The following is a 144,179-nucleotide window of genomic DNA, read 5'->3' as shown; positions in this document are numbered from 1 at the left end:
CTTTGTATCATTTCACACCTGAATTTAACACCTTGTTTAAAGGTTAGTTTCCTTTGGTTTGTCCACTTCTGGTCATCAGTCTTCCTGTTTTCCTCAATAAATTCAACTAACAAACTGATAATTTTGTATATCTCAGTATTTCTAATTATCTATTGTAATTTACAGGTTAAGTGACCACTAATATTCTCTTTATTCTATAAAATGTGTAAATCTTGCCTTCCTGCTTTCCCATATTCTTCCTCAGTTTTCTATTAGTGCTACTGAAAATCAACATAGCAACCCCAGATGTTTCCATGGTTTATTGGTTGTTGGAAGCAATGTTTCATTTATTCCCTGAAACTGTACTACTGTAGTTCTTGGTGAGTATGCATTATATCATTTACAAATAAACAAATGTCATTAATGTGAAAGATTTTGCACCCACCAAAAGATGGATGCTTTTCCACTCTAATTCAGCATTTCCACAACTTAAAGTCCAAATTCTGCACACTAAAGTCAACACAGGACGATTTTTAGATATTGACAACCAGGATTAAGGTAAATCTAATGCACATGGGTATAAAAATATGTGAATTCATATTACAACATTTACTGAAGTTTGAAAATATATGCCAATATGACATCAGTTTCAGAAACTGTAAAGAAGAAAAAGACACCCCGAACACAAATGGAAGACGTGAGCATTCTCAGCAGGACTAGAGCTGCATCAGTGAGAGAAGCTTCTCCCCTGCTGTTAAAGCTGGTATCTGTCATTATGAACTGCCACTCTAGGTTTTGACAGGGAGAGAATGCACCCGTGCCCTCAGTGTCAACCAATTTTTTTTATCAAAGATATTCTTCTGCAATCTCCCAAGCATCCATTTATTCCTTAAGTAGAATTCTTACAAATACTAACACCTCTAATTGCGGACAAAGCATATTCCATAGTGAGGCTCCAAAAGAATGGAAATTAAAAAAAAAAATCACACCTTTTAAGGCTCTTGGTTTTGCATTCAATATCAGGTCCAAAAAAGATGACATTTAACAATGACATGCAGACTATAGAAAGAGCAGGTTCGGTCTCTGTAAAATAATTGCCTTAGCAGAATATAGCATGGAATTTAGGCTTTATGTGGCAAAGTGAGTTGCAGTAACAGATACTCACAAAAGCACTTTGGTACAATCTAAAATTTTGCTCATGACATTGGTTTCACTGAGCTTTTACAAAGGTCATTGGACTCCATGTGTTGGAAACTTTCAAAAGCTAAGGATCTTGAAGAATCTGTGTAGAAGATAGTATGTATCTAAATTAGGAGAACTGTAAAAGGGAGTCTATGGGAAAGAGACATGTAGAGACAGGGCCATTAGAGCATGTAACAGTAGTCTCCAGCAAATACTCAAATACATTATGTCAACTTTCTATACCTCTGGTTTGGAAGAAGAGGAAAGGAGGTCACAGAATATTGGTTCAGCCATGTATAGAGCTCCTACAAAGTGTCCATTAGGATCATGAACTAGAAAATTAGGTATTGCAAGGGGAACTCACAGTACTTCAAGGAGATACTTGAAAAAGTCTTTTGGTGCAGGTTCCTCAGCTGTGTAAAGGAGAAAAGCACAGTCCTGTGGCAAGTCCCCATCAGTGTTTTCATTGAATTTTACTCTCCAAAAGCACATGCTTTCAGTTGAATTGCACAAAAGAAGAGGAAGCTTCAGGAGCAAGACTACAAAAATTGAGCTGAACATCTTTCCCATGTTAGCCATGGTGGAAACGACCTGTGTGAGAACCAGCAGTATCAGTCAGAAAAATGTCATATGTGCAAGGGTGCATATATGCCTGCTTCTATTTCTCTTGTGACTGAAAATACTACAAATAACCTCTTGATTTCTTTCTCTCCAGTATGTACCAAACTCTCAGGGGATATTGAAAATAGCCTGGCCTGGGGTTCTGCACCTGCTTTTGACAATCAGGTCACAACAAGTTTTCAAAACATGTTATGAGGATGATCTACTGCCTTGCATGCTATGATTTCATTTAAGCCCTGGCATGAGTTCCTCAGAGGAGGCTTCCTCTTGAGCAGAAATCTGTGTTAATGAGCTATTTGTGTGATCACAGTCAAACTTATCAAATTAATGTAGTTAACAAAAGCATCCAAACGTCTCCAGAGTTACAAGACCCAAAGCCATTCATGAAATGCTTCATTTTCTGAGTGAATTATGTATAATATTGCAAACCCACTGTCTAGGTTACCTCAGAGAACTTATTGTGTGGTGTTTGAACTACTCAAAACACCCATGTGCAGAATCATCAAATGTTCAATGTGCTTTCCATTATGTAGAGAATACATTTGCCAAGTCATGCTGAACAAATAATTCCTAGTCAGTCGCTCATCATCACTAGAGACACAGCTTCATGTGGGCTTCTAAAACATGGTTTCTCCTTCATTCCTCAATTCCTATGGATAAATATATTTTGTTGATCTATTTTTTTCATCCACAACGTTGATTTCCCCAATGGTTATATGTAAAAATTAATTTCTAGAAATCACCTCTATATGTTATCTCCTTTGGAGCATTTCTCAGGATGGTGGCCAGAAGCAGTATAGACACATTGATAGATGAAATCATCTTTGGAAGGAAAAGGAAATTTATCATCCAAGAGGAATTTGGATTTCTGCTTGCAGAATGTGTACTACAGTGCTGTGTCTTCAGAAACTGCCACTATTTTTCTTCAGAGAAAATGAGTATATACTCACAAGAAAGACAGTGATCAGGGAATCCCACAAAAGTGGAAGAGCAAAGACTGTAGGAGACAGAGGGTGTAGGGGACACCTGGAACACATAGACCCACTGAATTAACTAAGCAGGCTTAACATAGGCTCAAAGAGAAAAGAACTACAAGCACAGGGCATGCATGGGTCTGCATTAGATCCTCTGCCTATGTTATGGCTATTAGCTTGGTGTTTTAGTCAGACTCTCAAGAGTAGGAGGAGCTATGTCTCTGACTCTTTTGCCTGTTCTCGATTACTTTTCAAGAACTTGATACTGGGTTTCCTTGTCCAGCTTTGATATGAGGACTTTTGCCTTGTCTTGTTGTATTTTGTTTTGTCCTGCATGAATATTGTTTCTTGAGGGGATACTCTTTTCTGAAGAGAAAACAGAGGGTTATAGGTTGAGGGTGAAAGGAGGTGGGAGGGAGCTAGGAGGAGTGGAGGGAGTGGAAACTAAGGAATACATTTTCAGTAAAAAATGAGAAGCTTTATATTATCAGTTTTCATTATAGAAGTTTTGATTACTTTATATTTTACCTAATTCAAGCTGACATTATATACACTATTTATTTATTTACCTCACAAGATGTTCGCATCCCCCCTCTCAGAAAACAAAATGTGCTCCACCAAGCTGGAATTCTACTATATCAACCAGAACTAGCAACAGTACTACTAAAATTGTTTCATGCAAAAAGAACAGTTAAATGTTTTTTTAAATTCTTTTACATTTTGAGATGATAATATGATTACATTTCCCTTTCTGCCCTTCAAACCCTTTCATATACTCACCCCTGTCGTCTTTCAACTTCATAACATCTTTATTCATCAATCATTGCTAAACTAATATGTATTTCTATATTTACATACTTCAAATACATGAGTACAGCACACTTAGATATGTTAGTTGTATGTATATATACATTTAAAAAACATTTATCTGTAGATTATTTTATCTTAATTATTTCTTTTAATTATTTTTTACCTATGAGATAGCAATATAGTTACATGATTTCTCTCTTTCCTTATTTAACTATGAACATTACCTCACACCCCTCCTTGCTATCTTTTGAATTCATGAATTACTTGTTTAATAAATTGTTATTTTATACTTATATGCATTTATACATATCTATTCTTTAATATAATCTGTGAAATCTATGGAATGTTTCTCAAATGTATGTTTTTAGGGTGAACTATTTGGTGTTAGGTAGTCTTTGAAAGAAGAGAAGATTTATCATTCAAGGCAGAAAATTAAAATTCTAATGTGTAAATTGTGTTGTTCCGTGGTGTGTTTTTAGTGACTTTTTCATTTTAAAGAAAATATATCGTAAAATGGTTTTTATCATGCTTTTTTTGCACATTAACTTTTGTATACAAGTTTACATACCCCACATTATTTCACCTTTGTATTGATTTTACATCCTTATAATTACTGCTTTTCTAACTTTGATTTATATGTTGTAACACACACACACACACACACACACACACACACACACACAGAAAGACAGAGAGATAGGCAAGCCTACATGCACAGCCCATATATATTTAGCCTATATAAGAAAATTTGTTCTTTCACCTCCCATTTCTTTATATATTTTCATTCCCAAGTCTGTTTAGTATTATTGCTCTTTAAACACACCCTCTTTTTATCACTGACACAGGTATATATTGTAAAAGGTTACAAACTACACATTAGAGTCAATATTTTCCTGATGAGTCTTTCTTGTTTTTTTAATGGGCAACTGGTTTCATCAACATGCCTGAAAATGTCATATTTTAGTCTTCCTTATGGCTGAACAAAATATTCATGTGTATATATGTACAAATCCATTATGCATTTGTCTGATAATGGGCACTTAGGATGAGTATATGTCTTTTTTTCATTTATTTTTATTATTAGGTACATTTTATTAAGTCTGAATACAGCTGTATCCCACTCCCTCATTCTCTCCCAATCCCACCCTCCCTTCCTCATCTCCTCCCTGCCCCTTTCCAAGTCTACTGATAGGGGAGGACCTCCTCCCCTTTTATCTGACCCTGTTTTATCAGGTATCTTCAGGACTGGCTGCAAAGTCCTCCTCTGTGGCCTAGCAGGGCTGCTCCTCCCTTGGGGGGTGGGGTGGGGTGGTCATAGAGCCCACCATTGAGATTATGTCAGAAATAGTCCCTGTTCCCCTTACTAGGGTACAAACTTGGATAATGAATTACCATGGGCTACACCTGAGCAGAGGTTCTAGGTTATATGCATACATGGTCCTTGGTTGGAGAAACAGTCTCACATAAGACCCCTGTGCCCAGATATATTTGGTCCTTGTGGAGCTCCTATCCTCTCCAGGTCATATTAACTCTCCCTTCTTTCATATGATTCCGTGCACTCTCTCGAAGGATTGGTTATGAGTCTCATCAGCTTTGATACAGTGCTAGGTTGAGTCTTTCAGAGGCCCTCAGTGGTAGGCTTCTGTCCTGTTATTTGTTTTTTCCTACATCTAATGCCCATCCCATTTGTCTTTCTAAGTGAGGATTGATCATCTTACCCCAGGAACACTTTCTTGTTTAGCTTCTTTAGCTGTGTAGATTTCATTATGTTTATCATATCTTATAGGTCTAAATAAGTGAGTATATACCATGGGTGTCATTTTCCTTCTGGGATACCTCACTCAGAATGATCTTTTCTAGATCCCACCATTTGCCTGCTAATGTCATGATTTCCTAGTTTATAAATTGCTGAGTAGTATTCCATTGTGTAAAAATAGCACAATTTCTGTATCCATTCCTCCATTGATGGATATCTGGGTTGTTTCCAGGTTCTGGCTATAAGCTGTTACAAACATAGTTGAACAAATGCCCTTGTTGTATATTTGAGCCTCTTTTGGATATATGCCTAGGAGTGGTATAGCTGGGTCTTGAGGAAGCACTATTTTTAATTGTCTGAGAAAGTGCTAGATTGTTTTCCAAAGTGTACAAGTTTACATTCCCACCAGCAATGGAGGAGGGTTCACCTTTCTCCACAACCTCTCCAGCATTTGTTGTCATTTTAGTTTTTGATCTTAGCCATTCTGGTGGGTGTAAGGTGACATCTCAGGTTGTTTTGATTTGCATCTCCCTGATGGCTAAGGATGTTGAGCATTTCTTTAAGTGTTTCTCTGCCATTTTACATTCCTCTATGGACAATTCTCTGTTTAGCTCTGTACTCCAGTTTTTAATTGGATTGCTTGATTTATTGCTTTTTAACTTCTTTAGTTCTTTATATATTCTAGATATTAGCCCTCTGTCAGATATAGGGTTGGTGAAGATACTTTCCCAATCTGGAGGCTGTCATTTTGTTCTGAGAACAGTGTCTTTTGCTTTACAAAAGCTTTTCAGTTTCCTGAGGTCCCATTTACTGATTGTTGCTCTTAGAGCCTCTGCTGTTGGTGTTCTTTTCATAACGCTGTTTCCTGTGCCAATGAGTTTTAGGCCTTTCCCCACTTTTTCTACTAACGGATTTAGAGTATCTGGTTTTAGGTTGAGGTCTTTGATCCACTTGGACTTTAGTTTTGTGCAGGGTGATAAATATGGATCTATTTGCATTTTTCTGCATGTAGATATCCAGTTGGAGCAGCACCATCTGTTGAAGGTGCTGTCTTTTCCATTGTATGGTTTTGGCTTCTTTTTCAAAAATCAAGTATTCATTGGTGTGTGGATTTATTTCTGGGTCTTCTATTCAGTTTCATTGATCCTCCTTTCTGTTTTTATGCCAATACCATGTGGTTTTTATTACTGTTGTTCTTTAGTACAACTTGAGGTAAGGGATGGAGATACTTCCAGGTGATCTGTTGTTGTACAGATTCTTTTTGAGATTCTGTTTTTTTTTTTTTTTCTCCATATGAAGCAGAGAATCTTGCTGTCATGGTCTGTAAAGAACTGAGTTGGTATTTTGATAGGAATTGCGTTGAATCTGTAGCTTTTGGCAGGATGGCCATTTTCACTACGTTAATCCTAGCAATCCATGAGCACAGGAGATCTTTCCATCTACTGATATCTTCTTCAATTTCTTTCTTTAGAGAGTTGAAGTTTTTTTAAACAGGTCGTTCACTTGCTTGGTTAAAGTGGTTACCCACTTTACTTTATGTTATCATTGGCTGTTGTGAAGCGTGTTGTTTCCCTCATTTCCTTCTTGGCTGGGTGGAAGGAGGGAGGGATTGGGATGAGAGGAGGGAGGGAACAACAGGGCGGATACAAAGTGAATAAAATGTAATTAATAAAGAATTTAAAAAAACGTTTAAAAAAAGAAAATCGTCCATTTCTTTTAGATTTCAAATTTTGTTGCATACAGGCTTTTGTAGTATGACCTAATGATTGTTTGGATTCCTAGGTGTCTGTAGTTATGTCCCACTTTTCATTTCTGATTTTGCTGATTTGGATAGTTTCTCTCTGCCTTATTGTTAGTTAGTTTGGCTAAAATTTGTCTATCTTGTTGATTTTCTCAAAGAACCAGCTGTTGGTTTCATTGATTCTTTGAATAGTTTTATCTGTTTCTAACTGATTGATTTCAGCCCTGAGTTTGAGTATTTCCAGCTGTCTTCTCCTCTTGGATGTATTTGCTTCTTTTTTTTTCCCTAGGGATTTCATTTGGGCCTTTAAGTTGCTTGTAGGAGATGTCAGAAATTTCTTCTTGAAGGCATGTAGTGTTATGAATTTTCCTCTGAGCACTGCTTTCATTGTGTCCCATAAATTAGGGTATGTTGTACCTTCATTTTCATTAAATTCTAGGAAGTCTTTAATTTCTTTCTTTATTTCTTCCTTAACTCAGGTGTCATTGAGCAGCAAGTTGTTCAGTTTCCATGTGCTTGTAGGCTTTTTTTTTTTTTAAATTCCATTGTTGTTGAGGTCCAGCTTTAGTCCATGGAGTTCAGATAGAATATAGGGGATTATTTCAATCTTCTTTTATCTGTTGAGGCTTGCTTTGTGACCAACTATATGGTCTATTTTGGAGAGGGATCCATGAGGTGCTGGAAAGAAGGTATACTTTTTTTGAGTTTGGTTGGAAAGTTCTGTTGACATCTATTAGGTCCATTTGATATAGGACCTTTGTTTGTGCCTTTATTTCCCTATTAGCTGTCTGTCTAGATAATCTGTCCCCTGGTGAAAGTGGGGTGTTGAAGTCTCCCACTATTAAGGTGTTGGGATCAATGTCCGATTTAAGTTTTATTAATGTTCCATTCATGAATGTAGGTGCTCTTTAATTTGGGGCATAGTTGTTCAGAATTGTGATGTCCTCTTGGTGGATTTTTCCTTTCATGAGAATGTAGTGTCCTGGGTGACCCAAGTCATTGCTGTTTCCTTCCTTCCCTGTGGAGTTTTTTCCCGACATTAGACTTGGGTCACCCAGTCTTTCTGTGGTAATAGCCTCACAGACCGGTGGGTATAAGCCGCCATCACTGAACTGGGCTCCAACCCTGGGCACAGACAGTTGCTGTGCGCCCAGCTCTCCAGCACAGACAGAGCTGTGCACCCCAGGGCAACAGATGTCTCTCCCTTTTTGAGTCTCATCAAATATTACACCCATCTGCTCTAAGGAGCCTACCCTGTCACAGGCCTCCAGCTTGACAATGAGCTGTCACTTTCTACTTCCCTTCTTGTTCCTAGCCCTCTCACCTCCCCCCATTCTCCCTATATCTGATTCCCACTCTTGTTACCCTCCCCATTCCATCTCCTGCCCAGTTTCCCCTCTTCATCCACTTCTGTCTATTTTATTTCCCCTTTTTAGTGACATTCCAGCACCCTCCCTTCGGCCTTCCTTGTTACTTAGCTTCTTAGTGTCTGTGGATTGTAGTAAGGTTATCCTGTACTATTGGCCTAATACTTACTTATAAGTGAGTAAATTCCATGTGGGTCTTTCTGGGTCTGAGTTACCACACTTAATATTATCTTTTCCAGTTTCATCCATTTGCCTGGAAATCACAATTTTGTTTTGTTTTGATTTTAATAGCTGAGTAGTATTTCGTTTTGTAAATGTACCACAATTTCTGTATCTACTCTTTGGATAAGTGACATCTGGGTTGTTTTCTCTTCTATAATTTTTGTCGGAAATATTTTTGTCCCTGTGACCTGGATTGCATTCCTTCCTCTATTTCTATTATTCCTGGATGTGGTCTTTTCCTAGTGATCCTGATTTTCTGAATATTTTGTGAGAGAATTTTTTAAATTACCATTTTCTTTGACCAGTGCGTCCATTTCTTCTATTGGGTTTTTAGTGCCTAAGATTTTCTTTTTTGTCTCTGGTACTCTATTGGTGAGGCTAATCAATAAGGTTCCTTTTTGAGTTGTTAATTATTCATGTCCAGACATGCCTCAGCTTCAATTTTTTGATCCTATATCTACATTGTCTACATTGACCTGCTTAATTCATTTTTCTCACTCTTTGTTAATATTTTTATAGATTTCTTTAATGCATTTATTTATTACCTCCTTAAGGATCTCTCTCATATTCATAAATATTTCATGTTCTTTTTCTTGTGTTTAAGCTATGTTGGAATACTTAGGGCCTGCTGTCAGTGGGTGTTTTGTTCCTTGGTTTCTGGTACCCTCTTTGTTCCTTAGGAGAGTGTGGCAGCTATTTGTCGCTTTGTAGGAAATTATTCTGGGATACTATATATTTGGCAGCTGGGTGTTTGAAGGAAAATGTAGTACTGGACATGTGGAGCTTAGACTCATGAATGTTGTTGAGGTGATTCAGGGTTGAAGTGTTCCAAGAGTGAGGAAATAAAAAGAGTGTTATACTATAATCTTCTTATTATCCTTCTAATGGTGTGAGAGGATGAGAGAGAGACCACAGCAACATGTCTGCTATAGAGCTGGGAATGAGACTGGGGGATTGCATTTGGAGGAGCAGAGGGAGAAGCATATATGACATTACCTTATATGTTTTCTGGTCACAATAGCCTGTGGCTTCTACGAAAGTGCCTGATGGATTTAAGGGCAGAGGAAGAGCAGTGAGTGAAAAGGAAGGAGATTTGCAGTGAAAAAAAAAAAAGATGTGTGATCCACTGGATATTGAACAGGTGGAGCAGGAAAAGTGTAGTAGAAAAAAAATGCAAATATCACTACTCAACCAACCTGATTCCCTGGAAGATGTTTATTAATAGCTTTTGATAGTATACAAATCAGAACAGCTTTGCATTTTCAACTTACCCCAGTCTGAATGCAAAAGATCAATAAAAGAACCAACAGCACATTCTGGAGAGGATGTGGGATAAAAGGAATACTCATTTACTGCTTATAAAATTGCAAAGGGCTGTAGCTCTTTTGAAAATGAATGTGGATCATTCCCAAAAAGCTGAAATTAGATATATCACGTGACTCAGTTGTGCTACTTCCTGGTATATGTCCAAAGAGTCACCATTTTACTTCACAGACTTGCTCAGTTATGTTCACGAGTGCTGTGTTCAGAAGAGCTACGAAGTGAAAACAACATAAATGTCCATCAACTGATGAACTGATAAAGAACTTTCTGGCTTCTCTCCAACATCACAGGTGATGTCCTCTGGCTTTTTGACAATAGTGTACAAGACTGAAAAGTATTATTTTTCAGCATTAGTGTAACCAGGCAATAAACATTTCAGCACATTGGCCTTTAAGAGACACAAATTCAAAGCAGAATGATTGCTTAGCATATATTCTATGCATCAGCCATTATATAAGAAAACACAGAAAGGCTGGCGAGATTGCTCGAAGGTTAGGAACAGTTGGTTCTCTTCCAGAAACCTAACTTCTTAGGGCCCACATCAGGTGGCCTGCACCTGTATGTAACTCCAGATCCCTGGGAGCCCACTACCTCTGGACTCTGTGGTCACCTGGACTCACGGGCACATAACATCCACATCTACACATAATCAAAAATAGTGGAAATAAATCTTTAAAATAGAAAACAGAGAAGTAGACATATGTGATTTTTAATATAGATGCTTATAACAACTCATTATGAAAACAATCTAATTGTTGAGGCTTTTTATTTTATTTCTTTCCTTTATTAATTACACTTTACTTACTTTGTATACCCCCTGTGGTTCCCTCCCTCCTCCCATCCCAATCCCTCCCTTCCTCTACCCTCTGCATGCATGCCCCTCCCCAAGTCCACTGATAGGGGAGGACCCCTTTTCCTTCCTTCTGATCTTAGCCAATTAGGTCTCATCAGGAGTGGCTGCCTTGTCCTCTTCTGTGGCCTGGTAATGCTGCTTCCCCCTCAGGGGGAGGTAATTAAAGAGCAGACCTATCAGTTCATGTCAGAGACAGTCCTTGTTCCTATCACAATGGAACCCACTTGGATACTGAACTGCCATGGGCTACATCTGTGCAGGGGTCTTAGGTTATCTCCATCCATGCATAGTCCTTGATTGGAATAGCAGTCTTAGGAAAGACCCCTTTGTTCAGAATTTTTTGGTTCTGTTGCTTTCTGTATAGAGTTCCTGTCCTCTCTAGATCTTACTGTTTCCCACTTCTTTCATAAGATTCCCTGCACTCTGCCCAAAGGTTGCCCATAAGTCTCAGTATCTACATTGATAGTCTGCAGGGCAGAGCTTTTCAGAGGTCCTCTGTGTCAGGCTCCTGACTTGTTCCCTCTTTTCTCCTTCTTCTGATGTCCAGCCTGTTTGTTTCTTGCTAGGAATTGAGCAATTTAGCAAGAGTCCTTCCTCTTGATTAGTTTCTTTAGATGCACAGTTTTTTTTGTTTTAGTTTTTAATTTTTATATTTTATATTGATTACACTTTATTCACTTTGTATCCCAGCTGCAGCCCCCTCCCTCTTTCCCCCCAATCCCACCACTGCCTCCCTCACCTCCTCCCATGCAGATCTTTGCTTTTTTTCTTTTTTTTAACTTTTATTAATTACACTTTATTCATTTTGTATCCCCCCATAAGCCCCTCCCTCCTCCCCTCCCAGTCCCACCCTCCCCCCTTTCTGCATGCATGCCGCTCCCCAAGTCCACTGAGAGGGGAGGTCCTCCTCTCCTTTCTGATCTTAGTCTATCAGTTCTCATCAGAAGTGGCTGCATTGTCAGGGTTCTAGGTTATCTCCATGAATAGTCCTTGGTTGGAGTATGAGTCTCTGGGAAGTTCCCTGTGTTCAAATTTTCTTGTTCTGTTGCTCTCCTTGTGGAGTTCCTGTCCTCTCCAGCTCTTACTATTTCCCACTTATTACATAAAATTCCATTCACTCTCCTTGTCAGTTGGACATCAGGCTCAGTATCTGCTTTCACAGTCTGCATGGCAGAGGCTTTCAGAGGCCTTCTGTGGCAGGTTCCTAGGTTGTTTTCTGTTTTCTTCTTCTGGCTTTCAGAGGCCCTCTGTAGCAGGTTCCTATGTTGTTTCCTGTTTTCTTCTTGTTTGGATGTCCATCCTCTTTGCCTTTCAGGATGGGTATTGAACATTTTAGTTAGGGTCCTCTCTTTTGCTTAGTATGTTTAGATGTACAGATTTTAGTGGGTTTATTCTCAGTTGTATGTTTATATGAGTGAGTATATACCACGTGTGTCTTTTTGCTTCTGGGACAAATCACTCAGGATGATCCTTTCCAGGTCCCACTATTTACCTGCAAATTTCATGATTTCCTTATTTTTCATTGCTGAGTAATATTCCATTGTGTAGATGTACCACAATTTCTGCATCCATTCTTCAGTTGAGGGGCATCTGGGTTGTTTCCAGCTTCTGGCTATTACAAATAAAGCTGCTACAAACATGGTTGAGCAAATGTCCTTTTTGTGTACTTGAGCCTCTTTTGGATATATGCCCAGGAGTGGTATTTCTGAATCTTTGGGAAGCATTATTCCTAGTTGTCTGAGAAAACGCCAGATTTATTTCCAGAGTGGTTGTACAAGTTTACATTCCCACCAGCAGTGGAGAAGGGTTCCCCTTTCTCCACAACCTCTCCAGCATGTGTTGTCACTTGAGTTTTTGATCTTGATGGGTGTAAGGTGAAATCTCAGGGTTGTTTTGATTTGCATTTCCCTAATGGCTAGTGAGGTTGAGCATTTCTTTAAGTGCTTCTCTGCCATTCGGTATTCCTATACAGAGAATTCTCTGTTTAACTAATGTTCCCCATTTTTTAAGTGGATTACTTGGTTTGCTGCTTTTCAGCTGCTTTAGTTCTTTATATATACTGGATATGAGTCCTCAGTCAGATAAAGGGTTGGTGAAGAATCTTTCCCAATCTGTAGGTGGTTGCTTTGTTTTGATGACGGTGTCCTTTGCTTTGCAGAAGCTTTTCTATTTCATGAGGTCCCATTTATTGATTGTTCCTCTTAGAGCCTGTGCTGTTGGTGTTCTGTTCAGGAAGTTTTCTCCTGTACCAATGAGTTCTAGGGTATTTCCCACTTTTTTTTCAAGCTGATTTAATGTGTCTGGTTTTATGTTGAGGTCTTTGATCCACCTGGACTTCAGTTTTGTGCAGGGTGATAAGTATGGATCTATTTTTTTTCTACATGTAGACATCCAGTTGGACCAGCACCATTTGTTGAAGATGCTATCTTTTTTCCATTGTATGGTTTTGGCATCTTTGTCAAAGATCAGGTGTCCATAAGTGTGTGGGTTTATTTCTGGGTCCTCTGTTGGGTTCCATTGATCCACCATTCTGTTTCTATGCCAGTACCATGTAGTTTTTAAAACTGTTGCTCTATAGTACAACTTAAGATCAGGGATGGAGATCCCTCCAGATCTTTTATTGTAGAGGATTGTTTTAGCAATTCTGGGTTTCTTGTTATTCCATATGAAGTTGAGAATTTTTCTTTCCAGGTCTGTAAAGAATTGTGTTGGTAATTTGATGGGAATTGCATTGAATCTGTAGATTGCTTTTGGTAAGATGGCCATTTTTACTATGTTAATCTTGCCAAGCCATGAGCATGGGAGATCTTTCCATCTTCTCATATCTTCTTCTAATTCTTTCTTCAGAGATTTGAAATTTTTTTTATACAAGTCTTTGACTTCCTTGGTTAGGGTTACTCCGAGGTACCTTATGTCATTTGTGGCTATTGTGAAGGGTGTTGTTTCCCTAATTTCTTTCTCAGCCCTTTTGTCTTTTATATACAGGAGGGCTACTGATTTTTTTGAGTTAATTTTGTATCTGACCACTTTGCTGAAGGTGTTTATCAGCTGTAGGAGTTCCCTGGTAGAGTTTTTGGGGTCACTCACGTATACTATCATATCATCTGCAAATAGTGATAATTTGACTTCTTCCTTTCCAATTTGTATGCCCTTGATCTCCTTCAACTGTCTTATTGCTCTAGCAAAGACTTCAGCACTATGTTGAAGAGATATGGAGAGAGCGGGCAGCCTTGTCTTGTCCCTGATTTAGTGGGATTGCTTTAAGTTTCTCTCCATTCAGTTTGATGTTGGCTATAGGCTTGCTGTATATCGCCTTTACTATGTTTAGATATGTGCCTTGTATCCCTGTTCTCTCCAATATTTTAAACATGAATGGATGTTGGATATTGTCAAATGCTTTTTCAGCATCTAGGGAGATTATCATGTGGTTTTTTTTCTTTCAGTTTGTTAATATGGTGGATCACATTGATGGATTTCTGTATAGTGAACCACCCCTGTATACCTGGGATGAAGCCTACTTGGTCATAGTGGATAATATCTTTGATTTGTTCTTGGATTCGGTTTGCAAGTATTTTATTAAGTATTTTTGCATCAATGTTCATAAGGGAGATTGGCCTGAAATTCTCTTTCTTTGTTGAGTCTTTGTGAGGTTTAGGTACCAAGGTGACTGTGGCTTCATAGAATGAGTTTGGTAATGTTCCTTCTGTTTCTATTTTGTGGAATAGTTTGAAGAGAATTGGTGTTAGCTCTTCTTTGAAGGTCTGTCTGGTAGAATTCTGCTCTGAAGCCATCTGGTCCTGGGCTTTTTTTGGATGGGAGACTTTTGATGACCGCTTCTATTTCTTTGGAGAATATAGGACTATTTAGTTGATTTACCTGGTCCTGATTCAGCTTTGGTAAGTCAAATCGATAAAGAAAATTGTCCATTTCATTTATATTTTCAAATTTTGTGGCATATCGACCTTTGAAGTAAGTCCTAATGATTGTTTGGATTTCCTCAGTGTCTGTAGTTATATCCCCCTTTTCATTTCTGATTTTGTCGATTTGGGTGGTGTCTCTCTGCCTTTTAGTTAGTTTGGCTAAGGGTTTGTCGATCTTGTTGATTTTCTCAAAGAACCAGCTGTTGGTTTCATTGATTCTTTGAATTGTTTTATTTGTTTCCAATTGATTGATTTCAGCCCTGAGTTTGATTATTTCCAGCTGTCTACTCCTTCTTGGTGTGTCTGCTTCTTTTTTTTCTAGGGTTTTTAAGTGAGCCATTAAGGTGCTTGAATGAGTTGTCTCGAATTTCTTCTTGAAGGCACTTAGTGCTATGAACTTTCCTCTTAGCACTGCTTTCATTGTGTCCCACAAGTTTGGGTATGTTGTGTCTTCATTTTCATTGAGTTCTAGGAAGACTTTAATTTATTTCTTTATTTCTTCCCTGACCCAGCTGTCATTTGTAATAAGTTGTTCAGTTTCCATGTGTCTGTAGGCTTTTTGGTATTTCTGTTTTTGTTGAGGTCCAGCTTTATTCCATGGTGATCAGACAAGATACAAGGGATTATTTCAATCTTCTTGTATCTGTTGAGGCTTGCTTTGTGACCAACTACATGGTCTATTTTGGAGAAGGTTCCATGAGGTGCTGAGACGAAGGTAAATTCTTTTGTGTTTGGGTGTAAAGTTCTGTAAATGTCTGTTAGGTCCATTTGATTCATGACCTCTGTCAGAGACATTGTTTCTTTGTTTAATTTCTGTTTTGTTGACCTTTCCTTTGTTGAGAGTGGGGTGTTGAAGTCTCCCACTATTAATGTGTGGGGATCTATATGTGGTTTAAATTTTATCAATGTTTCTTTTACAAATGTGGGTGCCCTTGTATTTGGGGCATAGATGTTCAGGATTGTGATGTCTTCCTGGTGGAATTTTCCCTTGATGAGTATGAAGTGTCCTTCCCCATCTCTTTTGATTAATTTTGGTTGAAAGTCTATTTTATCAGATATTAGAATGGCTACCCCTGCTTGCTTCCTGGGTCCGTTTGCGTGGAAAGTCGTCTTCCAACCCTTTATCTTCAGGCAATGTCTATCTTTGTGTCTTAGGTGTGTTTCTTGTATGCAACAGATTGCTGGGTTTAGTTTACGTATCCAGTTTGTTAATCTGTGTCTTTTTACTGGAGAGTTGAGTCCATTGATGTTGAGAGATATTAATGACAGTGGCTGTTCGATCCTTTGATTTTGATGTTGGCTGTAGTCATAAGGTTGTGTGCTTGGTTGCTTTTTGTTTTACTGAAGTGAGGTTATTTATTTCCTGTGTTTTCTTCAATGTAGCTAGTTTTCCTGGGTTGTATTTTTCCTTCTAGTGTCTTTTGTAATGCTGGATTTGTTTGTAGGTATTGTTGAAATTTGTTTTTGTCATTGAATATCTTGTTTTCTCCATCTATGAGGACTGAGAGTTTTGCGGGGTATAGTAGCCTGGGCTGACATCTGTGTTCTCTTAGGGTCTGCATGATATTTGTCCAGGCCCTTCTGGCTTTCATAGTCTCTGTTGAAAAGTCAGGTGTGATTCTAATGGGTTTGCCATTATATGTTACTTGGCCTTTTTCCCTTGCAGCTTTTAGTATTTTTTCTTTGTTCTGTATACTTACTGTTTTGATTATTATGTGGCGGGAGGATTTTCTTTTCTAGTCAAATTTGTTGGATGTTCTGTAGGCCTCCTGTATTCTAATTGGCCTCTCTTTTAGCTTGGGGAAATTTTCTTCAATGATTTTGTTGAAAATATTTTCTGGGCCTTGGAGAAGGGAGTCTTCTTTTTCCTCTATACCTATTATTCTTAGGTTTTGTCTTTTCATACTGTCTTGGATTTCTTGGACGGTCTGTGTCAGGAATTTTTCAGATTTAACATTTTCTTTGAGATATACATCCATTTCTTCCGTTGTATCTTCTACACCTGAGATTCTTTCTTCCATCTCTTGTAGTCTGTTGGTTATGCTTACCTCTGTAGTTCCTGTTTTCTTCCCTAGATTCTTCCTTTCCATTATTTCTTCCATTTGTGTTTTCTTTAATTTTTCCAATTCTATCTTCATGTCTTGAGTTGTTTTGTTTACTTCCTTCACATGTTTGATTGTACTTTCCTGTTTTTCTTTTAGTTCCTTCAACTCTTTTTCTTTTATTTCATTCAGTGCTTTAAGTATTTCCTTTCTAAAGGCCATAAACTGTTTGGCTGCAGCTTCCTCTATTTCTTTATGGATGGCAATATTCTGTTTGAGTTTATCTTCTTCTATGTCTTTACGTATCTTATTTGTTTCCTCTGTTATCATCTTCATGAGCATAGTTGTTAGGTCATCTTCTTGGATTTCAGTTATGCTGGGGTGTCCAGGGCTACTTGCCCCTGGGTAACTGGGTTCTGTAGATGCCATATTGCTCTGTCTTTTGTTGCTTGAGCTTTTACGCTTGCCTCCACCCATTGTGCTATCTTAGGTGTTTGGGGTTATTTTCTGGTGGTTCCTGGGATCCCATGGTGGAGAGAATGCCCTTTGCAGAAATTTGGTTTTTCCTGAAGGATGTCTTCTCAGCTTTTTGGGTATAGTCCCTGGATGGCTGGTGTTTTTTCAGGAGTTGCTCACCTCAGGGATATAGACCTGAGTGGTTACTGTGGTCTTTGTTAGTCGAGAGGGTTCTCCTCTCACCCAGGGAAGTCCTGAGGTCAGCTGCCCTGTTTCTGGGTTTCTTGTTGTAAATTTAATGATCAGGTGCTGTGACCCAGTTGGACATCAGGCGCAGCAACTGTCTGTGCCTGTGTCTGGAGCACAGCTGCATGATGGTGCCTCGGCCCCACTGGTCTGCTAGACTTTTTCTAGGGAAGGATTGGGTGATTTAAGTCAGTACAGTTTCCTTCCTTCCCTGTGGATTCTCTGGAGACAGGGACTCCCAGTGTCTTTTTTGCCCAGGTGCACACTGCTCTTTTTCCGCGAGCTGGCTAGCCGCAGAAACTGCCTGTGCCTGGAGCACAGCTGAGTGATGGCGGCTCAGTTTCTGCTAGCTGTCTGGTGCGCAGAAACTGCCTGTGTCTGCCTTTGTGGCCTTTGGGAGCCTGGGTGCCTCCCTAAGCTGTGTAATTTTCTGGGGACCTATTCAGGCTGGGGGTGTCGGCTGAGTGCTCTGAGATCAGACCAGCCGTTTCCCTTCCTGTTTGTTTGCACCGGACAGGCAAACTCATTCGCTGGTGCCCTGGTGCCCACAGTTCTATCTCAGGCTTATCTCAGGCGGCAAATCAGGCGCGCAGGCAGGCAGGGCTCTGTGCAGGAGCCTGTGTCCCCGGCTCTGGCTCCGAGCTGGCTCCTGGGGTGCCCGTGGAACCCGGGTCTTTTCCAGGGGATGTCTAGGTGACCTAAGGCTGGTCCCAATCGTTTCCTCTACCCTGGGGTTATCTCTCGACTGAAAATTCCAGTCTCTGATAGTGTGGTGCACACGGTTCAGTCTGGGACTGTGACCAGAGACACTGGCTTGTGGCTCTGGGCTGGGGCTGGGGCTGGCAGCCGGCAGCCAAGCGTCTGGCAGAACTGGGATCTCTTCCATGCGGGTTAGCTGGGTGAGTTAAAAGCTGATTGAATCCCCCACCGTGGGGTATCCTCTCACCTGGGAAACACAATGACTGTGTTTTATGGCCGCGAGTTCTGATTACTGGTCACTGTGCTGATCCTGCTGCTGCTGCTCAGAATGAGAGTCCTCCCGGCACAACCATCTTGCCCCTCCCCCGATTTCCTTATTTTTTATTGCTGAGTAATACTCCATTGTATAGATGTACCACAGTTTCTGCATCCATTCTTTCTTTGAAGGGCATCTGGGCTGTTTCCAGCTTCTGGCTATTACAAATAAAGCTGCTACAAACATGATTGAGCAAATGTCCTTTTTGTGTACTTGATCCTCTTTTGGGTATATGCCCAGGAGTGGTATGGCTGGATCTTGAGGAAGCACTATTCCTAGTTGTCTGAGAAAGCGCCAGATTTATTTCCAGAGTGGTTGTACAAGTTTACATTCCCACCAGCAGTGGAGAAGTGTTCCCCTATCTCCACAACCTCTCCAGCATGTGTTTTTACTTGAGTTTATGATCTTGGCCATTCTCATGCGTGTAAGGTGAAATCTCAGGGTTGTTTTGATTTGTATTTCCCTAATGGCTAATGAGGTTGAGCATTTCTTTAAGTGCTTCTCTACCTTTCAATATTCCTCTCTAGAGAATTCTCTGTTTAGCTCTGTTCCCAATTTTTTAATTGGATTACTTGGTTTGCTGCTTTTCAGCTTCTTTAGTTCTTTATATATACAGGATATGAGTCCTCTGTCAGATAAAGGGTTGGTGAAGATTCTTTCCCAATCTGTAGGCTGTCGCTTTGTTTTGATGACTGTGTCCTTTTCTTTACAGAACCTTTTCAATTTCATGAGGTCCCATTTTTTGATTGTTGCTCTTAGAGCCTGTGCTGTTGGTGTTCTGTTCAGGAAGTTCTCTCCTGTACCAATGAGTTCTAGGGTATTCCCCAATTTTATTTCATGCCGATTTAATGTGTCTGGTTTTATGTTGATGTCTTTGATCCACTTGGACTTCAGTTTTGTGCAGGGTGATAAGTATGGATCTATTTTCATTTTTCTTCATGTAGACATCCAGTTGGACCAGCACCATCTGTTGAAGATGCTGTCTTTTCCATTGTATGGTTTTGGTTGCTTTGTCAAAAATCTGGGACAGCTCACTCAGGATAATCCTTTCTGGGTCCCACCATTTACCTGCAAATTTCATGATTTCTTAATTTTTCATTGCTGAGTAATAATCCATTGTGTAGATGTACCACAGTTTCTGCATCCATTCTTCAGTTGACGGACATCTGGGCTGTTTCCAGCTTCTGGATATTACAAATAAAGCTGCTACAAACATGGTTGTACAAATGTCCTTTTTGTGTACTTGAGCCTCTTTTGGTCTTTGATCCACTTGGGCTTTAGTTTTGTGCAGGGTGATAGATATAGATCTATTTTCATTTTTCTGCATGTGGACATCCAGTTGGACCAGCACCATTTGTTGAAGATGCTGTCTTTTTTCCATTGAATGGTTTTGGTTGCTTTGTCAAAAATCGAGTATTCATAGGTGTGTGGGTTTATTTCTGGGTCTTCTATGTGGTTTCATTGATCCTTCTTTTTGTTTTTATGCAAATACCATGCAGTTTGTATTACTATTGCTCTGTAGTACAACTTGAGATCGGGGATTGAGATACCTCCAAATGATCTATTGTTGTACAGGATTGTTTTGGAGATTCTGGGTTTTTTGTTTCCCCATATGAAGCTGAGAATCTTTTTTCAAGGTCTGTAAAGAATTGAGTTGGTATTTTGATGGGAATTGCATTGAATCTGTAGATTGCTTTTGGCAGGATGGCCATTTTCACAATGTTAATCCTGCCAATCCATGAGCAAGGGAGATCTTTCCATTTTCTGATATCTTCTTCAATTTCTTTCTTCAGAGGCTTGAAGTTTTTGTCAAATAGGTCTTTCACTTGCTTGGTTAGTGTCACCCCCAGGTACTGTATGTTATTATTGGCTATTGTGAAGGGTGTTTTTTCCCTAATTTCTTTCTCGGCCCTTTTGTCTTTGGTATACAGGAGGGCTTCTGATTTTTTTGAGTTGATTTTGTATCCTGCCACTTTGCTGCAGGTGTTTATCAGCTGGAGGAGTTCTCTGATTGAATTTTTGGTGTTGCTCATATATACTATCATATCATCTGTGAATAGTGACACTTTGACCTCTTCCTTTCCGATTTGTATCCCCTTCATCTCCTTTAGTCGTCTTAGTGCTCTGGCTAGGACTTCAAGTATTATGTTGAAGAGGTATAGAGAGAGTGGGCAGCCCTGTCTTGTCCCTGATTTCAGTGGGATTGATTTAAGTTTCTCTCCATTGAGTTTGATGTTGGCTATAGGCTTGCTGTATATTACCTTTACTATGTTTAGATATGTGCCTTGTGTCCCTGATCTCTCCAAGTCTTTAAACATGAATGGGTGGTGGACTTTGTCAAATGCTTTTTCAGCATCTACGGAGATGATCATGTGTTTTTTTCTCAATGTTCATAAGAGAGATAGGTCTTAAGTTCTCTTTTTTGGTTGGGTCTTTGTGTGGTTTAGGTATTAGAGTGACTGTCGCTTCATAGAATGAGTTTGGTAATGTACCTTCTGTTTCTATTTTGTGGAATAGTTTGAGGAGAATTGGTGTTAGCACTTCTTTGAAGGTCTGGTAGAATTCCGTGCTGAAACCATCTGGCCCTGTGCTTTTTTTGGAGGGGAGACTGTCAATGACTGCTTCAATTTCCTTAGGGGATATAGAGCTATTCAGTCTTTCTATCTGATCTTGACGTAATGTTGGAAGATGGAATCTCTCAAGAAAATTGTCCATTTCATTTAGGTTTTCAAATTTTGTGGCATATAGGCTTTTGTAGTATGACCTAGTGATTGTTTGAATTTATCAGTGTCTGTAGTTATGTCACCCTTTTCATCTCTGATTTTGTTGATTTGGATAGATTCTCTCTGCCTTTTAGTTAGTTTGGCTAAGGGTTTGTCTATCATGTTGATTTTCTCAAAGAACCAGGTTTTTGTTTCATTGATTCTTTGAATAGTTTTATTTGTTTCTAATTGATTGATTTCAGCCCTGAGTTTGATTATTTCCAGCTGTCTGCTCCTCTTGGGTGCATCTGATTCTTTTTTTTCTAGGGTTTTCAGTTGGGCCATTAAGTTGTTTGTATGTGATGTTACAAATTTCTTCTTGCAGCCACTTAGTGGTATAAATTTTTCCCTGAGCACTGCTTTCAATGTGTCCCATAAATTTGGGTATGTTGTGCCTTCATTTTCATTGAGTTCTAGGAAGTCTTTAATTTCTTTCTTTATTTCTTCCTTATCCCAGCTGTCATTGAGTAAAAAGTTGTTCAGTTTCAATGTGCGTGTCGGCTTTTTGTTATTTCCATTGTTGTTGAGGTTCAGCTTCAGTCCATGGTGGTCAGATAGAATACAAGGGATTATTTTAATCTTTTTGTATCTGTTGAGGCTTGCTTTATGACCAACTATATGGTCTATTTTGGAGAAGGTTCCATGTGGTGCTGAAAAGAAGGTATACTCTTTTGAGTTTGGATGAAAAGATCTGTAGACGTCTATTAGGTCCATTTGATTTAGGGTCTCTGTAAGTGTTTTTATTTCCCTATTTGTTTTCTGTCTAGTTGATCTGTCCTTTGGTGAGAGTCAAGTGTCGAATTCTCCCACTATTAAGGTATTAGGATCAATGTGTGGTTTAAGCTTTAATATTGTTTCCTTTACGAATGTAGGTCCTCTTGTATTTGGGGTATAGATATTAAAAATTGTGATGTCCTTTTGGTGGATTTTTCCTTTGAAGAGAATATAGTGGCCCTCCTTATCTTTTTTGATTAACTTTGGTTGAAAGTCTATTTTATCAGATATTAGGATGGCTACTCCAGCTTGTTTTCTGGAACCATTTGCTTGAAAAACATTTTTCCAGCCCTTTACTCTGAGGTAGTGTTTATCTTTGTTGCATAGGTGTGTTTCCTGGATGCAACAGAATGTTGGATCCTGTTTCCGCAACCATTCTGTTAGTCTGTGTCTTTTTATTGGGGAGTTGAGTCCACTGATGTTGATAGATACTAATGACCAACAATTGTTACTTACTTTAGATGTGGGGTTGGTGGTGTCACTGAGTTTCATTGCTTGTATTCTTTTGGTTTTTTTGTTGTGTAGTTATTTTATTTCCTCTGTTTCCTTAGATGTAGTTGTTTTCTTTGGTTTAGAGTTTCCCTTCTAATAACTTCTGTAGAGCTGGGTTACTAAGTAGATATTGTTTAAATTTGATTTTGTCATGGAATATTTTGAATTCTCCATCTATGTTAATTGAAAATTTCGCTGGGTATAGTAATCTGGGTTGGAATCTGTGGTGCCTTGAGGACTGTATGATTTCTGTGCAGGCCCTCTGGCTTTCATAGTTTCTGTTGAGAAATCTGGTGTGATTCTGATAGGTCTACTTTCATATGTTTCTTGGCCTTTTTCCCTTGCTGCTTTTAGAATTTTTTCTTTGTTCTGTAGGTTCAGTGTTTTGATCTTAGAGCCTGTGCTGTTGGTGTTCTGTTCAGCAAGTTGTATCCTGTGCCAATGAGTTCCAGGCTCTTCCCCACTTTTTCTTTTAACGAATTTAATGTGTCTGGTTTTATGTGGAGGTCTTTGATCCACTTGGACTTTAGTTTGTTCAGGGTGATAAATATGGATCTTTTTGCATTTTTCTGCATGTAGACATCCAGTTGGACCAGCACCATTTGTTGAAGATGCTGTCTAGTATACTTGGTGTTCTGTAGGCCTCTTGTATGTCTATGTCCATCTCCTTCTTTAAGTTGGGAAAGTTTTCTTCCATAATTTTCTTGAAAATATTTCCCAGACCCTTGAGCCTTATGTCTTCTTTTTCTCCTACTCCTATTATTCTTAGATTTTGTCTTTTTATGATGTCCTTGATTTCTTCGATGTTTTGTGTTTGAAACTTTTCTGATTTTATTTTTTTCTTTGAGAGACGTGTCAATTTCCACAAGTGTATATTCGGCTCCTGAGATTCTTTCTTCCATCTCTTGTATTCTGTTGGTGATGCTTACCTTTGTAGTACCCGATCTTTTCTCTATGTTCTCCAGCTCTTGGTTTTTCTCTATTTGTGTTTTCTTTATTGATTCTAATTCTGTTTTCATGTCTTGCACCGTTTACTTCATCTGTTTGAATGTGGAGTCCTGCTTTTCAATGACAGCTTCTATTTTTTTGTCCGTTTCCTCTCTATGTATCACTAATTGTGCCTCTACTTCTTTGGCTATAATTGCCTGTATTTCTATAAAAGCTTTGTTTGTTTCTTCTTTATTTGCCTTCATTTGTGTGGACATTTCTTTGAGAGCTTTGTGCATTTCTCCTTTGTTTGCCTCAATTTTCGTGGTCATTTCTCTGAGAGCTCTATTTGTTTCCTCTTGGTTTTTCTCGATTTCTTTGGCTATTTCTCTGAGGGCTTTGTTCATTTCATCTTATGGGCCTCTAATAGCTGGAGAAACATAGTTTTGAGGTCGTTTTCTTGTATATCTAGTGAATTGAAGTGTCCATTGGTTTGTGGGTTTGCTGGTGAGGTAAATATGTCCTGATTTTGTTGGGTGTGTTCTTACGTGTGCCTCTAGCCATCTGGTTATTTATAACCCTCACTGTTTGTTCCTTGATTTTGTAGTCCGGGCTATGATCATTTCTTTCTGCTTTCTGGACTGTTTTTTTTTTTTTTTTTTTTTTTCAGGAAGATGAGAGAGGTTCACTGGTTTGGGAGTGTGCGTTGTGGTTTCAGTTTTGCCAATGTAAGGAATGTGACGCTGGCGGTATTCGCATTCACTTTTAGCGAGTGCTGTGTGCATGTGTGGTTTCTCTGACTATTGCAGTGGCCTGCAGGACACTATCATGCAGTTCTGTCTGAGATCCAGGGATTGTTTGCCTGGATTACACTGCTGGACCCACAAGGCTGTCTTCAACGTTGGGTGTCGCTATCCCAAGAATCCCTATGATGCCCACACTAGGGGTGTGGGTGGCAGGGATCTCATCTGGTTGCCTCTGTGGAGAGGCCCTGGGTCTGGGGGAAACTCTCCCTAGAAGGCTCACTCACTCTATTGCAGGACCAGTTGGAATGCACAGGGGTTCCCCTTGCTCTCTACTCTCTGATTTGGTCCTGCTGCGTGGAAAATGCGCGGGTAGGCTAACAGTCAGTTCTGTGGCACTGTGACCGCAGGACTTGGTGTCTACTTTTCCTTTGTTCTGCCTCTCTGTCCCTTTCCCTCTTCCAGGAGGGGTTATTTTGACTGGTCCTGGGGTAGCATGGGAAAGAGTTAGATTGAGTGTTCTCAATCCCAGATCCCGGGCCCATATCTCTCTGCCAGAAGCAGCCTGGCGGTAGAACCTATGTTTGTTGATTCCGAGAGAGTACCACGTATGGTTGAGTGTCCTAAGATCCAGAGCTTGGGTTTCTCTGCCAGCGGCCACTGTGTAAGCTGGAGAGAGGGTGCTGTGTCCTGTGGCAGGCTGCCTCTCTGTCCTTTCCCTCTGACCTTCCACTTCGCTAGGGCAGGCTTATGGTGCTCTCAGGGGAGTGCCAGAAGGGGTTGGGACTTCTCAGTCCCAAACCTGAGCTGGGGTTTCTCTGCCAGGGGTCGGGGTGGGGGTGGCGCCAGTGTTAGGACTTGGTGCTAGACCTTCTTGTGCTGGGCCCGGGAGAGTCTCAGGACATGTTGAATGACCACAGTCCCAGATCCCGAGCTGAAGTTTGTTTGCCAGTAGCAGCTGGCAGCACTGGGGTCTGGGCGTTGTGAAGCCGCTGTGTGCCTCTCTATCCCTCCGCTCTGCTGCAACAGGATTATGGAGGCGTTTTGGTTCCCGGGGGAGTGCCCGAAAGGATTGGGTTTTCTCGGACTTTGTTTTGTTTTGTTTTTTGATGGGAGATGCAGCTCTCGCTGGGGCTGGGGTACAGATAGTATGGTCTGTGGCAGATTCTGCTGGAAGCCTCCTGCCTCCCCTAAAGAGGTAGTAGGGTTTTGGGTGCTGGGAAGTGCCTGGGGATCACCTCTCGGGGTGTCTACTCCCGGAGGAGTCTGCTGTGACCTGATTCTACATGGACTCAGATCATGGTTAGTCTCTTTCTTCTTGGAAGTCTAGATAACTCTGTTCAGGGTTGATCAGCCCCTTCACTCACCAATTTCCATGCTGCGGGTCCTCTCCCCTTCAGCTAAGCTGCACACTAGCCGCCGCCATCTTGGAAGACCTCTGAGGTTCCATGTATTGATTGTTGCTCTTAGAGCCTGAGCTGTTGGTGTTCTGTTCAGCAAGTTGTATCCTGTGCCAATGAGTTCCAGGCTCTTCCCCACTTTTTCTTTTAACGAATTTAATGTGTCTGGTTTTATGTGGAGGTCTTTGATCCACTTGGACTTTAGTTTGTTCAGGGTGATAAATATGGATCTATTTGCATTTTTCTGCATGTAGACATCCAGTTGGACCAGCACCATTTGTTGAAGATGCTGTCTTTTTTCTATTGTATGGTTTTGACTTCTTTGCGTAAATCAAGTATTCATAGGTGTGTACGTTCATTTCTGGGTCTTCTATTCCATTCCATTGATCCTCCTTTTTGTTTCTATGCCAATTCCATGCAGTTTTTATTACTGTTGTTCTGTAGTACAGCTTGAGATTGGGGACAGAGATACCTCCAGATGATCTGTTGTTGTACAGAACAGTTTTGGAGAATCTGGGTTTTTTTGTTTCTCCATATGAAGCTGAGAATCTTCTTTTCAAGGTCTGTAAAGAATTGAATTGGTATTTTGATGGGAATCCATTGAATCTGTAGATTGCTTTTGGCAGGATGGCCATTTTCACAATGTTAATCTTACCAATTCATGAGCATGGGAGATCTTTCCATCTTCTGATATCACCTTCATTTTTTTCTTCAGAGTCTTTCACATACTTGGTTAGTGTCACCCTAAGGTACTTTGTGTTATTAGTGGCTATTGTGAAGGGTGTTGTTTCACTGATTTCTTTTTCAGCTCTTTTGTCTTTACTATACAGGAGGGTTTCTGATTTATTTTGAGTTGATTTTGTATCCTGCCACTTTGCTGAAGGTGTTTATCAGCTGAAGGAGTTCTCTGGTTGAAATTTTGGTGCCGCTCATGTATACTATCATTTCATCTGCTAACAGTGACACTTTGATCTCTTCCTTTCTGATTTGTATCCCCTTGATCTCCTTTAGTTGACTTATTACTTCATCTAGGACTTCAAGTACTATGTTGAAGAGATATGGAGAGATTGGGCAACCTTGTCTTGTCCCTGATTTCAGTGGGATTGATTTAAGTTTCTCTCCATTGATTTTGATGTTGCCTATAGGCTTGCTGTAAATTGCCTTTTGGTATGTGCCTTTTGGTATGTGATCTCTCCAAGAGTTTAAATATAAATGCATATTGGATTTTGTCAAATGCTTTTTTGGCATGTAAGGAGATGATCATGTGGTTTTTGTCCTTCAGTTTGTTTATGTGGTGGATTATATTGATGGATTTCCGTATGTTGAACCACCCTTGCATGCCAGGGATGAAGCCTACTTGGTCATGGTGAATGATAACTTTGATGTGTTCTTGGATTTAGTTGGCAAGTATTTTATTTTTTAAATTTTTATTGATTACACTTTATTCCCTTTCTATCCCCCCATAAACCCCTCCCTCTTCCTTTCCCAAAAAGACTGGGTGACCTGTGATCAGTCTTACAATTTTCCTTCCTTGTGGGGTTTTTTTGTGACTGGGACTCCCAGTCTCAGGCACCCTTGTGCCCACCAATCAGCCTGGGAAAGTGATCGGGACAAACAGGCTTGCGGCACCAGCCTGGAGACCCAAAGCCCGCATTACCAGGGTTCTCTTCCGGGTTCTGGCTGTGTGGCCTGACAGTGAACCCCACCGATTCCCACACCGTGGGAGGCTCCCCTCACCTGGGATACACGATAGCTGTTGTTTTAGGGCCCAGAGTTCAGTCTCCTGGTCACTGCACGGAGTGTGTTGTCCCGCTTCTCACACACAGTGTTCTCCTGGCACCGCCATCTTGGCCCCTCCTAGATGTACAGTTTTTAGTAGGTTTATCCTACATTACATGTCTATATGAGTGAGTATATACCGTGTGCATCCCTCTGCTTCTGGGATAGCTCACTCAGGATGATCTTTTTCCAGATCCCACCATTTACCTGCAAATTTCATGATTTCCTTGTTTTTTATTGCTGAGTAATATTACATTGTGTAGATATACAACAATTTGTGCATCCATTCCTCCACTGAGGGGCATCTGGGCTGTTTCCAGCTTCTGGCTATTACAAATAAGGCTGCTACAAACATGGTTGAGAAAATGTCCTTATTGTGTACTTGAGAATCTTTTGGATATATGCCTAGGAGTGGTATAGCTGGATCTTGTGGAAGCGCTATTCCTAGTTGTCTGAGAAAGTACCAGATTGCTTTCCAGAGTGGTTGTACAAGTTTACATTCCCACCAGCAGTGGAGGAGGGTTCCCCTTTCTCCACAACCTCTCCAGCATGTGTTGTCTCTCAAGTTTTTGATCTTAGCCATGTGATGGGTGTAAGGTGAAATCTTAGGGTTGTTTTGATTTGCATTTCCCTGATGGCTAATGAGGTTGAGCATTTCTTTATGTGTTTCTCTGCCATTCGATATTCCTCTATTGAGAATTCTCTGTTTAGCTCTGTACCCCAATTTTTATTTGATTACTTGATTTTTTGCTGTTTAACTTCTTGATTTTTTTATATATACTGGATATTATCCCTCTGTCAGATATAGGGTTGTTGAAGATCTTTTCCCAAGTTGTAGACTGTTGTTTTGTTGAGGACAGTATCCTTTGCTTTACAGAAGCTTTTCCGTTTCATTAGGTCCCATTCATTGATTGTTGTTCTTAGAGCCTGTGCTGTTGGTGTTCTGTTCAGGAAGTTTTCTCCTATGCCAATGAGTTCAAGAAAAAGTTCCCCACTTTTTCTTGTAAGCGGTTTAGTGTGTCTAGTTTTATGTTGAGGTCTTTGATCCACTTGGACTTTAGTTTTGTACAGGGTGATAAGTATGGATCTATTTACATTTTTGTACATGTAGACTTCCAGTTAGACCAGCACCATTTGTTGAAGATGCTGTCTTTTTTTCCATTGAATAGATTTGGCATCTTTGTCAAAAATCAGGTGTCCATAAGTGTGTGGATTTCTGTCAGTGTCTTCTATTCGATTTCATTGATCCACCAGTCTGTTTCTATGCCAGTACCATGCAGTTTTTATCACTGTTGCTCTATAGTACAGCTTGTGATCAGGGATGGAGATACCTCCTGAAGATCTTTTACTGTAGAGAATTGTTTTAGCAATCCTGGGTTTCTTGTTGTTCCATATGAAGGTGAGAATTTTTCTTTCCAGGTCTGTAAAGAATTGTGTTGGCAATTTGATGGGAATTGCATTGAATTTGTAGATTGCTTTTGGTAAGATGGCCATTTTTACTATGTTAATCCTGCCAAGCCATGAGCATTGGAGATCTTTCCATCTTCTCATATCTTCTTCTAATTCTTTCTTCAGAGACTGGAAATTTTTTTCATACAATATTTGACTTGCTTCTTTAGGTTCGCACCAAGGTATTTTATGTCCTTTGTGGCTATTGTGAAGGGTGTTGTTCCCCTAATTTCTTTCTCCACCCTTTTTTCTTTTGTATACAGGACGGCTACTGATTTTTTGAGTTAATTTTGTATCCAGCCACTTTGCTGAATGTGCTAATCAGCTGTAGGAGTTCCCTGGTAGAGATTTTGGGGTCACTCAGGTCATATCATCTGCAAATAGTGATACTTTGAAAATATTTTCAACAAAATCATTGAAGAAAATTTCCCCAACTTAAAGGGGAAACCTATAAGAATACAAGAGGCCTACAGAACACCTAATAAATTAGACCAGAAAAGAAAATCCTCCCATAACATAATAATCAAAACAGTAAGTGTACAGAACAAAGAAAAGATACTAAAAGCTGTTACACCCATGCCAGTATCTCCATAGTAGCATATGCTACAGGGCGGGGGATATGATTTCCCCAGAAATAAGCCACCTGGAAGGTCCCTGGCAAACTCATCCCACTTGCATAAGAGACGTGTTCTGAGATTTCTATGCTTCTTCAGTTGTGGCTCTGGGGCTGGAATAATGAATTCTTTGATCTTTCTCTGTGACACCTGAAACAGCACAACTACCTTTATAAAGAAATTTATTATTAGTAGATTGTTAAAGGCTTTAATAAAAATAAGTTTAAAAAAGTAATGAATTAGATTTAGTATTAAAAGGCGTTAGGAATAGTGAAATAATAATAGGCTTCTTCTTAAGAAATAATAGCATGAGAGGTGCAGCTGGCAGGAGTTTCCCCCCCCCCTTCAGTGCCTTGTTCCTAAGGAAGATTATAAATCTTAAGCAGGACATATGGGAGGAGGGTTAACAAAGGTGTAGTTAGATTTTGATATAGAGAGGGACTTTGGCAGGCATCTGACTTAGCTCCTGACTTTCCTCTTCATTGGTTAGCAATAATGAAACTATATTTGAGGTTTCTTTTCCTTTGTTTGCTCTGATCAAAAAGATTTTAGGCCAAGATTACTTGTGCTTTATGTCTGACTACATTTTGAGTTAAAATGTAAACTTTGTATTCTTGGTAAAAAGTCTGAATGTTCTGGGAAGTATGCCAATTTTAAGGTGCCTTTTGTGAAATCATTATAAAAATACTAGCTTGAGTTCAGTAAAGTTGCAAGAGTCAAAACCATCAAGGTGTCTCTGTCTGTCAATTCTTCGCCAAAACCGTGTCTTCCTGTCTAAAGCCTTGTTCTCCCGTGGACGACGGGAGCCCGACTGGGCCGGTCCATGGCAAAAAGCTGCAAGGGAAAAAGGCCAAGTAACGTATAATGGCAACCCCATCAGAATCACACCTGACTTCTCAACAGAAACTATGAAAGCCAGAAGGGCCTGGACGGATATCATGTAGACTCTAAGAGAACAGATGTCAGACTAGGCTACTGTACCCAGAAAAACTCTCAGTTCTCATAGACGGAGAAAACAAGATATTCAATGACAAAATAAAATTTCAACAATACCTACACACAAATTCAGTGTTCCAGAAGATACTAGAAGGAAAAATACAACCCAAGAAAACTAACTACTTTCAAGAAATCATAGGAAATAAATAACCTCGCTACAGCAAAACAAAAGTAGCCAAACACACAAACACACTACCATGGCCAACATCAATATCAGATCTAACAGCCACTGGTTATTAATCTCCCTCAACATCAATGGACTCAATTCTCTAATAAAAAGACACAAACTAACAGAATGGATGTGTAAAGAAGATCCAACAATCTGGTGCATACAAGAAACACACTTAAATCACAAAGATAGACATTACCTGATAGTAAAGGGCTGGAAGACGGTTTTCCAAGCAAATGGACCCAAGAAGTAGCCATTCTAATATCTAATAAAGTAGATTTTCAACCAAAATCAATCAAAAGAGATAGAGAAGGACACTTCATACCCATCAAGGGGAAAATCCACCTGGGAGATATCAAAATCCTGAACATCTATGCCCCAAATGCAAGGGCACCCACATTTGTAAAAGAAACTTTAATAAAACTTAAACCACACATAGACCCCCACACATTAATAGTGGGAGACCTCAACACCCCACTCTCAACAAAGGATAGGTCAACAAAACAAATTAAACAAAGAAATAATAACTCTGACAGAGGTCATGAATAAAATAGACCTCACAGACACCTACAGAACCTTTCACCCAAACTCAAAAGAAGTTACCTTCTTCTCAGCACCTCATGGAACCTTCTCCAAAATAGACCACATAGTTGGTCACAAAGCAAGCCTAAACAGATACAAGAAGATTGAAATAATCCCTTGTATCCTAACTGATTACCATGGACTAAAACTGGACCTCAATGACAAAAATAGCAAAAGGCCTATACATACATGGAAACTGAACAACTTGCTTCTAAATGACAGCTGGGTCAGAGAAGAATAAAGAAAGAAATTAAAGACTTCCTAGAATTTAATGAAAATGAAGGCACAACATACCCAAACTTATGGGACACAATGAAAGCAGTCTTGGAGAGATCAGGGATACAAGGCACATAGCACCAAGTGCCTTCAAAAAGAAATTTGAAACATCTCATGTAAGCAACTTAATGGCTCACTTAAGAGCCCTAGGGAAAAAAAAAAGCAGACACACCAAAGAAGAATAGATGGCTGGAAATAATCAAACTCAAGGCTGAAATAAATAAATTAGAAACAAATAAAACGATTCAAAGAATCAATGAAACCAAGAGCTGGTTCTTTGAGAAAATCAACAAGATAGACAAACCCCTAGCCAAACAACCCAAAAGGCAGAGAGAAACTATCCAAATCAACAAAATCAGAAAAGAAAAGGTGGACATTACCACAGACACTGAAGAAATCCAAACAGTCATTAGGTCTTACTTCCAAAGCCTCTATGCCACAAAATTTGAAAATCTAAATGAAATGGACAATTTTCTTGACCAATTCTACATACCAAAGCCGAATCAAGACCAGGTAATCCAATTAAATAGTCCTATATCCCCTAAGGAAATAGAAGCTGTCATCAAAAGTCTACCATGCAAAAAAAGCCCAGAGCCAGATGGTTTCAGTGCCAAATTCTACCAGACCTTCAAAGAAGAGCTAACACCAATACTCTTCAAACTATTCCACAAGATAGAAACAGAAGGAACACTACCAAACTCATTGTATGAAGCCACAGTCACCTTGATACCTAAACCTCACAAAGACCCAACAAAGAAAGAGAATTTCAGGCCAATCTCCCTCATGAACATTGATGCAAAAATACTCAACAAAATACTTGCAAACAAATCCAAGATCATATCAAAGACATCATCCACTATGGCCAAGTAGGCTTCACCCCAGGCATGCAGGGGTGGTTCAATATACAGAAATCCATCAATGTGATCCACCACATAAACAAACTGAAGGAGAAAAACCACACAATCATCTCCTTAGATGCTGAAAAAGCATTTGACAAAATCCAACATCCATTCATGTTTAAAGTCTTGGAGAGATCAGGGATACAAGGCACATACCTGAACATAGTAAAGGCCATATACAGCAAGCCTATAGCCTACATCGAACTCAATGGAGAGAAACTTAAATCATTCCCACTGAAATCAGGGACAAGGCAAGGCTGTCCACTCTCTCCATATCTTTTCCACGTTGTTCTTGAAGTCCTAGGTAGAGCAATAAGACAATTGAAGGAGATCAAGGCGATACAAATTTGAAAGGAAGAAGTCAAAGTATCACTATTTGCGGATTTTTATTTTATAAAAGTACCTTTTTGTAATTATGTTAACATGGAATTCATAAAAAAAATATAGTTAACTGTTCATTTTTATTATGATTATAATATATAAACAGCTATGCTTTGTAAATTATTTTAATTTTGCATATTTAGCAAACACAATGTAGTGTCAATTCATATTTAATTACAATAATAAAAATCTGTGATGCCTCTGGCTTTCTAAACATTAAAATTTTGAATATAAATGAATAGTATATGTTTATGAAATGATATGTAGTTTTTCAAAGTTTGCACATATTATGCACTGGCTTAATTATAGTTAATTATAGTTAATTATAGAGTTATCATTTTATGAATCTTATATTAGTTTCAAAGCTTATCAATTGCCAGTCAACAGACACAAAATAGGTTATTATAAATGCTGGTTGCCAAACTTACTCAAGCTCTCTAAACCTTAGTACTTGATGAAAATACTACAGTGGTAAAATGTAAAACTTGGTAAAAAAATAAAACTGCTTAAATTTGGACAAATACATCTCTGTTCTCTGTCAGCTGTGGCTGCTTTTAGACTATGGTAGTGTTGTTAAATAGTGCCAGTAAGATGTGATTCACAAGGCTAAAAATATCAAGTCTCTGGCCTTTAAAAATAGTCAGATAATCTTCTATTAGAGTCTGAAGTATAATCATACTTCAAATTTGCTTAGAATAATGAAGGACAAGTTCACTTAGAACTAATAACTGTCATTTTGAGAGATGACTGAATAAGCACCAAAATAACATCCATTAGATGCACAGATGCTGCTGGACTGAAATTAAGATGAAGAATCATACATCAGTATCAACAATGGCCAGATGTTTGGATAAAGGATCAGGCAGTTTAGCTGCTTTTGGTGAGCTTGAGCTTCAATATCTGAGATAATGAAATGCCCTGTAAACTATGATTTAAGTAAATGTGCTCAGTGCCACACTGTAACAGGTAAGATGACCGAGTATTTTCTCACATATAATTTATCATTCTTTGACATACTAATGTTAAAATCCATGTTGATTGTAAATTTAAAAAATATTACATTTGTATTGACTTTTCCTTTTTCTTTTTAAACTTTTCTTATTTATTCACTTTACTTCCTGAATTGCAGCCCCTCTCCTCTCTTCCCAGTCCCCTCCTCTCTTCCAGGCCTCCCCCAATTCTCTCCTTTCCTTCTTCTCAGAGAAGAGACAGATCCCCCATGGGTACCAACCCACCCTGGCATATTAAGTCACTGCAGGACTAGGTTCATCCTCTCCCACTGAGACCAGACAAGGAAGCCCAGTTAGGGAGACTCTAAAAAAGGAGGCATTGGTTTCATAAAGGCTCCCCACTTCAGTTGTTGGGGACCCACATGAAGACCAAGCTGCACATCTGTTACTTGTGTCCAGGTGGCCTAGTACCTATACCAGCTTGTTTTTTCGTTGGTGGTTTAGTGTCTGTGAACCCCCATGGCCCCAGGTTAGTTGACGCTATATGTCTTCTTGTGGAGTTCTTGACCCCTCCAGCTCCATCAGTCATTCCCCAAAATCTTCCATAGGACTCCATGAACTCTGTGTACTATTTGGCTGTGGATCTCTGCATCTGTTTCCATCAGCTTCAGGGTGAAGATTCTCAGAGGAGTTATTAGCATAGCAGGGTAACGTTAATAGTGTCACAGATTGTTCTCTCATGTGATGGGGCTCAAGTAGGATCAACGTTCGGTTGGTCGTTCCCTCAAACCTTCCTCCATCTTTATCCCTCTTCATCTTGCAGGCAGGACAAATTTTTGGTCAAAGGTTTTGTGGATAGTTTTGTGTCCTTATCCCTCCACTGGACATCTTGCCTGGCTTCAGGAGGTGGCCACTTCAGGCTCCATATTTCACAATCTGAGTCTTGGGTAGGGTGACCTGCTTAGATTACCTGGGGCTTCCACCTCCATTGCCTCTTTTAGTTCCCCTCATATGTGAGATTCCTGTGTCCTTGCTGGGGCCCTCTTTGTAACTTATCTTCTTGAGGTCTGAGGATTGTAGCATAGTTATCGTGTACTTTATGGCTAATATCCACTTTAAGTTAGTACATAATATGCATGTCTTTTTAGCTTTGGGTTACCTCACTCAGGTAACTTTAGTTTACTTTCCTGATTATTTGACAGTGTCCTTGTTTTCTGTAGCTTAGTATTATTCCATTGTGTAATTACAATGTGTCTTTATATATTCTTTGGTTGAGAAACATCTGAGTAGTTTCCAGTTTCTGGTTATTACAAATAAGTCTGCTATGAAAGTAGTTGAGCAAGTCTCCCTGTTGCATGGTGGAACAGGTTTTGGATGGATACTCAGGAGTGGCATAGCTGGGTCCTGAGGTGGGAATATTCTCAATTTTCTGAGAAACTACCAGATTGATTTATTCTTCTTTATTTTTTGTGAGCCTTAGCTCATATTCTTGCTTGTATAAGTTAAGACTTCTGTAAACATTCACACTAAGAGACTTTTTTCTATAACCAGTTAGTGATCAATCACTGAAGTACCCTGTGGTCTTTGGGAGTGGACCCAGGGTCTCTGATGCAAGTCATGTTATCTAATGAGTTATATCCTTAGTAATGATGGCTGATTATTTTCCAAGATTCTATTTTTAATATGATTTCAAATGTTCATCTTGACTTGACAGTTTTCACATATCAAAGAAAAGGCAGACAATATTTACCAGAGGAACAAAGATGTCTGAATGAGAGTAATTTATAGAAGTAATTGTAGTTTTTGGCCTTATAGCATGGTTACTTTTAATGACCATATTTGTATTTTTCTCATCACCTGCTGTTGGTCTGTTCACTTTTATCATCACTAGAGTAAGGCAGAGACTGTGAATCTTTGCCGATTATCTTGTTGTGTGATAGGTGGTAAAAAGATAATTTGCCTCCTAAAGCAAGTTTTCTTGTACTAAACCCATTGCTTATTTCCATGTCTGACATCTCCACTTACATTTTAAAAGTTCATATTATATAGCCTACTTATTAACATGATATTTCAGAGTCCAAATATCACTAGCCAGACCTCATTCCTTGGGCATCTTGGTTTACCATAAGTGATGTGGAGGTAGACAGATAAATGGTGAAAATAAAGTCAGAGAGAAAGGAGAGGCAGACAATAGATACCCATTACGGAAGACTTCTCAATGACCACACCTTTTCAATCTTCTCACACTGAGAAGGAAAACTCTTCCACACAAATCTTTGAAGGCCAATGGCATCTAATTATAGAACTCTTGTTAACTGATAGAAAGACTATTATTTTGAGATTTATGTGTGTATATAAAAAATAACATATATCATAAATCACACATGTAGTACACTATACACACATCTTAAGTTATAATTAGCTATATTTAAACAATCAACTAAGATGTAATATATATCCACAAAATTGTAATCACCTATATTTCATGAAAATATGAATGAAGTAAATGAAATAAATTGTAACAACACATCTTTTTTCAATTTCTGTTGTGTAATCTCAGTGGTATATCTTTCATGTAATTTCAGAGCTTTCACAGTATACGTAGAACCTGAATCCTACTTACATATTCTGTGCTATTCTCAGTAGATTTCAGAAATTACAACAATGTCAGAATACGTTATTAAATAGCTGAATTTCTGGGTCTTTTCCAGGTCATCTTGCAATGTTCAGTATTCCCTCTTGTAACTTGGACATGGAATTTCTTTAACAAAATTTCTTAAATAAATCATGAGTTTACAATCATTCCTTTTCCACATGGAGGTTTCACCATTCCCCAGGAGCAAAACCTGCTTTGAACAATGTGATGTGGAATATTCCCCCTCCCATTATATATCTTTAATTTTTATTTAGCATTCAACAATAATCAATAATCATCTTTCCACCCTATGGTGGGTTGGCTAGGTTGGATCCTCATAGACTCATGTGTTTGAAAGCATGCCTCACGTGGAGTAGCACATTAGCAGTGGCACTCTTAGTGGCCTTTTACCTTTTACCTTTTACCTTTCTTAGTGGCACTCTTACCTTTTTGAAGTAAGTGTGGCCTATTTGGAAGAAGTGTGTCACTGTGGGGCCTGGCTTTAAGGTGTCCTCTGCCCAGTGTGGAAACAGTCTCTTCCTGGCTGCCTTCAGAAGACAGTCTTTTTCTGCTTGTTTTGAGATCAAGATGTAGAATTGTAGCACCAAGTCTGACTATATGCTTCCATGCTTCCAACCAAGATGATAACACACTAAAGGTCTGAAACTGTAAGCCATCCCAACCATGTTTTTCTTATAAAAGTTGCCATGGTCATGGTGTCTTTAGACATCAATGGAAACCTTACTAAAACACATCATTTCTTATATTTTTGGTTGTGCATTTAGGCTTTAATGCAAAACAGATGCTAAAACAGCCAAACATTGGGCAGAGCACAGGGAGCCTTGTAGAAGAATGGGGACAAGAATTAGACCCAGATGTGACAGGAGCTCCACATGAAGACCAAGAGAGCCAACTAACCGGGGTCCAGGGATCTTACAGAGACTGATGCACCAACAAATGACCATGCATGGACTTGACCTAGGCCTCCTATACATACGTAGCAGAAGGGTATCTTGGCATTCATGTAGGTGCCTCCTAGAAAATGGAGGGGGAGATGTTTCTAACATGGAATCTGTGACCTGCTTTTTGAACACTTCTCCCTGGCAGAACTGCCTTGCCAGGCCACAGAGGAAGAAGATGTGTTCAGTACTGACGTGACTGGACATGTGGGCTGGTGAGTAAGAGACTCTCCTTTTCAGAGTAGTAGTGGAGGAAGTATAGAGGAAATATGGAGAGAGGGTGAGACCAGGAGGAAAAGAGGGAGGGCCTGAAATCAGGATGTAAAATGAATATATGAAGAAATACATAGTAAAAGGCACGATATTTCCAGAAATACAGTCAGAATTACCTTTGATCAATTATTTATGTTGATTCAAAAAAACCTATGATCTCTTCCAGTAATTATTCACACAGATTCCTATAAATTAACTGACAAAATGTGAGTAAACAGAAAACATAAAACAAGAAGAGAATGTAATGTTCTTAAGATTACTACACAAACACAGCATTACAGCAAAAATGTTCTTTAATACTTTAATTGTGTTTGGAAACAGCATATTGAAATGTATTATTTATAGGTTAGAACAGTCAAGTGTTGTTATTGGGCTTTGTTGTAGTATTAATTGTATGATTTAAATTTTAAGGATGTGTCAGGGATGATTTGTACTCTTGAACTTTTGTAAAATGTTTCTATCTGGTCTTAACAAAATAATATAGCACTTGGGAAGAAAGATGCAGCCTAGAAGGCCTGCACTAGAGGCCAAGATGGAGAAGACCTCCACAGCCACCATGATTTTCCCCTTAGTGCTGTGGTAGACCGGAAGGAAGGTGAGCCAGACAGTGCAGAACATCAGCATGCTGAAGGTCAGGAACTTGGCTTCATTGAAGGTGTCAGGCAGATTCCTGCCCAGGAAAGCCACGATGAAGCTTGCTATGGCCAGACAGCCCAGGTACCCCAGCACACAGTAGAAGGCTGTGATTGAGCCCTTGTTGCATACAATGATGATGTGGCCATGTTCAGAGTGTGCATCTCTCTCCACAAAGGGCGGAGACATTCCCAGCCAGATTCCACAGAGAATAAGTTGAAAAATGGAACAGATAGGAATGATGACTTTGGGTGTCCCAGATAACAGCAGTCCTTTCACCCTTCTTCCTGGGGCAGTCAAGTGAAAAGCCAGAAGCACAGTAATCGTTTTGGCCAAAACACTGGAAACAGCCACAGTGAACAGAATCCCAAAGGTAATCTGCTGCAGGAGACATCTGGCTGTGCTTGGATGTCCAATAAAGAGCAGAGAGCAGAGAAAACAAAGGAAAAGAGAAACAAGCAGGATGTAGCTGAGAGTGCAGTTATTGGCCTTCACAATGGGAGTGTGTTGGTTTTTCAAAAAGATCCTGAGAAGAAGAGCTGTTAATGCAGATAAACACAGGGCCACGCAGGCCAGTGCCATCCCTAATGGGTCTGTATAAGCCAGAAATGTCACAGCTTTGGGGAAGCAGTGACTTCTCTCTATGTTGGCATATTGATCGTCTGGACACATCACACATTGATCTAGATCTGAGATGGAAAACAAAATGTTATCAGTGTAATTTTCCTTTTTTTCTGCTATTTATGGAAATCCTTAAACAAATGTTTTGAAGGTTCCTAAAACTTTCCTTTTTTGTGCGTCACAGCAAATCAATTGGGTCGATTGACAACATGTATTGAAATCATTTTCTATTAAATTTATGATGATGGCAGAACCATTAAATACTCATTATTTTTGTTTTTCACACATGTTTAAAAGAACTGTTTTGTTTTATCTTGAAAGAAAGCAAAAAAAAACCTTTCATAATTGTGTGCAAGAATGTAGAATTGGAGATTCATAAAAGCTTGAATTTAATGTACACAGAAAAACCTTGTATATTTCAAGGTCACAAATGAAGCTTGTTCCTTACTAGTGAAGTCTGTCCACCTCATTGATGATTCCCTGTGAATATTTATACACACAGCAACAGGGCAAAAGTATTATACATAAAATATATAGCTTGTTACAGTTAATAATTATACAAATGAAGGTATAAAACTCATGACAAAATAGCACCACAATGGTCAGTTTTAATACCATAATCATGAGGTGTATCTGTTCACATTTTGACTTATGGAGCACATACTTTTGCATATTCGAATTGGTTCAACCTTTACAAGCATCTGTCTATGTAAGTGCACAGAACAGTTATGAACTGAAAGAGAAAACTTCATGAAAGACAGCCTCTAACCTTCCCAAAGCGTAGATATGATACCTAAAGTGGTAAAAGAATATAATTTTATTGTATTTGTTTCATTCTACTGGGATACAGGTTTGTATTTTGGTTACATTTCAATAAATAAAATAAATTTTATTTATTAATAATAAAAATTTCTATCTCACAATACATTCCAATCACAGTTTCTCCTTACTCTACTATTCTTGGCTGTCCTGCTTTTCCTCTCCCACAGATTCACTTCCCTTCTATTTTATCTTCAGAAAAGAGCAGGCATCCAAGAGACAGCAGCCAAACAGGAAATACAATAAAACATGTCAAAGCCCTCACATAGTTTCTGGACAAGGTAACCCAATAAGAGAAAAAGAGTCTCAAGAGCAGAGAAGAGAGTCAGAGATACACCCTCCACCTACAAAATACCAAGCTAATAGCCATAAAATGTATACAAAGAACCTTGTATAGACCCATTCAGGCCAATTGCTTGAAATTTCAGTCTCTGTGAGCACATGTCCCTGCTGAGTTGATTCAGTGAGCTGTGTTCTACTGATGTCCTCCATCCCCTCTGACTCCTGCAGTCTTTCCTCTTCCATTTACACGGAGTTCCCAATCTCTGTGGGATGGGAATGGAGAACTCCAACTTAGGATCGTATTGCATAATATCTGTCTGTGGGCCTCTCTACCCACTTGTATCTGTTGCTGGAGAAAGACTCTGTGATGATGCTTGAAAAAGGCATTATCTGAATGTAGAGGAATATTATTAGGCATTTCTTTATTGACTGTGATAGAGGGCTGTGTGGGTGTGTGTGAGTATGTGTGCTAGTCATGTTTGGTTCCACCTTAGGTCTCTGGGTTATCCAGTCTTTTGCTCCTGGACATCCGACAGTGTAGCGCGTGGGCTCCCTCCTGTAGAATTGGCCTTAATTTAATCCAAACATTGGTTGGCCACTCCCAGAAGTTCTGCACCACCATCAAACTATCACGTCTTTCAGGCATGATTGTAGACAGGTTGTTGGTGAGGTTTTTGTTTCTGCTGGGTTAGTGTCAAGGTTGGCCTTCATTGCACCTTTATGCACCGAGAGACTAGAAGTGATATGTTCATGCCTGTACGTGTTTGACTTCTCTATGTGCAATGAGATGGGTAAATGTTGTCCTCTGCAACCTGGCCCCACTCTTGGTTTTCAGAGAGCAACCTCTATCCTAGTGTCAGCCTGGGTTTTTTAATGATCTGCATGAAATCTAAATCAAAACTCAATCAACTGTGAAGACGTTCCATCACTGGGAGACTTGCCTGGCTACAAATGTTGGCCAGTTCAGTCTCCACATTCTCCATTAATAGCAGTCCTTCTCTAAGTTCAGTCTCATAGATTCTAGGAAGATCATAATGTGCTAAGATTTCACACTAGCCCCAAATAGTCCCAACTCCATCTTTCTGTCCATAGACTCACTCTCTCCACACCACCTGATAACTCTTGCTCTACTCCCCACCTGCACACAGTCTTTGAACCTTTGAACCTATTATATTTTCTCATTTCAGAAAAATCCTCACTACTCCCCTTTGACCCTCCACTTTACCTAAGTGGATCTGTAGATTGTAACTTGATCATTTACTCAACAGCTAATTTACATATATAAGATAATCCATACTATATTTTTCTTTCCAAGTCTGGGTAAGCTCACGTGTATAAGATTGTCTAGTTGTATATATTTGCCTGTAATTTTATTTTAAATTTAATCTTATTTTTTATTATGAGTTACATTTTATTAACTCTGTATCTCAGCTGTATCCCACTGTATCCCTATCACTTATTCCCTCCAACTTAATGGCTCAACTGTTATTAACTCTGTATCTCAGCTGTATCCCACTGTATCCCTATCCCTTATTCCCTCCAACTTAATGGCTCAACTGAAAGCCCTAGAAAAAAAAAAGAAGCAAATACACAGGAGAGGAGCAGATGGCTGGAAATAATCAAACTCTGGGCTGAAATCAATCAATTGGAAACAAAACAATTCATAGAATCAATGAAACCAACAGCTGGTTCTTTGAGAAAATCAACAAGCTAGACAAATCTTTAGCCAAACTAACTAAAAGGCAGAGAGAAACTATTCAAATCAGTAAAATCAGAAATGAAAAGAGGGGCATAACTACAGACACTGAGGAAAGCCAAACAATCATTAGGTCCTACTACAAAATCCTATATGCCACGAAATTCGAAAATCTAAAAGAAATAGACAATTTTCTTGATAGGTTCCGTCTACTAAGATTAAGTCAAGTTCAGGTAGAAAGATTGAATAGTCCTATATCCCCCAAGGAAATAGAAGCTGTGATCAACAGTCTCCCTTCCAAAAAAATCCCTGAGCCCGATGGATTCAGTGCAGAATTCTACCAGACCTTCAAAGAAGTGCTAACTCCATTTCTCTCCAAACTATTCCACAAAATAGAAACAGAAGAAACATTATCAAACTCATTCTATGAAGCCACGGTCACCTTGATACTTAAACCACACAAAGACTTAACAAAAAAAGAGAACTTCAGATCTATCTCTCTTATGAACTTTGATGCAAAAATACTCAATAAAATACTTGCAAACCTAATCCAAGAACACATCAAAGATATCATCCACCATGACCAAGTAGGCTTCATCCCAGGCATGCAGGGCTGGATCAATATATGGATATCCATCGATGCAATCCTCCACATAAACAAACTGAAGGAGAAAAACCACATGATCAATTCCTTAGATGCCAAAAAAGCATTTGACAATGTCCAACACCCATTCATGTTTAATGTCTTGGAGAGATGAGAGATACAAGGCACATACCTAAACATTGTAAAGTCAATATACAGCAAGCCTATAGCCAACATCAAACTCAATGGAGAGAAACTTAAGTCAATCCCACTGAAATCAGGGACAAGACATGGCTGCCCACTCTCTCCATACCTCTTCAACATAGTACTTGAAGTCCTAGCCAGAGCAATAAGACAACTAAAGGAGATGAAGCGGAATACCAATTGGAAAGGAAGAGGCCAAAGTGTCACTATTTACCTGTAAATTTTATGATGTTCTTTTTAAAACTCTAATATTACATTTTGTAAATGTACTACATTTTCTTTATCTGTTTTTCAATTAAAAGCTATCTAGGACAACCTAAATGTTCAACTCCTTAGTCACCAAAGAATGTTAATCAAAATGATGCTGAGATTACATTTTCTAACCATCAGAATAGCCAAGACCAAAAACTCAGGTGCAAACACATGCTGGGTAGGATATGGAATAAGGGGAACACTCCTCCATTGCTGGTTGGAGTTAAAACTCATACAACCACTTTAGAAATCAATTTGCTAGTTACTAAGAAAATTAGGAATAGTTCTATTTCAAGGCAAAGTTATACCAACTCCTTGGCATATATCTAAAATATTCACTGACATACCACAGGATACTAGCTCAACTATGTTCATAGCAGATTTATTTGTAATAGCCAGAAACTGAATAAAAAACCTAGGTGTCTTTCAACTGAAGAATGGATAAAGAAGATATGGTGCATTTACACAATGTAATACTAATAAATTATTAAAAACAAGGACATCATGAAATTTGGAGGAAAATAAGTGAAACTAGAAAATATCATCCTGAGTAAGGTAACCAAACACCCCTCCCCCCCACAAAAAACATTCTCGGTATGTACTCATTTATAAGTGGATATTAGCCATAAGAAAAGATAATCATGCTACAATGCACAGACCCAAAGAAACCAAGTAACAAGGAGGGGTCAATGGATGATGCTTGAATCTACTCAGAATGGGGAAATAGAAGAGGCATTGGAGGTGGAGGAAGGGAGGAAACTGGGTAGGAAAGGGGATTGGGAGGGAATCAGAGATGGGGATTAGAAGTAGGAAGAAGTGGGGAGAAGGGACATGGTGAGAGAAAGGAAATAAGAGGTGGGGGGCCAACTCTGGGAACTTGCCAGAGACCTGGGATAAGTGAAGCCTCAGAAAGTCTAGGGGATCACTCTAAGCTGAAACTCCTCACAGCAGGCATGGCCACCTCCTATAGCTAGGAAGGGCTTCCAGTGGAGGGATAAGGACACCAATCCAGCCTCAAAACCTTTGCTCCCAGACCGGTGCAAAGTACAAGATGTGCAGGGACAAAGATGAACAAAGTTGGAGGAAATGACCAACCCAAACCCCTACTTGAAACCTATACCAGGGGAGAATCCTAATCCCTGACACAATCAATGTTACTCTGCTATGTTGGTAAACAGGAGCTTAGCATAACTTCTCTGAGAGGTTTCACCCAGCAATTGATAGAAACAGATGAAGAGACCCACAGCCAAACATTAGACAGATCTCAGGGAGTCCAATGAAAGTGTTGGTAGATTGATTGAGAGAACTGAAAGAGTCAAGAACCCCAGAAGTTCTAATCTGGGCCCATGTGGGCTCACAGAGACTGAAACACCAACCAAAGGACAAGCATGGACTGGTACTAGGCCTCCTAAACATATGTAGCAGATGTATAGTTTGGGCTTCATGTTTATCCCCCAACAAATGGAATGGCTGCCAGCTCTGACTCCTACTTTGGATGTCTTGTCTGTCCTCAGTGGGAGAGGACACACCTAGTTCTACAGCTACTTAATGTGCCAGGGTGGGTTAGTACCCATGGGATTCCTTCCCCTTCTCTGAAGAGAAGGAGAGGAGAGAATGAGTGGGAGGATTGAGAAGGTGGACTGGTAGTCGAGGAGGTAGAGCCTGCAATCAGGATTTAATTTAATTAATTAATTAATAGAGGAAAATCAGGTATAAATAAGTGTAAGGACTTCTGTCTGGGGTTTCTATTTGGCTTCATCTACCAGCGTATCTATTTTTATACCAACTCCATGTCGTTTTTGTTACTACCACTTTGTAGTACAGCTCGAAACGAGGAACGGTGATAACCTCTGAAATTTCATTTATTGTTCAGATATTTTTTTTTCATTTTAGCTATCTTGGATTTATTTGACTTTCCAAATAAAGCTGATAATTGTCCTTTGAATGTCTGTAAGTATTTGAGCTGAGATATTGATAAGGGATTGCACTGAATCTGTAGATTGCTTTCTGTAGTATGATCATGTTTATTATGTTAAGTCTACTGATCCAATCTCTGATATCTTTTTCAATTTCTTTCTCAAAAAATTTGAAATTTTTATCACAAAAATATTTCCCTTGCTGTGTTAGGATTACCTTAAGATAATTTATGTTGTTTTTGACTATTGTAAAGGATGTTTTCCAGATTTTTTTCTCAGTCTGTTTGTTACTTGTAATTATAAGGGCACTGATATGAGTTAACCTTTTTCCAGCCAGTTTGCTGAAAATATTTATCATATATATGATTTTTCTAGTGTAGTTTTTAGGGTCACTTATGAATGATATCATGTCATCTGCCAACAGCGATACTTTGACTTCTTCCTTTCCAATTTGTATCCCATTGATGGCTTTTAGTTTCTCATATCTCTAAACAAATCATCAGGTACTAGATTGAATAAATGTGGAAAGCATGGAGAGTCTTGTCTTGTCCATCATTTTAATGGAATTGCTTTGTGTTTCTCTCCATTTAAATTCATGTTGGGTGTAGGCTGTATTAAATTTCCTTTATTATGTTTAGGTATGTCCACTGTATCCCTAGTCTTTCCAGAACTTTTATCATGAAGGGGTATTGGATTTTGGTCAAGAGCTTTTTTTGGCATCTAATAAGATGACCATTTTCTTTTGTTTGTTTTATTTATGTGGCCAATTTCATTTCCTGATTTTTATATTGACCCACCTCTATATCTCTGAGTTAAAGCCCATTTGATCAGGGCGAAAGATCTTTTGGATGTGTTCTTGTATTCAGTTTGGGAGTATTTCATTGCATATATGTGTATCTATTTTCATAAACGAAATTGATCTGTATTCTCTTTCTTGAGTCTTCATGTTGTTTGCTTATCAGCACACCTTTGGCCACATAAAATCAATCACATAATGTTTATTTTGTTTCTACTTTGTGGAATAGCCCTATACCCATTAGTAAAATAGATGCTATCATTAAATTTTCTCAACCAAATACACAAGCCCTGCGACAGTTTATTTGATAGTAAAATTCTACCAACTTTTAAAGAAGAGTTTCAGTTGTTGTTAATATCTAGCTTTAAGCCATGGTGGTCTGACAACAAGCATGGGTTTGTTTATATTTTCTTGTATGCTTTGAGACTTTGCTTTGTATGTGGCAAATTTTGGAGAAAGGTCCATGAGGTGCCGAGAAGAAAGTATATTTTCTTATTCTTGGGTATAATGTTTTGTAAATATGTTAAGTTCACTGGGTTTATAATGTCAACTAACTCCAGTATTCCTCTGTTTTGCTTTTGTCTATACAGCTGTCCCTTGGGGAGATATTGACATCTTCCACCAGTGTGTAAGGATCCCTGTGTGATTTATGCTGTAGTAGTGTTTGTTGTACAATAGTAGATGGCCTTGTGTTTGATGCCTAGATGTATTGCAATGTCATCTTGATGGATATTTTCTTCAATGTACATATAGTGTTCTTCCCCATCTCCTTTGATTGGTTTTGGTTTGAAGTATTTTTTTTTATTAAATTTCTCCACACATTTGCTTTGTAGGTCCACCTGATTGGAATATCTTTTCTAACCCTTTAAACTGTAGTCATGTATAGCCTTGATTTTGATGTTTGTTTCTTATATACAGCAGAAAAATGGTTCCTATTTATGCATCCATTCTGTCAGTGTGTATCGTTTTAATGGAAAATTGAGACCATTTTCACTGAGCAATTTCCATGAACAATGACTGTTAAGTTTTTCTTGTTTTCGTTGTTTTGGTGGTCATGGTGTGTGTGAATAATTGAGTGTTTGTGAATAATGAGTTTATGTTTATTTCCTTTCTTTGTTGATGAAAGACTATGTATTTCTTTTGTTTTCATATGTGTAATTAACTTGTGTGGTTTGTGTTTTTCCTTCGAGAACCTTCTGTAGGGCTGTATTGTAGAAAAATAGTATTTAATTTCGATTTTCCCACAGAATATCTCATTTTCTCCACATATAGTTTTTAAAAATTTTCCTGGGAATAGTAATCTGGGATGGCATCTATAGTCTCTTAGAGTCTGTAGCACTTCTGTCCTTTTTGGCTTTTAAGAATTTACATTGGGAAATCAGGTATAATTATAATAGGTGACATTTTATATGGTACTTTCTTTTTACCTTTGCAGACTTTAATATTTTTGTTCTGTATTTTTAGTCTTTTGATTATTATGTGATGAGGTGACTTTCTTTTCTGATTCAATCTATTTGTTGTTTCATCTACCTTTATAGGCATTTTCATCTTCAAATCAGGAAATTTTTCTTCTATGATTTTGTTGTTATTTTCTGGGCCTTTGATCTGGGATACATTCTTTTCTTCTGTTCCTATTATTTTTAATATAAATATTATTATATTTTTTCTTCATAGTGTCTCATATTTCCTGGATGGTTTGTGTCAAAAATTTTGTAAATATAATATTTTCTTTGATTGTTGTATTCACTTATTTTATTGTTTCTTTTATGACTGAGGTTTTTCTCTTCCATGTCTTTAATTCTGTTGGTGAAGCTTGACTCTGTATTTCCTTCTGGAATTCATGTTTGTATGTCCAGGATTCCTTCAGTTTTTCTTGTCTTTATTGTTTCTATTTCCAATTTTAGGTCTTGAAAATTTTTGTTTCCTTTTATAATTTCTTCATTTCATTTATTTTTTTCCTTCAATTGGTTGTGTGTATTTTCCTGGCTTTCTATGAGGAATTGATTCATTTCCTTTTTAAGCACCTCTATCATCTTCATACAGTTGGTTTTAAGGTCTTTTTCTTGTTCTTCCACTGTGATGGAATGTTCACGACCCGGTGGAGTTATATAATTGGGCTCTGGTAGAGATGTATTGCCATTGCTATTGCTGTATTCTTACATTGGCATCTGGGTGTTTGGGCTTCATGTGATTATCCATCTAGGTACTGATTTCCAAGTTTGTCTTGTTTGGGTTGGTGTTTAATTTCCTAGTTTCTGTTTTGTCTATGGATTTTTAAGAATGTGTTCCCTTTTCCTAGCCTGCTTGACTGCTGTGTTCAAAAGTTGGTGGAGGCTGGGGGAAGGGGACACAAGGGAGAGATGGTGTAAGGGATCAAAAGGATGTTTGGACAGGAGGGAGGGGAAGTTGCAACTGGTGTTCTGTTGCACCACTAGGGAGACCATAAGGACGGGGTCTGAGATAACAGGAGCAGGAAAGTCTACGTGCAATCTATCTGTTCTTCTGCAGGCATTGAATGAGCTTGAGCAGAGAGGTCTAGATTGCATTTTTAGTTTTTCTTTAAGTAACTTCGAGCAATTTTAATAGTTTGCCTATTGAATTCTTCCGTTAGGCAAATCTCCTCTCCATTATTTATCTCTTCTTCATATTTATCTCTAAGTTGTGAGCATGTGTAACTAAACATTTAAAGTTTAATGTGTATTTTAATTGAGATCTTGTATATTCAGCATTTCATTGTATTCATCACATACAATATAAATAGCAAATAAAAGTGAATAGTATCCTCCAGGAAGATCCTCCACTAAATTTTGTAACTAGTTGCTTACTTCGGATTGTGGATTTATGTAATATTAAAATGTGAATAATTACAATTTTGTGGCATTGTTTCAGTATGTGACTATATCTAACTGTTTTGCTGGCAGTAACCACTGGGCTCAGACCCTTAAACCTTCAGAATTGATATTAGGCCTCTTTTCTATATCACATTTTTATCTACCCACCACTTTTTAAACTTCTTATTGAATAGGCTTGGGAAACAGAAGGATATATGAAGTACATATCTCATCATAAATATAAACTTATAATGTCAGCTTCAAAAGCCTCACACTTCAATGACCTTGAGTTTAAAAATACTGAATTTTCCAAGTATTCATTGCAGCTTCCTAAGACTGTACAATCTACAAATTCTTAACTCACCTTCCTAATTCACTTGTGAGCTAGAGATAAACAGAACATACAGCCTGTTCTCTGAAAGTGTGCTGTTCTGGAAAACATTTGGCAATGCAAATCACATGCCATTTAAGTTGACAGCAGCATCTTGAGAATGGGGTCTTCTTAAAGAATTTCATGAGGAACTAAGATAAAGGAGATTCAACCTTCAATCTCAACTGCTTGAGTCATGAAAAAGAATATTGAACATTTTATATCAAACATATAAATATGAGTAAAATGAACTAAGGCACATAATACATTAATGCTTACTTCTTTGTATGGTCTGTTTCAGAGAATATTATTACATGCAGTGCTTGTATAATGACTGAAAAAAATGTGGTTCAGAGAATAGGGAAAGGCTAGGGAGGCAGCTTAATTAAACTGCTTGTAGCAAAAACTTGAAGACCTTATTTCAAACTTTCAGCATTCAAGGAGGAATCAAGGAGTGGTGGCATTCATCCGTATTTCCAAAAAATGGTGTTACAGAGCTAGAGAGAGCTTTGGAGATGAAGATCCAGCTGACCCAGAAAAATCTGTGTGCTACATGTCCACGTAGAGTTAGTGAGTTGTAGTATTTGATCTTGATAAGAAAGCTGTCATTTTTCCTGTTGCTGCTAGGGAGGTTGATGTTGTTCTTAACATCAGACTCCATCCTCATGGCACTTCCACATGGATTGAAGGACACCATTTCTCTTAGGATACCCTTGACCTTCACAACTGATTGGAACCTCCAAAGTACCTAGGGTCGTGGACTGAGCATCCATACTTCCTCAGCCTCCTGAGTATGAGGACAACCATGGTTTTACTGCCCAAATTCTACCAGGAAATGAGTCTAAAATTCTCCTTCAATTTTACACTCATTCCAACAGTTCTGCTCTTTAGGCACTCTGAAAACACAAGAGTGGCTGAGAAAGAGAGACAGTGTCAAAGTGGCCCCTGAATACTAGTGAGCATACACACAGTTGTACATTAAAAAAAAATAACCCCTCACATTCATCCTAAACACATATGTATTTCACACTGAAAATGAATACTACACATGTATAATAGTACTAATTACATAAAATAATATATCATATTAAGCAACATAGTCATTTTATGTCTTCATTCACAACTGTCCCTTTCAGGTAAGAGAAGACAGTAAGTCTGTATAGACTTTTACTTCACAGCTTGAGGTTACCTGTAGCATTTGAAATCTCATTTTCAGGGCAGGGGGAACAGTCAAAACAGCAGGATGCTTTTTCTTCTGAGTGGGATTTCTTAAATCCAGGAGCACAGCTCACACTGCATACAGAAGGGGTGATCTGTATAGCAAAATATGTATTGTTAAAAGATAGAAGTTTACTTGCTACTTTTATAACCATACTATGTAGCATGTATTATGCCACTAGCTGAGTTTTATGAACCGATTTAATAGCCATAGTCAACTTAGTACAATAACAATACAAGTCTACAGAAACTAATCAGTGAAATTTGTCACTTAAAATATATATAAAAGTTCAGATGAAAATTATATAATCACCATGAGGATGGAACAGTGAACCACAGTATTTTGATAGTTGCCATCTACTTGTAAAAAGTTAAGTTTAGGTCAAACTCACCTGCCTACTCACTGTGGCCCATTGAATCATGTCCTCAGATAAATACAGTTTTTGACCTTGTGGAAAATATGGGGAAAAATGTCCTATTTTCACCTTCATTCCAAGACCTTGTGGAAAATTCCAAATTATGTGGATGTCATACTCTGCATCTGTTTTTGTTTTCTCATTAATGTTCACTTTGTCTCCAATAGGATTAGAAAAGTGCATGTTCTTAAGGAAAGCATGTATCTAAAGAGATGGAGCACTCTATTAATTATTAAAACACATATACATATACTAAATCAGGAAAGGCAGTGTGGGGAAAACTTACTAGTTTTTAAAATCTCTCAAAATCCAACTATATTGAAAGTATTTTATCAAGTAAATGAAATTACATAGATAATTTTTAAAATATCATGATCATGTTATGATTTCAGGCTTTCAATAAAAGGACAAGGACATGAACAACCCAATAGTCAGAAGATAAATGAGAACATAAATAGTGAGAAAACTGTGGGTGTTCACCTTGCATGATGGTATTTATCAGTTCCAAAACATTTTCAGAATAAGCTTTCACATCTATCACCACAAATTTGAGTACTTAGTGTCCAAGGTTTTTTCTTCCAGTTTTGATTTAATCACGCTGAGTGAGGAACCCAGACCCAAAGCAAGGATTGCATGTGTTCGCTTATATTTGTGTGTAGCTTTTACGCTTTAGGTATGCGTGTCTTTACCTTAGTAACTACGGAGTTTAAGAAGCTAGTAAGGGACTATGCATTTGTATTGCAATCTTCCAAGGCTTGCAACTAAACTATAGTATGACAAAGTGATGAAGTGGACCTAGTTTAAGTAGATTCAATAGGGAGGATGATGAAAAACTGGATAAAGAAGAAAATATGTGGAAGAATAACTAACATGGAGGTATCTCCATCCCTGATCTCAAGCTGTACTATAGAGCAACATTTATAAAAACTGCATGGTACTGGCATAGAAACAGAATGGTGGATCAATGGACCCGAACAGAAGACCCAGAAATAAACCCACACACTTATGGACACCTGATTTTTGACAAAGATGCCAAAACCATTCAATGGAAAAAAGATAGCATCTTCAACAAATGGTGCTGGTCCAACTGGATGTCTGCATGTAGAAAATAGATCCATACTACCCTGCACAAAACTGAAGTCCAAGTGGATCAAAGACCTCAACATAAAACAAGACACATTATGCTGGGTTGAAAACTTCCTGGCTCAGAGAGGTGCCGGAAGCACCCAGCTCATCTTTCTTCTCAGCTCACATCCCAGAGGAAAACACCCACTAGCCCACCTGGCAGCACAGGAGGAAAAAGCCAAAAGCCCAAAACAAAGAGCTAAAGAGCTCTTTCTTCTTTGCCACTGTCTTAAGTATACTACCACTCAATGCCCCTCCTTTCTACTTAATTTCTGTCAGCTAGGTTTTTGGTCTGCCTCTTGACCTTGGGTTAAAGGTTTGTTTTTTTGTTTTGTTTTTGTTTTTTGGGTATTTTGTTTCTTTGTTTGTTTTTTTAATACTATGCACAGAAAATTCTTGGATAAAAGGTGTGTGCTAGGGCTGAGCCACACTCTAATCACCTGTTTATAATAAACAGAAAGTTCTTGATTTAAAGGTATGTTTTAGGACTGAACCACACCAAACAAAAGAGGATTTTACAGTTCACAATGGAATAAAAAATCCTGCAACATTTATCAATAAAACCTAGGCCATTGCTATCTTTTTGCCTTATGTTCTCCAAAATTATTCCCCCTATTCACATTGTTAGATTTATTCTACTTTTCCACATCTGTAATCTCAAGTATCATTCCAGTTAAACTCTTGAATCAATAATTGTAATGAAGCCTAGATTATTCTCTTTGTTTTGGGTATCCACATATCTGTGAATTTATGGGCAGCACCGGTTAGACTTACTGGTTGGGAAAAAATGTTAAAGCTAACTTTAGGTGAATAGTGAAGATGAGAGCTTTTTCTTTGAGAAACAAGAGATATTCTTGTATTGTCTTTACCCATGTATATATACATCAGAAAGTTTCGATATTATAGCAGGACTTGGTTTTGTGTTCTTTAATGTTTGAATGAGATAAACAAGATCACCTATATTGTAATAAATTCTGAAAATACTGACAACAAATAAACAAAGAGCTAAATGTGATACTAACATTTTCTCCATGTGGAACTCTTAATAAATTAATATGAAATGAAAAAAAAAAAACAAGACACATTAAATTGGCTAGAAAAAAAAAGTGGAGAATACCCTAGAACTGATTGGTACAGGAGAAAACTGAACAGAACACCAATAGCACAGGTTCTAAGAGCAATAATCAATAAATGGGACCTCATGAAACTGAAAAGCTTCTGTAAAGCAAAGGACACCGTCATCAAAACAAAGCGACTGCCTACAGATTGGGAAAGAATCTTCACCAACCCGTTATCTGACAGAGGACTCATATCCAGTATATATAAAGAACTAAAGAAGCTGAAAAGCAGCAATCCAAGTAATCCACTTAAAAAGTGGAGAACAGAGTTAAACAGAGAACTCTCTGTAGAGGAATATCAAATGGCAGAGAAGCATTTAAAGAAATGCTCAACCTCATTAGCTACTTGGGAAATGCAAATCAAAACAACCGTGAGATTTCACCTTACACCCAACAGAATGGCCAAGATGAAAAACTCAAGTGAGAATACATGGGAGAGGTTGTGGAGAAAGGAAACACTCCACCACTGCTGGTGGGAATGTAAACTTGTACAACCACTCTGGAAATCAATCTGGCGCTTTCTCAGACAACTAGGTATAGCGCTTCCTCAAGAACCAGCCATACCACTCCTAGGCATATATCCAAAAGAGGCTGAAGTACACAAAAAGGACACTTGCTCAACCATGTTTGTAGCAGCTATATTTGTAATAGCCAGAAGCTGGAAACAGCCCAGATGCCCCTCAACTGAAGAATAGATGCAAAAATTGTGGTACATCTATACAATGGAGTATTACTCAGCAATGAAAAATAAGGAAATCATGAAATTTGCAGGTAAATGGTGGGATCTGGAAAGGATCATCCTGAGTGAGTTGTCCCAGAAGCAAAAAGACACACACGGTATATACTCACTTATATAAACATACAACATAGGATAAACCCACTAAAATCGGTACATCTAAACAAACTAAGCAAAAGACAGGACCCTAACTAAAACGCTCAATCCCCATCCTGAAAGGCAAAGAGGATGGACATCAGAAGAAGAAGAAAACAGGAAACAACCTAAGAACCTGCCACAGAGGGCCTCTGAAAGCCTCTGCCCTGCAGACTATCAAAGCAGATGCTGAGCCTGATGGCCAACTGTTGGGCAGAGTGAATGGAATTTTATGTAAGAAGTGGAATATAGCAAGAGCTGGAGAGGACAGGAGCTCCACAAGGAGAGAAACAGAACAAGAAAATTTGAACACAGGGAACTTCCCAGAGACTCATACTCCAACCAAGAACTATTCATGGAGATAACCTAGAACCCCTGCACAGATGTAGCCCCAAAAAATTCCTGACACAGACCGACCAAGAAATTCAAGACAACATAAAAAGATTAAACCTAAGAACAGCTTTCTCTTCCGGTCCTGGACGGTGCGGGAGCCGCGGGTTACTGTGCAAACATGGCCAAGTCCAAGAACCACACCACACAACCAGTCCCGCAAATGGCACAGAAATGGCATCAAGAAACCCCGGTCACAAAGATACGAATCTCTTAAGGGGGTGGACCCCAAATTCTTGAGGAACATGCGCTTTGCCAAGAAGCACAACAAGAAAGGCCTGAAGAAGATGCAAGCAAACAATGCAAAGGCAATGAGTGCGCGAGCAGAGGCCATCAAGGCCCTTGTGAAGCCTGCAGCTGTTAAACCCAAGATGCCAAAGGCCCCCAGCCACAAACTCAGCTGCCTGGCTTTCATCGCTCACCCCAAGCTTGGGAAGAAGATTCGAGGCTACATGGCTAAGGGTCGTAGGCTCTGCAAATGAAAGCCCAAGGTTCAAACCAAGGCAGAGGCCACAGCTCCAGCTAAGGGCAAGGCTCCAGCTCCCGCTCAGGCTCCCAAAGGTGCCCAGGCCCCTGTGAAGGCCCCATAGGAAATGGTTCTACTAATGTGAAGACAGACGGACTGGTGTGACACACCCACCTACACACTATTTACAGATGACCAGTGTCCTATGCTGTTTTTACAAATAAACCTGAGGCAAGATCTGTTAAAAAAAAAACAAAACTTAAGAATAATAGGACTAGAGGAAAAAGAAGACTCCCTGCTCCAAGGCCTAGAAAACATTTTCAACATAATCAATGAAGAAAATTTCCCCAATAAGAATACAAGTGGCCTATAGAACACCCAATAAATTAAACCAGAAAAGAAAATCCTCTTACCACATAATAATCAAAACAGTAAGTATACAGAACAAAGAAAAAATAGTAAAAGCTGCAAGGGAAAAAGGCCAAGTAACATATAATTGCAAACCCATCAGAATCATACCTGACTTTTCAACAGAGACTATGATAGCCAGAAGGGTATGGACGGATATGATGCAGACCCTAAGAGAACACAGATGTCAGCCCAGGCTACTATACCCAGAAAAAGTCTCAGTCCTCATAGATGGAGAAAACATGATATTCAATGACAAAAACAAATTTCAACAATACCTATACACAAATCCAGCGTTACAGAAGACACTAGAAGGGAAAATACAACCCAAGAAAACTAGCTACTTTCAAGAAAACACAGGAAATAAATAACCTCACTACAGTAAAACAAAAAGCAACCAAGCACACAACCTTATGACCACAGCCAACATCAAAATCAAAGGATTTAACTGCCACTGGTCATTAATCTCTCTCAATATCAATGGACTCAATTCTCCAATAAAAAGACACAGACTAACAGAATGGATGCATAAAGAAAACTCAGCAATCTGTTGCATACAAGAAACACACCTAAGGCACAAAGATAGACATTACCTGAAAGTAAAGGGTTGGAAGGTGGCTTTCCAAGTAAATGGACACAAGAAGCGAGCAGGAGTAGCCATTCTATAGCTAATAAAATAGACTTTCAACCAAAATTAATCAAAAGAGATGGGGAAGGACACTTCATACTCACCAAGGGAAAATTCCACCAAGAAGACATCACAATCCTGAACATCTATGCCCCAAATACAAGGGCACCCACATTTGTAAAAGAAACATTGATAAAACTTAAACCACACATAGATCCCCACACATTAAAGTGGGAGATTCAATACCACACTCTCAACAAAGGACAGGTCAACAAGATTGAAATTAAGCAAAGAAACAGTGTCTCTAACAGAGGTCATGAATCAAATGGACCTGACAGACATTTACAGAACCTTACACCCAAAAGAATTTACCTTCTTCTCAGCACCTCATGAAACCTTCTCCAAAATAGACTATATAGCTGGTCACAAAGAGAGCCTCAACAGATAAAAAAAGATTGAAGTAATCTCTTGTATCCTGTCTGATCACCATGGAATAAACCTGGACCTCAACAACAACGGAAATAGCAAAAAGCCTACACACACATGGAAACTGAACAACTTGCTATAAATGACAGCTGAGTCAGGGAAGAAATAAAAGAAAGAAAATAAAGTCTTCATAGAACTCAACGAAAATGAAGACACAACATACCCAAACCTGTGGGACACAGTGAGAGCAGTGCTAAGAGGAAAGTTCATAGCACTAAGTGCCTTCTAGGAGAAATTCGGGACAGCTCATTCAAGCAAATTAATGGCTCACTTAAAAACCCTAGAAAAAGAAGCAGACACACCAAAAAGAAGTAGGGAAATGCAAATCAAAACGACCCTGAGATTTCACCTTTTACCTATGAGAATGGCCAAGATGAAAAACTCAAGTGACAACACTTGCTGGAGAGGTTGTGGAGAAAGGGGAACCCTCCTCCACTGCTGGTGGGAATGTAAACTTGTACAACCACTCTGGAAATCAATCTGGTGCTTTTTCAGACAACTAGGAATAGTGCTTCCTCAAGACCCAGCCATACTACTCCTAGGCATATATCCAAAAGAGGCTCAAATACATAATAAGGACATTTGCTCAACCATGTTTGTAGCAGCTTTATTTGTAATAGCCAGAAGCTGGAAATAGCCCAGATGCCCCTCAACTGAAGAATGGATTCATAAGTTGTGGTACATCTACACAATGGAGTATTACTCAGCAATGAAAAATAAATCATGAAATTTGCAGGGAAATGGTGGGACCTAGAAAGGATCATCCTGAGTGAGCTTTCCCAGAAGTAGAAAGACACACACAGTATATACTCACTCATACGGGCATGTAACATAGGATAAACCTACTAGAAACTGTACATCTAAAGAAACTAATCAAGAGAGAGGACCCTGACTAAAACGCTCAATCCCCATCCTGAAAGGCAATGAGTTTGGGCACCAGAAGAAGAAGAAAACAGGAAACAACCTGCCACAGAGGGCCTCTGAAAGGCTCTGCCCTGCAGACTATCAAAGCAGACACTGAGACTATGGTCATCTGTTGGGCAGAGTGCATGGAATCTTATGTAAGAAGTCAGAAATAGTAAGAGCGGAGAGGACGGGAATCCCACAAGGAGAGCAACAGAACCAGAAAATTTGAACAGGGAACTTCCCAGAGACTCATACTCCAACCAAGGACTATTCATGCAGATAACCTAGAACCCCTGCACAGATGTAGCACATGACAATTCAGTGTCCAAGTGGGTTACATAGTAATGTGAAGAGGGACTGCCTCTGACATAATCTGATTGCCCTGCTCTTTGATCACCTCCCCCTGAGGTGGAAGCAGAGTTACCAAGCCACAGAAGCTGACAATGTAGCCAGTCCTTTTGTGATCTGATAGACTAAGATCAGAAGGAAGGAGAAGAGGACCTCCCCTATCAGTGGATTCGTGGAGGGGCATGCGTAAAGAAGGGGGAGGGAGTGTGGGATCAGGACTGGAGGAGAGATGGGCTTATGGGGGAAACAAAGTGAATAAAGTGTAATTAATAAAATAAGAAAAGAAAAAACTTAATACAAAAGAATTTGTGTAAAAATTACTGTTTTTAAACAATTTTTTTGACTCATTCACACCCTCCTTGAAAGAAATCATTGACTTTGTCAAAAGTGGTGTTCAATATTTCATGTAATTTTTTCATGATTTAATATTCTAATATTTTTAATTCTTGATACATGAAAAATGAAAGAAACCCTTATAAATCATGGAATAAATCTCAGACAACTAGGCTTTATGATACCTTTCTTCTCTAAGAATATTGTTTTTGCTGTTATATCATATACACACAAACAAGAAAAATGAATTCATCAGGTTGTATTTACATATTTGTGATTGCACACACATATAACAATAATAATCAAAGAGGCTGTCAACTTGAGAGAATATGAGGGGAACATGGGATTGTCTAGAGAGGAAGAAGGGGGAAGAGATGTATTTATTTCAATTAAAATATTTTTAAAATTTGGGGTATATTGAGAGTACAAAAGGTTGCTAATAGAAGACACTTTACCTGAATGCACTCATTTATTAGTGTGCTCACATTTTTCTGTTGCAGAAAATCTATTTCTTGAAGAAGCATTTCATGGAGGGCGTGGGCCACAGCATATACAGCATTATATATATTGTAACACTCATCATTTATGGCCATGTCAAATCTGCGCCCTGCTAACAATTCCCGTGTGTTATTGAATGTACAATGACTCTGTGTTTTACAGTTAGATTTTAATATTGAACAGTTGGTGTACATCCATCCCAGTCTTTCAGGAGAAAAATAATGTGTGTCCTTAGAGAACTTCATTCTGTCCAAGAAATTAGGAAGAGCAGAAATACCTCCATGATGCTGTGAAAAAGTGAAAGTCCTGTGGAATGCAGTAGGGCTGAAGTCACTCTCCCTTGTGATGTCATCCCATTGTGAGGTGCTGACCCAGGTTTTCTGTGTGCCTAAATATTCCCAATGTTTAAAACTCACTTCTAGAGTGGAGTTCACTTCCCCATAAATGATTACAACATTTGCTGATGATGCAATGATTTGGTGGTAATATTTCTCAACCCTTGTCATGAGTAAGTGCATGTCCTCTGGGATCATATTTACAAAGGCTACACAGACTCCATTTCTTTGCATTTCTTCTCCTATGTCTAAGAGAAATTGAATACCTTGGTCATCATCTTGGATGACCAGTCCCACCCACATCCAGCTGAAATGTATCAACAAGGATACCATGGCTTCAGACAGAAATCTGTCTTTGGAGGCAATTTGATGCAGATTAGGAAACTTGTCTTTGTCATTCAGGAGAGGGTGGAATGGTCCATAGGTAATCTATAGGAAGCAGAACAGAGGCAGTAACATGAGGTAGATGGTTGCTATTAAGGTCAGTCTAAGTTGAGAATTATACTAAGAACCAAGTGGCCGGAAGAACAATCTTTTCAGTTCATTTATGAAGTGTTACTTAAATGCCCCAAATCCTCTAGAAAAATATTGACTAATTTAACTCTTCTAGAAATTTCCATTTCTTGTGAAAGGAATAATATTTTATAAGCCAGAGACCACGACAGACTTTCACATTAGCTTTAGGCTGAACAGGCCTGTGTTTCTGTTTCTCAGAAAAAAAACTACAGCCTATGGAAACAAGATACATTAACTCAATAACCTCCCTGAAAATAAAAAAACAGTAATGTAGTAACTGCCTTGAAACGTCCCAAGCACTTGACCAATCAAATTAAAAATTAACCAGAAAGCTTTATTTAGTTACCTGTGCACTTTTTGTTAGCACTCTTTGTTACCTGGTTACACCTTGTTAACTGGACATTCCATGAAGTCCCCCCATCTTTTAGATCAGCACTAACCAAGCAATAAAAAGATTACCTAATCACACTAGGAAAATTTTTTTTGTCTTTAAATTGAGTCTGTTAGCTCACTTCCAGGTTGCCATTCTAAGGAGTGGTGGCCCCAGCATGCTTGAAAATTCTGCAGAATAAATGTTCCTTGCTTTTATAAATCACCCATGTCTGGGTTCTTTTTCAATGATTCCCAGACCTAATGCCTGAAACTCTGACCCCTTTTCAATGTTAAACAATTGTTGAAACTATAGTTTCAAGCTCTGATTATTAACCCTTTAACATATATATATATATATATATATATATATATATATATATCAATGAGTATACACTATTTTCCCGAATCACTTGGACAATGGCAGTTAAGGAGGCAGTATTGCAACACTTAAAACAAACACAAACCAAGAACCTACCTGTGGGATAAGGGTGATCTGAAGGTTTGCTGCCACTTGTGCAGATGTTCTCCACAGTGGGCCCGTAAGTGCCATCACACATTGACGCAGATAACAGATGTAATTAGGAATAGGGTAGAGATATTTTGTCATTATATTTAGATTCGTGATTAATGATAAATAACCCTTGCATTTACCTTCAAAATATGCAATACCCAGAGACACATTGGGTAAAAGGTAGGGGTTACTATTGATCTCCTCAATAGCAAAATACAATGATAGAACATACTGGTATATTTTGGAAGGCAAACTGAAAAGAGGAAATGATAATAATTATAAATGTATCACCAAACATGCATATCTTTCCATTAAATTCATTAAATATTATAAAATTAATTTTATATGCATTAGATTCTTATTTTGAAAGCTTTCTTTGTTTTCTGAGGCTGTGTCAAATTGAGATCATTAGAGACATGTGAGAGTCTCTCAAATTTATAAGGAGATGAAGGAGATATTATATCCACTTTATTACATTCAAGTTCTATAAGGAACAAGCACATGTCTAAGATATAATTTTGAGCCTGAAAATGACCTCTTATTCTGGACAGATGGTCCAGCAATTAACAGCACTGGCTGTTCTTCCAAAAGGTCCTGAGTTCAATTTTCAGCAACCACATCATGGCTCATAACTGTCTATAGTGAGATCTAGGACCTTCTTCTGTTGTGCAGGTACACATTCAGGCAGAACAATGAGTAAATAATACACACACACACACACACACACATATATATATATATATGAACAAATACGTATTTTTAAGAAAGAAAATGAGCTCATCTGACTTGATTCTAGAACTGCTATCATCAAGAATTAGGACAAGCATTGGTTGGACATTTCCTCAATCTCTGCTCTATTTTCATCCCTGCATATCTTGTAGGCAACGTAAATTTTGGGCCCATGGTTTTTGTGTGGGTCGGTGTTGCCTTCTCCCTGAGACCCACCCCAATTGAGAAAGCCAACCTCTGACACTATTAATGATAGTCTACATGCTTGAAGACAGGAGCCTATCATAGCTGTCCTCTGAGGGGCTCCGCCCAGCAGCAGATCAGAACAGATGCTGACACTTACAGCTAAACAATGGGTAGAGTATAGGAAGGCTTTTGCAAGAGTAGGGGGAATAACAGAAGGGAGGGGACAGAAGCTCCACAAGAAGACCAACAGAGCCAACTAGTCAGGCTGGGGAGGAGCCCTCTATGGAGACTAAAGTACCAAGGAAGGACCATGCATGGACTAGACCTAGGCTCCCTACACAGATGTAGCCAATGGGCAGCTCAGCATTCATGTGGGTACCCTAATAATGGGAGCTGTAGGATGTCTCTGACAGGGACTCTGCTGCCTGCTTTTTGATCACTTTCCACCTGTGAGGCTGCCTGTCTGGGCCAGAGCCGAAGAGGATGTGTTCCATCTTGATTCAACTTGATGTGCTTGGATGTGTTGGTGGAGGTGCTCCCATTTTCAAAGAATAGTGGAGGGGAAATAGGAGAAAGAGGGAGGTAGTATGGGAATGGGAGGAGAGGAGAGGTGGTGTAGTGGTTTTAATATTTGCTATTGATAAATCTTCTGGTAACACTTGTTGTTAATCCTAAAGTGCTGTATAACCAAATCATCACACAGAGACTGGGTTTATTTAGTCATCCTAGGACACAATGCTGGGCAATATTTACTCCATCCTAAACCTCCAAGCCCTCATAGTTTCCTAACATTTAGATTTCCCACATTATACTTGCTTTTTGTGAAATCATAGGTCCAGTCCATCTCTCCACTTTGTTCCCAGATGTCATTCCAGCTCTCTCTTCTAGCTCTCCTCCAAGCTCTCCTTGCCCTTTTCCTCCCAATCATTTCCTGCCCTCTCGCTCCTCCCCTCTTTCCTGGCCTCTGGCTCCTCTCAGCTCAACATTATGTCTAGTTGCTTTATTTTTGCCAGTTTAAACAAGAGTTGAGACAGGGTGCTTAGAATGAGCATCCCAATGCAATATCCAATTGAAACCAGAGGGCGGGGAGAAATCAGCATTTGAATGAACTAGGCTAAGGTGTATACATTTTAAAAGAACATTATAAGAATCTTCACTAACCCTTTATCTGACAGAGGACTAATATCCAGTATATACAAAGAACTAAAGAAGCTGAAAAGCAGCAAACCAAATAATCCAATTAAAAAATGGGGAACAGAGCTAAACAGAGAATTCTCGACAGAGGAATATCGAATGGCAGAAAAACACTTAAAGAAATGCTCATCCTCATTAGCCATCAGGGAAATGCAAATCAAAACGACCCTGAGATATCACCTTACACCCATCAGAATGGCCAAGATGAAAAACTCAAGCGACAACACATGCTGGAGAGGTTGTGGAGAAAGGGGAACCCTCTTCCACTGCTGGTGGGAATGTAAACTGGTACAACCACTCTGGAAAGCTATCTGGCGCTTTCTAAGACAATTAGGAATAGTGCTTCCTCAAGACCCAGCTATACCACTCCTAGGTATATACCCAAAGTTCGTTCAAGTACACAAAAGGGATACTTGCTCAACCATGTTTATAGCAGCTTTATTTGTAATAGCCAGAACCTGGAAACAACCCAGATATCCATCAATGGAGAAATGGGTACAGAAATTGTGGTATTTTTACACAATGGAATACTACTCAGCAATCAAAAAGGAGGAAATCATGAAATTTGCAGGCAAATGGTGGGATCTAGAAAAGATCATTCTGAGTGAAATATCCCAGAAGGAGAAAGACAAAAATGGGATATACTCACTTATATAGACCTATAAGATATGATAAACATAATGAAATCTATACACCTAAAAAAGATAATTAATTGAGCGGACATGGGGCAAGATGATCAATCCTCGTTTTGAAAGACAGATGGGATGTGCATTGAACGTATGACAGGAGTCTACTGAGCGCATCTGAAAGACTCTAACTAGCAGTGTTTTCAAAGCAAAGACTCATGACCAAACCTTTGGCAGAATACAGGGAATCATAAGAAAGAAGGGGAGTTAGTCTGATGGGGAAAGGATAGGAGCTCCACAAGGACCAAATATATCTGGGCACAGGGTCTTTTCTGAGACTGACATTCAACCAAGGACCATGTATGGATATAACCTAGAACCTCCACTCAGATGTAGCCTGTGGTAGCTCAGTAACCAATTGGTTTCCCAAAGTGAGGGGAACAAGGACTATTTCTAACAGGAACTCAATGACTGGCTCTTTGGTCTCCCCACCCCCGAAGGGAGGAGCAGTCCTGTTAGGCCACAGAGGAGGGCTTTGCAGCCAGTCCTGAAGATACCTGATAAAACAGGATCAGATGAATGGAGAGGAGGTCCCCCCTATCAGTGGACTTGGAAAGGGGCATGGTGGAGATGAGGGAGTGAGGAAGGGGTTGGGAGGGAATAAAGAAGGGGGATACAGCTGGGATACAAAGTGAATAAACTGTAATTAAGGTAAAAAGTTAAAGAAATGCTCAGAATCAACAATGAATAGTGGTTGATGCTTCTCAATGAGGATGGAAATAATAAAACAATGTATGTTCAAAGTTTCAAGAAAATCACTCATTAATTATACATTTTTATATAGATTATCATCATAAAAATATTAAACTGCCTTGAGAAACAATTCCAAATAAAGAATATATAATTACAGAATATATAATATCAACTTATTAATTGACTGTGATATATTTGACAGTTCTTATGTGAAACTAAGGTTTATGTAGAGGACATAATGGAAGATGAACCTTGTGTGTGTGTGTAAAGATATACAAATATGTACTTCTAAAGACAGACAAATTACCCATTAGATTATTCATAGGTTGAGTTTGTGGATAATCATATTTTAAAACTCAGTGAAACCCAAAACTGTAATTATTTCAATTAATGTGTTACCCAGTTTGATTTAACAATATGCATTCATATATGTGTGTGATGTTACTATATACACCTAATATATAAGATTATACTAAGTAAATAACAAATTAAGTCAATCAAAAATTAGAAATGTACAAAGGTATTTTATTAGTTCAAAGTTATATGTTATACTCAGAATACAAAACTATTTGTGTTATGTTCCTAATTCTGAAAAAAATATTTTTCTCTTTTGTCATGAACTATTTAAAAATAAATCATGCTGGCCATGTAGAGTAGCTGTGCAAAGTACAGGAAAATACTGATTTGTTGCTTGTGACAGATTGCCTTGTAACAGAACAGACAAGAGAAAGATTGTTAGAAGGATCCTGCTTTTGTTAGAGGTTTGTAGATGTTTTAAAACCTAAAGTACATCAGTGAGACTTCACAACTTTTGATGACTTGAGGCTTTTTTTTGTGTAGGTTGACATTTTCTATCTATATTTTGATTTTTCAAAAAATTCTTTACAGACCTTGAGAGAAAAATTCGCACCTTCATATGGAACAACAAGAAACCCAGAATTGCTAAAACAATTCTCTACAGTAAAAGATCTTCAGGAGGTATCTCCATCCCTGATCTCAAGCTGCACTATAGAGCAATAATTCTAAAAACTGCATGGTACTGGCATAGAAACAGACTGGTGGATCAGTGGAATCGAATAGAAGACCCTGACATAAATCCACACACTTATGGACATCTGATTTTTGACAAAGATGCCAAAACCATTCAATGCCCAACAGTTGGCCCTAAGTCTCAGCATCTGCTTTGATATTCTGCAGGGCAGAGCCTTTTAGAGGCCCTCCGTGGCAGGTTTCTAGCTTGTTTCCTGTTATCTTCTGATGTCCTTCCTCTTTGCGTGCGCCAACCTTAGGACTCTTAAAAACATTATGAAGTCTTTATATAAAGCTAGCACCCAGGAGATATGCCATCTTGGGTACAGAACACATGTATTCCATACATGCTTTTCTCAACCACAGAAAGCATTTTCAATGCACGGTTCTGAAGAGAACTGAATGCTGATGCATAGTGCAACCTGAGATCAGGAGAATGGACTAAAGAAAAGCAGAGGAGTCACTGGCAGCCTTATATCACCTGTGATGAGATCATAAAATATCTACATCAGTACTCAGAGTTCTGGAGGTTGATAAGGATTAAGACAAGCTACTTTGTATCATTTCACACCTGAGTTTACAACTTGCTTAAAGGTTAGTTTCCTTTGGTTTGTCCACTTCTGGTCATCAGTCTTCCTGTTTTCCTCAATAAATTCAACTAACAAACTGATAATTTTGTATATCTCAGTATTTCTAATTATCTATTGTAATTTACAGGTTAAGTGACCACTAATATTCTCTTTATCCTATAAAATGTGTAAATCTTGCCTTCCTGCTTTCCCATATTCTTCCTCAGTTTTCTATTAGTGATACTGAAAATCGACATAGCAACCCCAGATGTTTCCATGGTTTATTGGTTGTTGGAAGCAATGTTTCATTTATTCCCTGAAACTGTACTACTGTAGTTCTTGGTGAGTATGCAGTATATCATTACAAATAAACAAATGTCATTAATGTGAAAAATTTTGCACCCACAAAAAGATGGTTGCTTTTCCACTCTAATTCAGTATTTCCACAACTTAAAGTCCAAATTCTGCACACTAAAGTCAACATAGGACGATTTTTAGATATTGACAACCAGGATTAAGGTAAATCTAATGCACATGGGTATAAAAATATGTGAATTCATATTACAACATTTGAAAATATATGCCAATATGACATCAGTTTCAGAAACTGTAAAGAAGAAAAAGACACCCCGAACACAAATGCATTCTCAGCAGGCCTAGAGCTGCATCAGTGAGAGAAGCTTCTCCCCTGCTGTTAAAGCTGGTATCTGTCATTATGAACTGCCACTCTAGGTTTTGACAGGGAGAGAATGCACCCGTGCCCTCAGTGTCAACCAATTTTTTTTATCAAAGATATTCTTCTGCAATCCCCCAAGCATCCATTTATTCCTTAAGTAGAATTCTTACAAATACTAATACCTCTAATTGCAGACAAAGCATATTCCATAGTGAGGCTCCAAAAGAATGGAAATTTAAAAGAAATCACACTTTTTAAGGCTCTTGGTATTGTATTCAATATCAGGTCCAAAAAAGATGGCATTTAACAATGACATGCAGACTATAGAAAGAGCAGGTTCGGTCTTTGTAAAATATTTGCCTTAGCAGAATATAGCATGGAATTTGCATGGAATTTAGGCTTTATGTGGCAAAGTGAGTTGCAGTAACAGATACTCACAAAAGCACTTTGGTACAATCTAAAATTTTGCTCATGACATTGGTTTCACTGAGCTTTTACAAAGATCATTGGACTCCATGCATTGGAAACTTTCAAAAGCTAAGGATCTTGAAGAATCTGTGTAGAAGATAGTATGTATCTAAATTAGGAGAATTGTAAAAGGGAGTCTATGGGAAAGAGACATGTAGAGACAGGGCCATTAGAGCATGTAACAGTAGTCTCCAGCAAATACTCAAATACATTATGTCAACTTTCTATACCTCTGGTTTGGAAGAAGAGGAAAGGAGGTCACAGAATATTGGTTCAGCCATGTATAGAGCTCCTACAAAGTGTCCATTAGGATCATGAAATAGAAAATTAGGTATTGCAAGGGGAACTCACCGTACTTCAAGGAGATACTTGAAAAAGTCTTTGGGTACAGGTTCCTCAGCTGTGTAAAGGAGAAAAGCACAGTCCTGTGGCAAGTCCCCATCAGTGTTTTCATTGAATTTTACTCTCCAAAAGCACATGCTTTCAGTTGAATTGCACAAAAGAAGAGGAAGCTTCAGGAGCAAGACTACAAAAATTGATCTGGACATCTTTCCCATGTTAGCCACGCTGGAAACTTGACCTATGTGAGAACCAGCAGTATCAGTCAGAAAAACGTCATATGTGCAAGGGTGCATATATGCCTGCTTCTATTTCTCTTGTGATTGAAGATACTACAAATAACCTCTTGATTTCTTTCTCTCCAGTCTGTACCAAACTCTCACGAGAGACAGAAAATAGCCTGGCCTGGGGTTCTGCACCTGCTTTTAACATTCAAGTGACAGGCAATTTTCAAAACATGTCTTCTCCTGCCTTGCATGCTATGATTTCATTCAAGCCCCTGGCACGAGTTCCTCAGAGGAGGCTTCCTCTTTTGCAGAAATCTGTGTTAATGAGCTATTTGTATGATCACAGTCAATTCCATCAAATTAGTGTATTTAACAAAACATCCAAAATTCTCCAGAGTACAAGACCCAAAGTCATTCATGATATGCTTCATTCTCTGAGTGAAGTATGTGTAACATTGCAAACCCACTGTCTAGGCTACCTCAGAGAAGTTGCTGTGTGGTGTTTGAACTACTCAAAACACCCATGTGCAGAATCATTAAATGTTCAATGTGCTTTCCATTATGTAGAGAATACATTTGCCAAGTCATGCTGAACAAATAATTCCTAGTCAGTCGCTCATCATCACTAGAGACACAGCTTCATGTGGGCTTCTAAAACATGGTTTCTCCTTCATTCCTCAATTCCTATGGATAAATATATTTTGTTGATCTATTTTTTCACCCACAATGTTGATTTCCCCAATGGTTATATGTAAAAATTAATTTCAAGAAACCACCTCTATATGTTATCTTTTTTGGAGCATTTCTCAGGATGGTGGCCAGAAGCAGTATAGACACATTGATAGATGAAATCATCCTTGGAAGGAAAAGGAAATTTATCATTCAAGAAGAATTTGGATTTCTGCTTGCAGAATGTGTACTACAGTGCTGTGTCTTCGGAAACTGCCACTATTTTTCTTCAAAGAAAATGAGTATATACTCACAAGAAAGACAGTGATCAGGGAATCCCACAAAAGTGGAAGAGTAAAGACTGTAGGAGACAGAGGGGGAGGGTACACCAGGAACACATGAATTAACTAAGCAGGCTTAACATAGGCTCAAAGAGAAAAGAACTACAAGCACAGGGCATGCATGGGTCTGCATTAGATCCTCTGCCTATGTTATGGCTATTAGCTTGGTGTTTTAGTCAGACTCTCAAGAGTAGGAGGAGCTATGTCTCTGACTCTTTTGCCTGTTCTTGATTACTTTTCAAGAACTTGATACTGGGTTTCCTTGTCCAACTTTGATATGAGGACTTTTGCCTTGTCTTGTTGTATTTTGGTTTGTCCTGCATGAATATTGTTTCTTGAGGGGATACTCTTTCCTGAAGAGAAAACAGAGGGTTATAGGTTGAGGTTGAAAGGAGGTGGGAGGGAGCTAGGAGGAGTGGAGGGAGTGGAAACTAAGGAATACATTTTCAGTAAAAAATAAGCAGGTTTTTTACTATCAGTTTTTATTGTAGAGTTTTTGATTCCTCCATATTTTACCTAATTCAAGCTGACATGTTACACATTATTTATTTACCGCAGGAGATGTTCGCATCCCCACTCTCAGAAAACAAAATGTGCTCCACCAAACTGGAATTCTACTAGCTCAACCAGAACTAGCAACAGTACTACGAAGTTGTTTCATGCAAAAAAGAACAGTTAAACGTTTTTTAAATTCTTTTAATTGTTTGAGATTATGATTACATTTCCCCTTCTGCCCTTCAAGGCCTTTCATATACTCACTCCTTGTCCTCTTTCAACTTCATAACATCTTTTTTCATCAGTCATTGTTAAACTAATATGTATTTCTATATTTACATACTTCAAATACATGAGTGCAGCACACCTATATATGTTACTTGTATGTATATATACATTTAAAACATTTATCTGTAGATTATTTCATCTTGACCATTTCTTTTAATTATTTTTTTTACTTTTGAGATAGCAATATAGTTACATAATTTCTCTCTTTCCTTATTTAACCATGAACATTACCTCACCCTCTCCTTTTTATCTTTTTATTCATGAATTACTTGTTTATTAATTGTTATTTTATACATATATGTATTTATACATACCTATTCTTTAATATAACCTCTTAAATCTACGGAAAGTTTCTCGCATGTATGTATTTAGGGTGGACTATTAGGTGTTAGGTAGTCTTTGAAAGAAGAGAAAATTTATCATTCAAGGCAGAAAATTAAAATTCTAATGTGTAAATTGTGTTGTTCAGTGGTGTGTTTTTAGTGAATTTTTTCATTTTAAAGAATGTATATGCTGTAATGTTTTTTATCGTGCTTTTTTTTTTGCACATTTCCTTTTGTATACAAGTTTATTTTCCCCACATTATTTCACGTTTCTATTGATTTTACATCCTTACTAGAAATTGCTTTTTCTAACTTTGATTTCAATGTTGTAACAAACACACTAACACACACACAGAAAGACAGAGAGATAGGCAAGCATACATGCAGGGCCCACATATATTTAGCCTATAAGAGAAAATTTGTTCTTTTACCTCCCATTTCTTAATGTATTTTCATTCTCAAGTCTGTTTAGTATTAATGCTCTTTAAACACACCCTATTTTTATCACTGACACAGGTATATAATGTAAAAGGTTACAAACTGCACATTAGAGTCAATATTTTCCTCATGAGTCTTCCTTATTTTTTAATAGGCAACTGGTTTCATCAACATGTCTGAAAATGTCATATTTTAACCTTTTTTATGGCTGAACAAAATATCCATGTGCACATATGCTATAAATCCATTATGCATTTGTCTGATAATGGGCACTTAGGATGAGTATATGTCTCTTTTTTTCTTTTTTTTCATTTATTTTTATTATTAGTTACATTTTATTAAGTCTGAATTCCAGCTTATTCCCCTCCCTCATTATCTCCCAATCCCACCCTCCCTCCCTCATCTCCTCCCTGCCAATTTCCAAGTCCACTGATAGGGGAGGATCTTCTCCCCTTTCACCTGACCCTGTTTTATCAGGTATCTTCAGGACTGGCTGCAAAGTCGTCCTCTGTGGCCTAGCAAGGCTGCTTCTTCCTTAGCGGGAGGGTGGGGAGGTCAAAGAGCACGCCATTGAGCTCATGTCAAAAATAGTCCCCTTTTTCCTTTCTAGGGCATAAACTTGTATCCTGAACTATCATGGGCTACATCTGAGCAGAGGTTCTAGGTTATATGCATACATGATCCTTGGTTGGAGAAACAGTCTCATATAAGACCCCTGTGCCCAGATATATTTGGTCCTTGTGGAGCTCCTATCCTCTCCAGGTCATATTAAGTCTTCCTTCTTTCATATAATTCCCTGCACTCTGCCTAAGGATTGGTTATGAGTCTCAGTATCAGCTTTGATAAACTGAGAGGTAGAGTCTTTCAGAGGCCCTCTGTGGTAGACTCCTGACCTGTTATTTGTTTTCTCCTACATATAATGCCCATCCTGTTTGTCTTTCTAAGTGAGGATTAATCATCTTACCCTGTGACCTCTTCCTTGTGTAGCTTCTTTAGCTGTATAGATTTCATTATGTTTATCATATCTTATAGGTCTAAATAAGTAAGTATATACCATGTGTGTCTTTCTCCTTCTGGGATACCTCACTCAGAATGATCTTTTTCAGATCCCAACATTTGCCTGCAAATTTCATGATTTCCTCATTTGTAATTGAGTAGTATTCCATAGTTTAAAAATACCACAATTTCTGTATCCATTCCTGAAGGATTATGGGAGCCAAGATGGCGACTAGCACACACAGTTTCTGAGCGGTGGGATACCTGATCTTCTGAGTTGGAGAATGGAAGGACCCCCAACCCAGGAAAACCACAGCGAGGCTTTCTGAACACCAGAGAACATCGCAGGAGGTGAAAACTTTGGCCTCCGGTCACCCGGAGACTTGCTTGGGGAGGGAGAGAAAAGATCCTTTGTTCTTGCTGCACTCCCTTCCCCCAGACCTCCTTCCTCCTCGGCACAGCGGCACAGCGGACTCATCTTTCTCAGCGCAGACCTAACTGCCTGGGGTATACAACCGCTGAGACGGAGCCCCAACCACTTTAGCGGCAGACAAAAGCCAGCAGTACGTACCCCGGAGTCCCAGATTCGCGCAGCGGCTGCACCATCCTCCCAGGGCGCGAATCTGCTAGACACCATACTAGCTACGCAGGATCGCCATCACTGACGGTACGACCCGCCCAATCCCACAGTGACAGAGAGTACGCTATATACTCACCAAAACCAGGCAGAAACGTCATACAACCTGGACACACCAGGCACTGGGCCTCCCAAGCTTGGAGAGCACAACGAAGAGATCCAGGACTTCCCAGAAAGCATTGGGACTAGCAAGCCAGTCTCCAGTTACAGCAGGACGTGGCAGCGGAGCAGTACTGAACTGGCGGGGCACCACAGCCCTCCAGTTTAAGACTAACCAGGGCCAAACCAGAGAACAGAGAGCCTGATTACCCCATCCCTGCTGAAGTGACCACCCTGAAATCTCCAGCTGCAGCAAGACCTCAGAACCTGGCAGTGACAGCAGCACAGAACTGGCGGAACACATCAAAGAAGCAGGGCCAAACCAGAGAGCAGAGAGCCCCGGATACCACGATCTCGGCCAAGAGACCTGCCTGTAAGTGAGTGCACCCTTGAGAATCTGCAGTTCCCCAGATCCTGGGTCCTTCTAAACCAGAAGCCAGGCATCGAACCTCCCTCCCACCCACATACCCACTTTGGGAAACAGAGGGGCACTAGGGACATTGAAGTTCCTGCCCTGTGGGCCTGATTGAGGAGCTAAGACAGTTAATACCAGAAATTGCGCTGCGATCATCATTAGCGCCTGCGACATATACAGTACAGAGCCCCTCCCACACACTCAAGGGTTCAACATTAGCCATCACTCTGTCCCTAGAGAAACTCATCCACGCACACTTACACACACAGACACACGCGCGCGCGCACACACACACGCTTGCATTTGCCCCGTTTGCGCCTGCGTACTTTCCTCCCACAGGTACAGATAGTCCTCAGCACACGCTGAGAGTGCTCAGCTTCCTGAAGAACTCTCCAGACACCAGAGAGAGACAGCACCAGTCTGATCTGCAGAATCCAAAAACAAACAGGGAAGGTTTCAGATAAGCCAATGGCCAGAGGTAGGCGAAAGAACACTTCCAACATAAATCAGGACATCATGACTTCACCAGCAAACCCCAAAATCGATGGATACACCAATTCAGCAGAAGCACAGGAAAATGATTTTAAAGCCATGCTTGCCCAATTATTTGAGGCTCATAAGGAGGAAATGAACAAGTCTTTCAAAGAGATGGCCAGTCAATTGGAGGCAAAGAAAGAAGAAATAGACAATATCCTTAAAGAAACACAGGCAAACATAGCCAAACAAATAGATACACAAGTAGAGGAAAAATTAGTGGCATATAAGAAGGAAATGAAAAAAGAAATAGAGGCCATCGTTGAGAGACAGGAATCCAAATTCAAACACATGAAAGAAATGGTGCAAGGCATGAAAACAGAATTAGAATCAATAAAGAAAACACAAAATGAGAAAACCCTTGAGCTGGAGAACTTGGAGAAAAGATCAGGAACCACAAAAGTAAGCATCACCAACAGAATACAAGAGATGGAAGAGAGAATCTCTGGAGCTGAAGACACACTTGCAGAAATGGATACTTCTCTCAAAGAAAAAATGTATCCATTCCTCCATTGATGGACATCTGGGTTGTTTCCAGGTTCTGGCTATTACAAAAAAAGCTGCTACATACATGGTTGAGCAAATGTCCTTTTTGTGTACTTGAGCAGCTTTTGGATATATGGCTAGGAGTGGTATAGCTGGGTCTTGAGGATGCACTATTCCTAGTTGTCTGAGAAAGCGCCAGATTGATTTCCAGAGTGGTTGTACAAGTTTACATCCCCACCAGCAGTGGAGAAGGGTTCCCCTTTCTCCACAACCTCTCTAGCATGTGTTGTCACTTGAGTTTTCATTTTGCCCATTCTCATAGGTATAAGTTGAAATCTCAGGGTCGTTTTTATTTGCATTTCCCTAATGGCTAATGATGTTGAGCATTTCTTTAAGTATTTCTCTGCCATGTGCAAAGAAGAATGTATGCTCTTTTGTGTTTGAAGAAATGTTCAGCAAATATCTGTCAGTTTTGCCTATTTTATACATCTGTTAAATCTACATTTCTTTGTTTAGGTTTTGTCTGGATGACCTGTTCATTTGTGAGAGTAAAATTTTGAAATTCCTCGCTATGTGTGTGTGGTGATCAATATGTGATTTAAAAGGCTGTAGGGTATTATTTCCAAGTGAAACACCATCTTTGTGGAGGTCATAGTTAAGATTTTATGGCAGTGAAGGGACACCATGACCAAGACAACTCTTATAAAGAAAAGCACTTAACTGTGGATGGCTTACAGTGTCTGAAGTTGATTCATTATCATCACAGTAGGATGCATGGCAGTATGCAGGTAAACATGGGGCTGGAGGAGCCAAGAGTTCTACATCTTGGTCCTCTTTATCTGAAAGCAGCGGGGATGAGACTGTCTTTCTCAGCCAAGAGGAGGCTTTGACTACACATTTGTTGAAGCTTGAGCCTAGGAGACCACAAAGCCTACCCCCAAATGATGCACTTCCTCTAACTAGGCCAACCTTACTCCAACAAAGACACATCTCTTAGTAGTGGCACTTCCTGTGGGCCAAGCATTCAAACACAAGAATCTACGGGAACCAAACCTATTCAAATTACCAGAGTGGATTTTACATTGATGAGTGTATAGTGTCATTTCCTATCTCTTCTGGTTATTTTGGTTTAAAATATAGTTTGTCAGTTATTAAAACAGCTTTGCCACATTGCCTCGTAGGTCCATTCGCTTGAAATACCTTTCCCAAAACTTTGTCCTGAGTTAGTATCTAACCAAGGTAGATGTTTCTTGGTTGCAGAAGGATTGGTCTTGTTTACAACTCCCATTCTGTTAATCCTCACCTTTGTATTGAGGAAATGAAATCATTGATGTTGAGAGATATCAATGATCAGTAGCTTTTTATACTTATCATTTTGCTATTGCTCTTATTTTATTCAACTTCTTTGATTTTGTTGATCTGTGATTATGTCTTTTCTTTATTTTGCTGTGTTGCCTGGGTTTTCATCCGTGGTCTTGTAGTGTCTCCCATTCATCTGCCTGTCCATTCTGGATTTGAGAGTCTTCATTGAGAAGTCAGGTGGAACTTTAATAGGCCTACTTTTATATGTTAGTTGGTCTTTTTTCCTTGTAGCCTTTTATAAGTTTTCTGTGTTCCACATGTTTAGCATTTTGGTTAATTTGTGCAAAAGGGAGTTTCTTTCCTGAAACAATCTATTTGGATTTCTAAATGATTCTTGTATCATTTTAGGCATTTCTGTTTTTAGGTTGCAAAATTTTCTTTTATGATCTTGTTGATAATATATTGGGTTTTTTATTTTTCTTTTTATTAATTACACTTTATTCACTTTGTATCCCCCCATAATCCCCTCTCTCCTCCCCTCCCTATCCCACCCTCCCACCCCCTTCTATACACGTGCCCCTCCCAAAGTCCACTGATAGAGGAGGTCCTCCTCTCCTTCCTCCTGATCTTAGTCTATGAGTTCTCATCAAGGGTGGCTGCATTGTCATCTCCTGGGGCCTGGTAAGGCGGCTCCTCCCCTCACGGGAAGGTGATCAAGGAGCAGGCCAATCTGATTATGTCAGAGGCAGTCCCTCTTCCCATTACTATGTAACCCACTTGGACACTAGACTGCCATGGGCTACATCTGTGCAGGGCTTTAGGTGATCTCCATGCATGGTATTTGGTTGGAGTATGAGTCTCTGGGAAGACCCCTATGCTCAAATTTCTGGTTCTGTTGCTCTCCTTGTGGAGTTACTGTCCTCTCCAGATCTTACTATTTCTCACTTCTTTCATAAGATTCCGTGTACACTGCCCAACAGTTGGTCATAAGTCTCAGTATCTGCTTTGATAGTCTTCAGGGCAAAGCCTTTCAGAGGCCCTCCATGGTGGGTTTCTAGCTTGTTTCCTGCTTTCTTCTTCTTCTGATGTCCATCCTCTTTGCCTTTCGGTATGGGGATTGAGCATTTTAGTCAGGTTCCTCTTAGTTTCTTTAGATGTACAGATTTTAGTAGGTTTATCCTATGTTATATGTCTATATGAGTGAGTATAGACCATGTGTGTCTTTCTGCTTCTGGGACAGCTCACTCAGGATGCTCCTTTCCAGGTCCCACCATTTACCTGAAAATTTCATGATTTCCTTATTTTTCATTGCAGAGTAATACTCCAATGTGTAGATGTACCACAATTTCTGTATCCATTCTTCAGTTGAGGGGCATCTGGGCTGTTTCCAGCCTATGGCTATTACAAATAAAGCTGCTACAAACATGGGTGAGCAAATGTATTGTTGTGTACATGAGCCTCTTTTGGATATATGCCTAGGAGTGGTATGGCTGGATCTTGAGGAAGCGCTATTCCTAGTTGTCTGAGAAAGCGCCAGATTGATTTCCAGAGTGGTTGTACAAGTTTACATTCCCATCAGCAGTGGAGAAGGGTTCCCCTTCCTCCACAACCTCTCCAGCATGCATTGTCACTTGAATTTTTTGTCTTGGCCATTTTGATGGGTTTAAGGTGAAATGTGAAATCTCAGGTTCGTTTTGATTTACATTTTCCTAATGGCTAATGAAGTTGAGCATTTCTTTAAGTGTTTTTCTGCTATTTGATATTCCTCTACAGAGAGTTCTCTGTTTACCTCTTTTCCCCCTGTTTTAATTGGATTACTTGGTTTGCTGCTTTTCAGCTTTTTTAGTTCTTTATATATACTGGATATTAGCCCTCTGTCAGATAAAGGGTTGGTGAAGATTCTTTCCCAATCTGTAGGCAGTCGTTTTGTTTTGATGACGGTGTCCTTTGCTTTACGGAAGCTTTTCAGTTTCATGAGGTCCCATTTATTGTTTATTGCTCTTAGAGCTGGGCTGTTGGTGTTCTGTTCAGGAAGTTTTCTCCTGTACCAATGATTTCTAGGGTCTTCCCCACTTTTTCTCCTGACCAATTTAATGTGTCTGGTTTTATGTTGAAGTCTTTGATCCACTTGGACTTTAGTTTTGTGCAGGGTGATAAGTGTGGATGTGTTTGCATTTTTCTGCATGTAGACATCCAGTTAGTCCAGCACCATTTGTTGACGATGCTATCTTTTCTTTTTCCATTGGATGGTTTTGGCATCTTTGTCAAAGACCAGGTGTCCATAGTGTGTGTGTTTATTTCTGGGTCTTCTGTTCCGTTCCATTGATCCCCCATTCTGTTTCTATGTCAGTACCATGCAGTTTTTATAACTGTTGCTCTATAGTACAGCTTAAGATCAGGGATGGAGATACCTCCGGAAGATCTTTTATTGTAGAGGATTGTTTTAGCAATTCTGGGTTTCTTGTTATTCCATATGAAGTTGAGAATTTTTCTTTCCAGGTCTGTAAAGAATTGTTTTGGTAATCTGATGGGCATTGCATTGAATCTGTAGATTGCTTTTGGTAAGATGGCCATTTTTACTATGTTAATCCAGCCAAGCCATGAGCATGGGAGATCTTTCCACCTTCTGATATCTTCTTCTAATTCTTTCTTCAGAGACTGGAAATTTTTTTCATAAAAGTCTTTGACTTGCTTGGTTACTCCGAGGTACCTTATGTCATTTGTGGCTATTGTGAAGGGCGTTGTTTCCCTAATTTCTTTCTCAGCCCTTTTGTCTTTTGTATACAGGAAGGCTACTGAGTTTTTTGAGTTAATTTTGTATCTGGCCACTTTGCTGAAGTGTGTATCAGCTGTAGGATTTCCCTGGTTGAGTTTTTGGGGTCACTCACGTATACTATCATATCATCTGCAAAACCCTAGAAAAAGAAAAAGCAGACACACCAAAAAGAAATAGACTGCGGGAAATAATCAAACTCAGGGCTGAAATCAATCAATTAGAAACAAAATGATTCAAAAAAATCAATGAAACCAAGTGCTGGTTCTTTGAGAAAATCAACAAGATAGTCAAATCCTTAACCAAGCTAACTAAAAGGCAGAGAGACACCATCCAAATTAACAAAATCAGAAATGAAAAGGGGGACATAACAACAGACACTGAGGAAATCCAAACAATCATTAAGACTCATTTCAAAAGTCTATATGACACAAAATTTGAAAATCTAAATGAAATGGACAATTTTCTTGATCAATTTGACTTACCAAATCTGAATCAGGACCAGGTAAATCAATTAAATAGTTGTATATCTCCCAAGGAAATAGAAGCGATCATCAAAAATCTCCCATCCAAAAAAAAAAAAACGGTTTCTGTGCAGAATTCTATCAGACGTTCAAAGAAGAGCTAATTCCAGTTCTCTTCAAACTGTTCCACAAAATAGAAACAGAAGGAACATTACCAAACTCATTCTATGACTCCACAGTCACCTTGGTACCTAAACCTCACAAAGACCCAACAAATATAGAGAATTTCAGGCCAATCTCCCTTATGAGCATTGATGAAAAAATACTCAACAAAATACTTGCAAACCGAATACAAGAACACATAAAAGATATCATCCACTATGACCAAGTAGGCTTCACTCCAGGTATAAAGGGGTGGTTCAATATTTTTGGGTTTTACCTGAGTTTCTTCTTTATATATCTCTATTGTATTTTAATTTGCTCTTTTCATAGTTTCCCAGATTTTTTTAGATTTTTTTCATTTTTATTTTTTATTTTTTTGACCAGGAATTTTTAGGATAGCATTCTGTTTGACTGATGTATCTATTTCATTTATCAAATCTTCAGTGCCTGACATTCTCTCATCAATATCTTGCATTATGTTTATGAAGCTTTCCTCTGTGGTTCCTTTTTGAATATCTACAACATTTTAATTTCCAGAATTACCTCATTTTGTGTTTTCTTTTCTTGCTTTTATTTCCATTTTCAGGTTTTGAATGGCTTTATTAATTTCCTTGCACTGTTTGTATTTTCCTGAATTTCTTTAAAGGATTTATTAATTTACTCTTTAACAAGCTCTATCACTTTCATATAAGCTGTTTTATTGTCTTTTTTAGTGTTTTAGCTATGTATGAACAGTCTTGGGCCTTTTGTGGTTAGGTTACTGGGATCTAGTGGAGACATATTGTACTGTGTTGGGGCAGCTGTCATTAACAATGTGTGAAAGTATGTCTCTGTATTTTCAATTGCTGATGGCTGTACCAGCAAAGAGGTAAGTGCTAAGCATAAGCTGGGTGTTATAATTTCTATGGCCCATCACTGTCTTCTATTTGTAAATGCTCTTTCTTTCCTCACCTCAAACAGATGAAGGTGAGGTGTCTCTCTATGCATAAATGCAACAGATGAGTTGGTTGATGTTGTCTTAGTGCTGGTTGGTTTTAATAAAGATCTAATGACCAATATCTGAGGCAGGAAGCACCAAGGTGAAACTTCTAGTCAGAATGACATAGACAGAAATGTGGGAGAATTGAAAGAGACAAGGGGAAAGCAGACCAAAGCTGAGCCAGAATGTAAAGATCTAGCCATGTATCCAGCTATGCAGTACCAGGAAAAGTCAGGATACACTAGAGTTGCTGGGAGACTGCTCCAGCTAAAGGCCTAAGCTTTAAACTATATAACATATCTCTGTGCCTTTATTTAAACCAGTGGCAGGCTTCAAGAAAGCACAAATATAGTTCTGGCTGTTATTGCCCATGTTTTCCAGGCATACAATTAGAATGAGTATAGATCTAGTAGCTTGAATCTGGTTTTGTCTTTGCTGGTGGGTGCTTTGTTCTTTCGTTTCTGTTTCCTCTCCAAAATTTAGTAGAGTGCGATGGCTCAGTGCTACCTCCTATACATTTTTCTATGGACCTGTTTGATATGGATACATCACCTTTCATGTAAAATATGTTTCTGAATATTGAAAGCTGACATTTGACAATGGGAACAGGCTAGTGTTCTGACAGGGCTCACAGGAATGAGAAGAACAGAGTGTCCCGCCAGCATCTGCTTATTTTTATTCCTTGGAGTCAAGGTTTTCAGGGTGAACAGGTCATTTCCAAAGTTTTTCTGTAGTGCTAGTTTTGAGTGTGGGATATTGGGTCTGGAGGTACAGTGGAAAAGGAAAAACATCTACAACCAGACTAGCTTACCCTTTCAGAGAAATGTCCTGTAGGTTAGAAGGGGTTTCCCCCTCAATTGAAAGGGGTGGAATAAATAAAAAAGTGGGGATAATGAGTTTATTAGGGGTATTTCTGTGAATCCATAGAGATGTGTGCAATTGAGAAAGAGGGCTACAGGAAGTTTTTGTAATTGAATAAAACAGTTAAATATTGGGGCAAAAATCTAAACAGAGTCCTCAAAATATGCAATGCAAAATGATCAACATCCTTAACCACCAGGGAAAAGCAACTCACAAAGTCTCCTGTAAGGCTTCAATTTATCTTAATTAGAATGAGAAAGATAAAAGATGACAGTGGATTCTGAAAATGATGCTGTGTAAATGAACAATTATTAAATGCTGATGTGAATGGGAACTATTACAGGCACCATGGCAATCGGTGTTGTAGCTTTTCCTAAAACAAAACAAAACTAAACTAAACTAAACTAAAACCAAGATGCAACTTGACAGTGGGGGTGTGATAGATGGCTCAGTATATAAGAAAACTTGATGATCTCTTGTATAGTTAGGGTGGGTTTCCCAACATCACATGATGTGGGGACAAACTTGTCCAACAAACTCTAGTTCCATTTTCAGGCATTCTTATTTTCTTTTCTGATCTTCATGGGGAATAGTCACATATATAGTGCACATACCTACATATTTATTACATGCTTACAGGCAAACATTCATACACATAAAATAGAGTAAATATATCTAAAAATTTATTTAAAATGTGACACTAGATCTACCACAAGTTCCATTTACAGGAAGGACTTTGTACCTGAGTATACTTCTTTATCCATGTCCATTACTTTTCTGTTAATAGTCGGGAAATTAACCCAGACTACATGTCCATCTACTGATAGGTGTATAATGAAAATGTGGTACATTTACACCATGGATTGCTATTCAGCTGTTAAGAAAAATGAAATAATGAAATTTTCTTTTGGAAAGAGTGGCATGAAAATAGTCAACCAAAGTGAGGTAACCAAGAGCAAGACTGAGAAACATTCCATGTTTTCATTCAGATGTCCATATTGGCTTTTAAAGTTGAGACATATGTAATTAGATATGTATTTGATTGCAGTACCCATAAAGGTTAGGTAATCAGTAAGTGTTCACAAGGGAAATAGAACATAGTGTTAAAAGAGTGAAAGGAAAATGGGAGCAGGAAAGGTTAAATTAGAGGATGGGAGAATAGATTAGAGCAAATATGTGGACCAATAATTAATGTATAGGCTACTTGGAAAAGATATACAGAAACCTTCTTTTCTAAAAGCTTCTATATAGATTCATATAACTATTCATAAAATATTTAAATTGTATAAAGCAATAATGGGAGATAATAACCCAAATAGAAACCATACACCAGAAAAAGCGCTTATATTTTTACACATTAATTAACTTTTCTGAGTTGTTGGCCATTGTTTTTCCATTGTTAGCCCTCTAGACTGTGATAGTACAACCCCATGGCTTCAGAATTCTTATAACTGAATCATAGAACACAGATAAATAAAATTGATACTCGCGACCACACACAAGATAGCGGCGCCAGGAGAACACTGTATCTGAGGAACAGGACAACATTTTCCATACAGCGACCAAGAGACTGAACTCTGGGCTCTAAAACAACAGTGATCATGTTTCCCAGGTGAGAGGAAACTCCCATGGTTTGGGAACCAGTCGGGTCCACTCTCAGGTCACCCAGCCAGAACCCAGAAGAGATCCTGGGTTGTGCAGGCACTAGGTTGCCAGACCAGAGCCACACGCCTGCGTGTCCTGATCACCTTCCCAGGCTGAATGGTGGGCACAAAAACACCAGAGACTGGGAGTCCCAGTCATGATAAAAAAAAAAAACTCACAGGGAAGGAAGGAAACGGGACTGGCCATGGGTCACCCAGTCTTTCCCTGGAAAATGTTTCACAGAATAGTGGGTGTGCTCTTCCAGCACTGAACTGGGCTCCAGCAATGAGCACAGAGGCTTGCTGCATGCCCACCCAACTCTTCTCTGTGTCACAGGCAGAACTGTGTGTCCCAGGGCATCAGAGACTGGGAGTCCCTGTTGGGAGAAAACCCCACAGGGAAGGAAGTAAACAGGACTGACCTACGGTCACCCAGTCTTTCCCTGGAAAAGGTCTCACAGAATGGCAGGTGCACGCCATTGAAAGGGTTAGGCTAACTTTGTAACCTATATGTCCTCTAAAGCCTATAGTTTTGAGTTTTAGGTCCAGGTTAGTACCTTTCCAGAGAGTGAAGGAATGTGACCCTATCTGTGAGGACAGATATAAAAAAAGGGCAAGCAAGCAATGACCTTCACTCAGCAAAAGAATGACCAGACCCTTGTCCTTGAGATAGCATTTCTTAGCAACAAACCTAGACATCTTCTGAGTAGCTTTTGACCTCCAGCCAAGAGCCCGCAGCCCTAATCTTCAAGGATGAGCTAACCACCCCCACCTTAAATTGTAGCTGCATCCACACTTGGCAGGACTGGCCAAGCTTGAGCACCTAAGCCTAACCAATTATCTTACTTTATAGCTTCCTCATCCAATCCTAAATTGCCAAAACTAAAACTTCAAATCTCCCGCAATTTTTCTTTTAAAAACCTAAAGGCCTTTGTCTCCCGGTGCCACTCTTTGCTGACCAGCAAGGGTGACCCCGTTGTACAATGGTTAATAAACCTTTTGCTTTTGCAACGAGTCTTGGTCTGGGGGAGTTTCTGGGAAGGGCGCGATTGAACTGAGCTGTGAGACCCCAGGTCTTACACCATCACCTTGAACTGGACTCCAGCTGCTAGCACAGATACTTGCTGCATACCAAGCTCTTCAGCACAGACAGAGCTCTGTGCCTCACAGCAACAGGGACTGGGAATACCTGTGTGGAGTAAACCCCACATGGAAGGAAGGAAAGGGGGACAGACTTAGGTCTCCCAGTATATCCATGGAAAAGGTCCCACAGACCAGCCTAACCCAGGGACCTGCTGTGCACCAGCTAGCTTGCTGCTAGGAAAGCGGTACTCACCTGCAACAGATTACTGCTTGGGTACTGAGGCACAGAGCGCCAACCTCAGACCTACAAAAGCCTGGGATACCCAAGATCAACTCCCAGATACTGCTCCATGGGACAACCAGTTATCCCTAACAAAACTGACCAAACCACAGGACACCCAGGTTACAGCAGCAGCTCAATAATTTACAAGAAGAAACTCAGAAGCAGGGAAGCTGTCTCCAGGACTTCTCCGGGTGAGAAAACAGCACTCTTGATTAACAAGGACCACAGTTACTACTGAGGTCCTTGTTACACAGTTATGCCTAAGGTTAGCTGTGGCAACTCCTGAAAAACACTGGCCATACAGTGACCATACACAAAAAGCTGAGGAGGCTTCCTTCAGGAAAAGCCATCTTCCTACCAAGGGGATTCTCTCCACCACAAGATTCCAGGAACCACCAGAAACTAACACCCAACAAATAAGATAGCCCAATGGGTAGAGGCCAGCATAAAAGCTCAACCAACAAAACACAAAGCAATATGGCCTCTCAAGAACCCAGTTACCAGGGGCAAGTAGCCCATTACAACCTAGCATAATTGAAATTCAAGATGACCTAAAATCTATACTCATGAAGATAACAGAGGACACAAATAAAATGCATAAAGACCTAGAGGAAGATAAACTCAAACAGATTATGGCCATTCATAAAGAAATAGAAGAAGATTTAAAAAAAGAGATTATGGTCATCCGAAAAGAAATACAGGGGGGCAAGATGGCGGCGCCGGGAGGACTCTCATTCTGAGCAGCAGCACAGCAGGATCAGCACAGTGACCAGCAATCAGAACTCTCGGCCATAAAACACAGTCATTGTGTTTCCCAGGTGAGAGGATACCCCACGGTGGGGGATTCAATCAGCTTTTAACTCACCCGGCTAAACCGCGGAAGAGATCCCGGTTCCGCCAGACGCTTGGCTGCCGGCCGCCAGCCCCAGCCCCAGCCCAGAGTCACAAGCCAATGTCTCTGGTCACGGTCCCAGACTGAACCTTGGGCACCACACTATCAGAGACTGGAATTTTCAGTCGAGAGATAACCCCAGGGTACAGGAAACGATTGGGACCGGCCTTAGGTCACCCAGACATCCCCTGGAAAAGACTCGGGCGGGTTCCACGGGCACCCCAGGAGCCAGCCCGGAGCCAGAGCCGGGGACCCAGGTTCCGGCACAGAGCCCTGCCTGCCTGCGCGCCTGATTCGCCGCCGGAGATAGGAACGGCGGGTCTGATCTCAGAGCACTCAGCTCACCCCCAACCTGAAAAGGTCCCCGGAAAATTACCCATCTGAGGGAAGCACTCAGGCCCCCAAAAGCCGCAAAGGCAGACACAGGCAGTTTCTGCGCACCAGACAGCTGGCAGAGACTGAGCCGCCCTCACACAGCTGTGCTCCAGGCACAGGCAAATTTCTGTGGCCAGCCAGCTGGCGGACACTGAGCAGTGTGCACCAGGGCAAAAAAAGACACTAGGAGTCCGTGTCTCCAGAGAATCCACGGGGAAGGAAGGAAACTGTACTGATCTAAATCACCCAATCCTTCCCTAGAAAAAGTCTAGTAGTCTAGTGGGGCCGAGGCGCCAGCACTCAGCTGTGCTCCAGACACAAGCACAAACAGTTGAGGCTCGCCTGATGTCCAACTGGGTCACAGCAGCTGATCATTAAATTTGCAACAAGAAACCCAGAAACAGGGCAGCTGCCCTCAGGACTTCCCTGGGTGAGAGGAGAACCCTCTCGACTAACAAAGACCACAGTTACCACTCAGGTCTATATCCTTGAGGTGAGCAACTCCTGAAAAAACACCAGCCATCCAGGGACTATACCCAAAAAGCTGAGAAGACATCCTTCAGGAAAAACCAGATTTCTGCAAAGGGGATTCTCTCCACCACAGGATCCCCAGGAACCACCAGAAAATAACCCCAAACTCCTAAGATAACACAATGGGTAGAGGCCAGCGTAAAAGCTCAAGCAACAAAAGACAGAGCAATATGGCATCTCCAGAACCCAGTTACCCAGGTGCAAGTAGCCCTGGACACCCCACCATAACTGAAATCCAAGAAGATGACCTAACAAGTATGCTCATGAAGATGATAACAGAGGAAACAAATAAGATTCGTAAAGACATAGAGGAAGATAAACTCAAACAGAATATTGCCATCCGTAAAGAAATAGAGGAAGCTGCAGCCAAACAGTTTATGGCCTTTAGAAAGGAAATGCTTAAAACACTGAATGAAATGAAAGAAACAGAGTTGAAGGAACTAAAAGAAAAACAGGAAAGTACAATCAGACAGGTGAAGGAAGTAAACAAAACAACTCAAGACCTGAAGATAGAATTGGAAAAATTAAAGAAAACACAAATGGAAGAAATAATGGAAAGGAAGAATCTAGGGAAGAAAACAGGAACTACAGAGGTAAGCATAACCAACAGACTACAAGAGATGGAAGAAAGAATCTCAGGTGTAGAAGATACAATGGAAGAAATCGATGGATCTGTCAAAGAAAATGTTAAATCTGAAAAATTCCTGACACAGACCGTCCAAGAAATGCAAGACAATATGAAAAGACAAAACCTAAGAATAATAGGTATAGAGGAAAAAGAAGACTCCCTTCTCCAAGGCCCAGAAAATATTTTCAACAAAATCATTGAAGAAAATTTCCCTAAGCTAAAGGAGAGGCCAATTAGAATACATGAGGCCTACAGAACACCCAGCAAATTTGACCAGAAAAGAAAATCCTCCCGCCACATAATAATCAAAACAGTAAGTATACAGAACAAAGAAAAAATACTAAAAGCTGCAAGGGAAAAAGGCCAAGTAACATATAATGGCAAACCCATTAGAATCACACCTGACTTTTCAACAGAGACTATGAAAGCCAGAAGGGCCTGGACAGATATCATGCAGACCCTAAGAGAACACAGATGTCAGCCCAGGCTACTATACCCAGCAAAACTCTCAGTCCTCATAGATGGAGAAAACAAGATATTCAATGACAAAAACAAATTTCAACAATACCTACAAACAAATCCAGCATTACAGAAGACACTGGAAGGGAAAATACAACCCAAGAAAGCTAGCTACATTCAAGAAAACACAGGAAATAAATAACCTCACTTCAGTAAAACAAAAAGCAACCAAGCACACAACCTGATGACCACAGCCAACATCAAAATCAAGAGATCTAACAGCCACTGGTCATTAATCTGTCTCAACATCAATGGACTCAACTCTCTAATAAAAAGACACAGATTAACAGAATGGATACATAAACAAAACCCAGCAATCTGTTGCATACAAGAAACACACCTAAGACACAAAGATAGACATTACCTGAGGGTAAAGGGTTGGAAGAAGACTTTCCAAGCAAACGGACCCAAGAAGCAAGCAGGAGTAGCCATTCTAATATCTGAAAAAATAGACTTTCAACCAAAATTAATCAAAAGAGATGGGGAAGGACACTTCATACTCATCAAGGGAAAATTCCACCAGGAAGACATCACAATCCTGAACATATATGCCCCAAATACAAGGGCACCCACATTTGTGAAAGAAACATTGATAAAATTTAAAGCACATATAGATCCACACACATTAATAGTGGGAGACTTCAACACCCCACTCTCAACAAAGGACAGGTCAACAAAACAGAAATTAAACAAAGAAACAATATCTCTGACAGAGGTCATGAATCAGATGGACCTAACAGACATTTACAGAACTTTACACCCAAACACAAAAGAATTTACCTTCTTCTCAGCACCTCACGGAACCTTCTCCAAAATAGACCACCTAGTGGGTCACAAAGCGAGCCTCAACAAATACAAGAAGATTGAAATAATCCCATGTATCTTGTCTGATCACCATGGAATAAAGCTGGACCTCAACAATAACAGAAATAGCAAAAAGCCTACACACACATGGAAACTGAACAACTTGTTACTAAATGACAGCTGGGTCAGGGAAGAAATAAAGAAAGAAATTAAAGTCTTTCTAGAAATCAATGAAAATGAAGACACAACATACCCGAACTTGTGGGACACAATGAAAGCAGTACTAAGAGGAAAGTTCATAGCACTAAGTGCCTTCAAAAAGACATTCGAGACAGCTCATTCAAGCACCCTAATGGCTCACTTAAAAACCCTAGAAAAAGAAGAAGCAGACACACCAAGAAGGAGTAGATGGCTGGAAATAATCAAACTCAGGGCTGAAATCAATCAATTGGAAACAAATAAAACAATTCAAAGAATCAATGAAACCAAGAGCTGGTTCTTTGAGAAAATCAACAAGATCGACAAACCCTTAGCCAGGTTAACTAAAAGGCAGAGAGACACCACCCAAATCAACAAAATCAGAAATGAAAAGGGGGATATAACTACAGACACTGAGGAAATCCAAACAATCATTAGGACTTACTTCAAAAGTCTATATGCTACAAAATTTGAAAATCTAAATGAAATGGACAATTTTCTTGATCGATTTGACTTACCAAAGCTGAACCAGGACCAGGTAAATCAACTAAATAGACCTATATCCCCCAAAGAAATAGAAGCGGTCATCAAAAGTCTCCCATCCAAAAAAAGCCCAGGACCAGATGGCTTCAGCGCAGAATTCTACCAGACCTTCAAAGAAGAGCTAACACCAATTCTCTTCAAACTATTCCACAAAATAGAAACAGAAGGAATATTACCAAATTCATTCTATGAAGCCACAGTCACGTTGGTACCTAAACCTCACAAAGACTCAACAAAGAAAGAGAATTTCCGGCCAATCTCCCTTATGAACATTGATGCAAAAATACTTAATAAAATACTTGCAAACCGAATCCAAGAACACATCAAAGATATTATCCACTATGACCAAGTAGGCTTCATCCCAGGTATGCAGGGGTGGTTCAATATACGGAAATCCATCAATGTGATCCACCATATTAACAAACTGAAAGAAAAAAACCACATGATAATCTCCCTAGATGCTGAAAAAGCCTTTGACAAAATCCAACATCCATTCATGTTCAAAGTATTGGAGAGATCAGGGATACAAGGCACATATCTAAACATAGTAAAGGCGATATACAGCAAGCCTATAGCCAACATCAAACTGAATGGAGAGAAACTTAAAGCAATCCCACTGAAATCAGGGACAAGACAAGGCTGCCCACTCTCTCCATATCTCTTCAACATAGTGTTGGAAGTCCTTGCTAGAGCAATAAGACAGTTGAAGGAGATCAAGGGGATACAAATTGGAAAGGAAGAAGTCAAATTATCACTATTTGCAGATGATATGATAGTATACGTGAGTGACCCCAAAAACTCTACCAGGGAACTCCTACAGCTGATAAACACCTTCAGCAAAGTGGCAGGATACAAAATTAACTCAAAAAAATCAGTAGCCCTCCTGTATACAAAAGACAAAAGGGCTGAGAAAGAAATTAAGGAAACAACACCCTTCACAATAGCCACAAATGACATAAGGTACCTCGGAGTAACCCTAACCAAGGAAGTCAAAGACTTGTATGAAAAAAATTTCAAATCTCTGAAGAAAGAATTAGAAGAAGATATGAGAAGATGGAAAGATCTCCCATGCTCATGGCTTGGTAGGATTAACATAGTAAAAATGGCCATCTTACCAAAAGCAATCTACAGATTCAATGCAATGCCCATCAAATTACCAACACAATTCTTTACAGACCTGGAAAGGAAAATTCTCAACTTCATATGGAATAACAAGAAACCCAGAATTGCTAAAACAATCCTCTACAATAAAAGATCTTCTGGAGGTATCTCCATCCCTGATCTTAAGTTGTACTATAGAGCAACAGTTTTAAAAACTGCATGGTACTGGCATAGAAACAGAATGGTGGATCAATGGAACCGAACAGAGGACCCAGAAATAAATCCACACACTTATGGACACCTGATCTTTGACAAAGACGCCAAAACCATACAATGGAAAAAAGATAGCATCTTCAACAAATGGTGCTGGTCTAACTGGATGTCTACATGTAGAAAAATGAAAATAGATCCATACTTGTCACCCTGCACAAAACTGAAGTCCAAGTGGATCAAAGACCTCAACATAAAACCAGACACATTAAATCGGCTTGAAAAAAAAGTGGGAAATACCCTAGAACTCATTGGTACAGGGGGAAACTTTCTGAACAGAACACCAACAGCACAGGCTCTAAGAGCAACAGTCAATAAATGGGACCTCATGAAACTGAAAAGCTTCTGTAAAGCAAAGGACACCGTCATCAAAACAAAGCGACCACCTACAGATTGGGAAAGAATCTTCACCAACCCTTTATCTGACAGAGGACTCATATCCAGTATATATAAAGAACTAAAGAAGCTGAAAAGCAGCAATCCAAGTAATCCACTTAAAAAATGGGGAACAGAGCTAAACAGAGAATTCTCTGTATAGGAATACCGAATGGCAGAGAAGCACTTAAAGAAATGCTCAACCTCATTAGCCATTAGGGAAATGCAAATCAAAACAACCCTGAGATTTCACCTTACACCCATGAGAATGGCCAAGATCAAAAACTCAAGTGACAACACATGCTGGAGAGGTTGTGGAGAAAGGGGAACCCTCCTCCACTGCTGGTGGGAATGTAAACTTGTACAACCACTCTGGAAATCAATCTGGCGCTTTCTCAGACAACTAGGAATAGCACTTCCTCAAGATCCAGCCATACCACTACTGGGCATATATCCAAAAGAGGCTCAAGTACACAAAAAGGACATTTGCTCAACCATGTTTGTAGCAGCTTTATTTGTAATAGCCAGAAGCTGGAAACAACCCAGATGCCCCTCAACTGAATAATGGATGCAGAAATTGTGGTACATCTACACAATGGAATATTACTCAGCAATGAAAAATAAGGAAATCATGAAATTTGCAGGTAAATGGTGGGATCTGGAAAGGATCATCCTGAGTGAGTTGTCTCAGAAGCAAAAAGACACACATGGTATATACTCACTCATATAGACATACAACATAGGACAAACCCACTAAAACCTGTGCATCTAAAGAAACTAAGCAAGAGAGAGGACCCTAACTAAAACGTCCAATCCCCATCCAGAACGGCAAAGAGGATGGACATCAGAAGAAGAAGAAAACAGGAAACAACCTAGGAACCTACCACAGAGGGCCTCTGAAAGCCTCTGCCCTTCAGATTATCAAAGCAGATGCTGAGCCTGATGGGCAACTGTTGGGCAGAGTGAACGGAATTTTAGGTAAGAACTGGGAAATAGTAAGAGCTGGAGAGGACAGGGTCTCCACAAGGAGAGCAACAGAACAAGAAAATTTGAACATAGGGAACTTCCCAGAGACTCATACTCCAACCAAGGACTATTCATGGAGATAACCTAGAACCCCTGCACAGATGTAGCCCAGGGCAGTTCAGAGTCCAATTGGGTTACATAGTAATGTGAAGAGGGACTGCCTCTGACATAATCTGATTGGCCTGCTCTTTGATCACCTCCCTCTGGGGGGGGAGCAGCCTTACCAGGCCACAGTAGAGGACAATACAGCCACTTTTGATGTGAACTGACAGACTAAGATCAGAAAGGAGAGGAGAACCTCCCCTATTAGTGGACTTGGGGAGTGGCATGCAAGCAGAGGGAGGAGGGAGGGTGGGATTGGGATGGGAGGAGGGAGAGGCTTATGGGGGGATGCAGAATGAATAAAGTGTAATTGATGAAAAATTTAAGAAAAAAGGGAAAAAAATAATTTAAGAACCTTAAATGACTTTCAGAATTGGAGGAAAACATGGAGTTAGTCAATTGGCATGGAGCATGTCTCGCCCCTGGGGGCAATGGTCTCCTGAACCTACTCAGACCTCGGACACCACCACTGCTAGTTCTAGAACTGACGCAGGATGTTCCAACGAGGGGTTAAGGCTTCTCATAATATTTCCTATAAGCCCACACCTGTTTGTCTATATCCCCCATTTTTATTCATTATTAGCCAGATAGAGCCAAGTAATTGTGGTAATGATACTTGCTTTTTTGCCCAATGCTGGAATGCTAGTAAAGTTAGGTATGCCCTGGTTACTTGCATGCCTCACTGGGTGCCTATGCCCATTGATGCCCCTCACGCTATGACTCTCTTCAGACAGAAAAGGGATCTTGGAACTACAGCCACCATTGTTACTACCATCTCATTGACGGCTGTTGGAGCTACCACCAGGGCATTAGCCATGAGTCATACTGGGCAGACTGCTCAGACCCTGAATAATCATTTAGCCAATGTAGCTCATGCCTTAGTTGTACATAAAGGAATTAATGCTCAACTAAAAGGAAGCTTGATGGTGTTCAATCAGAGGATTGACCTCTTGCAGGAGCAAATTGATACCCTATGGCAAATCGCTCAACCTGGCTGTCAATGAAAGTATGCTGGACTTTGTGTCACTAGCATACAACATGAGAATTTTTCCTGTGCTGCAAATCTGTCTAAACAATTGTCGAGCTATATTTTAGGTAATTGGACTGGAGAATTCGATACTACGATGGAGCAGCTGAGAGTGGCCATTGTCACAGTAAATTCTACCGGAGTGGACGCAGGACTAGCCACAGGATTATCAACATGGATTGCTGCAGCCATGAATCATCTGAAGGAAAGGGCGGGCATGGGAGTGTTAGCAGGCCTTCTGGTGTTGGTCTCCTTGGTTTGCCTGTGGTATATATGCAAGATTAGAGTCTCACAACAGTGTGATGCAGCCATGATCATTCAGGCCTTTGCAGCCATTGAAGCAGGACATTCTCCCCAAGCATGGTTGGATACCATAAAAAGCTAAAATGATACGCTCAGGATGCGAGGCTAAGCACTGCACTCAGGGTCAGCCGCTTTGGACCCAGAGAAGAGCATGTCTGATTGCATGCGGGTTGATGCCCCAGGTCCCGCCTCTGAGAAAAAGGTATCGGACGGTCTGATGCTCTTTGGGTGGATGACACCTAAATGAACATCTGTACAAAGTCCCAATTTATTTCTAATATCAGAGATCAGACCTCTACTCTTGCCTGATGCGTCTAAAACAAAAAGGGGGAACTGTAGAGAGCTGCGGAATGCTATGCCTTAAAGATGGAGCTGGTTTCTGCCTTCCACCTTCCCGATGGTGAGTGCTCTCTGTCACGAACAACTCCACATTTGGCTAAGGCCGAGGATCTGGCTTGCTTCCATGTATGTGGACCTATCTGCATTGCCCCCGTGGCACGCCTGGGTTGGCTACCCAGAGGCTATTTAAGCTGTGGGCTGGCTTTCCCCGGGGTCCGAGGATTGTTCAATGTTCCTGAATAAACTGCATTAAAAAAAAAAATTTGCAAGATGTTCATTTGCATAAGGTAACAAATCAAATATCATAGAAGTTGTGGCTTTGACGAGCCAAATGGTTCTAAAATATTTCAAATGTAATTTCAGCGTTTCTTATATTATTGGCATATGTGTAATTTAAAAAATAAAATCATTCAAAAAAAAAAAAAAAAAAGAAATACAGGAAGTTGCAGCCAAACAGTTTGTGGCCTTTAGAAAGGAAATGCTTAAATTACTGAAAGAAATAAAAGAAAGAGAAGATTGTTCAAACAAACAGCTGAAGGAATTGAGGGAAAAACAGGAAAATGCAGTCAGACAGGTAAAAGAAATAAAACAAAAACTCAAGATCTGAAGATAAAATTGGAAAAATTAAAGAAAACACAAATGGAGGAAATTGTGGAAAGATAGAACTTAGGGAAGAAAACAGAAACTACAGAGGTTAGCATAACTGATAGACTAGAAGAGATGGAAGAAAAAAAAACTCAGGAAGATACAAAGGAAGAAATAGATGTATCTGTCAAAGAAAATGTTAAATCTAAAAAATTCCTGACACAGACCATGCAAGAAATTCAAGACAACATAAAAAGACAACACCTAAGAATAATAGGAATAGAGGAAAAAGAAGATTCTCTCCTTGAAGGCACAGAAAATCTTTTCAACAAAATCACTGAAGAAAATTTCCCCAACTTAAAAGAGAGGCCAATAAGAATACAAGAGGCCTACAGTTCTGTAGAAAATCCTCCCATCATATAATAATCAAAACAGTAAGTATACAGAACAAAGAAAAATACTAAAAGCTGCAAGGGGAAAAGGCCAAGTAACATATAATGGCAAACACATCAGAATCACACCTGATTTCTCATCAGAGACTAGGAAAGCTAGAAATGATTGGGACCGACCTTAGGTCACCCAGACATCCCCTGGAAAAGACTCGGGTTCTGCAGGCACCACAGGAGCCAGCCCAGAGCCAGAGCCAGGGCCCCAGGCTCCAGCACAGAGCCCTGCCTGCATGCCTGATTTGCTGCCCCAGATAGAACTGTGGGCTCCAGGGCACCGGAGACTGCATTTCACTGTCCGATGCAAACACACAGGGATGGAAACGGCTGGTCTGATCTCAGAACACTCAGCCGACACCCCCACCCTGAAAAGGTCTCAGGAAAATTACCCAGTATAGGCAGACGCCCAGGCTCCCAAAAGCCGGAAAGGCAGACACAGGCAGTTTCTGCATGCCAGCTAGCTGGCGGAGACAGAACGGTGCCCCAGGGCAAAAAAGAGACTGGGAGTCCCTGTCTCCAGAGAATCTACAAGGAAGGAAGGAATCTGTACTGACTTAAATCACCCAATCCTTCCCTGGAAAAACTCTCCCAGACCGGCGAGGCCCAACCACCATCACTCAGCTGTGCTCCAGACACAGGCACAAACAGTTGCGGCACACCAGATGTCCAACTGTGTCACAGCAGCTGATCATTAAATTTACAGCAAGAAAGCCAGAAAAAGGGAAGCTGTCTTCAGGACATCCCTGGGTGAGATGAGAACCCTCTCGACTAACAAAGACTACAGTTACCACTCAGGTCACTATCCCTGAGGTGAGCAGCAGCAACTCCTGAAAAAATGCCATCCATCCAGAAACTATACCCAAAAAGCTGAGAAGACTTCCTTCAAGAAAAACGAGCTTTCTGCCAAGGGGATTTTCTCCACCACAGGATCCCCAGGAACCACAAGAAAATAACCCCAAACACCTAAGATAGCCCAATGGGTAGAGTCCAGTGTAAAAGCTCAAGCAACAAAAGACAGAGCAAGATGGCATCTCCAGAACCCAGTTACCCAGGGGCAAGTAGCCTTAGACACCACAGCATAACTGAAATCCAAGAAGATGACCTAACAACTATGCTCATGAAGATGATAACAGAGGAAACAAATAACACATGTAAAGACATAGAGGAAGATAAACTCAAACAGAATATTGAAATCAGTAAAGAAATAGAGGAAGTTGCAGCCAAACATTTTGTGGCCTTTAGAAAGGAAATGCTTAAAGCACTGAATGAAATAAAAGAAACAGAGTTGAAGGAACCAAAAGAAAAACAGGAAAGTACAATCAGACAGGTGAAGGAAGTAAACAAAACAACTCAAGACCTGAAGATAGAACTGGAAAAATTAAAGAAAACACAAATGGAGGAAATAATGGAGAGGAAAAATCTAGGAAAGAAAACAGGAACTACAGAGGTAAGCATAACCAAAAGACTACAAGAGATGGAAGAAAGAATCTCAGGTGTAGAAGATACAATGGAAGAAATGGATGTATATGTCAAAGAAAATGTTAAATCCAAAAAATTCCTGACACAGACTGTCCAAGAAATCCAAGACAATAGGAAAAGACAAAACCTAAGAATAATAGGTATAGAGGAAAAAGAAGACTCCCTTCTCCAAGGCCCAGAAAATATTTTCAACAAAATCATTGAAGAAAATTTCCCCAAGTTAAAGGAGAGGCCAATAAGAATACATAAGGCATACAGAACACCCAACAAATTTGACCAGAAAAGAAAATCCTCCTGCCACATAATAATCAAAACGGTAAGTATACAGAACAAGGAAAAAATACTAAAAGCTGCAAGGGAAAAAAGCCAAGTAACATATAATGGCAAACCCATTAGAATCACACCTGACTTCTCAATAGAGACTATGAAAGCCAGAAGGACCTGGACAGATATCATGCAGACTCTAAGAGAACACAGATGTCAGCCCAGGCTACTATACCCTGCAAAACTCTCAGTCCTCATAGATGGAGAAAAGATATTCAATGACAAAAACAAATTTCAACAATACCTACACACACATCCACCATTACAGAAAACACTGGAAGGGAAAATACAACCCAAGAAAATTAGATTCTTTCAAGAAAACACAGGAAATAATTAACCCTACTACAGTCAAACAAAAAGGAACCAAGCACACAACCTTATGACCACAGCCAACATCAAAATGAAAGGATCTAACAGCCACTGGTCATTAATCTCTCTCAAAATCAATGGACTCAACTCTCCAGTAAAAAGACACAGATTATATGTCAGTATAATAAATATACTTTAGTAATGTATAGTCTATCTTCCTATTATGTATGTTATTTCTCAATTACAGAGCTTTTGGAAATGTGTGATCCTTTAAAATAAATAATTGTATTAGAAAAAAAAGAAAGATTAACAGAATGGATACGTAAATAAAACCCAGCATCTGTTGCATACAAGAAACAAACCTAAGGCACAAATATAGACATTACCTGAGGGTAAAGGGTTGGAAGGCAACTTTCCTAGTAAATGGACCCAAGAAGCAAGCAGGAGTAGCCATCCTAATATCTGATCAAATAGACTTTCAACCAAAATTAATAAAAAGAGATGGGGAAGGACACTTTATACTGATCAAGGGAAAATTCCACCAAGAAGACATCACAATCCTGAACATCTATGCCCCAAATACAAGGGCACCCACATTTGTTAAAGAAACATTGATAAAATTTAAACCACACATAGATCCCCACACATTAATAGTGGGAGACTTCAACACCCCACTCTCAACAAAGGACAGGTCAACAAAACAGAAATTAAACAAAGAAACAATGCCTTTAAAAGAGGTCATGAATCAAATGGACCTAACAGACATTTATAGAACTTTACATGCAAACACAAAAGAATTTACCTTCTTCTCAGCACCTCATGGAACCTTCTCCAAAATAGACCATATAGTTTGTCACAAAGCAAGCCTCAACAGATACAAGAAGATTGAAACAATTCCTTGTATCTTGTCTGATCACCATGGAATAAAGCTGGACCTCAACTACAAAAGAAATAGCAAAAAGCCTACACACACATGGGAACTGAACAACTTGTTACTAAATGACAGCTGGGTCAGGGAAGAAATAAAGAAAGAAATTAAAGTCATTCTAGAAATCAAAGAAAATGAAGGCACAACATACCCAAACTTGTGGGACACAATGAAAGCAGTGCTATTAGGAAAGTTCATAGCACTAAGTGCCTTCAAGAAGAAATTTGAGACAGCTCATTCAAGCAACTTAATGGCTCACTTAAAAACCCTAGAAAAAGAAGAAACAGACACACCAAGAAGGAGCAGACAGCTGGAAATAATCAAACTCAGGGCTGAAATCAATCAATTAGAAACAAATAAAACAATTCAAAGAATCAATGAAACCAAGAGCTGGTTCTTTAAGAAAATCAACAAGATAGACAAACCCTTAGCCAAGCTAACTAAAAGGCAGAGAGACACCACACAAATCAACAAACTTAAAAATGAAAAGGGGACATAACTACAGACTGGGGAAATCCAAACAATCATTAAGACTTACTTCAAAAGTCTATATGCCACAAAATTTGAAAATCTAAATGAAATGGACAATTTTCTTGATCGATTTGACTTACCAAAGCTGAATCAGGACCAGGTAAATCAATTAAATAGTCCTATATCCCCCAAAGAAATAGAAGCGGTCATCAAAAGTCTCCCATCCAAAAAAAGCCCAGGACCAGATGGCTTCAGCACAGAATTCTAGCATACCTTCAAAGAAGAGCTAACACCAATTCTCTTCAAACTATTCCACAAAATAGAAACAGAAGGAACTTTACCAAACTCATTCTATGAAGCCACAGTCACCTTGGTACCTAAACCTCACAAAGACTCAACAAAGAAAGAGAATTTCAGGCCAATCTCCCTTATGAACATTGATGCAAAAATACTTAACAAAATACTTGCAAACCGAATCCAAGAACAAATAAAAGATATCCACTATGACCAAGTAGGCTTCATCCTAGGTATGCAGGGGTGGTTCAATATACAGAAATCTGTCAATATGATCCACCATATTAACAAACTGAAAGTAAAAACCACATGATAATCTCCCTAAATGCTGAAAAAGCATTTGACAAAATCCAACATCCATTCATGTTTAAAATATTGGAGAGAACAGGGATACAAGGCACATATCTAAACATAGTAAAGGCGATATACAGCAAGCCTATAGCCAACATCAAACTGAACAGAGAGAAACTTAAATCAATCCCACTGAAATCAGGGACAAGACAAGGCTGCCCACTCTCTCCATATCTCTTCAACATAGTGCTGGAAGTCCTTGCTAGAGCAATAAGACAGTTGAAGGAGATCAAGGGGATACAGAATACAAAGGAAGAAGTCAAATTATCACTATTTGTAGATGATATGATAGTATACCTGAGTGACCCCAAAAACTCTACCATGGAACTCATACAGCTGATAAACGCCTTCAGCAAAGTGGCCAGATACAAATTAACTCAAAAAAAATCAGTAGCGCTCCTGTATACAAAAGACAAAATGGCTGAGAAAGAAATTAGGGAAACAATACCCTTCACAATAGCCACAAATGTCATAAAGTACCTTGGTGAAACCCTAACCAAGGAAGTCAAAAACTTGTATGAAAAAATTTCAAGTCTCTGAAGAAAGAATTAGAAGAAGATATGAGAAGATGGAAAGATCTCCCATGCTCATGGCTTGCCAGGATTAACATAGTAAAAATGGCCATTTTACCAAAAGCAATCTACAGATTTAATGCAATTCCCATCAAATTGCCAACACAATTCTTTATGGACCTGGATAGAGAAATTCTCAACTTCATATGGAATAACAAGAAACCCAGAATTACTAAAATAATCCTCTACAATAAAAGATCTTCTGAATGTATCTCCATCCCTGATCTTAAGCTGTACTATAGAGCAACAGTTATAAAAACTGATGGTACTGGCATAGAAACAGAATGGTGGATCAATGGAACCGAAGACCCAGAAATAAACCCACACACTTATGGACACCTGATTTTTGTCAAGGATGTCAAAACCATACATTGGGAAAAAATAGCATCTTCAACAAATGGTGCTGGTCCAACTGGATGTCTACATGTAGAAAAATTCAAATAGATTCATCCTTATCACCCTGCACAAAACTGAAGTCCAAGCGGATCAAAGACCTCAACAAAAAAACAGACACATTAAATCGACTAGAAAAAAAGTGGGGAATATCCTAGAACTCATTGGTACAGGAGAAAACTTCCTGAACAGAACACCGACAACACAGGCTCTAAGAGCAACAATCAATAAATGGGACCTCATGAAACTGAAAAGCTTCTGTAAAGCAAAGGACACCGTCATCAAAACAAAGAGACTGCCTACAGATTGGGAAAGAATCTTCACCAACCCTTTATCTGACAGAGGACTCATATCCAGTACATATAAAGAACTAATGAAGCTGAAAAGCAGCAAACCAAGTAATCCACTTAAAAAATGGGGAACAGAGCTAAACAGAGAATTCTCTGTAGAGGAATATTGAATGGCAGAGAAGCATTTAAAGAAGTGTTCAACCTCATTAGCCATTAGGGAAATGCAAATCAAAACAACCTTGAGATTTCACCTTACACCCAACAGAATGGCCATGATCAAAAACTCAAGTGACAACACATACTGGAGAGTTTGTGGAGAAAGGGGAACCCTTATCCACTGCTGTTGGGAATGTAAACTTGTACAACCACTCTGGAAATCAATCTGGCACTTTCTCAGACAACTAGGAATAGCGCTTCCTCAAGATCCAGCCATACTACTCCTAGGAATATATCCAAAAGAGGCTCAAGTACACAAAAAGAACATTTGCTCAACCATGTTTGTAGCAGCTTTATTTGGAATAGCCAGAATCTGTAAACAGGCCAGATGCCCCTCAACTGAAGAATGGATGCAGAAACTGTGGTACATCTATACAATGGAGTATTACTCAGCAATGAAAAATAAGAAAATCATGAAATTTTCAGGTAAATGGTGGGACCTGGAAAGGATCATCCTGAGTGAGTTGTCCCAGAAGCAAAAAGACACACACGGTATATACTCACTCATATAAACATACAACAGTGGATAAACCCCCTAAAATCTGTACATTTAAACAAACTAAGCAAAAGAGAGGACTCTAACTAAAACGGTCAATCCCCATCCTGAAAGGCAAAGAGGATGGCCATCAGAAGAAGAAGAAAACAGTAAACAACCTAGGAACCTGCCACAGAGGGCCTCTGAAAGCCTCTGCCCTGCAGACTATCAAAGTAGATGCTGAGCCTAATGGCCAACTGTTGGGCAGAGTGAATGGAATTTTATGTAAGAAGTGGGAAATAGCAAGAGCTGGAGAGGACAGGAACTCCATAAGGAGATTAACAGAACAAGAAAGTTTAAACACAGGGAACCTCCCAGAGACTTATACTACAACTAAGGACTATTCCTGGAGGTAACCTAGAACCCCTGCACAGATGTAGCCCATGGCAGTTCAGTGTCCAAGTGGGTTACATAGTACTGGGACGAGGAACTGCCTCTGACATAATCTGATTGGCCTGCTCTTTGATCACCTCCCCCTGAGGGGGGAGCAGCCTTACCAGGCCACAGAAGATGCCAGCGCAGCCACTCCTGATGAGATCTGATAGATTAAGATCAGAAAGAAGGAGAGGTGGACCTCCCCTATCAGTGGACTTGGGGAGGGGCATGCATGCAGAAAGGGGAGGGAGGGTGTGATTGGGAGGGTAGGAGGGAGGGGCTTACGGGGGGATACAAAATGAATAAATTGTAATTAATAAAAGTTAAAAAAATGCAAAAAATTTGTCAGATTTTATGCAAGCACTATCAAATTGAATTTGTTTCACTCTCTCAATTGCGATCAAATAGGCAGGCAGAAGTTTTCACCACTTTAATGGCCAAATTAAATTTCCAGTGTGTATGTTAGAAATAAAGATTTCTGAAAATAACTCAATTTATGCTCTCTAATCTCTAAAACAAACCTATCTTTATAAAAACCATGACAAATAGCATCATCTTCATTAGCCTATTTCAACATAGTCTCTCTCAAAGACACTAAACAAAATATGTGGATGCTTAGTTCCAACAGAGGTGAGGGGTTAAAAGACAAGGCAAACTGGGAACAATTTTCACAAAGATACATGATCATGTGCCATATAACATGTTGGTTAGTGACAGCCCACAGATATGATGAACTGCATAGTATAGCCTGGGTTGCAGTAGGAAAGACCATGTAGGTTTCTGGAAGTATAGGCTTTATGTACAGTGATGGAACTGTGTAATAATTCACTTTTTAGACCCTATAGTCATCATGCAGCACTTGAGGGATGACTTGAATGGGGATTATTCACTAGAAATGTGAGTAAATTTCTTCTGGAAAAAATTATAGTGCTTTTACAGTATTGAAAATTAGGAAATATGTAGAAACAAAGAACAAATATAAACTGTGACGTCTCAGCATCCAAAAATGACCTTTAACAGCATGGCAGTAGGTTTTTCACAATTTTGTTTTGATTTACTTTTGTTTTTGTTTTTGTTCTTTTCTTTGTTTTTCCTATAGAACTTTCATTTTATAACTTTGATTTTATAAATGTTTTTTAGCCCATTTCTTTTTATTGGGGTATTAATTCCATTGATATTGAGAGATAAATGAATGATTGTTGTTTCTTGTTATTTTGTAATTGGTGCTGTGCTATAGTTTGTGTGTGTGTTGCTGGTGTGATACTATTATTTTTAGTTGTTTTTAATAGATGTAGTTAATCTCCTTGGATTGGAATTTTCTTCAAGTGCCTTCTATAGGGATACATTTGTGGGTATATGTTGCTTACATATGACTATAATGGAATATCTTGGGGTTTTTGTTTATTTGTTTTGTTTTTCTATCCGTGACAATAGGAAGTTTACCTGACTATAATATTCTGGCTGCTCTCTATAGTGGTTTAGAGTCTTCAGGCTATTTCAACTGAGAAATCTAGTGTAGGACTAAAAATTCTGCTTTCGTGTGTTACTTTACTTTTTCCCCTTGCAGCTTTAGTGAATGAATATTCTTTTTTTTTTTTACTTTTTTTCTTTTTTTTTTACTTTTTCCCCTTGCAGCTTTATTTAATGAATATTCTTTGTTTTAAATATTCTATATTTTGATGGTTATGCAGTGAGGGGACTTCCTCATCTGCTCCAATCTATTGGGAGTTCTGTAAGCTTCTTGCAACTTTACAAGCATCTTTTTCTTTAGGTCAGGAAAATTATTCTAGGATACTGTTGAAAATACTTTCTGGGTCTTTGAGCTGGAAATTTTCTTTCCCCTTATTCTACTCCTGTAAGGAAGGAAAATCACAAAAACCCCAATGATCAATCTATCCAACTGTAAAAGTGTTGAAAAAATATATTTAAAATAACAAATACACAATTAAAAGAGTTTATGAAATCTTATATTGACAGAGAAATCACAACTTAAATCCATATGATATTCCATCCCAACCCACTGATAACAGCAAGCATGTGGAAAATAAATCCAAGTAAGTAAGTTATCATTTATAAGGAAGAATCTCCTCTATGCAAAGTGACAATAGAATCTATCTAGTATGTCCACTATGAAAATTAATATAACGTTGAATCAAAAATTAAAATTCAAACTTAGTGGACCCTCTGAGTCATTTTTTGGAAGTGTAACTCAGCATCCTATAGACATATCCGCATTAATTCTCATATAATCCAGGATATTCACAATACAGAAATCACACAAGCTGCATCATTACATAAATAAAATCATACTATATATAACATTCTTCCATACATAACAGTGGAGTTCACTCATTTAATATAATGGCTGGATATGTTTTCTTTGTCATTCAGAATGAAACATAAAAGAAACTAATCCACTCTCATTCAGAGATTCTCTGTTAGCAAATGTGTTTTCTACATTTCAATATTATTTTTAAAGGAGATGTTTTCAAAGAAGAGACTGCATATGGAAATTTGGATTCAGTTTGGCTGTGAATGTCTGCATTGGTATGGGTACTGGACTGGTTCTGTATTGATTCACTATAATTCATAAATTTTCTGCTATTGGCATGATGATATGTTTTTCAGAGTACAGTAAACTGGTAGTTTCCTGACATTCTGCACAGGTGACTAGAACATATTAGCATATGAGCAACAATGGAGGGAGATACGCTCCTGTCTGGATGCTGTGCTTGAGGCTGCCCTTCCCCATCATGAAAAACAGGAGGCCATATCGTCCCATGATTCAGCAATAGCTTTGAATTGCATGGGCCCTTTATGACCTCACCTCTCATCTCACTGTGGATTTTCTGATGAAATCCTCTGATATCATTGCCAATGATGTTCATGCACATGGCTGTTGACACAGGTTGGGGACCAGAACTGCTAGGGATAATATTGTCCCTGGAGCATATATGTGAAATCATGGCACCCGAGGCTGGAGGACATGGTCCTCACAACATGTTTTCTGAGCTGTTTGATGAAAATATTTCAGGTCTCAGATCTGGATCCTGAGGCCAGATGTATCCAGGGAGCATGTCACAGAATGGGGAGAAGAAAACTAGGGGACATAATGTACCTTCCTCCAATCAATGACAGTAATAAAAGAGGCACAGAGGGGTAAATGTGCATGTGATGTTTGCCTGCATGAGTAGCTGGTTCATATCTGCTCAGTCTCAGCTCTTGGAAGACATGAGGAAGCTATGTGTTATCATTTCCTTCTTGCTCCTTAAGCTTTCTCTCACATTGTGCAGTTTTACAAATACAAGCTGCTTTTGGAGAATAAAGGACAATGAGGATGATAATGGAGATTTTTGGAAAGACTGTGATTTTTGTCTTTTCGTACTTCAGGAACCAGAAGAGGAAGATTTTTATAAGAAAAAACTTGATTTTAGGTCAATTTTAGCCTATTAATTTTCTGCATAAATGTCAACAATTATAAGTCTGTACCTCTGTAGGGAGGGAAGCTCTGAGAGTTTCTCTCCTGTGTTTCCCTCTATAACATTAACAAATAGAGAAATCTTTTTTATTCTTCATTATTTTAATACTTTCAAAGGCATTTCATTGTAGTGTGGATTTCTTATATGAAAATCCAATTTAATAAGCTGTAAGGTGAAAGAGACAGGTTACTCTTTCCTGTTTCCTCATGGATCTCCTTATGTGGAAAGAGCCGTTGCCTAGAGTCTCATGATCTGACATGAAAACACAATCCACATGTCTGGCATGAGTTCAATGTGAATAGGGTATATTACAATGTGTCTTCAAGTGTCGGCCAAGGATTCCTGCATCAGCATGTATCCTTAAAGGTCTTTATAAAGAAATCACTTAACTTTGATCTCTAATAATAGTGTACTATGTTATGCATAGAAAGAAATGTGTGTGACAACTGTGCATGATTATTTGTGGAATATTATACAAACATTTGTGAATATACATGTACATTGCTTTAAAAAGTGTTTCCATACCAGTACTTAATGTCATTATGGAGCATAAAATGATTAAGAAAAGCAAAACCTGTCAGCTGTGAGATTCAGTGTCATCAAGTTTTACATTGCGTCACTTGTGCATATGCTCAGTCACAGATGGGGCATGATTAATATCAGATAGATGACCAGTATTCCTTTCAGCTAATGAGTAGCTGCAACATTAAGTAAGAGAACCAGCCTACTATTCATGGAAAAGGTGTTCTCAATTTGTCTACAAAGTTCTTAATATACTGAGTGTCAGAGTTTAATAGTGGTGGTTGCAGAGCAGAGAGAGCAGAGTAACTATTGAATTTCATCCACTTTGCCGCTATGCAATGTGCCTGGGCCTTCTTTATGCATGTACTGAGGTTTTCTGTGCTTTCTGTAGTCTCTTACTCGCATCCTACATTACAGAATGCATTAAACCCAGTCAGCCCCACGGCACTGTGCAGACTTTGACTCTGTTCGTTGCTCATATTATTGGTTTCCATACGCATTTATTGGATGCAGGGTAAACTTCCAGACATATATACATTATTTGCTGGTCAAGGTGATGACTGACTTTGCATGTTTGGAGTTACTTTATATTTATTTATGGCAGAGAGAAGTGTTTATTTCAGGTTCTACTTTCACATCAGAGTCTATCATCGGCAGGCAGGCAGGGCTGGAACTGATATGGAGGACATGGAGAATCACCTCTTGCCCTCTTTCCATAGAAGATTCACCTTGTTTTCATATACTAATCAAGGGCCACTTGCTAAGAGGGGGCACTGCACCACGTGAGCTGAGCTCTCCCACAGAAATCATTGATCAAGGAAAAGCTCTACAGGCTTGTGTACACGCCTTTCTCATGGAGGGATTTTCATGATTAATATTCTCTCTTCCCAAACTTGTGTCAACTGAACACTAAAGTTATCCAGCCATGTTTCACGGGATGACCATAGTCTCATGAGCCCAAGAAATCTTGTTTCAGCCTGGACCTGCAAGAATGTACTCTTTCCTTTTTATGCTCTACTTACTAGTTTCCAGAGAACCTCAAATATAATATAAATATTTGTGTATAAAAATTTGTCAGACTTTTTATATGAGCTGGCTCTAATTGAATTTATTTTACTCCCTCAATAGTGACCACATAGATAGAAAGAAGTTTTTATCACTTTAATGGCCATATTATATTTTCAGTGTTTAATGGATTCAAGTATGCAGCCATGATCATTCAGGCCTTTACAGCCATTGAAGCAGGACATCCTCCCCAAGCTTGGTTGGCTACCATAAAAAGCTAAAATGTTACGCTCAGGATGCGAGGCTAAGCACTGCGCTCAGGGTCAGCCGCTATGGACCCAGAGAAGAGCATGTCTGGTTGCATGCGGGTTGATGCCCCAGGTCCCGCCTCTGAGAATATCAGATGGATCTGATGCTCTTTGGGTGGATGACACCTAAATGAACATCGGTACAAAGTCCCAATTTATTTCTAATATCAGAGATCAGACCTCTACTCTTGCCTGATGCGTCTAAAACAAAAAGGGGGAACTGTAGAGAGCTGCGGAATGCTATGCCTTAAAGATGGAGCTGGTTTCCACCTTCCACCTTCCCGATGGTGAGTGCTCTCTGTCACGAACAATTCCCATTTGGCTAAGGCTGAGGATCTGGCTTGCTTCCATGTATGTGGACCTATCTGCATTGCCCACGTGGCACGCCTGGGTTGGCTACCCAGAGGCTATTTAAGCTGTGGGCTGGCTTTCCCCAGGGTCCGAGGATTGTTCAAGGTTCCTGAATAAACTGCATTGAAAAAAAAAAAAGAAATAAAGATTTCTGAAAGTAGCTCATTGTTTTGCTCTCTGATCTCTAAAAATATCTATACAAAACAATGATAAACAGTATCATCTCCATTTGTATAATTAAACATAGCCTCACTTAAAGACACTAAATAAAATATGTGGTGTTTAGTTACAACAGAGCTGAGGGCATATAAAGACAAGACAAACTCGAACCCACTCAGCACACAGATATATGGTCATGGGCCATGTAACATGTTGGTCAATGAAAGACCATAGATATGATGATGTATACCATATAACTTGGGTGTGCAGTAGGGTAGACCATGTAGGTTTGTGCAGGTATATTCCATGTGTATAATGATGAAATTGCCTAATGGGTGATTTCTCTGGACCTCTTATCATCATGAAGCTCTTGAGGGATTATTAGAATGAGAATTACTCATTAGAAAGGGGAGTAAACTTTATTCATTTTGTATCCCCCCATACACTCCTCCCTCCTCCCCTGACGGTCCCACCCTCTCGCCCCCTTTCTGCATGCATGCCCCTCCCCAAGTCCACTGACGGGGAGGTCCTCCTCTCCTTCTTTCTGATCTTAGTCTATCAGTTCTCATCAGAAGTGGCTGCATTGTCAGGGTTCTAGGTTATCTCCATGAATTAATAAAAGTTAAAAAAAAAGAAATTATACTGAAAAGAAAAAAAAAAAGAGTCTTGGAATTGGCTCAGACACATCTTCAAGTATTTTCCTGTTGTATTTTTAAGGCATTAAAGGTATTTCTTTCCATAAAACAAACAAACAAACAAAATCCCCCTGCTCTCAAAATAAATAAATAAAGTATTTAAAAAAAAGAAAAGGGAGTAAATACTTTCTGCAGAGATTATAGTACTTCTATGATTACTGTAAATTAGGAAATATGTAGAAATGAAAAAGAACAAGTGTAAACTGTGAAGAATCACCATCCAGAAATGCAGACTAGTAGTATTTTAGTAGGTTTTCTACATTTTTTGCTTTGTTGAATTATGGTTTTTGCTCATATATTTGTTTTTCCCACAGAGCTTTCTGCAGCTCTCTGCTTATTAGCCTCTTAAATTCTTCTCATACAGTATGTCTGTATTCAGCCTACCCTCCCTCCACTCCTCCCAGTTCTAGCCCACCTTCCATTTTCCTATATCTCCACTGCTCCTCCATTTCCTTCATGAAGAGCAGGCCTCCCAGGGCTATCAAATGAATATGGCATAAGAAGATGCAGTAAAACTAGTTACAAAATCTTCATATCGAGGCTGGTTGAGGCAACCAAGTAGGAGGAAAGGGGTCCCAAGAGCAGACAAGATAGTCAGTCACTCCTAATTCCACTGGTAGGAGTCCTACAACCACACCAAGTTAATCACAGCGTGTATGCAGAGAACCTAACAAAGACTCATTCCTGCTCCTTAATTGCCACTTCAGCTTCTAGGAAACGCTATCAATGCTGCTTAGTTGATTCTGTGGGCTGTGTTCTCCTGATGCCTTTAACCCTCTATCTCCTACAATGCTTCCTTCCACTTTTTTGAATTGTTCCCTGAATTCAGCCCAATGTTTCGGTGTGAATTTTTGTATCTCCTCTCATTGGGTTATGAAGGACATGTTTCTGATGATGATTGGGCTAGGCACTGAGATGAATATAACAGCATTTCATTAAGAATCATTTATTTCAGACCATTGCTGACAGTCCATGCTTGCTTAGTCTCTGCTCTTGGACCAGAGCAGCAGGAGAGCAAGCACAGGACACTGGTGGGAAAAAGTGCAGCTGTCACATTGTTCAAAGGTTGCAAACCAAAATGTCTTTATGTAATTTGATTTCTTGTATGGTAACGTCTTAATAAAATTTGGCCAGTTTTATAGAAGAAATTATTTCTCTGCCTATTTAGTATTGTTTATTTTTAAATATCTAAAACTGGATTTTTAAGGTGTTATGTGAGCAAAGTTAATATTTTCCTCCTAAGGTCTAAATAAAGAGAAAGCAGTTTTCCATAATAAAAAAAGAACAATTTATTTTTTTTTCTCAGTTGTGGTTGGTTCCATCCCAGGTCTCTGAGCAATCCAGCTTCTAGTTCCTGCCATCCAGGCAGTTTCTGGTTTGAGCCACTCCTTTGTGTCCTGGGTTTCAAGTCACACCTGTCATTGCTTGGCAAACTTCAAAAGCTCTGAACCACCATTGCCCAGCATAGCTTGCAGGCAAGACAGATGTGAGCAAAAGGTTTTGAGGCTCCTACCCTGGAAGTCTTGACCAGTTATAGAAGATGGTTGGTTCTGGCTCCATCATCTCTATTGCTAGAAGTCCTCACTATGGTTATTGCTACAGCTTCCAAGAAGTTTCAACTGCACAAAATATCAACCTCATGTCTCCATCTTCCAGTTGCCTATCCCTGCACTTTCCCCTTTTCCTTCCCTCCTCCACCCCTCCTGTTCCAATCCCAACCCATCCTCTTGTATCTATAAAATCTATTTTATTTTTCTTTCCCAGAACAATCCAATTTCTTAGGTTGTTAAAATCAAGATTTAATCTGTTGTCTTCTTATAAGATGAATGATTTATTTTATTATTTTTTTAATATCTGTTGGGACTTGCTTTGTGAGTGATTATGTGGTCAGTTTGGAGAAGATTTCATGAGATACTGATAAAAGGGTATAATCTTTAGTGTTTTGGTGAAATGGCCTATACATCCATTAAGTTTATAACATCTGCTGCCTCCAATATTTTTGTTGCTATTGTCTCTATGACATGTCTTTTGGTCAGAGTGGTGTGTTGAAGTCCCTCACTTTTGATGTGTGAGTGTTAATGTGTGATTTAAGCTTTAGTGATGTTTTTTTTACAAGCATGTACCCATGCATTTGGGGTATAGATGATAAGAACTGACATATCATCTTGGTGGGTTTTTCCTTTGATGTATATAAAGTGTTCTTTCCTGTCATTTTTTATTAATTTTGGATTGATATTATTTCTAGACATTAAAATGGTTTTACTAGCTTGATTCCTATGTCCATTTGTTTGAAATTTTTTTCCCAGTCCTCTACCCTGAGGTAACGTCTATCTTTCAGCTTGAGGTAAGATTTTGTAAGCAGAAGGGTGGATTGTGTTTTCACATATATTCTGTTAGCCTGTTTCTGTTTCTTGGAGAATTATTGAGAGATATCAGAGAGCATTGACTGTTAGTTCCTGTTATTTTGTAATTGTTGGTGTGATCTGCTATGTACGTGTGATCTGATGGGGTGAGATTTTTGTTGTTGTTTTTATGGGTGCAGTTAATCTTGGCTTGCAGTTTTCTTTTCAGTGCCTTTTGTAGCAGTGGATTTGTGGCTAGATACTGCTTATATTTGACTATCATGGAATATCTTGGCTTTCCTTTTTATTTCTATGGTAATGGTTTCCACCGTATAGCATTGTGGGATGGCATCTTTGGTCTCTTAGTGCCTGCAGGACACATTTTCAGACCCTTCTCACTTTTTGTTTCAATTGAGAATTCCAGTGTTAAGTTTAAAAGATCTGCCTTTCTTTGTTAATTTTCTTTTCCCCTTGCAGCCTTTAATATTCTTTATTTTGCACATTGAGTGTTTTTGTTATTATGCAGTGAGGGGACTGTTTTCTGGTCCAATCTATTTGGCATTCTGTAACTTTCTTGTACCTTTAGGTACAGGAGATATGCCTTTTGTTCCTGACTTTTGTTCATGGACTGTCCCCATTCTCATCGCCTGCCCAGCCAACTGTCAGTGAGTCCTCCTTTCCTCCCTACCAAGTCTAAGCTCCCAACTCTGACAGAGGGCCTCCTAATTAATATCATTTTGTAACATTTTTTAGGTTAGGAAAATGATTCCATGATACTGTTGCTCTATGTCAACGAGATCTATGTCAGAGTTGGTAGCTAAGACATGGTGGGGAAAAAAAAGGAGGGTCCACTGGGAATAGGCTGGGCAGGCAATGGGAGTGTGGGGACAGTCCATGAACAGAAGACATACTTGGAGTGCTGCTGGACAGCATTTTCTAGAGCAGGGAGCCTCTCCCATAACTTGAGAACAGAATACCTTGACAAGGAGGGAGGGGTAGTTGTTGTATGTGTGGGTTGATACTGAGAGTGAGGGGAGTCAGCAGTCATTCAGCTTACTTGGATTTACTACATTGAGCTAGGCCTCTAGTCAAGCATGGTGGCAAATGCTCAAGATGTTAGTTAGATCAGGTTACTCATTTAAAATGTTTTTTTTAATCCATGAATATTCTTATTCATGTTCTTCCTTATCTAAAAATTTGAGATTTTTGCTATAGTTTAATTTTCTTTTTACTCTCCTGATTCCATCCAAAATAGATTATTTTTCATACAAGATACTCTGATTACAGCTCCCCTTTGACTATACCTCCAAGTTTCGCTCCATGTATTGTCCCATCTGAATCCACTCCATTTCTGCTCTTTTTAAAATGGAGCAAGTTTCTAAGAGATAACAAACAAACAAAGAAAAACACATTAAGATAAAAATATAAAAGTATGACAAGGTAAACTAACAGGAGAAAAGTAGCCCCTAAAGGAAGGTACCAAACTCAAAAGATCTCCTCATTCACATAATCAGAAGTCTTGTGCTCATACTCAACTGAATTTTAAATATGTAGAGGATTTGGGGGTAACTTATGTCTGCTATGTGCTTTTTACTTATTCTTTTTGAGTTCCTATGAGCTTTGCTTAGTTGATTTAAAGGTCATTGTTTTATTGGTGTCCTCCAAAACTTCTGGCTCTTACACTCTTTTCTTTTCCATGTCCATGCGGTTCCCCAAACCCTGACAAGATGGATTTCATAGAGATATCCAATTTGATCTATGTGTTCCAAGGTTTCTCTCGCATTCTCTCTTTCTCTTCTTCATGTCTGTTTATGTTTCTCTGCATTTTTCCACTTGCAGTAGAATGAAGCTTCTCTGATGATGACTGAATAAGGCACTGATCCAGGAGTATAACAGAATACCATTAGAGGTATTTTACTGTTACTTTATTTTAGACCAGTAGTATTTGTTTTGTCTTAAGGTTCTGGGAAATCTTGTCAGGGTTTCTTAGCCATCCAAGTTGTGTAAACATGGATTCTATTTCATGGAGTGGTCCTTAAGCACACATAGCTTGGTTACTCCCAAAAGTTTTGTGTCGTGTTTTGTAGGGAGAACAGATTGTAGATCAAAGCTTGTGTGGCTGAGCTGGTGGTTAATTTTCTCTCTGGAGGCCTGCAGAATACCTTTCTACACCCAAGATTGAAGAATGTAAGAATTAAGATTTATGGAGAGAGCAGCTTGACTTCTCTATGTTCAGTAAGTTTTGTGAGTGGTGTCTTCAGTAATGAGCCCTGATTGTCAGTTTGCAGGAAGCAAATTATTGTTTTGCCAACAGCCTGGGCTGTTTGGGATTTCCATAAGAAAATGTGCTCTTTGGGATTTCCATTTGGCCTCCAACTTGATTGGATATAACCAGGTTACTGGAAGCTTCATTTGGTGAAAAGAGTTGACACTTGGGACTCTTCTCCCTTATTATTGCAGACTACACTAGGATTGCCTTCATGTATTTTTGGAAAGTTTCCACTCATATTAACTACCCCTTCTTTCTTATGGTTCCTGGAGAAGACAGGAGCTCCACAAGGACCAAATATATCTGGGCACAAGGGTCTTTTATGAGACTGTTTCTCAAACCAAGGTCCATGTATGGATATAACGTAGAACCTCCGCTTGAATGTAGCCCATGGTTCCTCAGTATCCAAGTGGGTACCCTAATAAGGGGAACACGGACTATTTCTGACAGGAACTCAATGGTTCTTTGAGTTCTTTGAGGGTTCTTTGACCTACTCCCTCCTCAAGGGAGGAGCAGCCCTTCTAGGCCACAGAGGAGGACATTGCAGCCAGTCCTGAAGATACCTGATAAACCAGGATCAGATGAAAGGGGAGGAGGTTCTCCCCAATCAGTGGACTTGGAAAGGGGCAAGGAAGAGATTAGGGAGGAAGGGTGAGATTGGGAGGAATACAGGGAGTGGGATACAGCAGGGATACAAAGTTAACAAACTGTAAGTAATATTTAAAAAACTAAAAAAGATCATAGCAAACATAAACATTTATTAATAACATAGTGGAAGGGATTTGCATATCAAATAAAGAAATAAAATGAAAATTCTCAAACTAAAAAAAAGAAGTTTCCACTCCACTAGGTTTCCTTCTGATCCTCAAATGCTCTGTTTGCTCTGTCTTTGCCCAGATTTCTTCCCTCAAACAAAACTTCTCTCCTCTTGAGCACTGGATTCTCCAGGTCCCACTACTCCATGGCCAGTCTACCCAATACATTCATTCTATTTCCCCCTTTCAATGAGATCCATGTGTTTCAGTTAGTTCCTTCTACAGATTGCATCTTAGTTATCATTTATTTAGCAGCTAATATCCACATATAATTGAATATATTATATGTATCTTTCTGGTTCTGAGTTGTCTTAGTCAGGGTGATTTTTTCTATTTCCTCCAACATGCTTACACATTTCATGATGTCATGTTTTTACAGCTGAGTAATACTCCATTGTGTAAGGGTACCATATTCTAAAATCTATTAAAAAAAGATATGTAGTTTGTTTTTAGTTTTTGCATATTATAAATAGAGCCGCAATGAGCATATTTCAGCAAGTGTTCTTGTGGTAGGATGAAGCATTCTTTAGTCAAATGCCAAGAGTTTTATAGCTGGATCTTGAGGTAGAATGATCCCCATCTTCATGAGGAACTACTATGCTGATTTTCAGAGCATCTGAACAAGTTTGCGTGTCCACCAGCAATGAATGAGTGTTCCCCTTATTCCACATCCACAGTACGATGGGCTGTCTCCTATGTCATTGGTATTAGCCCTTCTAAGAGGTATACAATGGAATCTCACTAATGTTTTGATTTGCATTTACCTGATGACTGAGAATGGTGTTCATTTCTCAGCCATTTGAGTTTCCTCCATTGATAACTCTTAGATCTGTACTACATTTTTTTTCATGTCAGGTTTCACTGTGTAGCCCTGGCTGTCTTGGAATCACTTTATAGTCCAGGCTAGCCTTGAACTCACAGGTTTTTGCCTGCCTTTGCCTCCCTGAGTGCTTTGATTACATGTACATGCCACTGCACCCTGGGATACTACATTTTTTTAATTGCATTACTTGGTTTTTGGTATCTAGTTTCTTGATTTCCTCTTATATAGCTATTAGCATTAGTGACTTTTTAAAAAGAAATAGGTATTTTTCATTACAAGTATATTAACTGCTTCAATACACTTTGATGCTTTAAAAAATTCTTTTATCTCTAAATTCACAATTGACTAGTGCAATCTGCAAAAGAACATGGTGGGTATTTGTGTTTCAGATGAGAGACAATTGCTAATGGAAACAGAAGTCCTGGGAGACTATGCTGAGACATAAGAACACATTTCATAGGGAGAAAATGGCCCAGTGTTCTGACTCACTAAAGGAATGCTGAAGAATTAGGAAGGCTGTAATGTTAAGACTAGTCTGATAGGATTTTCTGTTTGTTTTACTAATTTAACATAGTAACATTCACACAAAAATATGAGAGAAAATTGATGTATGAAATACACCAAAAATGAAATAATAGCCATAGGATGTGTTATATTGTCTTCTATAAATGATATGAATGGTTAGATAAATTTAAATGTTTGATAAAAATTAACAGTTGAAGTTACTAAAAATAATTTCCCAAAATCTTTATGGAAATGTCATTATTGATGGTTTTTCTCATTGTGTATGAAATTAGCAAAATCAATCATAATCTTTTGCGAGTAAAAATGTATTCTTAGACAATGTCTTAGGAGTACGTAATGCTTTTTAAATTTCTTCACTCTATTTCAGAAAGTATAATATTCTGTCTTCAGAATATAATCATATGTGATTCACTTTTAATATTTTATGTTCTTTTAATGCTTCATTTTCACATAATAATTTACAAGTTATTACATAAGAGATCAAACCATAATTTGGTCTCAGGCATTTGAAATGTTATTGTTAGTTATTGATGGACTTGAAAGCCAAATAAAATTTTATTGTATATTGTATGATTCTTTATGTGTCTTCAGAATTTATATATATGAATAAAAATGTAATTAATAAAATATGTTAGATTTTAATCTTTTAATATTTATGTTTTAATAATTAAAAATAAAGCATAAAACACTGTGAATTGAATATACTGTTCACATCATTTGATTTTCAAGTTTCCATAGAAATGAGAATACCAAGACAGACAGACATATAGAAGTCTCACTGTCTAGGTCTAGTTCATAGATGAGGTCAGAAATAAAACCAGCTCTTTATAGATTTCCACCAATAAAACTCTCGATCAGCATGACTCATTTTGATGAATTCTGAAAATGCTTTCATCTTTAAAGATCTCTTATTTGTATACCTTTAAATAGGATAGGTGGAACTTATACAGAAATTTAGAGAGGGCATATGTTAAAATGTTCACTTCAATATATTTGAACATTTGATGTTTGCAGTATCCTTTACTATTCTCCTTTGTCTTCTTTTAGAATAACGGATCAGAAATATGAGTTTATTCTTGTACTGCTTTTTGCTACTGATGAGATCAACAGAAACCCTTACCTTTTACCCAACGTGTCTTTGATATTTTTTTTTGCTACTGCCATGTGTTTTAATGCATTAAATACTTTAGATTTAATAATTTCAAAAAACAACAGTCGTCAACTTCTTCTTAATTATTTGTGCGGAGAGCCTACATGTCTTGTAGGCCTTACAGGACCATCGTGGACTACATCTACAAAACTGGCAAACTTTTACGATGAACCAAAGGTGAGGCTGTGTGATAAAAAGGAGATTTAATAGCTTATCAATGCCAATCCCAAGGTCATACAGAGAATGAATGGGCAGCATGGATTGCTGTGTGCTAATCAATATATATTCTAGAGGATGAAGGAGTCAGATATTGATATGTCATTAACATTTCCCTATATTAAAAAATGGATAAAATGGAGAAACACAGAAAATGATTTGTTGAATGTCCAGATTTGTAAGACATGTTGTAGAACCGTATAAGAATAATGCATGATACTTACAAGGCAATCTTAATTGCCTCTTGCAGGAATTCTGGAAGGTGAGTAACACAACTCATATCTACATATGAACTTCTAGCTAATCATGCTTCTCACTTTGCTTCCTCTGTGTCACAACCTTCAGATTTTCTTTGGACCATTTCATCCTATCCTGAATGACAAAGTCCAGTTTCCTTATGTCTACCAGATAGCACACAATGATACATGTTTGCCCAATGCCATGGTGTCTCTGATGCTTTATTTTACATGGACCTGGATAGGGCTGGTCATCTCCGATGATGACCAGGGAACTCAGTTTCTCTCAGACTTGAGAGAAGAGATGCAAAGTAATGGACTCTGTCTAGCTTTTGCAAATGTCATCCCAGATAGCATGCAGTTATACTTGACAAGGGCTGTCCTATATGATAAACAAATTGTGGCATCATCAGCAAAGGTTGTTATCATTTATGGTGAAATGAACTCTACCCTGGAAACCAGCTTCAGACGATGGGTATATTTAGGTCTAGAAAGAATCTGGATCACCACCTCACAATGGGATGTCATTACAAGGAAAAGAGATTTCAGCCTTGATACCTTCCATGGGACTGTCACTTTTTCACAAAACAATGGCATGATTTCCAACTTTAAAAATTTTGTGCAAACAATGAACACTTCCAAATATCCAGCAGACATTTCTCAGATGAGAAAGAAGTGGAATTATTTTAATTGTTCAGTTTTTGATATAAACTATAGCACAATGAATCATTATTCATCCAATATTTCTTTGGAATGGTTATCACAGCATGAATTTGACATGGCCCTAAGTGAAGAAGGTTACAATTTATACAATGCTGTGTATGCTGTGGCTCATACCTACCATGAAAGTATGCTTCAACAAATAGAGTCTCATCAGCTAAAGGGAGTATTAATCGATGACTATGAGCAGGTAAATGATATTACTTTACACAATGCTTAAGTTATGGTATTTTTAAATGGTACCACAAATGCTCGTTTAATTTTTTCAGAGACCATTTCTTCAATACAGGAATTCTATTGCAAAAATCTACATAAGAAAAGATTTTTTTGTAGATAAATAGACTGCAAAACAGTAAAATTTTAATGACTGATAATGTTTTTATGAGTATCTGTTATTTTTATGAGACTGTGACTTTACATTTTACCAAATGAGCTCAATATTGGAATAACTAAAGATTTTATTATAAAATACTCATGTGACAACTAGAAGCAAATTTGTTTTTCAAGAAATAAACCATGTGTTGGTCAGTGTAATGGATAATTATTTATATGAACTGTTATTTCGTTATGTAGACAAATACTAAGGACTAAATAATCCTTTCATTAAATTCATTTTTATTTTTATATGTATTACACATTTCTTGGTTTACTAATCCCTCTCTTCTTTTCAACAACATTAAAACACCTTACTCACTGTCAATTTTATGACTTATCTTTTAAAAAATTATTTTTGACACTCATACACACTTCTGTAAAAATATCTATACTTACTGTTTAGCAGTTTTTATATAAGTAATGAGTATCCAGCTCTGTTGCACTCGGTTATTCAATATTTGGTAAATGTTTATTTACCATAAAACACAGATGAAGTAGAATTAAGTTTAATTAGCCACGAGATACCTTGTTTTTCACTAGATAGAATACCTTCAATATAGTTGCCTTTTCTAGAAAATATTGAAAAATATAGTATATCCACAATGTCTCTTGACCTTATTGGTGGGCATGTGTAATTATCTAATGATGCATCTCACTTAGGTGGATTCTTTGTTGAAGAATGTTGCATTTACTAACCCTGTTGGGGAACTGGTGAATATGAATCTGAGAAAAAAACACTGTGCAGAGTATGACATTTTCAGCATCTGAATTGTCCACAAGGCTTTGGATTAAAGGTGAAAATAGGAGGCTATTCCCCTTATTTGACACAGAGCCAACAACTACACATATCTGAAGACTTAGATTTGGCTATGGGATCAACACCGGTGTGTACAAATAACTTTCATATTTTAATATGTTTATATAATTAAAACTTGTGACATTAGAGCTATGGCTTATTGAGAAAGAAAAATTGCTTCTCTTACAAAGCATCCAGGATCAGTTCATAGCATCCATATTTGATGGCTCACAATTTTCTTTAAGTGTATGTCATGAGAATATTTGCCTCTGACTTTCATGGACACCTAAAATCACATTATAATTCACTCCACACCAAAGAAACATATATACAGAAGTAAAAATATCAAAAGTATTAAAAAAATTTTAACTAGGTATAAAACATGAAATGCGGTCATTCTGCGTATACATCTTCACAGCATAATAAAGATTATGGTGCAAATGAGTTCACAAACATTTCTCTGTATACTAGACTTTGAGTGTAAGTTTAAATTTTTTTTCTCAATGCAGTTTATTCAGGAACCTTGAACAATCTTCTGACCCTGGGGAAAGCCAGCCCACAGCTTAAATAGCCTCTGGGTAGCCAACCCCAGCGTGCCTCGTGGGCAATGCAGATAGGTCGACATATACGGAAGCAAGCCAGATCCTCAGCCTTAGCCAAATGTGGAGTTGTTCGTGACAGAGAGCACTCACCATCGGGAAGGTGGAAGGCGGAAACCAGCTCCATCTTTAAGACATAGCATTCCGCAGCTCTCTACAGTTCCCCCTTTTTGTTTTAGACGCATCAGACAAGAGTAGAGGTCTGATCTCTGATATTAGAAATAAATTGGAACTTTGTCCCGATGTTCATTTAGGTGTCATCCACCCAAAGAGCATCAGACCCGTCCGATACCTTTTTCTCAGAGGCGGGACCTGGGGCATCAACCCGCATGCAAGCAGACATGCTCTTCTCTGGGTCCAAAGCTAGCCCAGAATTTTTAATGTAATCCTTTTTTCTGATATCAAGCATAGAATGAACTTGTAATGAATATATACTGTTTCCCTCAAACCACTCTTTTTTCTCACATTATGATGCTTACGCATGTTATATTTTCTAGAGAACTTTTTTATGAAAAATATAATTCATATTTTACCAGAAAACTTGGCACATAGTATTGATATGCACATTTCTACTCTTTTTTGTTCCTTTACACAAATAAAAGTGATAACAAGATCACTCCACAGTCTTATTCTCCTGGCTCCCAGCTTGGTCTGTGACAAACCAAGGCTCAGGCTCTTGCTGTTGTAAAATACAATGTATTTAAGATCATGGGAATAGCTTACAGAATGAAGCACTTTCTGTGAAAGAATTAAGACAGAGTGCAGACACAAGAATGAACTCAAGGATGTGGTAGTGTTTCAGTGGGCACTTCCTACTGACAGAGAAAGGGCTCAGGATATTCTTAGTGCTGCATGATATCTAGCTTTGAATACATAGTTGGAAATAAAAGAAACCTTACCACAAAGAGTAGAAAGTGAAGAAAAACACCTTATGCTTGTCTTCTGAACTGCAAATGCATGCAGAGCTGCAGCTGTTCTCACATCGACATGCAACAATCACTCACACATACAATCATGCATACACTTTTATGCATGTCACATACACATAAGAATTTAACTAATTTAAATATATTTAATTGGAAAATTGTTACATCTCTATCCCATTTCCCTTCAGCATCAATCATTACCCTCTCTCAAACCGCTTCTATATATCCCCTCTATTCTCAAGTTGATAATATAAGGAATAAAGAGGTAGAGTAAATCGAGATATATTATATGTATGCATTAAATTCAAATAAAAATTCTGAGAAAAAACTATTTTATGTTGTGACATATGAAAAATTTACATATTACTTGGATGGTTTTTGTTTCTAATATACAAGTGAGTTACGAGGACAAAATTAAGTGAATTTAGAGAATCTCGTATGGTAAGCATCAGAAGAATAAAAATGAGTAGAGAAAATAAATGTCCCTTTTGTAATTATTACATTAATTGTTCAGGTGAGGGACTTAAACAGAAGAGGATTTTGATGCATGAGAAGCACAGCTTCTTTAATGAAATATTGTATTGTGTGAACAGTACATGCCTGAGGGAATTGCATCTCCTTGTTATATGAAGATCAGACTAAGAGCACAGGGCAAAGTGCTCAATGCATCCTATCAGCTGGTTGTGATCTAGACTTGATTTCTAAGTCAGTGTTTTATTGAATATGGTAATTCTTTAAAAAAAGAATTTGGGGCTGGTTTACACTTTCAGAAGTTTAGTCTATTACTGGAACGGCAGGGAGGATGGCAGCACACAGTCAGGTATGGTTGTGGAGAAGCGGCTAAGTGTTCTGTATCCAGATACTTGGGCAGTAGGAACAGAGAGATACTGGGGCTCCTTGGGTTTTTGAAATCCCAAAGCCCACCCTCAGGGACACCCTTTCTACAAGGTCAAACCTTCTCTAAGGAGACAACGTGTTCTAATCTTTTAAATAATGCCACTCCCTAGTGACCAAGCAGACAAGCCTATGAGCCTATGGGGCTAACCCTTACTCATTCCAGACACCATGTTTTAATTCCATAGGTGTTTAGCCATACTTTCATGCAAAATGCAGCTATTCCAGCTTCCAAAGTAGGCATCATTTATCACACTATTGACACCTTTTAAATGTCCAAAATTCCAGATTCTAGGTATTTCAAATAAAGCACTTACAAACACGGTAGAGCTAATGTCCATGATGTATACTTGAGCATATGTTGAGGTAGCACTATTTCCTAATTTTCTGAGAAAGCACCAAATGGATTCCAAAGTGGTTGTACAAGTTTGCATTCCCACCAGCAGGGAAGGAGGGTTGCCCTTTCTTCACATCCTCTCCAGCATGTGGTCTCACTTGAGTTTTTGATCTTAGCCATTCTGATGGGTGTAAAGTGAAATCTCAGGGTCATTTTGATTTGCATCTCCCTGATGGCTAAGGATATTGAGCATTTCTTTAAGTGTTTCTCTGCCATTTGATATTCCTCTACTGAGAATTTTGTTTAGCTCTGTACCCCCTTTTTAAATTGGATTACTTGATTTGTGGCTTTTTTTTACTTTTATTAATTACACTTTATTCATTTTGTATCCCCCCCATAAGCTCCTCCCTTCTCCCCTCCCAATCGTATCTTCCCTCCCCTTCTTCACACATGCCCCTTCCCAAGTCCACTGAAGGAGAGGGAGAGGTCCTCCTCTCCTTCCTTCTGATCTTAGTCTATCAGATCTCATCAGGAGTGGCTGCATTGTCATTGTCTGTGGCCTGGTAAGGCTGCTCCCCACTCAGGGGGAGGTGATCAAAGAGCAGGACAATCAGTTTATGTCAGAAGGAGTCCCTCTTCCCATTACTATGAAACCCACTTGGACACTGAACTGCCATGGGCTACATCTGTACAGGCGTTCTACGTTATCTCCATGCCTGGTACTTGGTTGGTCTTTCTCTGGAAAGACCCCTGTGTTCAGTTTTTCTGGTTCTGTTGCTCTCCTTGTGGAGTTCCTGTCCTCTCCAGATCTTACTATTTCTCACTTCTTTCATAACATTCCATGTACTGTGCCAAACAGTTGGCCATAAGTCTCAGCATCTGCTTTGATAGTCTGCAGGGCAGAGGCTTTCAGAGGCCCTCTGTGGCAGATTCCTAACTTGTTTCCTGTTTTCTTTTTCTTCTGATGTCCATTTGCCCTTCAGGATGGGGTTTGAGCATTTTAGTCAGCATCCTCCCTCTTGATTAGTTTCTTTAGATGAACAGATTTTAGTAGGTTTATCCTATATTATATGTCTATATGAGTAAGTATATACTGTGTGTGTCATTCTGTTTCTGAGACAGCTCACTCATGAGCTGATCCTTTCCAAGTCCCACCATTTACCTGCAAATTCTATGATTTCCTTGTTTTTCATTGCTGAGTGATATTCCATGGTGTAGATGTACCACAATTTCTGTATCCATTCTTCAGTTGAGGGGCATCTGGGATGTTTCCAGCTTCTGGCTATTACAAATAAAGCTGTTACAAATATGGTTGAGCAAATGTCCTTTTTGTGTACTTGAGCCTCTTTTGGATATATGCCCAGGAGTGGTATGGCTGGATTTTGAGGAAGGGCTATTCCTAGTTGTCTGAGAAAACGCCAGATTGATTTCCAGAGTGGTTGTACAAGTTTACATTCCCAACAGTAGTGTAGGAGGGTTCCCCTTTCTCCACAACCTCTCCAGCATGTGTTGTCACTTGAGTTTTTCATCTTTGCCATTCTAATGGGTGTAAGGTGAAATCTCAGTGTATTTTTGATTTGCATTTCCCTAATGGGTAATGACATTGAACATTTCTTTAAGTGTTTCCCTGCCATTTGATATTCCTCTATCGAGAATTCTCTGTTTAGCTCTCTTCCCCATTTTTTAATTGAATTACCTGGTTTGCTGCTTTTCAGCTTCTTTAGTTCTTTATATGTACTGGATATTAGCCCTCTCTCAGATAAAGGGTTAGTGAAGATTCTTTCCTAATCTGTAGGCAGTCGTTTTGTTCTAACAACAGTGTCCTTTGCTTTACAGAAGCATTTCAGTTTCATGAGGTCCCATTTATTGATTGTTGCTCTTAGAGCCTGTGCTGTTGGTGTTCTGTTCAGGAAGTTGTGTCCTTTACCAATGAGTTCTAGGGTCTTCCCCACTTTTTCTTCTAACTGATTTAATCTGTCTGGTTTTATGTTGAGGTCTTTCATTCATTTGGACTTTAGTTTTGTGCAGGGTGATAAGTATGGTCTATTTGCATTTTTCTACATGTAGACATCCAGTTAGCCCAGCACCATTTGTTGAAGATGCTATCTTTTTTTTTCTTTTTCATATTCTTAATTCAGTTTACAAGAGTTTCTCCATTAAAAATGCTTTTTTTTAATTTTCCCTCCCTCCTCCCCTCCCAATCCCACCCTCCCTCCTCCCTCTTCTTGCATGCCACTCCCCAAGTCCACTGATAGGGGAGGTTCTCCTCTCCTTTCTGATCTTAGTCTATCAGTTCACATCAAAAGTGGCTGCATTGTCCTCTACTATGGCCTGGTAAGGCTGCTCCTCCCCCCCAAGGGGAGGTGATCAAAGAGCAGGCCAATCAGATTATGTCAGAGGCAGTCCCTTTTCACATTACTATGTAACCCAATTGGACTCTGAACTGCCCTGGGCTACATCTGTACAGGGGTTCTGGGTTATCTCCATGAATAGTCCTTGGTTGGAGTATGAGTCTCTGGGAAGTTCCCTGTGTTCAAATTTTCTTGTTCTGTTGCTCTCCTTTTGGAGACCCTGTCCTCTCCAGCTCTTACTATTTCCCAGTTCTTACCTAAAATTCCATTCACTCTGCCCAACAGTTGCCCATCAGGCTCAGCATCTACTTTGATAGTCTGAAGGGCAGAGGCTTTCAGAGGCCCTCTGTGGTATGTTCCTAGGTTGTTTCCTGTTTTCTTCTTCTTCTGATGTCCATCCTCTTTGCCTTTCTGGATGGGGATTGGACATTTTAGTTAGGGTCCTCTCTCTTGCTTAGTTTCTTTAGATGCACAGGTTTTAGTGGGTTTGTCCTATGTTGTATGTCTATATGAGTGAGTATATACCATGTGTGTCTTTTTGCTTCAAAACCATACAATGGAAAAAAGACAGCATCTTCAACAAATGGTGCTGGTCTAACTGGATGTCTACATGTAGAAAACTGAAAATAGATCCATACTTGTCACCCTGCACAAAACTGAAGTCCAAGTGGATCAAAGACCTCAATATAAAACCAGACACATTACATCAGCTTGAAAAAAAAAGTGGGAAATACCCTAGAACTCATTGGTACAGGGGAAAACTTCCTGAACAGAACACCAACAGCACAGGCTCTAAGAGCAACAATCAGTAAATGGGACCTCATGAAACTGAAAAGCTTCTGTAAAGCAAAGGACACCATCATCAAAACAAAGCGACTGCCTACAGATTGGGAAAGAATCTTCACCAACCCTTTATCTGACAGACGAAGATGCTATCTTTTTTCCTTGTATGGTTTTGGCATCTTTGTCAAAGATCAGGTGTCCATAAGTGTGTGGGTTTATTTCTGGGTCTTCTGTTCGGTTTCATTGATCCACCATTCTGTTTCTATGCCAGTACCATGCAGTTTTTATTACTGTTGCTCTATAGTACAGCTTCAGATCAGGGATGGAGACACCTCCAGATGATCTTTTGTTGTAGAGGATTGTTTTAGGGAATCTGGGTTTCTTGTAATTCCATATGAAGTTGAGAATTTTTCTTTCTAGGTCTGTAAAGAATTGTTTTGGTATATTTGTGGCTTTTTAACTAATTTAGTTATTTATGTGTTCTGAATATTATCCCTGTGTCAGATACAGGGTTGGTGAAGATCCTTTCCCAGTCTGTAGTCTCTCATTTGTTCTGATGACAGTGTCCTTTGTTTTAAGTCTTAAACTTTTAACAGTTTCATGAGGTCCCATTTATTAATTGTTGCCCTTAGAGATTGTGCTGATAGTGTTCTGTTCAGGAAGTAGTCTCCTGTGCCAATGTGTTCAAGGCTCTTCCCCACTTTTTCTTCTAACAGATTTAGTGTGCCTAGTTTTATGTTAAGGTCATTGATTCACTTGGTATTTGGTTTTGTGCAGGGTGATAAATATGGATCCATTTGCACTTTTCTACATTTAGACATCCAGTTGGACCAGCCCAACCATATCAGTGTTATTCTTAACAGCCAGAATCTGGAAAGAACCCAGATGTCCCTCAGCTGAGGAATGGATACAGAGAGTGTGCTACATTTACAATATGGAATGTTACTCAGCAATTAAAAACAAGGAAATCATGAAATTTGTAGGCAAATTGTGGGAACTAGAAAAGATCACCCTGAATGAGGAATCCCAGAAGCAGAAAGACACACATTATATACTCATTTATAAAGATATTAGACATATCATATAGGATAAACATACTAAAATTTCTACCCCTAAAGAAACTGAGCGAAAAGGAGGATGCTGAGTAAGATGCTCAATCCTCACTCAGAAAGGGAAATAGGATGAGGGAGGGGGCAGGGAACAGGACAGGAGCCTACCACAGAAGACCTCTGAAAAACTCTACTCAGCTGGGTATCAAAGCAGATGCTGATACTCATAGCCAAATTTTAGGTAGAGTGCAGAGAATCTTATGAAAAAGGGGGGAGATATAAAAAGACCTGAAGGGGATAAGACTTTCACAAGTAGAGCAACAGTACCAAAAAGTCTGGGCACAGGTGTCTTTACTGAGATTGACACCCCAACCAAGGACCTTGCATGGAGATAAGCTAGCATTCCTGCTCAGATGTATCCCACAGTTTTCAAGTGTCCAAGTTGGTTTCTAATAATGGGAACAGGGACTGTCTTTGACATGGACTCATTGGCTGGCTCTTTGATCACATCCCCCTCAGGGGGTAGAAGTCTTAATATGCCACAGAGGAAGATAATGCATCCAGTCCTGATTAAAGTTGATAGGCTAGGGTCAGAGAGAAGGAGAGGAGGACCTTCCCATTAGTCGAGTTGGGGTCGAGGGAGGGAAGGGATAGGAGGGTGGGATTCAGAGGGGACAATGGAGGGGGCTACAATTGGAATACAAAGTGAATAAACTGTAAATAAAGAAATAAATAATTTTTAAAAGATATGAAAAAATCCAAAGATCAAAGTTTTTCTGATATTCAAAGCAATCTCTTAACTATACCATCCTGTTAAATCAAAATCAAAAATAGATCACATATTTCCAACATACAGATGCACAGAATATATAGTAGTATTCTAAAAGTGAGGAAAGAAACCAAGTAAGGAAAGACAGATCAAAATCTAGAAGGGAAGTTTCCAACTTCTGCTTCTCCATGTCTCATGTCAAAGTGTTTTTCAGATTCCCAACCCCTTTTAGTTTTGTTGACTGCAAAAACATTCTCTCTTTGCCTGATTAAACATCCTGTATGTTTCTCTCATTGGAAGGTATTCCCTGACTATGACCTTTACAGAATCTTGGTATCTCCAATCAAATCCAAGGTTCACTTTCACAGATTCACTCAGTAGATTCTCTTGGGTTCCACACAGAGATATCTGACAAATTCCTAGTGTACTGCCTTTTCTTGGCAATAGAAGGAGATTTCACAACCACTTTATTTTATCCTTTACTCGAAGCTACAACTCTGTGGCCAAAGCTCCCAAGGTTTTGTACTTATTGGGCATGTAACTCCACCTACTTGTTCAAGTATGTTTTCACCAGGTTTCTATTTTTGATGATTTCATTCATTGCTTAGCTTCTCTCTAATTCTCTTTCATGAATTGGAAGTTTAGCTCTGTGAGGTTTACATTCCATTTAACATCATTCCATCTAGTTGTCATTCCGTTTAGCAACAGACTTTAAACTTTTTATAACCCTGAGCTCTACACGTAGCTCCATTATACTTCCTGGTGTTCTTTTACATTCTCCCTCAAACCGGACATTTTGTACTTTTCCTTGCTTACCTTGCTCCTTTTCTCTACTTAAGATGGATCATTAATACCCACCAAGGAAGTCAAAATTAGTTATTCTTAACATTTCCTCTACCAACATTCATCACTTTGACTCAGGGAAGCTTTTTAGAACAAGAGCAAAAATCACCAACATTCTTTGAAAAATCATAGAAGAATAGTCTCTTAGCCTCTTTGATTTTTTCCCTTTTAAAATTCTTGACCTGAGCAACAACTATACAAATGTCCCTTATACTCTCTTTCATGATACTTCTGATATGGCCTATTAGTCCCTACTTAAAGCATTCAACTTCTTTCCTAATCCAAAATACCAAAGTTCACATTCCTCCAACAGCAAAATGGGCAGGCCCGTCACGGAAATACAGTTCCTCTCTAATATTTCTGCCTTGGTGTGTGTTCTATTGTTATAAAGAGACACCATGACTATGAAAATACTTATAAAAGAAAGTATTTAATAGGGGCTTGCATACAGTTTCAGAGGTAGTCCATTATAATCATACCAGGGAACTTTGGAAGCATGCAGCCATGCATAGTTCTGTAGAAGTTGCTGAGTATTCAGGAAGCAGGTATCAGGAAGAGAGAGTCACTGGATTTGGCCTGAGTTTTGGAAAACCCAAGGTTTATGCTCAGTGCCATTTATCCTTCATCAAGACCACACCTAATCCTACAAGACCAAACCAACTCTAAAAATAATGCATCTCCTAATCTTTACAAGTCACTCTACCCCTAGGGACCAAGCATTCAAACCTATGAGCATATAAGGAAATTTCTCACTCAAACCACTATGCTTGCACAGCCCAAAGATCTGTGTCTAATAATTTTAAAGCTTGAAGTGTTAACCAGTCTGACCTGTTATAAATTACCATTTTTAATGCACCAAGAAATTCAAGTATTTTTCTTATTTTAAAAACTTTTATAAGTATAAAAGTTAATAAGTAAGAATAGATTTTTCTTTTCATTTTTTTATGAAGTTGGTATGCTTCATCACTAGGGATTGTTACAGAACAGCATGATCTCATTCCTTCCTAGAGCAATAAATACTAAAATTGTTAATGAATAATAAAATGTTTATTGTGTTATTCTCTGATTAATATAAATACTAAATTATTAAATATAGAATGATGAAATTTTATTAAAGTCTGTTTGTATATTCTCCAGCAGATATGGAACAGTGTGTGAGCTGTCCAGATGACCAGTATGCCAATGCAGAGCATACATACTGCCTGCAGAGGCAGGTCTCCTTTCTGGATTATGAAGACCCATTGGGCATGGCTCTGGCTTGCATGTCCTTGTGTTTCTCTGTACTCACAGCTCTCGTACTTGGTGCTTTTGTGAAGTACAAGGACACTCCCATTGTGAAAGCCAATAACCGCATTCTCAGCTATATCCTACTGATCTCCATCACCTTCTGTTTCCTCTGCTCATTGTGTTTTATTGGGCGCCCCAACATGGGCTCCTGCATCCTGCAGCAGACCACATTTGGAGTCTGTTTTACAGTGGCTCTTTCTACTGTCTTGGCCAAGACAATTACTGTGGTCCTGGCCTTCAAGATCACTACTCCAGGAAGAAGGATGAAATGGATGCTGGTGTCAGGAGCACCTAACTTTGTCATTCCCATCTGTACCCTTGTGCAACTTATTATCTATGGAATCTGGCTGGTAACATCACCTCCATATGTTGATACGGATACACACTCTGAACATGGGCAGATCATCATTGTGTGCAACAAAGGCTCAGTCATTGCATTCCACCTTGTCCTGGGATACTTGGGCTCTTTGGCTCTGGGGAGCTTCACTCTGGCTTTCTTGGCCAGGAATCTGCCTGACAGATTCAATGAAGCCAAATTTCTGACCTTCAGCATGCTGGTGTTCTGCAGTGTGTGGATCACCTTCCTCCCTGTCTACCACAGCACTAAGGGGAAGGTCATCGTGGCTGTGGAGGTCTTCTCCATCTTGGCTTCCAGTGCAGGGTTGTTAGGGTGCATCTTTGTGCCAAAGTGTTATGTTATTTTGATAAGACAAGATTCTAATTTTCTTCAAAGGTACCGTAATAAACCACTGTATTGAATCCTTCCTAGTTTAAAGTTTTAGATTATGCTTAAAATATCTCTGTTCCCTTCCCTGGGAATGGCCAGTTTTACAATTCCCAGATTTTTTCAGTTATAGGCTTAAAACCTTTTGATCTTTCCTCCATCTAGTTTAACAAATTCATTGGTGTCATCTTTGTTCCACTCACAATTTGGGAGTCATGTGAGTGATAACTTTTCGTATGCTTTCTGCAGTTCTTAGAAGACATTATCACAGTATGCTTCCTCATCCTTTGACTCTCAAGATAGTTTTTAAAATTTCTTCTTCAATAATCCACAAGACTTTGGTTCGGGAGGGCTTTTTAGATGACCCCCTTGCTTGAACTGGAGGAATCATTACCAAATTGACACCAGTTAGTCTTTATTTCTCCTCCTCCTCCTCCTTCTGGTAGCATGCAGAGTATTTTCTTGTACCTTTCATGCTAGTCAGTAGTCTTGACTTTATAAGTTGGGCCCCAAGTCAGTTCTTCTATATTTGGTGACATAAGCAAATGTTAACCCATGAAATACTCACCTTACCACCATTGCATAAAGAACAATCCCACCACTGAAGTCTCTGGGTTCTATGTGGAAAAGGCAGGGGAGAGACTATAAAAGAGTTAGTGGGAAAATTTAGAAAAGCATCACGATGCAGAAATAAGTGGACTTATGATCATATGAATTTACAAATAGTTTTGAAGCATTCATATGGCCTGCAGAAATACAAGCCATAAGCATTCCAGTTCCAACAATTGGACAAGGACTAAAAAATCTCATCTTACAAATCTCATGTTGTAAATCTCATTTACATTTTACACATTTGCTTTGTGAAGGTATTCAATAAAGCTGTTGTTATTAAAAATAAAAAATAAAATGTTGAGACCAGTTCTTGACAATTATATGTCTGCCTGATCCACCTGGGGAAGCACCAGAAAAGGTGAGCTTCATTTTGTCCTCTGAGATCCATTGTCAGGCGCTTGTCTCTGCCTTTTTTCCCAGGAGACCTACAAGACCCCAGGAACATTCATGTCCACCTAGGACACAGCCAGCAGAGGTAAGCGGTGGGTTGTTCTCCAAGCACAATTGTCAGGCCTATGATTCTGTCTACCTTTCTGAGGACTCCTGTCAATATCAAGAACATCCAACCCAAATCAGGGCCAACAAGATGGATAAAGGCCAGCATGAGAATACAATCAACAAGAACCAGGGCAATATGGCACCACCAGAGCCCAGACATTCTACTACAGCAAGCTCTAGATATTATAACACAGCCAAAGCACAAGAAGATGACATTAAAAAAAAAACACAACAATCTTATGGACATGTTAGAGGCTTTTAAAGAGGAAATAAATAAACCTCTTAAAGAAACACAAGAAAATACAATCAAATAAGTGAAGGAGATGAATAAATCTGTTTAAGACATGAAAAATGGAAATGAAAGCAATAAATAAAATAAAATATGAGGGAGTCCTAGGGAAGGAAAACTTATGGAAGAGAACAGAAACTAAAGACACAAGCGTCACCAACAAAATTAAACAGATGGTAGAAAGAATCTCAGGCATAGATGATACAATTTAAGAAATTAATATATCAGTCAGAAATGTTAAATCTAAAACATTCTTGACAAAAAACATCCAAGAAATCTGTGACAGCAGGAAAACATCAAATCTAAGAATAATTGAAACAGAAGAAAGAGAAGACTCACAGCTCTAAGGCTCAGAAAATATTTTCAACAAAATCATTGAAGAAAAACCTCCCCAACCTAAAGAAATAGATAGTCTATAAATATACAAGAATTGCAAAGAGCACCAAATAAATTGGAGCAGCCAAGATTCCTACTGCCTCATAATATCCAAAATATTAAATGTACAGAACAAATAAGGAATATTAAAAGCAGCAAGAGAACAAGGCCAAGTAAAGTCAGAGCTGTCAGAAATACAGCTGACTTCACAACAGAGACTCTAAAAGCCAGATGGGCCTGGGCACTTTTGTAGACTCTAACACACCACAGATTTCTAACCATACTATACCCAGAAAAACTTGCATTTACCATAGATGGAGTAAACAAGATATTCTAGAACAAATCCAAATTTAAACAACATCCAACCATAAATCCAGGATACAGAATATAATAGAAGAAAAACTCCAACCAACGTAGAAACCATGGAAAAGAAATAACTCCAACCCAGCAAAATAAAATAAAAATGTCTAACATAGGTACCCTGAGAGATGATGCAGCAGCCTAGAACCCTGATAACTCTCCCTGATATCCCAGCCTCTATTCCCAGCACCCAAGTGACTATGGATTACTGTCCAAAAATTTAGCCCCAGGATGAAAAATGCACATTTCTGTTTTATATAGGCAAGAGGCACACATATGTTGCTCAGACCAAGCATCCATATAAATAAACAGCATAAAAATAAAATGTTATTTATCCTTACCCATTAGGGAAATAAAAACTAAGGCCACATTGAAATTTCATCCTACTCCAATCAAAATGGCTAAGATATTTTTAATGACATCAAATGCTGCTGTGGGTGAGGAAAAATAACAACCACTTATTCATTATTTTTGGAAGTGCAGACTGGTTTTTGAAACCATGTAATTTGATATTTCAAAAAAGGAAAAAATTAGAAATCTATTATATTTTCCAGCTATTCAAAATTTTTATATACCCAAAGGACTCTATATCCTACTACAAAACAATTTTTCCTACATGTCCATTGCTGCTCTCTGTACCGTAGCCTAAAATGAAAAGCCTAGAAATCAATAAAGAGGGGGATAGATAATAACAAAATGAGGCCACTACACTGTAGTGTATTATATACCTATTAAGAAAAATAAGACTCAAAAATCACTAAATGGAGCTAGAAATTATCATTGTAAGAGAGGGAACCTAGATCCAGTAAGAGAAACATTGCATGGTCTCTCTCATCTGTGAATGCTAACACTGAAATCTTCCAGAATTGGTCTTATTTTATTCCCCAACCCCCTCACCCCAGGCCTGTGGTGCAGGAATTAGGATTGCTTTTCTCTTTTATCTGTGAATGCAGGAACTGCAGAACAGAGATAAATGTCAGCATTTTTCTTTTCAACACCTGATAAAATAGGGTCAGATGAAAGGAGAGGAGGTCCTCCCCTATCAGTGGACTTGGAAAGGGGCAGGGAGGATATGAGGGAGGGAGGGTGAAATTGGAAGGGAATGAGGGAGCAGGATACAGCTGGGAAACAGAGTTAATAAAATGTAACTAATAATAAAAATTAAAAAAGAAAAAATTATGCCTTGGGATCAGCTGGTAAGGGAGATTGTAACCCCTATCTAAGAAAAACTAAGCCAGAGCTTAACACAACTTGGGGAGATTGACCATGCCATTTGCTATAACGCCATTCAAAATAAAGTTCTGGCTTTCTCTCTGTGCTTTAGAACCAATCCATCAGGAATATTCTAAATGCTGCAAGATAACACCAGCTGTAAACTGCCTTATCTCCTCTCCACATCTGTGGATTCCCTAGAGCATCCCTTTTTTTAATGCCTTCCCATCTCTAGGCACTGTATCTCAGCACCCAACATCAGTAGGTATACCACATGAACGTATCGGCTGACTACTCCAGTAAAACAGGAAACAGTTATCACAGTGTCTGAAAAATCCAGAGAGGAAACAAAATCCAAGGAACAAATTAAAAAAAAAAAAACAGAAGGAAAACAAAACACCCATCCAACAAGATAAGCTCACAAATCAGCCCCTAGACCTGCAATCATCCCAAACCCAGATTCCTTATTCCACTGTAAAAATACATTCAATAGTAGCCAGGAAATATGTCTCCACTAGAGCCCAGAAGTACTACCTCACTAGGCCCTCCTTATTCCACCAAGAATGAACATGAGAAATAGACCTTAAAGCAACTTTTTGAAGATAGAGGTTCTTTAAAGAGGACATTGGAAAAGTAACTTTTATTCGCTTGATGCAATTGTTGTGTTGGAGGCTTATTGCCTTCATCTTCTAATCTAGGTCAGTTTCTGGAAGCCTCTAGCCTCTGTACAAGCTAATCTAGGCCTAGAATAGGCCTCTGAGACTGACTGCTGAATAAGATTGCCCTTTCTAGATCGTTCTGAATTCCTTCTGGCTGGTTCAGCTCAGGTGGTCTGGTTCCAAGGCCTCTCCAAGCAGACTGATTCACCCTGGCTTCTCTCAGCCTCTGATGGAATTGCTCTGCTTAGCCTCAAACTAACTCTACCAATCTCTTGTAATCTTCTGGATCCATCTCAATCTCTGACTCATTCTGCCTTTACCTGCGTCTAGATTGTTCTCTCTAAAAACACCAAAATCTTTTGCAGTAAAACTACCTCTGAATTCCAGGAACTGAACTGCCATAAACTCAAATCTACTGCACACTGCCTTTCAACTCAGTCTCAACACACTGCATCTGCTGACCTGCCCTGAACTCATGAATGAACTCCAAACACTCTGCTTTCTTCTATAAACTGTTACCTTCACTGTTTGAGATTAAAGCTGTGCACTAAGCGAATTTTTGTATTCAAGCCAGAGTAGTATGGTGCTAGGTTAAAACCCCTTTACAGGAAATGAAAATAATCATTAAAAAATCCAAGAAAGGATTTTGTACCTCCTCTCCTTGGTGGATGATGCCCCTGCTTCCTTCCCTGGCCTTTCCTCACCCCTATTCTCGTCCCTGTCCCCTCCCTGCCCCTGGCCACCTCTGCAGCTGCTCATGCACTTTGTGGCTGGCCTTGCTGCCTGAGGTCTGGGTGCTGTGGGCCTGTGCTCAACCTGCCTTCCCTCAGCCCCCACATTGCTGCCGTCCAGGTTTATGTCCACCTGTGCCTTTGTCAGCATCAGCCTCCAGGTGCTTGTAGTCTTAGTGAGACACAACTTGGAGGTCCGTGTGGTGGGGGTCAGGAGAGATGCAGGAAGAGATTGCGCCCCACTCCCGTGGAGCCTATGGAGAGCAGTGCCTGGATTTGCTCTTTTTTTCCGGTGCCACGCTGAGGATGCCTGAGAAATTCAGAGGACATCTGTGCTGTATCCTTTCACCAATGGCAAACATACCCAGACGTTTCCTTTCTCTGCTGCTTTCCGAACACCTTGTTTTGACTTCATAGTCATGGCATAGTTCTAACTCTGTGGACTCCACACTCCTTTTTGTACTGCCAACTTCAGCATCTTCACTTTATGTTATTAGATTTATTGTGCATTTTACTTGGACATGTATATGTGCACTATTTAAGTGCCTGGGGCCTGCAGAAAGCAGAAGCTTTCTGATTTCCCCGAAACTGGGGGTAGGAATGTTGTGATCTGCCATGTGGTTGCTGGGGACTGAACTCTGGACCTCTGCAAGAGTAACAAGTGCTCTTAACCACTGAGTCATCTAACTCTCCAGCCCCAGAATCTTTATTTATTTATTTTTAATGACACTGAGGTCTGGAGTGGGGAAGTAGCCTTTTAAGACCAACCAAGTGAATTGTAGGACTTCATTAGTATCCAGGCTTTGGGCTTGCAACAATTTCACTGAAGTCTTCCAAAATTGTTCTTATTTTGTTCCCTAATATACTTCCCCCAGGCCTGTACTATAGGTACTGGGATTAAGTTTGTCCTCAGGGCTAATTGCAGACCTGCACATGGTGAACTATGGGATTCCACAGAGAATGAGCCTCTCATGCTCCTTCCATCAATCAGCTATGTTACCCAGCTGCTCTCCCACCATCCACTGTCTTCTTGTGTACCATGCTACTGCATTTGGACTTTGTGGAACCTTCAAAAAAGGCATTTGGAGGAAATGACAAGCACCAGTGTTTTGTCAAAAAGCAATGGTTCTTGGAACAGAGTAGATTTCTGAATAAAAAGAACCAACTGCCTAGCAGGGTGTCCACATTAGATTCAGAACCTCCAAATAAAGAGGAATCTTCGAGAGTAGTTGGCATTTTTGAGATCCTTCCATGCTCAAAGAAGAAAGAGGCAGAGCAGTCACAGACAAGAAAACATCATTGTTTTGGCTCTCCGTGGTCCTTCAAAGAAAGCTGAAAGAGTTGACAGATTTAAGGTCTAACTGGGCTGCAGACTTAGTTCTAGGCCCAGTGAGACCCTGTCTTAACATGAAGAGAGATCCAGGACTAAAGCTCAGTGCTAGAGCACCTATCTAACATGCATGGACCCCTAGCTTCAATCAGTGGGAGTGGGTTGGGGGAGGGTGGAAGGAAGGCAACACAACAAGATGAACTATAGGCTGTTCACTTCATTCATAGTGCTCACCACACGTCACAGAGTGCTGTGCCTGCCTGCCTTCTTGACGTTGAGGGAACAAGGCTCACCAGGGAAGACAGTTTCCCAGGCTTCCTTATCTATGGGACATATATCATAGATGTGCTTCCTTTTGGTAGGGAGTGAGATAATGGAGTTGCTGTGTTGAAGACTGGCCTCAAAACACTTGAGTCGTCTTCCTCAGCCCTATGAGTAAGTAACAGGGAGTAGAGGTGTGTGCTCACCACAGTACTTGGTTTTTTGACTTTTGTTTTTTGTTCTAAAGTAATTAACAGCATACTTTCACTTTCAGAAGCACCTGATTGGAACTGGGCATGGTGGTCTGTAGTCCCAGGACTCTGGAGGCCGAAGCCTGAGGTCAGTCTGAGTCTATAGAGAAGATCTGGCTCATAGGAGCTGAAAAAGAAAAGGAACGGATTGCATGGCTGCCTGCTGACTTGTATAGCCTTACATAGCACTGAATAACAGAGGTTACTTAATTTAGGTTGCACTTAGTTTAAAAAGAATTTACATAGTTTTAATTGTCTTTCAACTATTCACCTTGTAAATGAACCCTTTTAAATCAAATGAATCTTTTTCTGACTTTTTATATCAGAAAAAATGGTGGAAAAGTTTTTTTAAACATATTTTTGTTTTAAAAAGTTCTAAGAAAACACAAACAAACAATGAGATAAAATAAATGTTTTAAAGCCAAGTAACTACAAACTAAAAATTGAAGGAAATAGAATTGTTCGAAAGTGGAAACAGAAGCAATAAAACAAAATTGAGGGATTTGACAATATGGCGGTGCCAGGAGAACACTGCATCTGAGGAGCAGGACAACATTTTCCATACAGCAACCAAAAGACTGATCTCTGGCCCCTAAAACAACAGCGACCCTGTTACCCAGGTGAGAGGAAACCCCCACAGCATGGGAAGCAGTCGGGTCCACTCTCATGTCACCCAGCCAGAACCGGGAAGACCGGGTCATGCAGGCACTAAGTTGCCAGACCAGAACAACACACCTGCATGTCCTGATCACCTTCCCAGGCTTAATGGTGGGCACAAAAACAACAGAGACTGAGAGCCCCAGTCGTGAGAAAAATTCACAGGGAAGGAAGAAAAGAAAAGGGACTGGCCACAGGTCACCCAGTCTTTCTCTGGAAAAGGTCCTGCAGAGTGGTGGGTGTGCACTGCCTGCACTGAACTGGGCTCCAGCTGTGAGCACAGAGACATGCTGTGTGGCATTATAGACAGAACTGTGCAGCCCAGGGCAACAGAGACTGGGAGGCCCTGTTGGGAGAAAACCCCACAGGGAAGGAAGCAAACAGGGACTGAATTAGGTTATCCAGTATATCCCTGAAAAAGGTCCCACAAACGGGCGCTCCTGCCAACCCAGAGACCTGTTGTGCACCAACTATTTGTCACAGACAGAACTGTGCACCCCAGGGCACCAGAGACTGGGATTCCCTGTCAGGAGAAAACCCCACAGGGAAGGAAGCAACAGGGGGCAGACTTAGGCCACCCAGTATATCCCTGGAAAAGGTACCACGGACCAGTATGCCTGCCAACCCAGGGACCTTCTGTGCACCAGCTAGCCTACTGCTATGGGGAGAGTTGTACTCACCTGCTACTGAATACCACTTGAGTACTGGGACACAGAGCACCAATCTCAGACCTACAGAAGCCTGGGATCCCCGAGATCAACCCTCAGATACTGGGCCAACGGGCAACCAGTTATCCCTAACAAAACTGACCAAACCATGGGACACCCAGGTTACAGCAGCAGCTTACTAAATTTACAGCAAGAAACCCAGAAACAGGGCAGCTGTCTCCAGGACTTCTCCAGGTGAGAGGAGAGCCCTCTTGACTAACAAGGACCACAGTTACCACTCAGGTCTGTATGAGCTATGGCAACTCCTGAAAAACACTGGCCATTCAGTGACCATACCCAAAAAGCTGAGGAGGCTTCCTTCAGGAAAAACTATCTTCCAAGGGTATTTTCTCCACCACAGGACTTCAGGAGCCACCAGAAACTAACACCCAACATCTAAGATAGTCCAGTGGGTAGAGGCCAGTGTAAAAGCTCAACCAACAAAGGACAGAGCAATATGGCACCTCCAGAACCCAATTATCCAGGGGCAAGCAGCCTTGGACACCCCAGCATAACTGAAATTCAAGAAGATGACCTAACATCTATGCTCTTGTGGAGGATAATAGAGGAAACAAATAAAGTGCATAAAGACCTAGAGGAAGATAAACTCAAACAGATTATGGCCATCTATAAAGAAATACAAGAAGTTGCAGCCAAACAGATTGTGGCCTTTAGAGAGGAAACAGTTAAATCACTGAAAGAAATAAAAGAAACAGAGGATTGTTCAAACAAACAGCTTAAAGAATTGAAGGAAAATACAGTCAGACAGGTGAAGGAAATAAACAAAACAGCTCACGATCTGAAGACAGAATTGGAAAAATTAAAGAAAACACAAATGGAGGAAATTGTGGAGAGAAAGAACTTAGGGAAGAAAACAGGAACTACAGAGGCTAGCATAACCAATAGACTACAAGAGATGGAAGAAAGAATAACAGGTGTGAAAGATACAATGGAAGAAATCGATGTTTCCATCAAAGAAAATGTTAAATCTAAAAATTCCTGACACAGACCATCCAAGAAATTCAAGACAACATAAAAAGATAAAACCTAAGAATAATAGGAATAGAGGAAAAATAAGATTCCCTGCTCCAAGGCCCAAAAAATATTTTCAACAAAATCATTGAAGAAAATTTCCCCAACTTAAAGGAGAGGCCAATTAGAATACAAGAGGCCTACAGAACACCCAATAAATTAAACCAGAAAAGAAAATCCTCCTGCCACATAATAATCAAAATATTAAGTAAACAAAACAAAAAATACTAAAAGCTGCAAGGAAAAAAGGCCAAGTAACATACAATGGCAAACTCATCAAATCACACCTGACTTCTCAACAGACACTATGAAAGCCAAAAGGGCTTGGATGAATATCATGCAGATCCTAAGAGAACACAGATGTCAGCCCAGGCTACTATACTCAGCAAAACTCTCAGTCCTCATAGACAAAGAAAACAAGATATCCAATGACAAAAACAAATTTCATCAATTCCTACATACAAGTCCAGCATTACAGAAGACACTTGAAGGAAAAATTCAACTCAGGAAAACTAGCTACTTTTAGGAAAACACAGAAAATAATTAACTTAACTACAGTAAAACAAAAAGCAACCAAGCACACAAACACACTACTACAGCCAACCACAAAATCAAATAATCTAACAGACACTAGTCATTAATCTCTCTCCACATCAATGGACTCAATTCTCCAATAAAAAGGCATAGATTAATAGAATGGATGTATAAACAAGACCCAGAAATCTGTTGCATACAAGAAACACACTTAAGTCACAAAGATAGACATTACCTGAGAGTAAAGGGCTGGAAGACAGCTTTCCAAGCAAATGGACCCAAGAAGCAAGCAGGAGTAGCCATTCTAATATCTGATAAAATAGTCTATCAACCAAAATTAATTAAAAGAGATAGGGAAGGACACTTCATACTCGTCAAAGGAAAATCCCACCAGGAAGACATCACAATCCTGAACATCTATGCCCCAAATGCAAGTGCACCCACATTTGTAAAAGAAACATTGATAAAACTTAAAACACACATAGATCTCCACACATTAATAATGGGAGACTTAAACACCCCACTCTCAAAGCTGGTTCTTTGAGAAAATCAACAAGATATACAAACCCTTAGCCAAACCAACTAAAAGGAAAGAGACAATATCCAAACCAACAAAATCAGAAATGAAAATGTGGATACAATCACGGACACTGAGAAAATCCAAACAATCATTAGGACTTACTTCAAAAGTATATATGTCATAAAATTTGAAAATCTAAAAGAAATGGACAAATTTCTTGATCGATTCCACTTACCAAAGCTGAATCAAGACCATGTAAATCAATTAAATAGTCCTATATCCCCTAAGGAAATAGAAGCTGTCATCGAGTATCTCCCATCAAAAAAAAAAAAAAAAAAAAAAAAAAAAAAAAAAAAAGCCCAGCACCAGATGGTTTCAGCACAGAATTCTAAAGACCTTCAAAGAAGAGCTAACACCAATATTCTTCAAATTATTCCACAAAATAGAAACAGAAGGAACACTACCAAACTCATTCTAGGAAGCCAATGTCACCATGGTACCTAAACCTCACAAAGACCCAACAAAGAAAGGGAATTTCAGGCCAATCTCCCTTATGAACATTGATGCAAAAATACTCAACAAAATACTTGCAAACTGAATACAAGAACACATCAAAGATATCCTGCACTATGACCAAGTAGGCTTCATCCCAGGGGTGGCTCAATATATGGAAATCCCTCAATGTAATTCACCATATTAACAAACTGAAAGAAAAGAAAACCACATGATAATCTCCGTAGATGCTGAAAAACCATTTGAAAAAATCCAACATCCATTGATGTTTAAAGTATTGGAGAGATCAGGGAAACAAGGCACATATCTAAACATAGTAACAGTAATGTAGAGCAAGCCTATAGACTACATCAAACTAAATTGAGAGAAGCGTAAAGCAATCCCACTGAAATCAGGGACAAGACAAGGCTGCCCACTCTCTCCATTATCTCTTCAACATAGTTATGGAAGTCCTTGCTAGAGCAATAAGACAGTTGAAGGGGATCAAGGGGATACAAATCTGAAAGGAAGAAGTCAAAGTATCACTATTTGCAGATGATATGATAGTATAACTTAGTGACCCCCAAAATTCTACCAGTGAACTCCTACAGCTGATAAACACCTTCAGCAAAGTGGCTGGATACAAAATTAAAGTAAAAAATCCATAGCTCTCCTGTATACAAAGGACAAAGGAGCTGTGAAAGAAATTAGGGAAACAACACCTTTCACAATAGCCACAAAGGACATAAAGTACCTTGGTGTAACCCTAACCACGCAAGTCAAAGATTGGTATGAAAAAAATTCTAGTCTCTGAAGAAATAATTAGAAAAATATACCAAAAGATGGAAAGATCTCCCATGCTCATGGCTTGGCAGGATTAACCAATGAACACCTTACCAAAAGCAATCTACAGATTCAATGTAATTCCCATCAAATTACCAACACAATTTTTTACAGACCTGGAAAGAAAAATTCTCACCTTCAAATGGAATTACAAGAATTACAAGAAATCCAGAACTGCTAAAACAATCCTCTATGATAAAAGATCTTCTAGAGGTATCTCCATCCCTGATCTTAAGCTTTACTATAGAGCAACAGTAATAAAAACTGCATGGTACTGGCAGAGAAACAGAATGGTGGATCAATGGAAACAAAAAGAAGACCCAGAAATAAACACACACACTTATGGACACCTGATCTTTGACAAAGATGCCAAAACCATACAACGGAAAAAAGATAGCATCTTCAACAAATGGTGCTGGTCTAACTGGATGTCTACATGTAGAAAAATGCAAATAGATCCACACTTATCACCCTGCACACAACTAAAGTCCAAGTGGGTCAAAGATCTCAACATAAAAATAGACACATTAAATCGGATAGAATAAAAAATGTGGAAGATCCTAGAACTCATTGGTACAGGAGACAACTTCCTGAACAAAACACCAACAGCACAGGCTCTAAGATCAACAATCAATAAATGGGACCTCATGAAACTGAAAAGCTTCTGTAATCCAAAGGACACTGTCATCAAAACAAAACGACTGCCTACAGATTGGGAAAGAATCTTCATGAACTCTTTATCTGACAGAGGGCTAATATCCAGTATATATAAAGAACTAAAGAAGCTGAAAAGCAACAAACCAAGTAATCCAACTAAAAATGGGGAATAGAGCTAAAAAGAGAATTTTCAATAAAGGAATATCGAGAAACACTTAAAGAAATGCTCAACCTCGTTAGCCATCAGGGAAATGCAAATCAAAACGACCCCGAGATTTCACCTTACACCCATCAGAATGGCCAAGATCAAAATCTCAAATGACAACACATGATGGAGAGGTTTTGGAGAAAGGGAAACCCTCCTCCACTGCTGGTGGGAATGTAAACTTGGACCCAATGAATCTGGCACTTTCTCAGATAACTAGGAATAGTGCTTCCTCAAGATCCAGCCATAGCACTCCTAGGCATATATCCAAAATAGGCTCAAGTACACAATAAGGACATTTGCTCAACCATGTTTATAGCAGCTTTATTTGTAATAGCCAGAAGCTGGAAACAACAGCCCAGATGCCGCTCATATGAAGAATGGATACAGAAATTGTGGTACATCTACACAATGGAATATTACTCAGCAATGAAAAACAAGGAAATCATGAAATTTGCAGGAAAATGGTTGGAATTGGAAAAGACCATCCTGAGTGAGCTATCCCAGAAGCAGAAAGGCACACACAGTATATTCTCACTCATATAGATATATGATATAGGATAGATCTACTACAATCTGTATACCTAAAGAAACTAATCAAGAGTGAGGACTCTGACTAAAATGCTCAGTCCCCATCCCAAAAGGCAAAGAGGATGGACATCAGAAGAAGAAGAAAACAAGAAACAAATTAGGAGCGTGCCACAGAGGGCCTCTGAAAGCCTCTGCCCTGCAGACTATCAAAGCAGATGCTGAGACTTATGGCCAACTGTTGGGCACAGTGCATGGAATCTCATGAAAAAAGTTGAAAACAGTAATATTTGGAGAAGACAGGAGCTCCACAAGGAGAGCAACGGAACCAAAAAATTTGAGCACAATGGTCTTTCCAGAGACTCATGCTCTATCCAAGTAACCTAGAACCCCTGCCCAGATGTAGCCCACGGCAGTTTAGTGTCAAAGTGGGTTCCTTATTAATGGGAACAGGAACTGCCTCTGACAGAAACTGATTGTCCTGCTCTTTGATCACCTCCCCCTGAGGGGTGAGCAGCCTTACCAGGCCACAGAAGATGACAATGCAGCCACTCCTGATGAGATCTAATGGACTAGGATCAGAAGGAGGAGAGGAGGACCTCTTCTATCAGTGGTCTTGGGGAGGAGTATGTGTGAAAAAGGGAGAGGGAAAGTGGGATTAGGAGGGCAGGAGGGAAGGGTTTATGTGGGGATATAAAGTGAATAAAGTGTAATTAATAAAAGTTTAAAAAAGGAAAAAAAGAAAACTTAATGCAGATGTGAGAAAGGCAAGGCTAACAAAGTCTCACATGGGAGATGCTTTGAAGTGTGGGCTGTAGTGTTAGCCACTAGCGGGAACTGACATAGAGGCTTTCCTGTGGGCAGTAATATGGTTTCAGCCATTGCTACAAAACTATCATTCTTTCCCTCATCCACAGTTATTGTTGGTACTACCAATCCCTGTGCTCTTTAAAAACATTTCCTCCTCTGCTTTTTTTCTGCTGAAAAGCAGTTCATATGTTTGTAACCAAAGGATCATCTTGGTGTGTGTGTGTGTGTGTGTGTGTGTGTGTGTACCTAGGAGCTTAATGACCAGTCATAACAAATAGTCATGAAACTATTGAATAGATGAGCACAGTTCTTCTGCAGTTCTTGACAGATGTCACCACATTTTTTTGTGATTTGTGATTAATCAAAAAAAAAATTTTTTTTTTCAATGCAGTTTATTCAGGAACCTTGAACAATCCTCGGACCCTGGGGAAAGCCAGCCCACAGCTTAAATAGCCTCTGGGTAGCCAACCCAGGCGTGCCACGTGGGCAATGCAGATAGGTCCACATACATGGAAGCAAGCCAGATCCTCAGCCTTAGCCAAATGGGAATTGTTCGTGACAGAGAGCACTCACCATCGGGAAGGTGGAAGGTGGAAACCAGCTCCATCTTTAAGGCATAGCATTCCGCAGCTCTCTACAGTTCCCCCTTTTTGTTTTAGACGCATCAGGCAAGAGTAGAGGTCTGATCTCTGATATTAGAAATAAATTGGGACTTTGTACCGATGTTCGATCCACCCAAAGAGCATCAGACCCGTCTGATACCTTTTTCTCAGAGGCGGGACCTAGGGCATCAACCCGCATGCAACCAGACATGCTCTTCTCTGGGTCCAGAGCTGTCGGGAGCCGCTCCTGCCATTACAAGATGGCGCCGGTTTCCTGCTTCCTGGTTCTTCTTGCCAAACGTTGTCTTGCGATGTACGCATGCGCCACTTTATGCTAATGTAGGTTTGGTTGTTCTCCCTATTGGAGAACACATGCTAATTGGGTTTTGTGTAGAGCACCAATCACAGACGAGCAAGTCACCCTGCTGGCTATTTAAGCAGAGCACGCACAGGGTTTGGGGTCCTTCTCCATCTACTTTCAAGAGCTTCTCAATAAAACTGCTGCTGGACAAATCCTCTGTTGCCGTGTCATCCTTATCGGCAAAGGCTGCGCGCGACAAGTGGTGCCGAAACCCGGGAACTTGCCGAACCCAGGGCGGAGGGACGACTCGAAGGACCCTCGACTGCTCGTCGGAGGAGGATTCAAGCCAGCAGTGTGAGGAACCGCGGTACTTTTCTGCAAGGTATGATTTCTGTGGTCTGGGGTATTCCGTTTCTCGTGGTTAGTTTCGTTTTTGTTTTGTTGTGTTGTTTCTGTCTCAATTGTGGGAAACGGGAAAAGGTAACGTTAAGACCAGGAGTATGGCCAATCTATAAGAAAAGGTCAAGGAGGGTCAGAGAGTTTTGTCAGACCATCAAGATAGTCTGTCCGAAGCAGAAAAGGGGAAGATGTCAAAAGGAGAGAAAAAAACTTAAAAGTGCAGGAAAAACAGCTAAACTCGAGTTAAAAGCTAAAAGGCCAAAATTAACCGCAGATACTAAGAGGGATCCCATTAAAAGAGAGGACGGTCGTAAACTGTACCCCCTCTTAGATGAATTTAAAAATCTTAGGGTGGAGTCCTCTTCCGGGGAGGAGACATCCTCAGAGGAAGAGGAACCACGACAGTCTGATGACTCTAGCGAGGAGGAAGAGACAGGGCTTGATCCTGATGAACAAGCAGAATTAGATGAGGAAGCGGCCAAATATGAATCAGAAAGATATGGCCCAAACCCTCCTCCGCCTTATGCGCCAGGGTATGGTGCGACAGCGCCTCTGCTTGAGGAGAAGAGCCAGAGTAAAGATAAAGGAAAGGTTAAGACTTCTAACTCGCTGATTTCAGAAAAGGAAAAAAGAAAGATACAGATGGCTTTCCCTGTATGGGAGGATGCACAAAATCAAAGGCAACATTCTCCCTTGGATCTAAAGCAATTAAAGGCCTTGGTGGAGTCGGTGCAAACTTACGGCGTTAGTGCTTCGTTTACACTGGCGTTGATAGAAAGATTAGCAGCTAATGCTATGACTCCTGATGACTGGTCTAATACAGTAAAGGCATGTCTTTCTATGGGACAATACTTAGACTGGAAATCTATATATCAAGAATTATGTATGGCACAGGCAAAACAAAATATAGCCAATCAACGTCCTCAATGGAGCTTTGACATGCTCACCGGTCAAGGACAGTGGGTAGTTAATCAGACCCTCTACCCTGTGGAAGTATATGAACAGATAAACAAGGCAGCTGTTAGAGCTTGGATGGGTCCATTCCCAGACTTCCCCTGGAAAAGTGTTAAGTCATTATCCAACCCAGGTGGGAGAAATTGCTCTAAAGGGAATTCACATGGCTTTAACTCATTTTGGAATGGAGCCATGTTCTATTATCACCCCTTATACTAGCTATCAGGTACAAGTGTTGTGCTCCACTTTGGATAATTGGGCTATCTTGCGCTGTATTTATTCTGGCAATATTGATAATCATTATCCTAAACATCCCTTATTACAATTTACATTAACCAATGCATTTATTTTTCCAAAAATTACAAAAATTCAGCCTATTGTGGGGGCTATTGATGTTTTTACGGATGGATTAAAAACTGGTGTAGGAAGTTATGTTGTTAATAATGAAGTGTTTCAAAAGCATTTTAGTGTTTCATCCCCACAATTGGTTGAATGTGCAATTGTAGCTGAGGTGTTACGAGCCTTTCCTCAGCCCATGAATATTATTTCAGATTCACACTATGTGGTAGGAGCAGTACAAATTTTAGAAACCGTGGGACTCATTTCTTCCAAAAGTAATGTAGCGCAAGTTTTTGTTGATATTCAACAATCTATTAGAACAAGAGTAAATCCATTTTTTATTCAACATATGAGAGCACATACGTTATTACCTGGACCAATGTCAAAAGCTAATGACTTGGCTGATAAAGCCACTAGAGCAGTATTCCTTTCGCTTAATTCTGTGCAACATGCCACAACCTTCCATGAGTTATATCATGTGCCGGCTGAAACACTTAGGTTGAAATTTGGTATCTCACGAGCAGACGCTCGTGATATTGTGCTGAAATGCGCCAATTGCGCAGAGTTTAGACCTACACCTGCCATTGACGTTAATCCCAGAGGATTGAGACCTTTACATATTTGGCAAATGGATGTTACTCACATTCCTGCCTTTGGTAAGTTGAAATATGTTCATGTATCCGTGGATACTTGTTCTGGTGTCATCCATGCCTCACCTCTTTCAGGAGAAAGGGTGGCCCATGTTATTACCCATTGCCTGGAGGCTTGGGCAGCATGGGGAAAGCCACAACAATTAAAAACTGATAATGGACCTGCTTATACTTCTAAGGCATTTCAACAATTTTGCTCAAAAATGAAAGTCCATCTTGTCACGGGGTTGCCTTATAATCCACAAGGACGAGGCGTGGTGGAACGTGCGCATGGCACACTCAAAACGTATTTGCAAAAACAAAAAGGGGGACTCTGGCCCATAAATATGGGTCAGAAAGCAACTATCTCCCTTACTTTATTTACCCTAAATTTTTTAAAATTGGATTCTAATGGACAGTCTGCGGCAGACAGACATGTCAGCCATGCATACCCGAAAGAATTGGTAAAATGGAAGGATGTGCTTGATAATCAGTGGAAAGGACCGGATCCTATTTTAATAAGATCCAGGGGAGCTGTTTGTGTTTTCCCACAGGATCGGGAAGATCCAATCTGGGTTCCAGCGCGACTGACTCGGGTGGTGAAGCACGATGACCCTGCTCCTGATCCTGCTGCTGAACGGGATGCTAAGGAGCCAAGAGGTGGAAGGCCAAGAGATTCGATGGGGAATCCTGTCGGCCTTCCCTCGGCCCATGCCGGTGATGCATGATGCACAAGTCTTCCCAAGATTCTTCACAACTAATGACTCTTTGGGGCTACCGTATTTGCCAATATCTAGAGACATAGCTCCTATTCAAAATAATGACACTTGGACCATTAATGGCAGCTTAATATTATGGCAGTTAGCTCAATTGGGATGTGAAGTTAAGTTACCTGGACTTTGTGTAACCTCCATTCAGTATAATAATTTTACTAGGGCAGCGAATTTGTCTAAGGAATTATCCTCACTGCTGCTATCTAATTGGAATGCAGAATTTGATGAAATTATGAGAAAATTGCGTCTTGCCATAGTTCAGATTAATTCCACTCGTTTGGATATTTCTGTTACACAAGGACTGTTTACTTGGATATCCTCTGCTTTCTCCTATTTTAAAGAATGGGTTGGTGTGGGAATGTTTGGAGTAACCTTGGTTGCAGGACTGCTCCTCTGTTTTTGGTTGCTCTGCAATTTAAAAAAAAAAAAAAAACAGCAGCAAGCAAAAAATGTGGCTATAGTCCAAGCCATGTTGGCTGTAGAGCAGGGAGCCTCTCCTCAAGTATGGCTAAATATGCTCAGCCGTTGAGACACTGTCAGAACTAAAAGCAATCCTTACGGGCACAGGTTCCCATTGCACTAGGAAGCTGTTCTTGGCAGACCTTTGCGCCCCCCAGGGCTCAGGTTCCCATTGCACGGGGCTAAGGGCGTAAAGGGTCTCATACACTGTGTAACCTCCTTGATCGCTGATGCTGTTGAGTCAGCAGGCTGATCAGAAAACTCATGGTGTAGTTACGGATCATTTTTGGCTGATTTTAATATAATTTTTAAGGGGGACATGTCGGGAGCCGCTCCCGCCATTACAAGATGGCGCCGGTTTCCTGCTTCCTGGTTCTTCTTGCCAAACGTTGTCTTGCGATGTACACATGCGCCACTTTATGCTAATGTAGGTTTGGTTGTTCTCCCTATTGGAGAACACATGCTAATTGGGTTTTGTGTAGAGCACCAATCACAGACGAGCAAGTCACCCTGCTGGCTATTTAAGCAGAGCACGCACAGGGTTTGGGGTCCTTCTCCATCTACTTTCAAGAGCTTCGCAATAAAACTGCTGCTGGACAAATCCTCTGTTGCCGCGTCATCCTTATCGG

At 39.4% G+C, this 144,179-nt stretch overlaps 3 protein-coding genes and 1 pseudogene across 3 annotated transcripts in view; 2 read left to right on the top strand and 2 right to left on the bottom strand.

Annotated features, from left to right (window-relative positions):
• Window positions 1-1,740, bottom strand: part of LOC110543127 (vomeronasal type-2 receptor 116-like) — a 21,800-nt gene extending 20,060 nt beyond the window's left edge. The window contains exons 1-2 of the mRNA XM_060370102.1: window positions 1,544-1,740; window positions 469-489 (exon numbers count right to left, since the gene is read on the bottom strand). Of these exons, the coding sequence (XP_060226085.1) occupies window positions 469-489; window positions 1,544-1,740 (218 nt within the window). The remainder of the gene's footprint in view (window positions 1-468; window positions 490-1,543) is intronic.
• Window positions 1,741-37,966: 36,226 nt separating this feature from the next.
• LOC110541778 (vomeronasal type-2 receptor 116-like) lies at window positions 37,967-101,077 on the bottom strand. The gene is given in 7 exon segments (XM_060370101.1): window positions 37,967-38,889; window positions 49,760-49,883; window positions 50,181-50,408; window positions 57,739-58,545; window positions 59,480-59,768; window positions 66,097-66,325; window positions 101,011-101,077. Coding segments are annotated over 7 exon segments (2,667 nt in total).
• Window positions 53,802-54,411, top strand: LOC110541777 (large ribosomal subunit protein eL29-like; annotated as a pseudogene).
• A 337-nt stretch (window positions 101,078-101,414) lies between the features above and the next one.
• On the top strand, window positions 101,415-125,565 carry LOC110563750 (vomeronasal type-2 receptor 116-like). Its single transcript, XM_060370876.1, is given in 6 exon segments — window positions 101,415-101,617; window positions 112,524-112,803; window positions 113,188-113,988; window positions 114,834-114,936; window positions 114,939-115,061; window positions 124,661-125,565. Coding segments are annotated over 6 exon segments (2,415 nt in total).
• Window positions 125,566-144,179: the final 18,614 nt, after the last annotated feature.

Source organism: Meriones unguiculatus, chromosome 17 (assembly GCF_030254825.1).
Source record: "Meriones unguiculatus strain TT.TT164.6M chromosome 17, Bangor_MerUng_6.1, whole genome shotgun sequence".
Classification (NCBI taxonomy): Eukaryota; Metazoa; Chordata; class Mammalia; order Rodentia; family Muridae; genus Meriones; species Meriones unguiculatus.
The sequence above is the reverse complement of the archived record's forward strand: the minus strand, read 5'-3'. Positions and strand labels throughout refer to the sequence as shown.